General features: G+C 30.0%; 2 long non-coding RNA genes across 4 annotated transcripts; both read left to right on the forward strand.

The window, feature by feature from the left end:
• The first annotated feature begins 5065 nt into the window (after positions 1 to 5065).
• On the forward strand, positions 5066 to 114849 carry LOC119662018. Of its 3 annotated transcripts, XR_005250658.1 has the most exons (5): positions 5066 to 5396; positions 32138 to 32197; positions 74760 to 74783; positions 112251 to 112633; positions 114783 to 114849. It is a non-coding gene; the product is annotated as an uncharacterized LOC119662018 (long non-coding RNA). The 3 variants fall into 3 exon arrangements; XR_005250657.1 differs by lacking the exon at positions 114783 to 114849 and having other exon boundaries at positions 112251 to 112714; XR_005250659.1 differs by lacking the exon at positions 114783 to 114849 and having other exon boundaries at positions 5383 to 5454; positions 112251 to 112714.
• A 6818-nt stretch (positions 114850 to 121667) lies between these two features.
• LOC119662019 lies at positions 121668 to 123136 on the forward strand. The gene is made up of 3 exons (XR_005250660.1): positions 121668 to 122170; positions 122362 to 122630; positions 122808 to 123136. It is a non-coding gene; the product is annotated as an uncharacterized LOC119662019 (long non-coding RNA).
• The last annotated feature ends 21043 nt before the right edge of the window (positions 123137 to 144179 follow it).

Here is a 144179-nt window from a genome sequence, read left to right on the forward strand (position 1 = left end):
AGCAAACATTTAAAAACTTATCGTCAGACAAATATTTCTAAACGATAAGCAGTAGAATCGATAAAACATCTTGTTCACACGCATGGCTTATCTGAGCAAAATAATATCTTAAAAAATCGTAGAGGAAGCCTCTTCAATGTGAGACAATAAAATCGTTGTCGCTGTAGTACTTATTATTATTATACACCTTCGTATCAGTCGATATGTTAAAGAATGGATGTTATATCCAATAACTACTACAGAAACTTCAGTGTTGAGAAAAGTTTAAGAATCAAATCATGGAAAACCTTTTCTATTCCTATCAAAGCATAATTAAAGCAAAAGTTCCTGATCCGGTATTGAGGAACAGGATCAAAGATCATACAATGAAGTATCTTTTCTAGTTCTATAATATTACTATGAACCGTTTAACGACAATGGAATACCGATCATTCCCTATCAAGGGTACTACAATTTGTACTATCGAGACAATGGTTCAACGTTTAACATTTCTGTTTATTAGAACTATAACTATGCGTCTTATATATAGGTTTTCTATAAATAATAGTTGATGACCAAATTTACCTACTTACCATATGTCTAACTAACTAAATACATAGTCAACTATGTGTCAATATGTATGGAGTTCATTATAAACTCAAATTAGAAAACCAAAACAGACAAATCGTTGACCTACGATTTGCAACTTACTATGCACAGAATAGCAAAAATAAAAATCGATAAGTATTTCAAACTCTTAATATATGGATCTGATATAAACTTATCCAGAAAAATGAACTCTAAACACTTACATTAATTGAATGTGACGCATTGGTTATCAGTTAAGTCAAGCATTTATGCTTACGCTCAGTTCGACTAAGAAAGAACGTAGCTATATACCTTTGAAAGAGTCTACCATATATGCTCATGCTCGTTTTCTTACTAAAAAATGATGAGTATGTAAAAACGAAAATTACGCTTTAAACGTCTCGTACGAGTATCCATTTCGTTCTATAGTGCAGACCCTTACACAATACCTATTAAGGAAATCATAATAAGATCATTTGGGTAAAAATTTGTTCGGGAGGTCTATGGTCCCATACTTATAAGGGATTAACTTTGCACAATTTTTATTACATTCGGAAAGAAATAGGTTGAAAAGAAGTATTCCAGATATATTTATATAAATATGATATGTGTATATATATATATATTGTTCTAAGAAATATAGCCACAGTTAGGATTAGATGGAGTTATTCTTTTTTATTCAAAAAAATATTAATCAAAGGTTTACAAAGCCAAACTGTTCTTTCGGAAAAAGAACCACGAACCTTAAATTTATTTTAATTGATTGGAATGATTTTCTTGGAAGAAAAATTACATTTATTTATTTATTTACTTAGTGTAAATTTAAAATTACAAGTAAACCAAAGAAAAGTCATGGATTAACAGGCCTCAAACTAGGAGAAAAATTAAATTAATGACCTTTCTTCAAATATTAATAAAAATAAATATTTTTTTATATATATTGTATATATATACTTATTATATATTTATTATATATATTACATATATTTTATAAATATTTTTATATTTTATTATATATATTATTATATATATTATATATATTTTATAAATGTTTTTACTTTAGTTAATACTTGTTTCCAAATAAACTGAGTTAAAACCTTTGGAATTCGTTATAAGTTTATTAAATATTGAGGTATACGAGTACATACGAAGTCTTTTTGCAATAAAATTCAGTTTAAATTTTATAACTGATAACATTTTTATAACATTTATAAAATTTATTACATCTATAACATTTGTAACATTTACAATATATAAAAACTTATCAACTTCCAATATTCTAAAAATAATGACAGCTTAATGCAAAGAAATACTATTTCATAAAATGCTAATTTTAGGTTATTAAATGAATGTTATCAATCTAATAGATGAATGGCTTCAAAATTTATACTCCTCTTCATACCATATAGCCATATTTAAGTGATTGCATGAAGCACTTTGATCTATTTTAAGTTATTATTATTTTATACTAAATTAGTTCATTGGGAAATAATTAAATGAGTAGCTATTGAATATTTTTTTTTAAATATGTTTTACGAATCGTTAAGTGACTGAAGTCCCGGTATCTATCTCTATTGCTTAGTTAAGTTTTTAGTAGTTAAACAAAGCACATGTATTTCTATTCCATGTATTGACGTAATGACTTAGAAATCTAATACCATATTCATAATCACTTTAGTGGATGATTATAAGATTGACTTACGCTTATGTGTGAAGTTGAATGCAAAAAACAATATTCAAGTCATCGATTGGAAATCAAAAAACAACCTTCTCAATAAATAGCTTATATCAACACGTATAAGGCCTCTGTAGATTTCAATCAGTTTTTTAGATCCTCTGCCAAAATGCTACACAGAAATTATTCGTGAAATCCATTTAATCAACTTAGCGTTCACACTGTCTGTTCTTTGGTAACATTTATGCGTATTAGTATTAGTTTGTCTGAAAAGAGAAAGTGGTTTGTGTTAGTGATATAGTAAAAATGTGTTAAAAGGTCTAGCTAAAAGTTCAGCACTAATTGAACTAATTAAGATAGTGTGAACATTAATTAAATAAATGTAATTCAATTGGTATTCTGTCAATATGCAATTAATAACATTAATGACTTATAAAATCAAAGCTAGTCCGAATCTCAGGCAACTTTTCTTCCTTTGTAATCCGTAGTTCGGATGGACTACTAATTAATTCATAATCTAGTGACATATATCACATTTGTAGATTATATGCATATACTCATTTATGTTTTATACACTTTATTTTACTTATTATCATTTAATTTATGATTTGATCTAATGAGCAATTGATTACTGGAAGGTGAAAATCATTGCATGTAAGAAAATGTAAGACTTGAACTTACTAAAACCACATTTTAGGCATGCAAAATGGACAAATTTCAGTCATTGGACTATAAAAGTTAAAAGCTGAAATATCATTCACTTTATCAAAGAATTAGCAGACATTGGAATAAAGAAGGCTTAGTATTTATACAACAAATACATCTAAGCCAAAATTGGAGACAAGTCAGGGAAAAAAGTAAGAGGGAAAGAAATTGACTGCGCATTTCCCTTAATCCTCACTGCAAAAGTTGTGGAAACCCGCAAGAAAACAGAACCCAAAATACATTTTCTCTGTAAATGCTCGGCTTTGGCGTTCAGAAAATTTAGGTTCTTAGTAAGATACTTCTTTGATAATTTATCGGACTGTACAACGGTGAAGACGAAAGACCTATTATATTATCTAAATTAGGCGAGATGTATTTAGTCTCTACTCTTCCATACTAGAGTTTTTGCTAGGAATTTGGTAGCAAAACAACGAAAAATCGCTACTTGAGGTACATGGAAGTTATCTAATAGCCTGCCTGCAACCAACCAACCAACCAACTAACCAAATTTACCTAGGCTTAACGGGTTCGGATTCTACTGTATTATGTTTTTATGGCCTTCAGTCTTTGTATAAAATATTTGACAGATCATTTTTACTAACATATAGCATTAAAAACACTTCTAACATACTCCCCTATAACCGCCATGACAGAAATATTATATTCACCATTCACATTTGGCTAAACGCTTACTTTTACTTTTTTAAATCATTGGACATTTGACGAAAACTAAACAGAAATTTAAAAGCTGCAATTTTATTCAATTGCATTTTTATTATTGTTATTATTGGATGCCTTTGTGTGTTTTTATGGTTAACATACATGCAACGCACACCCCCCGTTTGTCGGGCTATTGATTTTGTCGTCTGGGGTTAAAAGCAAGCAATACACAGCGACTGAATGCAATCGGGCAGAACAAGAACAACAGACGAGAAAACAAATGTTTAAAATAACAACAACTGATAAGGCAATTTTCATGTAATTTTAATTGAATGCACTTTATTTAACATTAAATTGCATTGATGAAACTACAAAACAAACAGAAATGTTCATTTAAAATTTTTATTATAAATTTGTGCGCAACTTTTCCATACGAAATGAATTTTCCATACAAAAATATTTCCTACCAAAAACACTCTGCCAACATATGTTTTTGAAGCGAACACAGTGGCAACACTAGAAATGGCAAGCAATAACAAAATGAAAAAATAAACAAAAATGCATGTGAAAAAGAGCAGAAGAATTGTTTGCGGCGAAATTCCATTGAAACAAACTTCAGTCAGAATTTGAACGTCGTCAGTAGAAGAGTGTATTCGCTCGCAGTGTAAAATATTTATATTGGAAGTGAAATTGCTTTATAGCGAAGGATTATATTACGAATACGCAAAGTTTTTACTCATGCGATTTCAAACGGGAGAAGAGCAAAAATAACAACAAAAAAAAATAGTATCTAAAAAGAAATGGTAAAAACATATCAAAGTATAATATCAAATAATTATTATGTGTAATAGAAAATATAAAAACAACGTGTGCGCCGCGTAAATGTAAATCAAACATAAATAATTTATAGCAAAACAAAGGCAATTTAATAATACAGTTTACGTAGAAGTAAACGCAAGCCATTGATAAAGGCGCATTGCGTTCAAGAAACGTAAAATTTAAAGCAAAAAAAATATATATGGAAATAAATAAATAAATAAAGAAAAGGAAGAGAAATTTCATGCAAGGAAGCGGTGTGCTATTAAACATAAAAGTGTACAATTTTTTCCGTGTAATTTTACAACGGCCAGGAAGTAGCTAAAGTCGCCGTGATTGGAAAAACCGAAAGCCGCAAGAAGTAAATAAGAAACATACAATAAAACAACAACAGCAACAAAAACCAAACACAAAAAAGTGAAAAGCCGTATATGTTATAGGCGCAAAATTTTGCTTAATATGTGAAAAAAAAGTTTTCTGCCTGAAGAAATCAAAAAAAAAAAAAACAAGGCCACAAAATTTTATTAATTATTAAACATTAATAACTGAGCTAACCAAAAAACAAAACAAAAAATAAGTTGTGTGCGAAGTGTTTATTAAAAAAAAAGGTAAACAAATGCTAAGCAAAAAATCAAAATAAATAGTTTAAGTGTTTAAAGCGACAAAAAGAGAAAACAACAAAAATAAATAAATAAACAAAACGAGAAAATTAAGCAGAAATTTTCGCCTCATTGTCCTGTCTTGTCCTGTCTTGTGTCTGCTGTGACTTCTGCAACTGCTGCAGTGCTTTCCCAGTTTGTGTGATTGTTGTTGTTACATTATTTTTCTTGCTTTCATTTCGTGGATTATCACCTGCTACTTACGTTCTTTGCCATTGCCGTTGCCGTTGATGTTGCCGTTATCGTTGATACTACGTCGTCGCATAGCCTTTGCCGTTGCCGCTGTTATTGCCGCCGCTGCCGCTACGTATCCTGTGAGTTTTATAGATTAAATTTGTGAAACATAAAAACGTGCAAAAATCACATTAAAATGTAAATATTTATATATAGTTTCTTTCCACACTTTTGTTATCCTGTTTCCATTCGTTATTTACATTTTATTTCTATTAATTTTTTTCTATTTTTATACTTCCGTTTATTATTAATAATTTTAGTTTTTTGTTTTTTTGTTTTTTTGTTTTTTTTGCTATGCTACTTCAGAATTAAAACACGGCAAATTCATTGAATACAATTTAGTTAAATGCCATAAATTAGAAATTATTTCCTTTCTTTTTTTTTTGTTTTTGCTTTTTGCTTTGCCTGTTTTATTTTTGCCGCCGCTGTAATGTGGTTGGTGTTGTTGTTGTTGTTGTAGTACTTCTTAAATGCGTGCACATTATTGCTGTTGTTGTTCTTGCCATAGCGTTTTTCCTAAAGCTCTGCACAGTTATTGTTGTTGTTGTTATTATTATTATTAGTGCTGACATTGTTGTTGTTGTTGTTCTTGTGGTTGAAGTTGTCATTTACAAGAGGTCATTCCATACTTTTTGTATGGATTTCACTGTGCGTTTAGTTGTTGCTACATTGCTGTGGATTTAATAATATTTTTCTTTTATTTTTCCATCTTTTTTGTTTTGTACTTTCTAATTAGAGTGCTTTTAATTTCTGTTATTATTTTCGATTTCAATTTTAGTGCTTTAGCAATTTAATTATAAAAATTACAAACTCAATTGACTTTCAGTATGAAAACATTTACAAAATAAAGTTAAAAATAAACTGAATTTACAACGACAACAACAAACATAACAACACACCTATAGGACATCATCAGCAACTAAGCAAATAAATCACTTTTTGTTGTTGTAATATTTAATAATTAAAAGAAAATATTTACTTTTTATACGTTGGCATGGCATGATCGCCTTAACAATCAAAAAATGTTAAGGATTAAAATTAAAAATTTAAATTTAATTTGATTTATTGTCCGTATGACCTTCGGCTCTCCTTAGTGTGGATTTTTTCCTCCAATAGGCTTGCCAATATTGTCGTTGTTACGAATACAGGAAAATGCGTTAATTGCGTTTTTGTGTTAGCAGCGTTTTTGCGTCAAACGCGGTAGTTGTTAATTTGCGTCAAATGCGTTCTTGCGTTAGAACCTTTATGCGTTAAATGCGTTCTTGCGTTAGAACCTTTATGCGTTAAATGCGTTCTTACGTCAGTTACGATTTTGCATCAAATGGGTACTTGTGTTGCATGCGTTCGTAAGTTAGATGCGTTAGATGCGTTTTTGCGTTAGATGCGTTTATTACGATTTTTTAAATGCATTTAAATAGTATACTTCAATTTAAAATCTTGTTTGAACAGTAAATAGTCTGTCGAGTAAAAAGATTTTGGTGCGAGAACTTTGAATAATACAGTTAGGTTGAACTCATATATCCGTATAATAAAACAACAAACGTTCCTATCAGAATTCCAAGGATTTCTGCTGTAATCAATTGAAGCTTTACGTGTGTATATAGTTTTCTCCAAGAAAGCGAACGAGGCCTATCTAACACCTTGGCTGTTCTTCGGAGCACTGCATCCGACATCCGGTAAAATACAACTACACATCAAATGAAAGTAATGAATAGTCATTTTATTCGTATATCTTTTCACCACAACCACCATGATACTCCCACTAAAGAGGTTAACCTTAATTGGTCAGGACAGTCAAAGCTATGGGGTCCTAACCCTCGTGGTATCGTGATATTCTACTCAAACGTAATTTTATACTGTTACTCTCACTATAAACAATGCTTTAAAATTTTTCAGTTCGAAAATTTTAACAACGATACAACAATATCATATATCTCTATATATGTACTTACATTCTAAATGCTCCGTAGGAATTTACAAACTAATTGATATACATATTAGACTTTTAATTATTCCAATTTGTATCAAAATTGTTAAATTATTTAACAAAAATAAAATACTTGAACTGCTGCGGTTATGATTGTATGCATTGCATATTCAGAAATATTATCTTCTATTACTACTTTGCCGACGGCTTTAAAAAATTTCTTTTATTTTTTATATAACAATAGTTATATATATATAAGAACGAATTCTTAATGATTTCATAAATCCAACGATATTCTGGTGTTTATCGTTTATGATAAAAGCATATACGATGTGTATTATTATATGTTATATGTTATATGGACCTGAAGAGTTTTCTGCAATCACATTGCTTTATTTGCTTTTAAGACCCACGTTTCACAGCCTTATGTTAATACTGAACTAATCATTATTAGATATATCTAAAATTGATAACAATCTATATTGTAGTAATTTTAAAAAAGCGAAATGCCACTATTAGGTATTTATTATCTTTCATGAATCACTCATGAAGTAACTTTTCTTAGGCACTATCCCTAGATATTTTATATTTTGTGCCATTTTAAATAAGTGTTTGACAATAATTTTTATTTCTCCAGAATCACAAAAAATAATATGTCTTTGTTTCAATAACGAGAACTATAAGAGTTTACAAATTTATAAATAAAGTTTGGTGGAAAATATTGAGGTGATATATTTGGTATAATGGAGAATGTTTGTAAAAACGTTTTACAGGAATTACGACATTTAGTTTATCTAAAATAATATTTCTTAGTATGCTTCAGTTAAAGTCAATATTTTTGTAGAATCCATTTTACATCAATTATTATTTATTTTGTAATGATATTGTCACACTTTTATTATAAAATCAATTATTAAGTTCCTGGATTTGTTAAAGATATCTAATCTGATAATATAATACAATATATCTAATATAATATAATTATTATATAATATTAATATGTTATTAATATTAAGAGTAAAGATAAAACTCTCTTTAAAAATATTCTAACATTTTAATCTACTGATCTTTAGACATATCCTTTGTAGTAGAAACTTTGTTCTTATTCATAAAAGTGTTCTCATCCTTACTCTTGGTAAATAAGTTTTTATAATTAATTAGGACTTTATAATTGTTTCTCAGTTCCTATAGTAGCTCTCTTTAAAAATTCCAAGAAAGCTATCAGTTCAAAACGTAGTAAACTTCAGAAGATTTTTAATTTTTCACTCCGCTATGGAACTAAGTATAAATAAAGATTTATTAAATTGAATTATTTTGAATAGATAATTAAAAAAAATAAACAAATTGAGAAAAGTGTGACTTTTTGAAAAATCATCTCCATACTAAAATCATCTCGAACTAAATAGAATACAACAGGGTTCAGAGAGTAAATTACATAGAATTATAAAAAAATTCTTTAACTTGAAGTCTCCATAAGTCAAACCTTTTCTTTGCAAAGTAGTGCTTTAAGTTATGAAAGTTTAACTGCTAATAAGTAGCAGTATATATCATATACCGAAGTAGTTTAAAAATAATATTATTTAACAATAGATCTATTTAGCGTAACCTTGTTTATTAACCGTATATGTTTAGCCTTTCGATAAATTTAAGCACAGTTTAGGGTTTATTGTTCCAAATTTTTTATAGACGTCTAAAAATACTACTTAAGTGGCGCAGCTTTTTTCTGAGTAGTGCCAGGCATTTACACAGATTGTTGTCTCAGTTTTAAATATCTATTTTACAATACCGACAGATTAAATTAGATTTTAAAGGGGTTGGGAACTTGTCACTACGTCGTTATATTCTTTGAGGGTTCTTGTAATAAACTCACTTTAGTTCCATTTACGCAGTTAAAAACGTCATTATGTCCTTTGGAAAGATGTTGTCTAATTTCGTTATAAGTGGATAGGCAGTTAATAAGTACCGAAGTCTGAGTCTGGCGAGACTATCACGGTGACACAGAATGTGTTCTGCTGTTACCTCTTTTTCGTAAAAAAATCTGTAACTATCGTCTCTTGTAATACCAATATGGTTTTCGTCGTGAGAAACAATGTGTTAAGTCGGATGCCATTTCTGTTCAACATTAGAAGCTTCCTCGTTCTGGGTTTTAATCGATTCGGCACAAGTTCTTTAACTTTGCTGCAGGCAATTACATTAACTCAATCAGTCTGAGCTGCTCTTTTCAAGCATTCATTAATTTTAAGTTTGAAAAATCTGCATGAAGGACAGCAGAATAGTTGCGGCCCAATATAATATGAGGATACTCCTTTTCTGAAGAGCTCATCTGCGTTCTTGTTTCCCCTCAAATCCGTTGTGCGCTGGGATTCATATTAAGTGAACCCTGTTCTTTTCAGTCATATCGACAGATATCAGTGTTTGAAAGACTCATATACGCCTTTTTGGTACTTAATTTTTCTAGAATGTTGTAGTTACTTAAAACTTTATAACTTATTTATAACTCTTTATGTTTATATAAAGAGTATTTAAAGCTTTTTAGAGTATATAACTAGTTATATAATTTGATGGGTTATATATACTCTTAACACAGAGTGTTAGCTTAAGAGAGGTTTTACTGAATTATTTTGTCATAAGCCTTTCGTCGTTCTTGAATGATGTCTTTCAGGTATGCTGTAGTCATTATTGCCTAATGGACGAAAACCACTGAGAATGATTTTAAACTTTGAATTCAGTTTCTTCTTACTTAGGTACTTGTAATATTTTCCTTTAATTTTTTACTTAACTTTTCACGTCAAACTCAGAAACAATCTATCCCAGTTTGTGGTTTAGGGCAATGCAATTAGAGTTGCAACTTGCAAACACTACAGAAAATTTATCTCCTTCAGGCAAACTATACTGCAACTCATTTTCTGTCAAAAACTAATGTAAAACATTTGCGAACGTTTCAATGGAATATGTGCAGGTTGTCCTGCACAAATCGTACAAAAAACAAGATTGCTCTTCTAATATCTCCTGGTCTGCTGTCTAATGTTTGAGTAGTTTTTATGTAAAGATACTTTTGCCAAGATATTTTGTTTTTTTGTTGTGTATATACAAACACTTTTCTCGATATTTATTTTACTTTATACTTCAATAGATATATAAGGTACATATCAGATGAGGTGGCATTCTACTTCATCCTCATACAAATTTTCTTCGATGACGTGAAAGTAACACAGCATCAATTATTTTTTTATCTCTGAATTAAAACAAGTGGTATTGTTTGATTTCATATATTTTCATAATTATATTAACATTTGCATTTAAAATAAATTTTTGCATTCTTGCAGATATTCGATTTCCAACCGCAAATTATTTGATTAAAAATCAAATTAATAAATTAATTAAAATTGCTCCATTGAAAATCTGTTTAACTCTTTTAATTGAATAAAACCGCTGCATACGGCATAGGGGGCATACGCGCAATGCCGAATTCGGTCAGATGATAGATTATGATAGAATGGGAAGATATGGAAATGAGAAAGTTCGATTGCATTGCATGTCAATGCGAAATGGATTTTCAATCGATCACTGTCAAAAGTGTTGGATACGCATTGTTCTACACAAACCAAACAGAAATCAAACAGAAACCAAACAAAAACCAGGCAAATACCAAACAAAAATCAAACAAAATCCAAACAGAACAGAGCAGAATGGGGGAATAACAGATAAGACTTCTTCTTATCGTAATTAGAGAAAGTCGTATCTTTCGGTATGAATGCAATGCAACGCCTATGCATTCTTACTTTCGAGCCTACACGTGAGTTTGAGGTTTGTTCTCTTATTAAGAGTCTAATCGAGTCGAGTCGAGTCTATTGCCTAACAGAAAATTATGTACGCCAGCTACATATCAAGGGTCTCTAATCGAATTAAGTACAATAAAATATGCTAAAACCAAATTTTCAATTAATAAACATTTTTTCCGGTTCTTTTTTTTGTTTTTATTTATTTATCTTAGCAGAACTTTTTATTATTATTTTTTATGATTTTTACTTCATTTGTTTTAACGTGTCATGAACGCTCAAGAATTCGGTAGTTTTGGAGGAAAACTTCTGTTTGGTGTGTTTTGGTTTTTGGCGTAATTTCTAGTGAATTAATAGACTTTTGAGATGTGTGAGATCTAACGACTGCAATGTTATCAGATTGAAGAGAACAAGAAATTTGTATGATTAATCAAACGGCATAGTTAACATGAATAAAAGTTCAATGAGGGTCTATCCTTGAAGTGCAACGGAACGCCTTTTTAAATTTTTATTAATTATTTTTTATGAAAATATTGACTTGAGAGTTTTTTGTCGTATTTCGATTTTTTTCCGGTAGGAGGAAGACATCAAAAGCCACCGTGTGAGACTTTAACTTAACAAAACTACCTCTTAGAAATAAATCATAAAGATTCCAGGCATTTGACCGTGATAGTCAAAGTGCTAAGAACACCATTTAACAAGAGTAAGAGTAGAAATTAATAAAATCATATCTTAGAAATAAATGATAAAGATTTGAGGCATATGACCTTGGTGGTCAAAGTACTGAAGACTAATGAGGATCTCAAATAAGAGTCAAAGTAGAAAACAATAATAAAACCATAGGAAGTCAGCACAATATATCATTATTTTAATTTATATTTATAAAAGCTCTTTATTCACCAAAATCATATGCCAAACAATAAAAACACATTTGTATTAAAAATTATTTTTGCAAATTAAAAAAAAATATATATTTTAATGCTATAAAATAGCACATATAAATTATGTTCTTTATAATTCTCATTAACTTTCAACTTAATTGCTTATAAAAACTTATAGACATGGATTTAAGGGTGTATAAATTTTAATATAATTTAGATTATAACATCATTAGATTGAAATCAATATATTCAAGATTCGGCGAATGCTAAGTCCTACGGAATTGCTTAAAATGGTAGTATGAAAGACTTCGACTCTATCAGAGTTTCGTTAGATTTAGCCTTTTGCAATAATTGAAATAGTACATCTTAGTGATTTTTTATAAAATGGAAAAAATTGAATATCGTTCAGTAATAAAATTCATCTACTTGAAAGGAATGAACAATGATGCAATCAAATTGGAAATAGATTCTGTTTACGGCAGCAATAAAATATTGGAAAGCGAAATTCAAACGTGGTCGTACGAGTGTTTCTGATGAAGATCGTCTGAGTGATTATAAACTGTTTCCAAACTTAAAAGATGACTCCAGGCAAACAGATTTGTATCAAATATAGAATTGGAATGGGAAACTGAGGTATATTTGTGACCATATGTTGAAAGAACGTTGGATTTGGGGTGTCGAGCTAAAAGGGGACGGGGACTATACTGAAGCATAAAAAATAATTTTTCTAGAAAAATGCATTTTTATTACTTAGACCGTTATCAATACACTTAGTTCATCTACATATATAATCTCTGTAATAGTTTGTAATTCACTGTATTATGATACTATATTGTGATACTATTGATACTATGATATTTGCCGTAATTTAGTTCTTTTAATTGAAGTTAAATTTTCTTAATTTAAGAAGTTTGACATTTACTTAAGTATTCGCACATTTTTGTATTCAATTTATTTTTCAATTAATATTTTATCTTTCAAAATTTTAATCTATTATTTGTGTAAATTCATAAATTCTTAATGTCTTTTTGCCAATTTCACTCTTCACTCTTCAATGTTTAATTCAAATTTTATTCGTATTTTACGTCTTCTAATTTGTTCACCTTAAGCGCTAATCCACCAGAACAACAAATATCTATTTAACCTATTTATTGTTGGTACTGGTACGAAAGCCATCCGGCAGTTTCGTGATATTCACGGTATAAGCGGAAAACTTCCCGCTCCTTGGGAGTGTTGATAATTAATTTTACTTCGTCTTGCCTGTTACTACAACTTAAAGTGTCATTTAAACTAGACTAAGCGCATTTTTTGCTAGCATTAAATTGTAACATTTTTTTTTGTTACCGTTAGATTCTCTAAACTGACTTAATCACATTTCGGTCCACCAACCAAACGAGTGGATGAAGTGCAGCCGTAAATTAAAAGCAACTCATAAATCTCCAGCGATTACATTTCAGCTGCGTTCCTCACTTTTTAATTAACATAGGAATATACTGAATATAGCATTCTCAGTATCCAAGTATCCAAGTATCCAGTAGGAATTTATTTTATTTTATATTGTATGTATCTTTTTCTTCTTTTTTTGTTTATTTCGTTATGCGTTTTTGGTATGTAAAATACAATTGCTGCATTAAGGAATACTTAACGATGAAAAGCGGTCCTAATAAACCCACTCGACTATTTCTTTTCTAATTAAAGCGATTTGCTGCATTCACTCAAATCACAAAAAAAAACAAAAAAAAAATTAAAAGTGAAAACAAAAAGTAGTAAATCTGAAATCTGAAATCTGAAATCTGAAAAATGCAGAAATATTGAACCTAACAGAATACACAGGAAAGGAGTTAATACCTTCCTTTTGGGGGGCGCTGAAAAGCGGCTCGTAATTTGCTGCACTTCGCACATAGCACGTTGCATATTGCAGTTTGCACGTTGCACGTCGCAAACTGCGGCAATATGTGCAATCTGTGCTGTAAGCGGTAAGCGTAAGTAAGTGAGTAAGTAAGTAAGTAAGTTAGTACGTTAGTACGTTCGAACGTAGATACGTTTCAATACGCAAAATCTCATAAATTGGATTCTTTCTCCTTTATTTGCCATAATCTTATCCCGAAATCTGCAAACGGCGACAATTGAAAAACGATAAATTCCAAAATATAAAAATGCAAAATATAAAAATGAAAAATGTAAAATTTCCAAACTCAACCCAGAAAGAGTAGAAGGAAAAATTTTGCCACAATTTTTTAATTTATTGCAGATCTGCGTGCCAAAAGCATTTAAGCCAGTTTGCAAAGAACTTAATAAACGTTAAAATAAAATACTAACACTGCCCATAAAGGAGTATGCAAATTGCAACTGCAGACTGTGAACTGCAACCAGATGATTAGAGAGATAAAATAAATAAAAAATTCTAGCACTAAAACAAAAAAAAAAATGAAAAAAAAAATGAAAAAAAAAATAGAAATAAAAAATATCCCACAGAAATACTAGTATTTGAAGAAATTATTGATAAAAGTGTTTCCAGCACAAATGTGACATGAATTTAAATCGAATTGAAAAATTATAGTTAAAGCATAAAATAAAATTGCGATAAATTGCATTTGCAATTGCTTTCCTAAAACAAAAAAAAAAAAGGCAAAAAAAAAAAAAAATTCAACAACCCATAGAAAAAAAAAGTCCGAAAAAAAAGTCCGTAGAGAAAAAAAAAGTGCATAGAAAAAAAAATTCGTAGAAAAAAAAATAAAAAAATTTTTTATTAGAAAATAAAAAAAAACCGTAGGAAAAAAAATTTCTAAAAAAAAACTGTAGAAAAAAAAATTCCTAAAAAAATACTTAGATAAAAAGTCTATAAAAATACATAGAAAAAAAAATTTGTAAAAAAAAAGTCCTTAGAAAATAAAAAAAAATCGCTAAAAAAAGTTTGTAGCATAAAAAAAGCCCGGAAAAAAAATCAAGTTTTAGATAGAAAATTCTCGTACTCGTCCTAAGAGTTAAATTTAATAAAAATGCCAGTTCGCTTTGGTTAAGCGAAATTTATTTGTGGCAGGAGTGCAAACATTAGAAATATTAACAAAGCGGAATTATGGCATGAAATGTGCTTAGCGTTGATTTAATGACGTTAGGCGCAGTCTTCGACTCGATAAGAAGCGAACAGCTTTGGATACTGAAGAAGATGTATGCCACAGATCGTCGTTATCGATTTCATACCAAAATAAATAAATCTTTTACTTATATTTTTTTATTTTTTATTTGTTGAAAATCAACATTCTTAAATGAATATCTAAAAGAAAGCCATAGAATAGTTAAAAAAAAAAAATCGTATGTTATCTCTATATAAATCTACCCGTAAAGTGTATTAAAGAAAATATTCAATAATTTATTATTAAGTGACAAGAGAATGTATGTAAATAAACAGTTTGTCTAAGTTCAGATGAGTCTAATAGAATTCTATAAAAATACTCAATGCAGCGATATCTATGGGTGAAACACAATTGGTGAACGGTGTGTAGTAAATACCATTACTACTAATATTGTCCATTTCCCCTAATGTGGCATAGGGTCTTAATAGTCCTTCTGAATCTGACTCTATTTGGTGCTTCTCTGTAGATTTTGTTTCATTTATATCGTGCTTTAATTATATTACTTTCGATCATTCTTCTCCACATTTTCGCTGGTACACCAGGTCTACTGCTACATTGTGGATTCTATGCCAATGCTTACGTCACTATGTAATCTCTCGGTTGTCTAAGCGTTTCGTCTATCCACTTCTACTTTTACATTTTTAACTTATTTTGTGTTGCTTATTGAGTTGTTTAGTTTAACAGGCGTTCATTTGATATTCGATCTGGCCACCATATTTTCAGAACTCTACAGAACAAACACTTGCAGCTTTATCTCTATATGCTAGATTTATATGATAGATATGATAGATTTAATATTTGTGTTGAAGATCTATTTATTTAATTTCGCTCACTAATGAAGTTGATTAAACGTACAAAAATCTTTCGTGTTTTCCAACTTAATTAAGAATAAATTAAGGGAAATTGCGCCAAAAATATATTTCCTAAAAGGGTAATTATTGCAATTTGACATTGTATTTGACACATGAAACAAAATGTAAATAAAGAAAAAAATTTTTCAACATATATATTATTTTTTATATATGATCAATTAATTAATTTCTGCTAAGAATACAAAACTATATGTATTTATTTGTAAGTTGACATTAAAATTAATTTTAAATTTTAATTTTAAAGAATTGAGAAATGGACTGCTGGGTCTTTCGTCATGCGCTTATATTCTACTACTTAAGAATTATATCTGAATTTTATTTAATATCTCTTTGGGTAGTTCCTACCTATTGTAGTCGCTATATTCTTGATTGCATTGAAAAGGCTTTGGGTTGTTGTAGCAGTTACATGAGATGGTTAGATGGGTCATGGTTAAAATCTGTCCACATTTGGGGATGTTAGTTGTATATCCCTTTACAAAACTATATATATTATCTGCACACAATTGAAATGTAAACAAGCAAAAGCTCTCCTAAAACTTTCACTAAACTTTTCGACACATAAATGTTTCTTCACAAGCATAAATCAAATTATGTCCATGGAAACGACGAGAACTCAATTTTGATTTCATTAATATGAAATGATTTAGCTGCAATGGGAACATGGCATAAGAATTATATAATTTATTAAGGAAATGCATTAAGAAATGCTTGGTTATATCTTAAATTAATTTGCGAACATTTTTTTGAGTAAAAAGATATCGCGCTATTATTGTATAGAAAATCAGATCGAAACTTCCCACTACATATACCCCTGTATTCTTGTAAAAATTATTGGTTTAAGCTATGGCTGTCCAAAGCGCATGTGAACCGCAACTAATGTTTGTGAGACCCGCGACATGTTTTTAATCTACAACAATTGCGCAAATTTTTCATTATTTTATTTTTATGGTATACCAAATAAATGAATTTAATTTGATAAATTAATAAAACTTTAATTTAACATTATAACCTTATTTTTATTTTCGTCGAAAACAACTCTGCTGCGGCCGTACAGATTGGAGTGATTTGTACAACCGCGATCGCAGCTGTTCTGGACAACCCTGCTTTAAGCTTCATGTGTATATGTACTTTAAACTTTTTTAAGTAAAAACATTTTTAGTTTAAGTAAAACTTTAAGTTAAAGTAAAAGTATTTAAAACTATTTAAGGATCTCTTCTATAGTTTGAAATCAAAAGCCAAACTCTTCAAAGCATTTTCTCAAATTCCTCATACATTATATGGAGGAGAACTTGAAGTCACACTTCTATAGTTTGAAGTTGAAAATAGTTTGTTGTTGCTGTTATTCTTCATTCACTAAGTGAGTAAATTTTTAATATTTTTATTATTTACACACTACAATGTACAACAATTATTGTTTTAATAGCAGCAGACAAAGTTGAGAAGCACAACATTTTCCATGGAATACCTTGACCCCATTGTATCCATAACGATAGAGTGGATTTTGCTCCAAGCTGGATATGTGACTGAATATGTGACTGAACATGTGAATATGTGGATATGTAGTTAGGGAGATAAATTGTCAGGCAATGGGTGGTATATGTGGAATATGGTATTTACATTTTGCCATTCGCTGTTCACTGTTCTGTGTTCACTGTTCGCCTTGTGCTTTTCCTATTTCCATATGCAAATTGCGAATTGCAAATTGCAAAATGGGAAATGGAAAATGGAAAATTGCAGCGCCAAAGTACAAAATACAAAATAATTCATTCATTGCGAAAATGTGACGAACGAGTGTACGCATAGAACGGAATAAAGATTTTAAAATGCTTGTCACAACAAATGCACAAAATTGTTAAGTGAAAATTATTTTAAGAGTGTGAACACAACAAACTTAAATAACCCAAACTAAATAATATTGTATTATAACACACAGTTACGCTTTCAAATATACACATATACACATACCCACAGATATATAGAACCGAATCAGGATACAGCAGGATACAACAGATACAGATACAGATGCAGATGCAGAGACAAAGCAATCGTCTAAGCACATAAATGAGAATGTAAAGAAATTTTTAATATCACTCGAATACTAAGAGTACCACATACCATTTCAACACTCCTTTGCCAATAGATAATTAATTGTTTTGCTCATGTTGTCAACTTTGTAGAGTTTGAATAAAGATGTAGATAGAGATACAAAGCGCTAGATACATATTTATATGTAAAGGTTTATCTATGTTTGTGTTCGACTTTTCTTGCATATCCTTGTGAATATCTTCAGTAATACTACGTATATGTGTTCGCTTCGCTCTTTCAGAGTTATTGGTTGGTTGCCGTTGGTGGAATATCTATGGTTCTTAGCTGTTAGTTTTGCAAATATTGTATCTGTTCGTTCGTTTTTCTTTTTTTTTTTGTAATCTTTTTTTTACATTTTTTTTTAATTTTTTTTACAATATAACTGAAGTCTCTGACTCAAAGAATAACTGCTTTGAAATTTCAATACGTATGTCATCCTTTTATTTTTTGTATTATTTGTGCTGTTATCAATGCTAAGGCATCTAATAATCCACGTTGTGCATTTACAGAGAACTTGCAGCAACATTGTCAATCGCAGCAATAATTATTTTTAAGACAAGCAAAGGCATATCAATTTTCCAACAACAATATTACAATATTACAATATTACACACAAAGATAATCATACTCAGAGATACATTTACATTTGCTTTGTAGTTCAATGCAATATTTTGCTTCATTAAATGTAAGCTGTTTGCATTTGTGTATCTTTTGCAAATTGTGCGAGGTTGGTGTGGTAAAAAATAGTGTCGGTGTTGGCGATTATGGCTTTGGATTGTTTGTTCGGAGTGTTGAGCAGCACATTGAATATTGAGTGTGGATGACTTCTCGAAATCCTTATGCCATTCTTATTGCTATGTATTCGCTTGTTACTCCTGTTTCCGTTTCTGGTTTAACTGTCTCTTTGTCTATCTTTGGCAGTATGTCCGTCTCTATGCCTTGAGGTTATCAATAATGATATGCTGTGTTTGATACGAGTACTTATCAACTAACCAATGATTTTGCAATAAAAATATTTTTCCCCACTACACTATACTACACCACTACACCACTACACTATTACATTACTACACTAGACTGCAATGGATTGTCTCCTGTCTCAAAAGATTTCAATTTACAATTTTTCACTTACACGTTTCTGAGATTGTATTTGAGATAAAATTGTATATGCATATATTTTAGTCTTGTCCTCTTCGGGAGTCAGTACGATTACGTCGCAGTGCTTATAATTTAGAGTGCATGCGGTGTATAAATTAATGTAATCTATCCACTGACCTCAGTTAATAAGATGACAAAGGACCGCTGATGTGTTTTAAATATATACCATATAACCAAACGTGCAATTCGTTCAGCTATTTTGTATATCCAAATTGACATTTGCATGCTGATTAACTTAACCGAAATGAATGGGTCCGTGAATCCGTGAGTGACTTAAGTAGACCTGCTGACTGATTGATTGGTAGCAGACTACTTGTATTACTATAGTATGCTTCCCTCATTGGCATTTAAGTTGCAATTATAAAAGTTACATAAATGTTAGTTGAGCTCTTAGGGTCCCTTTTTTTTTTATTTTTTTTACAACATTTATTTGTTGCAAGTCACTGTCGGCATTCATCGTCAGTCACTGATTGAAGGAACTTTTAATGTCGCAATGATGAATGGTAATGCGATCGTAAAGGAATACGAATATTAAAATGACATTCCATTAACAGAAAATAAAAAAGAAATGCTTATCAAATGTAATATTTTTAAGGTAATGACACATATCAAGTGCATATCAGTGAACTTACCGAAAAATCCATTAGGATTTTTTTATTTTTTTGTTTAGTTTTTTATGTTTGAGGAAAATTGTGGAATAATATTTTTACAGATTGCAGTACTTAAAAAAAAAACTAGTTTTAAATTAAATATAGATACATAAATAAATAACTAAAATAAAATATAAATCAAAAGAAAAAAACGATTTTGAAGGATAAGTTTTTGGAGTTTAACAAAAATCTGGAACTTTAAAATTTTTCTATTAAAAGAAATTTTTTTTGCTTATAATCAGAATCGGTAGAGAGGTTTGTCAAAGAACACCAAGTCTGAATCGGTGTATTTCTAAAAGTTTTTTCCTTGAAATAAGAATTTATTAAATAAAATTTAGCAGGATCCTAGTGCGATATCTGGTACTTGCAGTCTCAAAAATAATTATTTACGTATAATTAAATACAAGAATTATTTCTAAGACCACTGATGATGGATATTTGGCAATATATAAAACAGCTGCATGATCAGCCATAAATTCAATTAATTAAAATAATATATAAAAAAAAAATAAATAAAATTTTTGTTGTTGTAATTCACTACTGTTCGAAAAAAACCTCTTTATTAAATAAAATTATAAACAAAAAAATAAACAATCCGCAGCAGTAAATACTGAAGTATCTAAGTTAAATATTCAAAATAGTTTCATTACAAAGAAAAGTTACTTTGTGTATTGAAATATACCCTGCCTAAGTAATAAAAAGGCATGTTTTTTGAAAAATTATATTTTATGCTTTAATATAGTCCCCTTTTAGCTTGACACACCAAGTCCAACAATCTTTAAACATTTGATCACCTTCAAAATAATACGATTTAACAAGTCCTCCAAAATATACCTCAGTTTCCCATTCCACATTTCCCATTTCATCATTTGATGGAAATCTCTTTCCCTAGAGTCATATTTTTAAGTTTGGAAACAGATAAAAGTCACTGGGACCCAAATCTGGAGAATACGATAAGTGAGACAATTTATTAAATTTTACCATGGTTTTCATTGACATGTGAGCGGATGTGTTATCCTGCAAAAATAAAATTTTTATCTTCCACAAATGTTGACAATTTTTCTTGATTTCCTCAATCAATCGATCCAATAATATGATGTTATTGTTTTTCTTTGTTCCAAATAGTCGATGGAAATTATTTTACTTGAATCTCATTCGGAATTCCAGCCGATTGTTGAATTCGTGGTTGTTTGGCAGCGCTACCACAGGCTCTACCCATTCTCTGGCTTTTTGTCTTCCCTCAGGTGTAAATTAATGGATTTATGTTACAACAATTATCACTAATCGACTCTCATAGCCAGCTAGATTGTGCATAAACATTTCCAAACAATATTTTGAATGGCGTTGTTGTGGTCGTTTTTAGTCTTTGGTTTTTGGTGAGCAAACGCGGCATCCATCATGCCAAAAACATTTTCATACCCAAATATTCATGTAAAATATTTGAAACACATTCATATGATATGTTTGTCATCTTTACTATCACATGCACTTTAATTTTTGGATCCTTCAACACAATATCGTGAATTTTTTCAACGTTTTTGTTAGTTGTGACATCTTTTGAGACGACCCGGACGCTCTTCATCAGACACACTCGTACGACCGTGTTTTTAATTCAGCTTCCCAATATTGTATTGTTGTTAATGATGGTGCAAGGTTGTCGTAAACAGAATCCATTTCTAATTTGATTGCATCATTGTTCATTCCTTGAACAATTTGAAATGAAGGAAATTTATTTCTGAACGATATTCAATTCTATTCTGTTTTATAAAAAACCACCAAGGTGCACTATTTCAATTATTTGCAAAAAACTAAAGCTAACCAAACATCTGATGGAGTCGAAACTTTTACAACTGTCGTTTAAAACTTACCAAATATACAAAATATAATTGATTTTGTGATGGTGTTGCCACCTGTTGTGAAGTCGGGTAGGGTTGATTTTTCCAGATAATGATTTTAAAGAATTTTACTATGAAGTATTGGTCTAATATTTCTTAATATCCTTAACAGCAATAACTAATTTGTTTTAAGGAAAAAAGGATTACTGTTCTTTCATTATGTGGGCATCTATTTATATTGCGAGTATTGATATGTCACTGTATTTTTAGGTGGGAGCTGACATTTCCGCAGACACTTTGACATTTTTGACCACTGCCTATCTATATTATGAGCATTAGTATGTAGAAGTAATTTTAGGTGACAGTTGACATTTTCATTAGAAAGTTTGACATTTTTTACCAATAGCTTATGTAGAACATTTTGTCATTTGAGCATAGAGTGTTGAGTGACTAGAGTGTTGTGTCTCAACAGAAATATGAAATTAACTTGTGATAATGTTTGTTCGATAATTAAGTATGATGTCCTATATGAATTATCGAAGTAAGCATAAAATGATAAACCTATTTTAGTTTTAAGCCACGTAGTTCACAACTTCTATAACTGTGAGATGTTGATGTAATCAGTTTGATTGCTGACGTTTTCCTTATATTTGAATTAAATATATATTATTATATATATTACATATATTTAATATGTGTTAAATATATTATAATTATATATTATTATATAATATTATATAATATAATATTATTATATTATATATATTTTAATATACATATTATTTATATTATAATATATATTTAATGAAATAAAGACACATTAATATTTTAATACTCAAGTTTTTTTTGTTCCAAAAAATTATTGGAGATATGGTAGTTATAAAATAAATAAGCAATATTTGTTTAAGTAAAAAGTTTGCTCACACATAAAGTAAATCATCATATATTTTTTAAATGTGGGAGTTTCGCAAAACATTAAACCATTTATGGTGTAATTGTAATGATTATTGACTCTATCACAGCAGTATAATTCTAGGCTTCCATAAGGCATTCTTAGGAACTAGAGGACTGAAAGACTAGGTATTTTTACTTTGGTTATAATTTTAAACATTCCATGCAAATTGTACTATTAAAATGGTAATATGTTTAAAATTTAAGTACTGCAAACAAGAAAAAAAAACACGGTAAATGTCAAGATGTTATATTTTTAAATGTCATTTCTGGAAATACTCAACAGTAACCACATTATCACCTATACAGACTACATGAAAAATCCCAGAGTCATTAATTTATACAAAAATAAAATGACTTTTCCAAACCGTAAAACCCCATGTACATGCATATGATGTCCCATGTTGTGTTTGATGATGTGCATGCAGTAAGAAAGTGGATGAGTGAGAGAGAGAGAGAGAAGGAGTGAAAAAAGGCAGTTAGGAATTTCTAAATTAGGGACTAAAAATGTTTTTATTAATATACAACAACAACAACAACAACAAAAAGAAATACATTTTCATAAATGATAAAGAAATACATATTTTCCTAACAGAACAAACAAAAATGTCCTCTTCTTTTTGCCCTCTTTTTTTTTACCCTCTTGAACATCTTTTCTAGCTATGGGCACTTCGTCGCATATTTCGCTTACCTGATTTTAACAATCTTTTCATAACATTCGCACCCCTTTTTTTGGTTATTTTTTGGTTGAATGTACCTAAAATTCCTAATGTTCGTCGCCGCCTTGCCCCTTGCCCGATATGAAAATTATTTCGTCTTCATGTAAATTTATTCATGTTTCCACAATTTTTGCTGCTATTCAAAATTTTATTGATTCGATTGTGAAAAGTGTAGAATGCGGATTGTTTGTATGGATTTTTTTTTATTTTTTTTCGCTTTCTGCAACATTGCCAATTTCAACAGATTTCGGTGTTGTTGCTTTTCACACTCTTACGCTCTTGTTCCATAAATCAATTTTGGTGATTTATTTTTTTTTCAATTTTTCCGGGAATTTTTTTTTTGTTTGTGTGCTAATTTGGATGATGTTATTTTAGTTATGCTCCATAAAGTACGTACAGTAGAGTAGTAACTATTTTGGCAGTAGTAACAGGAGCAGCAACAGCGAATGCCAGGAGCCACAGGAGCAAATACAGGGAATAACAGGAATGGAAAATCAGCTCAATAATGGCAAACAGAACTGATAATTTGACTACTGCAACAACATTTACAGCAAAAATAACAACAACAACAACAACAGCAACAGTGATGTAATGTGAATTTGAAAAATGCAGGAAAAATTTGAATGGAATGCATTTGTTGCAACAGTTGCAGTATAGCACAACTGTTGTTGTTGTTGTTGGTTGGTAATGCAATATCGCCTAGAACCGCATAATTTTCAAATCCAAATAAAGTAATTATAATTGCCGATAAAACATGTAAAACTCGATTAGGGTCACGTGGACTGTGTGTTTGTGTTTGTGTGTGTGTGTGTGTGTGCAGCGTGCAGTGTGCATAGTCGGTGTTAGATAGGTAGTGTTAGCCTGGCGGGTTATTGTATTCTGGATATACAGTGGTATACAGTGAATGGATATGGTTTATGTATGTACGCGGTAGTATGGTAGGGCCCAATGCTGCGGTATGCACAATTGATGGCATTTCATGCAACAGTCAATGCTAGGCCGTGCGTAAATCTTATATTTGGCTTGCTTGCAATTTGCCAATGGCAACTTGTAGCCTTGCTTTGCTTCCATATGTACTTCATATGGTACGGGTTACTGCGTGTATTGCTCGCTTTTCTGTTTGGTACATGACATGATATGTGATATGTGATATACTCACACGTATTCCTGCAGTTACTATTACAACTACTGCTACTACTCTCTACCCGCAATGCAAAATGCGAGTACCGCTGCTGTGAATTCGAAAACAAAAACAAAAAATCAATAAATTTTGAATTTAGTAAAGTATCCTTTTTTTTTTTGTTGTTGTTTTGTATTGTTTTGCCCTCTTCCCGTTTCCGCTACGCTCTTATCCTATGCATTTAGCAAAGCTATTGTTGACATATTTACGCACATTTATACATAAATTGAACCTTTTTTAAGTCATTGTACTCCATTAATAAAAAGTGAAAGAAAACAACAACAACAATAATAATAGCAAGGATAAGTTGAGAGCGCAACAAAAACCAAATAAAACAAAAACAACAAGAACAAAAAAAAATAAATCTAAAATTGAAACGAAATTGAGTATTGCTGCTTGCTTTGCTTTGCTTACCATGGCTGGCACTGTGCTTTTACGTTTGCTCTTACTTTCCTTTCAACCCCACTTTAGGCGAGCGAGTAACTTGAATCCGTGTTTGTTTATGCAAGTAGTTAATATGTATTTGTTTGTTTATTTGTTTATACACTTGGTTATGCGTGTTGTGTGTATGTATGTATATCATTCGTTATGCATATGTACGTACATACATATGTGTATATTTGGAAATGTGTGTTAACTGTAGCTTTTGTTGCACACTTCAGTGCACAATAAGCAGTTTCCTTTTGCTAAACCAAGCCGAGCAATCTACTAATACATACAAATATATGAGTATATGAGAGAAGTTTGAATAAAATGAATAGCATAGAGGAAATCTCTGTCTTTGTTTTTGATAGTAGTCACTGTTAGCGACGACGTCAACATCAATATAAGCGTCAAAATTAACATTAGTATTATTATTATCATTGCTGCTCTGCTACTGTTATTACTGTTACTGTTTGTTGCTTACTGAAATTCACCATTTGTGCTGTTGTTGCGTACGCCGTGGTGTCAGCATTTGTCAGTGCATAACACCTGAATACAAAAAAAAAAAAAAAATAAATAAATATCTAAATAATAAATACTTCAAAAGGATATACATATAAGCTTTTCTTAAACACAACCTTTTAAACATTTGCTCTCGTTCGCTCGCTCGCTCATGCCTTTATTTTTCACATTATTGCCACTGTTAACGCTTGCATTGACTTTATACTTCACTGTTTCCGCTATTATTTTTGTTGTTGTTGCTATTGCTATTTTTGTTATTGTTGTTTTCACTTTATAAGAAACATACGCGACTTTTTAAGTTTTAAGAAACTTTTTAATGTTCTGCTTCTTCTTCTGCATATTATTGTTGTTAAAATCGCTGACAACGCGACGTTAAGGTTGTCAACACTGCTCTTGCATTTATTTGTTGCTATTATTTTCCTTGTCAGCATTTGTCAAAACGTTATAATCTTCAGAGCGTAACAATGTAAAAAACACAAAAAAAAAAATATAAAAATAAAAAAAATTTTAAGTTTATAAGGATATGCCTGCTCCTACTGCTTTTGCTTCCGTTGCTATTTTTTGTTGCTGTTGTTTTTGTTGTTGTTGCTGTTGTTGCCGGTAATGTTGTTGGTGTTGTTGTTACTGTCAAAACTGTGCCATAATTCGCTGATTGTTATACACTATATCACATCCACATAAAAATATCTATTTGACATGTCACATTGCCGTCGTTTGCTTAAGTCTCGCATTACCAACACCAACACCAACGCCATTAATAATAACAACATGCAGCAACAACATTTTTAAGTTATATACTATCTTAAGCTACAATATCAACTTCATTATAAGTATAAATTTTCAACAGCAACAGCAGCAACATCAGGAGTAACGTTGTAACACTTGCTTCAGTGCAGCAGCAATGTTGTGAGTTAAAGCGATTGTCAGTCAGTCAGTCCGTTTGTCAGTCAGAGTCAGTTAACCAGTCAACAAAACAGCAAGGGAACCAACCAACCAGCCAGACAGCCCAGCCAAGTCCTACGCCACTTTGGCGTCCTTATAGTAGTTTTTTTACCCATTTTTACAAGTAGCTTGGTCGAGTGCAGGAAAAACAATTTTCTTTTTCATTCATAATTCTTGCTGATGTTGTTGGTGTTGTTGGTGTTGCAGTTTTTCCAAGTTTCCAACAAGCTCTTTTTTTTTTGTTTTGCATATATTCTTACTGTTATCCTACTTTTTTTTTCTTTGCTTTTAATTGTAAATTACGCAAGTGTGCAAAATTATTGTGACACATTTTTAATGTGCTCTTCTCCACATACACACACCCACACATACACACAACACATAGAACGAAAACGACACATACAAAACTTAGTTGCTTCTACTGCTATTCTTGCTATTTTTGTCTTTATAGTCGCTCCTGCAGTTGCGTGCGTATGTATATGTGTGTGTTTGTATGTTAGCTATCGCCATATCTCGCTGTTGTTGTTAGCCGTTGTACTCTTTGCTGTGTTGGTCTTGTCATTGTTACTCCTGTTATTGCATAATGTCGGAAGTAGTTTAAATTGTGTCGGTTTTGCAGTTGTTGAATTTTGTCCCCATTTAACATGAAAATTGCTTTGCCTGCCTTGCCTCGGGTTGCTTTGCCTTACCGTGCCTTACCATGCCTAACCATGCGTTGCTTTTGCTTTGCTCGCTTATACCCAGCAGCAGCCTGACTTGTCGTGGCCTAGGCGGCTTCTTTGTTGCTTGACTATTTGCCAGAATTTAAATACACATTTTAAAATGCGTATAAATTGCGTACAATAAAGATATTTTGCATGTGCCAGCAACCTATGCAAATACTCTTATAAATGACATATAATATATGTACGTACATATATATGTACATATATAAGTGGAGTCGCCAATTGTATGGGGAAAAAAACTTTCTTGCTGATCCGATTGACAGTATCTTTTTGTTTAAAGCCTAATAAGGGTAAAAAAATTTTTCGGAGAACTTCTTGAAAAAAAAAATTAAAGCTAAGACGATCCGCCTATCGCCAGTATCGTCTTATCGATACTGAAAAATTCTAGTATACATCCCAATCCACAATAATGATTCATAACCATATAATAATTAGTCTAAAACCAGTCTTTAGCGAACGATGATTAGACCCAAATTAATTTTTTAAATAAAAAGTAAGTGGTCTATTTTACACGCTCATTTTCATAAATTCAACCAATTCTCTTGATCTGGCGCATTATACGAGTATACGATACGTGTGTTAAGAGCACCGTATTGTTGAGCATTCACAACAGGTAATAACGTTTGATGATCTAAGTCGTCTTTTTCTTCCGTAACCTCGCGGGAAAAGGGTTAGAATAACTCTGTGGTAAGGCATGCCTGTCGTAAGCGACGACTAAAATCTAGTAGGCGCTACCTAATACTGTCTCGATAAACTCTGGTCTGTTTTTTACTTAAAATAATAATTGAGTGGCCTAAATGAACTGCAACTTTTCAGTTGACTGTGGTAATTTGAAAATATCTAAAAACTTAAGTTTAAATTTAAAACTGATATCATGTTTTCACTTTTACTTTTAATTATTGAACCTAATTAGTCCATTTTTAACTGGATTTTGTATAAAAAATGTTAAAATTGCTGCATATTCTTCAAGTTAATTGTGATAGTATAAACGTGCTTTAATTGTCGAATGTTAAGGATTCTTTGATTTGGGTAACTAAAATAAATGTACAGGGCAAAGGATCTAGCAGTCCATTTTCTTATTCTTAGTTAACTTTAAAATTAATTTTAGTGTTAAATCACAAATGAATAATAAATAAATAATAATTAATGTAATCGTTGATAAAGTTGGATGAAAAGACTTTGTTTATTAAAAATTGTTGAATATTTCTGTTTGATATGAACCTAATTGAAATTAAAAACTATTTACATTTTATTCTAATATTTGGACCTTTAGAACAGCTTATTATAAAAATAAATGATTTTATTTGAATTTCATCTTATTTATAAAGCAACCCCTTACGAATAAAAGAAGTTTACGAAAATATCTGGTGGACTCTGTAAGGTAAACATATCAAGACTTATAGACGTTAATATAAAACGGCATACGAAAACAGTTAGACATACAGACAAAAAGATATAGGTACAAACAAACAGACAGACAAAAAGACATACGGACAGACATAAAGGAACAATAGGAGCTGCAAATAGTTAAGCGATAAAATAAAGTGGTGTACACCACAAACTAGCAAGACTATGAATATATCTCATCACACACATCTCATTTCGCACATATCAAATCGCCTTGCCTCGCCTTGCCTCATATCATATCGCAACGTATCGCCTCACATCCCATCGCATCACATCACTGATATTTTCGCATTAGAGCCGAAAAGTATGAATCCTATTTTCTTGTTTTACGCTTAACGCTTTTATGTGGTGGCACGTTGCCAAAGCTACAAATACACTTACTCGTTTTGATACGGTTTGGTACGGTACCGTGTCGTACCGTACGGAACGATTTAGTTAAGTTCGGTATGCATTTTAAAGAAACTCATACACTTTTCTAAATTTTGAAATTTTTGCGGTAAATTTCAATTGTAAATTTTATGCAAAATATTGTAGAGCCTTCCTGTCTCTTCAACTGTACAACTGTTCCAATGCTCGGCTGCTCGCCTAGTGGCCTATCGGTTCGCCTGCTGCCTGCTACGTCATAATGTGTTAGGCTCCAAAATTGGGTTAAGTGTACCTAAATGTATGTATGCGTGTATGCTTGGGTATGAATGTAGTTCGTAAAGAGCTATTCTTTGGATATGAATGGGTGTTTGTAGCTTATGAAAATTACCATTAAAAATTGAAATTAGAAAAAATAAACTGCAAAAATTGCAAAAAATAAAAAAAAAAAAATATTGAAGAAAATCGGAAAATATAAAAAAAGAATTGTGCTTAAAAGGCAACAGCATAACTGATATTCCAACAAAATTGCCATTTATGGTATTAAAAATTTAATGATTTGTCAAATGAGAACTTCCTTTCGAAAATTTGTTTTTCATTCTGTGGTCTTATTCTGGTCAGCATGACATTTGATTCGCATCGAGATGGAGAAATATAATGAAAATAACAAAAATAAAAACTAATGAAAAATAATGAAAATGAATAAAAATTGAGAAAAATAATTTTTCATTATAAAATGCATTTTAAGAATTTTTACATTAAAAATTTACCAATAACCCAAAGTGACCCATAAAGTTGCCAAAATTTTCAGTAAAATATTCCTTAAAATATATGTAAATATAGTAAAAGCAAAAAAAAATTGCAAATTAAATGAATTTCCTACCACAAGTAAATATGAACATAAATACCAATGTCAGAGTGAATTCAATTATACATATCTGAAATTCAATTAAAATCCCAATTGAAAAAAGCACTAAATCAACTGGTATTGCATATCATTTGTTTGTAAATCTAATGAATTCAACAAACCAGCACAATTCATACGATTTATGAAACAAATTAAATTACTTAAAGTCCATCTCGGCTTCGAAGACTCATAAAGAAGGAGGAAATACATTTGCAAATCATATACCATAAGAAATAATGTGGCTTTTTCAAATTAATAAAGAACGATTATTTGAATATAAATGCAGAATTTTGTTAATTTATTTTTAAATTAAAATTTATATTTATCTACATATTATATTTCAATTTCTATTTATTATTTATTAATTTATAACTTTATTTCGTTTGAGGTTTCTATATCACTAAAACTTTTTCCATTTGTTTGTGGTTGGGATGTAGGAAAATCGACTTACTTACTGCACATGTATTTCTTACACATATAGTAAACCTTAAATATGTTGCTTTAAGGTCAAAACAGATCTGTCAATAGTTTCATTTGTGCCCAGAGAAAATCTGATGCCTTTGCGAACTATAAAATCTGAACGAGAACGGAAATTTCTCGTCAAAATCAAAAAGTCGATGTGACTTCTTCCAGAAATTGTCTCTTTAATAAATTACTATAAAAGACTATATAAGAGAGAGATATTAGTATTATTCATTTGTAAGTTACTCGTTTAATTTATTTCGTTAATAGTAATAAGTCGGCGTGACTTTTTCTAGAAATTGTGTCTTTTAAATTATTATAACACACTTAAGAAAAACACAAAAAAAAATATATGTATTATCCACGCAGGCAGTTCGCCCACGTAACTTACTTCCTCTGCAAAGTATAAAATCTGAACGAGATTTGTTAACGGAATTTTCTCGTTAATACTAATACCGCGACGTGACTTCTCATAGAACTTGTCTCGTTACTACTACTACTACTGCTATCCAATTCCCCCAGTGGTCATAGGGCCTTAATAATTCTTCTAAATTTGACCCGATTTGATGCTTCTCTGTAGATGTCGTTCCATGTATATCGTGCTTCAGCTAGCTCACTTTCAATCGTTCTTCTCCATGTTTTCACCGGCGCACCAGCTGTTCTGCTACCTTGCGGATTCTATGCCAACGTTTGCATTGCTAAAAATAAAACTTGTCTCTTTAAGATCATGTGAAAGACTTATAAGCATTGTTAATTTGTAAGTTGTTATTATCGCCCGAGCAGTTTATCGCTTTTAAGGAAACGTACTTCCTTTTGACAATAAAGCTATAATGTGACCTATGAAAGAAACTTGATCTACAATCAAGCACATTGCCGGATAGTTGTCTGCCGCATAGTTGCTCTCTTTCTGGAAAGAATTGCTTGATTTGCGACCGTTGCCATCAGCGTAACTTTGTCGTCAATACCGAGACGTCGAAATGACCGATTCTAGAACTTTCATTTTTTTTAAGTAACCATAAACGAATTATAGAGAAATTGGCATTTTCGAGCATTAAAATGCAAAATTTATTCTAGTTCTGTTAAAAAGAATAGGTGAAGTTTGAACTATACAGTAAAGATAACGAAAATTAAAGACGTCTTGCGTTATATTAAAGTCTCGAAATGTTTCTTAAGTATAAAATCTTGAAATGTGTTCATTTCAATATAATGCATCGCTGTATAAGTCGGCGACAACATTAACGATGTCTGAAATATACAAATTGCACTTAGAATTACCATCGCACCTGGCATATACTTTAGATCTGATCTTGTATAACTATTGTCTGTTTGTAAGTTTTAGAAGGATGCTCTGCACAAAGGGACTTGGTTAGAATCGTTAGAAGTATTCGTCAAAAGTGAGCTCTGTTTTAAAGATATCAATTCGTTGCTCTATAGGTAGAAAGTAAAAACAATCTTTATTTACCTCTATTATTATTATTATTATTAACCTGTTAAGTAAGGTTATGCTGGCAGACCAAAACGGCCACGCGTAGACCATTAAGGTCCATTGCGACTCCAGATCACAGTCTTAATTTTTTAGCAATAATGTGCATTGTTAAGGATACGCGCGTTATTATCGAATTTTATTAGGATTTCAATGGAATTCTCAGGTATGTGCTCCAGTCCGGCAACACTGACAGCCCCCAAGTATTTTTGTCGGGTTCTCGAGATAGCCGTACAGTTACAAACCAGATGCTCCAGGGTTTCCTTTGCTTTTCCTATATGAGGTTACTTAGAGTTAAAAATAAATTTCAATGTAAATGTGTTATATTATTTTGTTTTATATGTATATTAAAAAATTAAATTAAAAACATTGTAATAAATATATAATAATAAAAACATTTATTCTTTTTTTTACAGTTTTAAGTCAACACGCAACATTTATATACGATAGATAAATTATCATATAGCAGATTAAAGGTAAGTAAGAACATTTAATACTGTTTTTTTTTAATTTAAACAAAGTGTTTTTTTAATAAAATAAAAAATAAATTTAAGTGAGAAAAGAAAAAATTCTCAAATTAAACTATCAAAACAAAAAGATTTACAGTGTACTGTAGTCATATGAGATGTCATTGATCCTTCCATTCAGTATTCATGTCGTACTATTCGTTCTGGTTATTCAATGTGAATCGTTCTATTTTTACTGAATTAAGTGAAACTAAGCTTTGGTAAATTATCGCTGTAGTGTGTTTTTGAACCAAATGCTTAGTGTGCCTACTTATGGAAGTAGACTTGCAAAAAAGATGCATGATCCTTGTCAATATTCTGACAACTTCTGCATTCCATTTTACATTGAAGCGAACTCTGGTTGCATGTCTGCCAATCAAACGAAGCGCTGGAATATCAGCGGTTAGTTGATTTATGCTCTGCGTGCTTTGCGCAATAAGTGCTCCTGTGCGCCGAAGATAAAACCTCACATCTGTTCTGCAATCTGGCAGACTTCATCTACCACTTGTTGTTGGCCGATGGTGTAACGAAAGAATTTTTAATGATATAAATTATAGTTTATACTTGAGTTTATATAGAATTTTGAATCCTTATGCAATAATGATTTAATTATCTGCTTAGGTTATGGTCGAGTTAATAACTTAGGAAAACATCATTCAAATAAAAACTAACTCTTTAACACCGTACAATCATTACATCAGTATAAACTGATATGCTGAGGCCAAACTAAGAATTACATTTACTTTTCATTTAAAAGAACGCTTAAACTATTCAATAGCTGCTGTTATAATTAAGATACATTCCAGTCAAGTCATTTCTCAGTTCTTTAAACAGAGTATCAAATTCGTTTAACTGTGTACCAACCATTTCAATATTTTCACCTTATTTTAACAAATTCAGAGCCATCGCAAATAGACCGATAGGTCACAGTTTAGTGCCTGCACATATATACAAAATAGGAATCATCAAAAACGAGCTATGCTGCAAAAAGAGAGAACTGGTAATGAAGAATATTTTCACACATCTCTCATTTTGATATCCTTGATATCCAATATTAAGAAAAACAAAGACATGTAAAGAATAGACTTGGAGACTTGGAGTATAAACGATAACTGTTTTTTCTGTCACTATGCGTGACTGTTTATTAGCCAATTCCCGTTCGAAAGCGAGATAACAGTATGTTAACTCGAACATCTATAACTCGAATTTTCTATAACTCGAACTAGTTAGAGTGCAACAGGGTTTAGAGATCATAGAATTACATAGACTTACAAAAAAGTTCTTTAACTCGAGGTCTCCATAAGTTCTTTGCAAAATATTATGAAAGTTTCACTGTATATAGAGTCTGTTTTCTTTTTTGAAAAAATAACAGAATATCATAGACTTATTGGTATTGATTTGCATGAAAATCCCTAAATAGTACTAATAGAGTTTTATCTTTATCCATTGCGTATCAGTTCATCTGTGATAGAGTTGCCTGCTATTAGAGTAATGGTAGTCATTATAACGGCAGATGCGATATTCTGTCCACTCATCTCGTTTAAAAATTCAACTTAGGCTGTGAGAGTGTAAAACTTTAATTACTAATTGCCTATTAGTAAAGAATCCAATTTTAATATTGAATATGTCGATATTCACTAGTTTGTCATTATGTATCGGTTTATCTGCTCTATCTACAGTTATCATTACTAGTCACAATATCAGTAAATACTTTATTGTTCGTACTACTCTAGGTTAGTAATGGAACATAATATGGTTGGTGCTATTACGTATTAGATCAGCTCTACACCTATAGTTACTTGGTAGTCACTATATTGATACATATGTTTTACTACTCTAATTGAAAGATTTGGCTTTTCGATTTGATATATGCAAAGTGTAAAACTACTGATTTGCCTATCTATATTGATATATATCAATTTTCGACATATCTTTCTAGTAGTACATCAACGATGCATCTACGTTAGGTTACTATTTGTGCACTCAATTCAACTCTACTTTAGAGTGTGAGTCTGATATAAAGTATTATATGTGATGGTATTTTTCGATAAAATTTGTATGAAATATTTGGTTTACTAGGAGTACCTTAATTTTTTAGCTCACATATTACATTATCTAGAGCAGTGGTTCCCAACCGGTGGTCCGCAAGATAGTTGCAAATGATTTGTGAATAAAATTTAACAAATTTGGATACATAACTAGCTTGTAGTTTGTGTACTGAGACCTCACTTATTTGAAAAAAAGCACAAAAAATGTCCAAATAATTATATGCCTATATCGTAGTCTTTATAATGTACCTATACTATGAACTTATCCAATTCATTATACATTATACTAGAGTTGTATGAAGCATATTAAAATAATCATACCGTTTTTTATTCTTAAAGTGGTCCTTCGTCAAAAAAAAAAATGGTTTGGAACCACTGATCTAGAGATATGTTAAAAAACAATTTTAATATTTTAATATTTTAACCTGTGACAAGTCAATCAATATAACAATTTTAATTTTTAATTTTATTAATGTACATGGAAAATAAGTACGTCCAATGTGCCATTAAAAGAAAGTTTAATTTGTGTTTAAAGTATATACGGTTGTATATCCTCTCGTTTTTAATAGTTTAAAATAATAGTTTATAATTTATACAATTATTGAGTAATAAATTATCCAACACATTAATTTGTGTTTAATTTTGAAATGTTATTAACTTAACGTGTATGACATAAAAATTGTTAAAGACCATAACAAAAGTATCTCATAAATAATTAAAGTAGCACATTTAAGAATAACACAAACATTTTAATGATACGAAATAAAATGAATTTAACCTCTATTTTGTGTTGTTATTTTTGGATATGAATGAGTATCTTTTGATATAGCCGAGCCCGCACTTACCTTAATGTTCTTATAATGACAGTTCCACTTTAGATGAATGCCGGCATAAGCTCGAAATGTTAAATGGCACACATTCGCACACACCGCACTGGTCTGATCGTAAGTATCTACAGTATTCACATGCTAACATAGACGTGCTTTATGTTTATCTTGCCGGTTGCAGTAAACTCCAAAACATTTAAATAATTTATAAGAAAATTTCAAAATTGCTCAGGTGAGTTAGTGTGTTTTTTATTTTTTTTTCTTACTTGTTTCTTCCATTTTATATTATTTCTTTCATTTTTCATATGGATGGACTTCATACGAATGTGTTGGCCAACTGCCAATTTCCCTACACTGTTTCGTAACAAAATTACCATTATAAAAATTATTCTTCTTGGCAGGCATGGGTACGTACGTACATATATGAGTACGGATACCCTTACTGGCTTCCAGCAACGATAGACAATGTTGCTCATAATACTACAATTTAATCACGCCAATTGGTTTGAATCCTTTCACACACTTCCATGCACGAGGGTCGTACGATAATATTACGAATTTTACTTAAATATAATATATTGAAATCGTTAGTTTTCATACTTATGTAGTCGATACTACTTATCATTAACTAAATTGTTGAAAGTTGAAATTTTTAACTAAATTTAGTAATTACTTGTTCTTAGCCTCTTTTAAACATAATTTTTATTGCAATTTATATAATGTATATATATTACCAGACGGCGGAAATAGTTATCCTTGATTAATACCTATCTTTTGATCAAATTATATTAGGCCTTCTTACAGTATATATCCAAATCATAAGTTTATTACATTAGTCTCTCTATTGTTATTACATTATATACATTATGTTTACGTATTATCAGTTTGGCGATAATGGACCTGCTTAATATATATAAAAAACATAAGATCCTTGTATCCGTCGTTATTACATACAATTCCATTTGTCTACAATTCCATTGACAAAACAATAATAAATAAAGTCTAGATTTATAGTTTTATTAAGATAACGAACCTCTGTCGACAGTAAAATCAAGCAACCAAATATATTTTGTCAAACACCATTCTAACTTTCCTTAATCACTTTAAATTATGTATTGCGACTTATATCTCATGAAATGGTGGATATCATCTTCTCTCAGATTGATTAGAATATTTCTACTGTTATCTAAACTGTTTCCTTTGGAGACAAAGGAAACTTGACGAGTAAAGATGATAACGAATTAATTGGAAATACAATAAGTCAATTTCAACCATTACGACTACCAATAGAAGTATAATTAATCCATTATTCTCGTTATTATTTGGTTTGTGAAATGTGGTCAATTCACATTTTATTGTCAGTGGTATTTTACATATTTTTCTTAATGATGGCTGTTTTTAGTCACACCAAAGGACTTTGATCAACTTAACTAGTAATTATGTTGCTTATGATCGCACAGAGTTTCAATAAACATTATCTATTCGAATTTTATTTTCAACGGTGTAATATTTTTTTTTCATTCTCATCGAAAAGCATAACAAAAAATAAAAATAGAATAATTTTAACGGGAATATCACATTAGGAGTCATGGGATACAAATCGTTCATCACTCTTTTGTAGAGAAATATTATCTCTATTATTATTATCAGCAAGAATATGGGCGAAAGTGTAGTCCGTAAATGGGTAGTTTGCAACACTTTTTGGTTTGGCTTTAACACTTAATGCCCACAGTCTGTCTATATATGTAGCATATATATCGATATGCGATATGCGTAAAAACCTATATAATTGATGATATGTGCATATTTTTTTATTTTATATATATCATTATTATTGTTATTATGTGGTGGTTTTTGAACTGTGACCTAGACATTTATTATGCCCCATTTTTGAATTCAGTGTATTTCTTTCTCCATGTCCGAATTCTTCGGACATTTATTTTTCTAGGTATCTATATATTTCTTATGTATATGCAACAGCACCAGCAAGCTTTCAGTATGTGTTTTGCAGGTCTTATTATCTTACCTATAACATCCTAAAGTTTCATTATAGTGTTATATCACAATTCCTATTTTGACCTTGAAGCACACAACTCTTATACGGTTTTAGGTTGAATGTTCCTATAAATTATTTCCTAGCCTTAGTAGATACAACTTCCTCTATTTCTTTTATTCTTTTCGAGTGAGTGAGATTAAAACCTAAGCTGTCTCTTCATTTTCCTTCAAAGGTGTTTTTAGGTGGTGAGTTCCAAGCACTACGCATAACTTAATATATCCATGAGGAGGATTTTGCTGCACACATTAGTTCACTACGCACACATGATTGTAGCTATCCAGACGGAAGCATGTGAAGGCTGTGTGTCAAGTTGGAGAGAACACTGACTAAAGGCAATCAGAGATTTTACCTTATATGTTTACTCCCTTCCTACAGAAGGCAGGAAAAAAAAGGATTGAAAGCTCTTCCTAAGCCACAGAATGGTTCCGGGCCTATAAGCAGCGCATATACTTCTTTCCTGACAACTTTGTTTGCAATTTTATTGTCGGTAATTTCAGCACGATCTAGTACACATGGGTTATCTGTTTCTTTTCAGAGAAAAACTATAAAATATAAAAAAAATTATAGATAATTATTATAGAAAAATAAAAACAGTTATAATGATTGAAATAGTTATAATTGTAGGAATAGTTATAATTATAGAAATAGTTATAGTTATAGAAATAGTTACAATCCACTCACTGAGGATCCAACTTGATTGGTTATAAAAATTATTTAAAATTTTATGCCATTTACCATACGACCCTCGTTCGTATATGTGCAGTTAAGTATCCATAGATTAAAATTTACAGTGAGTAATCATGGAATGCAACATGGGCTGCGCCTACGTATATGCCTATACCGGATTGTACGACTTGTACTTGTTCGTTCATTCATTCATTCGCCCCGCGTCCGTCTGTCCATTCCTCTAACCGCGTGCATATGTCTAAATAGTAGACATTAAAGTTAATTTCAAATCGTTTTTAAATTAGCTTAATTCGTATTAAGTAAAGTCCGAAATGCTCCCACGTTGATGATAACAGCAATATAAAAGAACAACAGAGCAACTGAAGAACAGAGCAACAGTAACAACTACTTCAGCAACAGCAACAGCAACAGCAGCAGAAGCAACAGCAGCGGCAGCGTCGGCAACAAACACTACAGATTGAGGCTTAAACAGCAAACATTAAACATTTAAATGCTGAGTTGGTGGTAGGTTAAAAAAAAAAAAAAACGCAACACTGAAACATAAGTCTTTAAAAAATAAAAAAGAAAAAAAAAAGAAAAAAGAGTATGATCAACACTTCACTCTACTCTACTCGGCGCTGCTGCTCCACACTCCATTCCATACCATTTCACTTCAACACGTTGCGCACACCTCTGCTGCCAGCGAACACTTCACACAGCTAACATGCAGCATACAATGTCATGCCGTGTCATGCCATGTTATGTGCCACTTTATACGAATATCATACAAAATACAAAATGCCATTTACGCAGATGAGAAGGAATCAAAGAAAACACAAAAAAAAAAGCATCAAGAAGATTAAAAAACAAAAAAAAAAAAGAGCTTAAATACTTTTTAATGCTGTGAATACTTAAAAAAGGCACAATTTGAAACGCTAGAACGCCTCTTCACAACACTTTTTATTTCTTCTGTTATTGCTATTATTAAACCTCATCTGTTTCTCTTTCTCTTCTTCTTCTTCTTCTTCTTGTTCTCTCCTCGTTGTTATTGCTGTTGTTGTCGTTGGTGATGTTCTTCTTATTGGTGCTGTTGTTGTTGTTAATGTATTAAAGTCGATTGACTGCCGGTGCGGTGCGCATGCGTAAATACAATACGAAATGCATAGCTTAATTGCTACAACAATAAAAAACAACAACAGCAATAACAACAATGACTTATAATCGCAATTACACGAAGGCGGCTCAGGATAAGTATTCAATCCGTGATTATTTAGTGCAAATAATGTTGATTAAATGTTATTTGTGTTATGCGCACTGACACGTAATGCGAATCATAAATTTGTACTCCTTGTGGTCTTATGGTCCTGAAAATGAAGCTATAAAATATACCACTCACACACCACACCATACCACACCATTCACATTCCCATTCCCATTCCCATTACCATTCATATGTAGGAATTCTCATTTGGCATGAGTTCCTTCATCTCATATAACATCGAAAATGTTATAATTTTGCACTGCTATAAAATAAAATAATATGTAGTATGTATGTCCAGTACCTTTAGGCGGATATCTGCGGTGTTAAAGACAAACTGTCGGAAAATGTTAATTATAGACACGAATATCTTAATTAAGAGTTAAAATATTCTGAAATTGGTGGTACTCGACACGTCGTCGACAATGTGTATCTTTTTTTGTACCAGGTAAAATGAATTTGTATTCACTTTAGTATAAAGTAGATATGAGCGTAGATACTCTTTGATTTAAAAATTATAGATCCATTCTCAATCATTCAATAGATATTTGAATATACAGTCAAATTTTCATAACGCGATTTGCCATTTAGCAAAGAAAAAGTTCGACTTATGGAAACTTCTAGGTAAAGATCTTTTTTGATTGTATGTAATTTGCTGACTAAACCCTGTTGCATTCTATTTAGATTCAGTTATAAAGGTTCGAGTTATGGAAGTTTGACTGTATAGTAAGGTATATATTTTTTTACATGGGTTGTACTGGCTATCCAAAGGGATCCACTTAAACCTATTGACCAATTGTGTTTTTTTATCTTAATAATTCTAATAGTTAATGGTGGAGCAATAAAATTACACTCAGCTTTAAATTGCTATAACTTGCAAACTGGTGGCAACACTGTATCCACATAATTTATATCTCCTTTTCTGCGAAGCCTTTTAAATATAAAAGAGTGATAGCGCTATACTTAAATAGGAAACCTCATGCCATAGAATTTATATCTCATTTTTCTTGATACTATGTAAATGTAATAGAGTGATAGTACTATACTTGAAGAGAAAATCTTGATTGCGCTCGAATGGTAAAGCCATAAAACAATCCAAACTAAATAAAACTTTTATATTTCGCGACGTTGCATCATGATACATTGGCAGATAAGTCTGTAGGGTGACCAATAAAACACTAACGCTTTGTTAAGCTGGCGAATACTGTGAGTGCGGAAGCAATTCGAAGTGTAAATCGTGTTATGTGGTTAGAGTAGCTAACGACTTCTGACATACCGCATTGATTTGTTGAAAAATTTGACTTGTTTCTTTTCTATATAGAGCTGTTGTTTTGCGATTTCCCCTCTTTAACTATTCCAGTTGTATCATGTTGCGAAATGTTTTCGTCACAATTTCGAATATGATATTGAAGGTGTTCGTTAGGCGACCTATCCTAACTCTCTTCCTAATAGCACCAAATTCATTTGTCAGTTTGTGTTAATACTCAGAAACATGGAATATAAACTGTTTGTATTGATTTTAATTCCCAAGAATTGAATTACTGAAGATATCACTTCTCTGATATTGATTTGAAAGGAAAATATTTGAATTTTAATTAATCACTTATATCTTAACTTTACTTGTTTATGGTAACGACCACCTTCGAAATATGATAGACACACATAACGCTAAGGCCTGTAGATTTTATGAAATACGTAGTAAAATGAGGCAAATCCTATTTACTTGTGACCTGTTCTTATTAGAAAATAGATCTAATACAACCAGCTGAATTTCGTTAATTTAAATAAAATATTGAGACTTTTAAATCAAGTTTTAAAGTATATATTTAAACTTAAATATTTTAATGTTTATACACACATTTCGGTTTTTCATTGTTTGCTCTAATAATTATATATACCAACCCATTATCACCTTTAGTTTTAGTTGCTAAGTGAAGTCCCTTCTTTGTTGACAAAAAAAAAACCCCAGCTTCTTATTATTATTATTACAATTTTGACGTGAAATCGCCGAAAAGTCGGTACTACGGTCAGAAGAGTCCTATTATACCAATTTCACTATTGATTACACAGATCCCTTTAAAGCTTTGTGAATAAAGTCTTAAATTAAATTTAGAGAAGAGCTTTTAATCTGTTCTGGTGACAGAAATTCTTTATGAAACATGTTTCTTCTGTGCGTTATTAAAGCTGGACAGTCTCAACCCCAGCTTTTTAGTCTGATGATTGTTTAGAATCTTATGCTTTTATCGGCATATAAACTGTAGAACAAAAAGAATCAATTTATTAGTATGGTTTTTAACTGGTATTCCCTGACAATATTGGTATACCTATCTCGATTATTTATTTGCAGAAATATAATATAATAATATTATATCTTTCTATAATAGCATAATATTTACATATATATCTTGACAATTATGCACTTTTCAATTAGTATCTTAATTGTGGAACCAAAATTTTGAAAATTAATGCTCTGGTTCAACTGGTTCTTGAGATTTCAATTGCAGTTATATTATCGAAAATTTTTCATTGATCAGTTCAGCAATTCTAGAATATTTAAAAGTTTGAAAGAATATTTCTTTTTCTGAGAAATGTATGGATCGTCAGTTGTAGACAAACACTTCTAATTGAATTGGTTCTTGCATAGGTATTTCCAGTTATATTATTAGGAATGTTAGCGTCTTTAGTAATCAGTTTTAAAACATTATGAAATTTAACATGTCCTAGAAGTTCAAAAGTTCAAAAAAGAAAAAATGTTTTTTAGGTAAATAAGTTTATGGCGATGTGTTGATATATGTAATCGTATATATAGACAGTCGCTCTTTTTAAATTCATGGAGAGGTTAAAACGACCGTTTTAATGGTTGTTGTTTGTACTAAAAAAGTAATAAAAATTTATTTGACTAAATCTAATTGAAAGCAGTATTCTGGCGTAGTAAAATTATTAAAAATAATTAATTTTTTATTGTTGTTTACTAATAGATCTACTGAGCTTCTCAACAATAATTGCACTTTTCACTCATAACTTTTTGTGCCTTGGATTCTCAATGCTAATATATTTAGACAATAATTACATTTTTTTTTTTTTCATAACTTCTTGTGTTGTGAATTTCCATGGCTTATATTATATATATTTGAATTTTCTTCCACTGCGATTTTATAGATTCAAAATCGACAGACATTGTGTTAAAGTGAGTGTCATCGAAGCGTCAAACTACTTACAGCTTAATTATAGTAACAAAACGAAATACACATCACCTGGTACGATCGGTGTTTTCGTAGTGTTTTACAAATTATATGTTTTATTAACATATTCTTGCACCTTTTCCCCCGGGTTCAACATACAAAGTGCATTACAATTACCTCATGTTCTGTTCTAATTGCAACAAACATTAACATACATACACAGGGCGCTACCCTTTTTCTTGTGCGCTACCCTCGTAATTAAGTAACTTTGGAAAATTTAAATTAAAAATTCAGTAAAATTGTAATTATCAATTAAGCCTACATTAAAAATGTAATAAAAAGAGTATAAAACACAGAAAAATATTAATTCTTGCTCAATTTGGCACCGCGGCTATGGCTGATACTTAACCGAGCCGAGTTGTGGCGATCGGTCTGGCCTAGCCTGGTCCGGTCCGGTCCGGCCCGGCTTGAACAGAATAAACCGCGGTATGGCGGCAGCAGTATAATAAATAAATGAGAACAAAAAGATAAAACATTAATTATTATTAATTGCTTTTTTGTTTCGGTTTGTGAATTGTACTTTGGTATCTTTATATCGTTTGTGGTTTTTCTGTCTGTCTGTTTGTCTGTCTGTTTGACTGTCTATCTGTTTATCTGCCTGTCGGTTTATACGTACGTCCAACGAATCATAGCCATTCAATCGTTTCCTTGTCTGACGCCGTCTATCTGTTTGACTTAATAGCTATATGTGTAGCTGCATCTGTACTCATTTGTTTGTTTGTGGCTTTTTTAACGTTATCCAGCCGTGCAGCCCGGCATGTACCGGCCGCTCTAAAAGTGTAGACAACAATCCTTAATTTCTTTCATTTTTTTTTTTTTTTTTGGTTTTTTTTTCGGTTTTATGTTTTTAATATTTTTGGGGATATTTTTTTAAAAGTTTTTTCTACTCAATTTGGTTCTTGGTTTTTTGCATTTTTAACATAATTTTTGAATTTTTGATGTCTGTTGTAGTTGTTGTTGGTTTATTACTTGCAGTCAGTCAAAGCTTGCCTGACATTATGCGAATAAAAACAAAAACAATATAAAATTTTTAATTTGTAATATCTTTCCTCTTGAAATTTGTCTCATCTTTTTTTGTGATATACATATTTATATTGTATATAGATTTAATATCTGTACACAATATTACACAGCGACGACTTAAGCTTAAAGGCTGCAGATACAGAAGACGTTACTTGACTTGACGCCTCACACAGCAGTTGCCAGTTGCATTAAATATTTTGTGTAAGAACTTCAGAATATTGTAGCTCCTCATGTTTTTATTAGTGTTGTTGTTGTTGTTGCTGCTGTTATGATTGTTGCTGTTGTTGTGATTGTACGTGTAATTTTGTGTTGTCGATTTAAGCTCCCGCTGCTGCTGTCTGTTGCTGATGCCAATGCTGATGCTGATGCTGATGCTGCTGCTGTTGCTGCTGCTGTTGCTGTTGCTGTTGCTGGTGTCCGTTCTACTGTGAGTCCGTCTGTGACTGTGTGACTTTATATGTCCACATGTCCAGTATTAAACGACAGTTGTTGAAATTAAATGCTCACATGTGGGATTAAAAAAAAAAACAAAAAATATTTCAAAAAAAATTTATATTCTCTCCTCTTCAAGTATAGAAAATCAAATTTAAGTCATTTTAACTCAATATACAATAACTTTTTATTTATTTTATTTTTTTAAATTTATGAAAAGGTTCTTATCGATTATGCTACTCTATTCCTTCAATGCAATCCCAACACCTTAACAACATACTACACAAATTCGAGTTTACTATGGAATTTTGAATCACTTGACACAAATTGACACTGTCTCCTGTCCTGTCCATACGTCTAACCATTCATTTGTACGTGCTGCAAGTGTAGCATAAGTATGCTACATTTCAGTTGAATTCTGTCTATTGCATTTAAGTTGATTTTAGGAATTTTTTCATTCTACGTATTTCATAAATTTTTATTTAATTTAATTTAATTTGATTTATTTATTTATTTATTTAGTCTTCGCTCCTTTCTTCTAAGTGTTTGTATATTTACTTTTCATATACAATATACAAGATACATACATTTTCTTATACAATAATTTTCGTAAACGCTGCAATTGACATTGAAAATGAGAAGAGATACTCGGTGTAAGATTTGAAATAATATTCCTTTCTCATACCCCCGCTTAGCACCTATCACAAACTGACACCAAACAAACAGATTTCACTTCGGTATTATATTTTATTGATAGCAAAATCACAGTCTGACATTCTAACAAACGATTATCTTACATTTCATAAAATTTGTTCTGCTTGTAGAGCTGTCAGAGTCTGAAAATTTAGCAAACCCGAATATCATTTACTACACTGCCTGCCTGCCCATATTCACTCGTCGCACCGAGGCGGTTTGTCCAACTGGGATGGGATGGGAACGATTTATTTATTGCCGCAATAAGAAAATATTTTAACATAAATTAATTACCATAATGTGGCTTAAATTCGAAATTTTTATAAACTTTTATAGATTTTTTACGACTACATTTGTGTCTTTATGTGTAGTTTTCTGCATGGGGTAAAGTATCTAAATTAATGCTTCGCGTAAAGAGTAAAAACTTCGGACGCCATAAAATTGATTATCAAATTCTATTTTATTTATTTATTTTATTTTTTTTTATTTTTTCATATATTGATTTTAAGCTAACGATAATTATTCCATACAAAAAATATTAAATTGATTTATTTATGAAGCCTAAATGGAAAGTATATTACCTCATTTACATATTCCACTGCAATGAATTTAATTACACTTTTTTTTTGTTTTTATTGAATATATTAAACGGTAATGCCACACTTCAAACAATAGAGAATGTTATCTGGAGATAAATATTCAATTTTTTCAAATTTAAATTGTGAAAAATATTGGACTTTAAAGTAAATTTACTAAATCTTTCAGTAATCAGTAAAGATTAAATTTAATCATTTTCACTCTCATATACCTAATAAATACGTGGACATATAAAATATATAATTTAAACATCAAAACACACAGATCAATAAATAACAAATTAGAAAAATTGATGGTCTCTCAATTAACATAAGTTCTTCTATACTGAGGAGAGCGTTCAGTAAAGATTAAGTCTAGTTATTCTCGCTCTTACTCAAATCCACATACTTAACATATGTATGCAGAAAATATATGCAATATATAAGTTGGAGATAGTTCCACATTGGAACTATCCACTTCTGGAACTATTGGGTTCTGGTCTTCCAATGGAGATAAGACCATAAAATATCTTCTATATTGAGGGGAGGGTTCAGATAAATTAATTATAATCAGTTTAGGTCTCACTTATGTCCACACAATTAACATATTTATAAATATATACAATGTATAAAAAAGAGATGGCTCCACACAGATGAAAGATGTAATAACATATCAAGGTTCTAATCTATCAATGAACATAGCACCATAAAATATTTTTTATACTGAGGAGAGCTTTCAGTAAACAATAAGTCTAATTATTTTCGTTCTCACAAGTTCACATAATTAATGTAAGCGTAGTTATATACAATATATAACTTAAAGATGTCTCCACACAGATGAAAGTTTCAAAAAAAAAACAGGGTTCTAATCTTTCAATGAACATAAGATCATAAAATATATTTCATACTGAAAGAAGCAATTGAATAAAGATTAAGTCTAATTATTTTTAGTCTCACTTAAATCCACAAAATTAATATATGCGTATTTATATACAATATATACGTTTAACATCGGTTCACGCAGTTTGGAGACTTAGAACCATTGAATATGAATATAGAACCATAGAACTAATTTAATGGTAAAGGAGGGAGCAAAAGGTGTTATGACGTAGAGCTAGAGTTTCTTTAATTTCCACATATTTTTTGTTATTATCTTAAACAAGGCCATTATATTGATAGTCGCTTCTTATTAAATTATAGTCATATTGTTGAAGGAATAACAATTGTTTGTGAACACTGTAGTTTCCACTCAAGAGCAGCTATTTTCGTTATATTATTTTTTGGTTACCTTAGTCTATGTCTATATTTGATAGAATACGTGTATGTAACCAGAGAGATATCTATGCAACAGAGAGATATTTTTTGACTGGAACGGAGGTGTTGCCTACCGAAATGAAATGATTAAATATATTTATATATAAGTATATTTATTCAAAATGCATTATGAATTTTTAATAAAATTAACATTTATTTTAAATTAGTGAAATCACCTTAAAGCACTCGGAAGACTGTGGTGACTACGGACCTCATGCAACATTAACGTTTATAAATAAATAGACCTCAGATTCTGTTAATAACAACAAATCAGATTTAACAACTGCAATAAATGTACGTAGCTTTATGCGTTCAAAAACTTGTCGGTATTGTCTATGATAGCGAAGTCTATTAACACTTGGTCTATCAAATTTAATATAAACTTTAAAATATTTAAATGAAATATTATTTATCAAAATGATTAAAAAAAATATGCATCAATTGTTTATTATGTGCTTGTGTGCTCATGAAAATAAAGACCTGACTCTTTATTTTTTAATAGATCTCATTGAAAATCGTGTTACCTTCTAAATATTTTACAGAGATGGCAACAATTGGTATATCAGATGTCTGCAATCTAAAATGAGTATAAAATTAAACCAAGTCTTGTAAGCTATACACGCTTAAACTAAAGGAAATCAATCAAAATGGGTAATCTAGTAAACTCAGTACGAAAGTCCTACCAAAATGGGGAATAATACATTATCATCTTAATCCATTATCTTTGAAACAGTCTTTAATTTCAGTTTAAAATTTATTCTAACAAAAAGTGCTACATATAGCTATGAAACTGCTATAACATATAAAAGATTAATAAACTTATAAATATTTATAATTCTCAAGTAGTTTTCAGTTAGTTTTCTATATCTGGGTTCAAACAATATATTAATTGTGTTTGAAAATTTTCTATTAATATAAAATATTATTATTGTTTAACGATGAGCAATGTCAGTGTACTCACTTGGAAAATTCCGATTGAAGTAATAAATATGTATATTAATACACTAGATAATATATATTTATAAAATGTAACAGATGTTATATGCAAATTTTTTCCAAAATTGTTAGTTTAATTAGATTTCTGAAAAATTATTCTATGCCGTCACCATGTAAATTATAAATTATACAAGGATATCAGAGAATTATATTTTAAATGATTTCAAACAAATTGATGATAGCTGACGTGTCTGTCTTGTTTTACCAATTGCGAAATTTAATAGGCTTTTTTAAGTAACTAGCCAAGTAAAGTGAGGTACATCTTTAAAATGAACTGCTCGACCCCTCCTGAGTCTATTGGTTACTTTCAGCCTCTTCACCATAAATACGTGTTCGTTTGATCTAATCGGATCAAATCGAGTCAGTGTTGAATACTTACTAGTAACACCCAATATTAAGCCGTTTCTTGTGAAAAATATTCCAAACTATATATCAAAATCCTGTTTTTACTTACTTTACAATGAGAACCGACTTTTTATTAAAATTTTGTACAAATCTTACATTATGCGATTGTTTTTTATATACACACACCATTTGATTGAAATTTGGGTTTCAAAGTATTTCATAATCTGTTCATTTTTTCTTCGTTCATTATAAAAACCAATCTTATCTCCAATGAGAATCAATCTTATACACAGATTACTTCCGTCACTATTAAGAAAAAGGCAGGGACATCCAAGCGACAGTACACAATTCTTTTGAAAAAAAAAAACAGAATCACGTAAAGACTGATCATGATAAGTCGGATTGAATAATATAATTTCTCAATGATCTTACAGAGCCTTGTCTTTTCTTGTCTTCATCTGGTGTAACTAGCAAAAAATACAAAATGTTCATACTTGTATCTAAATCCCAGGTATGTGTTTCCGAAACTTTCTTTAGTATTACTAATAAAATAATTTTTTAAATTATTGTTTGTTTTTATAATGATTAGAAATACCTTTATATGCACAAGCAGGATCACAGTTAATACCGCTTTCATGTTAACGCTGTCTCCACTTCCAGAACAAAATGAAAAATAAGGGGAAGAATTCAACGAAACCACAAGTTACTCTCATCATATGTGGTTTACAATTTTTTTTTTCTTAATTACATTGCCTGGTTACCCCTAAAAAATGAAGTATATACATTTCCCATAAGATTCTTTCTTCATTTCAAATTACGAATTCTTCTCGAATGAAGAAGCAGCGCTCCAACGAAGCGCAGTTAATGTCACAATGCGGTTTAGAGTGTGTGAGCTGTCAAAATATGTTACGACTTTTGCGTTGCCAGTGCCACCTACACGAAATACTCAGAAACCGCACAGAAGGCAACAAAAATAAAATAAAAAAAAAAACAGATTAGATTTGATCTCTTATAGAAAAAAAGATACTCAGGGATGAATCATGTAATTTTTCCAAGTGTATCTCTGCTATACATTTGTTAAACATAAAAATACTTTTAATGTATTTTTTATGATTTTTATTTTTATAAAATATTTAATAATTATTTCAAAAAATATGTACAGCAAATGGACGTCATGTTTCTGCCGGAGCAGTAACATTTAGAACTGATATGATCTTTCGTAGTATCCATGTTTTAAAAACTTGTATTCCATATGTAAAATTTTGACATGCGTCCATTAATTTTAATTGCTTTACTTCAGCTTTAAAATGACTTAATAAATCCTTTCTCATTTTTATTACTTTTAAATGATATAATAAATTTCTATTTATTTTTAAAACACAGCGAAAATGTTTTTTGACTCGAATGATATTAGACATTATGTACTTACTTAATTTGAACACTAAATTACTATATCAATATCATTGACATCAAGAAATACATAGTTATTGATTATATCACTTTCTCTTTGTCTTTCTATTTCTTATATATAAGTTCATTACTCAGACTAAAAATATTAGATTATCAAAGATATATTTAACAATATATATATATATTTTGGGACCGTGTCCCAAAATTCGACAGTACTTTCACGGGTTAACAAATGTACTTATCTATCTATATTTATTAAGGTTTTAGAGACAGTGAAATGTCGAAAACTGTAATACTTCTTCTATACTTTTAGACATACAAAAAATTCGATCTATTCTAGTTGATAATTAATAACAGAATTAAAGCAAAATGCAGCCCTAGCAGATAAAACATATCATGCTTTGAATATCCACAACAGTGGTTCAATTTAAAAAATACCGCTTTTTTTGGTAAGCTTTCTCTTATCTGATTATTGGGTCTTTTTTTTTTTTGACTTATACACCTGTTATTCTAGATACCAGTTAAATATTATTTTTGGGTTAATGATCCAGTGCGCATCTTGATCCTCAATATAACCTTGACCCTCTATTACAATCGATCCGCTACAATTTCTAGAAAGTAATAATAAATTTGCAAAACTTGTCTTTGATACAGTCTCAAAAACAGGGTCTTCACAAAGAGATTACTATCTTTAATTATAGCGACCACAGCAAAAGTTTCTATTAGTCGCTTTCTCAACAAAGGGGAGAGAAGGGACAATACACTAGAAAAACACTACTTAAAAAATTAATTTAATATTAACTTTTAAGTATATATTTTCAAACAGAAAATAATGAAAACATGTTTGATCGTAGAATTTCGTCAGTGATTTAAAGCACTCGTTTTTGAATCCAGATATCGTTGCTCTAATGCCAGTATCACGTAACTGTTGAAATTCTAACTTGCCTTTACAGTTGGATAAAGAACAAATTTTATAACCTATAAAACTAGAAGAGAAAATACAAATCTATAAATAATTTCTTTTTTAAAATAATTTTCAAAAAAAAATTTTAATTATTCAGAAAAAAAGAGAAGTCACACAAAATTATATAAAAATTTTAGATGACTGTCTACACTAGATAGATAGTGTAATCTGCCTTCATACCATACTATAGTGAAATGCTTTAGCAGAACCGATATTCTATTAGATAGTTTCAATGGTTTTTTATGGATTAAGTATATAAGAAAGTTCAGTATGTAAGTATATAAGATTAAGTATTTGGAATATATGGAACCTATAGAGGTTCAATATATGGTATATATGGGCCTGTTAGTTATGCCGCAAAATGTCAGTAAAGACATTTGACTAGTTTGCTCGATATTATCTTTAACTTATTTACTTACTGTAGTCTTTTTCTTCTTGTGAAATGTACGGCCTCATAGTATTTTTAAAGGTCGTCATATATTGGGTTCAATTACGCTATAGGTCTTTATACGCCTAGGTCTTTAAAAACGTATAGATCCATTTTCAATTGTGAAGAGATCAATGGAGATTTAGCAGCATTATTTTGATACATTACGACATTTTAAATGTGTGCCTTGATTACTTTAGTGTAGAGCTATACAAAACAGACACGTTCGCTGGTCAAAACAAATTACTGTGCAGATTGGAGAGGCACAGAAACAAGTACATACGTCCATAGTTTTTTTTGGAGATTGGGTGATGTTAAATTTAATAATGTTAAAGACAGATTGGAGGACATGAAACAAGTACATACACCCATGATTTAGAAATTGGGTGATACTATTAAATTTCGTTTTATTAATTTATTCATTTAAATTCATTTTGTTAGGTTATGATATTCTAATAAAATAATGTAATTTAACCAAAATATATCAAGGGAAAATTTGAGGTAGGTTAAAAACATATCGCGGGTCGCATATATATTATCCGCAGGCCGCTTTTATGTATGACATTGAGAATTTCTTTTTACTTGGTATATTAAAAATGTCATAATTATTATGTGATAATTAGCGATGACTACTAATTTCAATAGAAAAATAAAATTGATATATAAATAGTTTGATAAAATATTTATGAGGACGAAGAACAATTAATTACCTGCAAGATACACACATTACCATTTCCTTTCAATAAATGAGATCAAAGCATTCTGAAATTCATCAATAACGATTAGTGTGGTTTTGGATGAATAGGATCGACATTAACCGCCTACCGAAAACAGTAATAGTGTTTCCGTGAGCAGAATAGGTGTGAAATTCTGTTAGTCGTACATGCATGATCCCAACTCAATATTTTTTTTATCGTTTGAGTGTTGGTATTTTGAAGGCAGGGTGCTGAAAATTTACACATAAGTCCGGTTCGTAACGCCTACGATTAATGCGATGCTGTGTATGTGGTTTGATGTTATAAACTGAAACGGTAGTCCAAGAAATAATGAAGAATAGCATAATTTTATGGATAAAAAATTAAGTAAAGGAAAAAAATTTTTTTAATTAATTCACAAATTCTGACTTAAACTACTCATTAAGCTGACTGAAGATGACCATTGATTGCTTTTAAGCTCACTGAAATAAATTAGATTTTCGTTTTTTTTTTTCGTTTCACGTTGTGGTAGAATACAAAATGAAAAATTATAATCCGCAAACATATCTATATACCTGCTGCCTACATACATAAATGTATAGATACAATTCAAAGTAAGTGTATATAGAGTCATAATAAAACTCAGATACATTTCGCTGTACAAGTATATTAGCCACAAGCTAAATTAAAACTTCACAAAAACCCAAAAGAGCATTTCTGAGTTAATTTATTTTCTTCTTTTGTTTTGATAAATACAAAAAAAAAAAAACGAAAAAAAAAATAAAGAATGAAATATTTAATTCTTCTACTTATTCTCTTTTTTTTTTTTCTTATTATTATATTTTTTTCGTCTGATTATTTATTGTGTCTTTGGTTGATTGAAGAATTTATGAGAATTTGGGTATTTGAGTCATTTTTTGACTTTAATTTTAATCATCAACCTACGTAATGCATTTATGTGTGCACAGTTGTGTCGTCTGTCTTAGCTTGGGTTGGCTCGACTCGACTCGTCTCGTCTCGATTCTATTCAAGAAAACTGTTTGCTTCTCGGAAATTACAGGAAGAATTTAAAATTAAGTATACAAAACCCAAGTAAAAGATAAACACAAAACTTCTTCTGCTCTAGTCTTTAAGAAATTGTGTAGCATTTAGCATTTAGCAGTTAGCAGGGCAATAATGAAATCCAGAACACATTTTCCTTATTTCTCTTAATCTTGGAATGCTTTAAATAAATGTTAACTTCGCATTCACTTGTCAAGTGCATTTCATTTCATGTAACTTGACATTTAAATAAAGTATTTAGTCGAGTTATATATTGGCTATGTAAGAAGATAAAATTAAATAAAATATAATAAAATTAAAAGAATGTAAGTGCAACTGTCAATCTTATTCACACAAAAAAACAAAAAAAAAACAAAAAAATGATAAAACTCCCTGCGACAAACGTTTTGAAATCTCTAATATGTTTGAGTGATTTTTTATAGCAAAAATTAAAATGAGTCATAACATTTTTACAATATCATAAAATGCAGTCACAACGACTACAAAACACATTTCACTCCGCGTCTAATATCACAACAATTAACCTATTTAAGTCTAAGCTCCGAAACTAGTGACTTCATTACACTGAAAAAGAAACTTTAAAACCGTACATTGCCTCCGCCGTTGAAACATTCTCTGAAATGTTAACCTATTCTCCCATGTAACTATTTTGCATTCTGAACATGCAATCCAATCTTAACTAAAACTTCAAATCGCATCACGTCGCATCACTTTACTTACTGCAACTACCAGAAAACTTTAAATTTTTACCTATTAACATTAAGAATAAATCTTAATATTCTTTTTAAATAAAAAAAATATATAATAAACAAAAATAATTTTAAAAAATATGCAAATAAATATAAAAAACAATGAAATAAAAATAAAAATAAAAAATTAATAAATAAAATAATAAAAACAAAATATTATAATAAAAAAAAAAAAATAAAAAAAAAAAATAAAATATAAAACAAAAAATAAATAATAAAAAAAATAAAATAATGAACAAAAATATAATAAAAAAAAAATAAAATAATAAAAAAAAATAAATAATAAACAAAAATATAATAAAAAAAAAAATAAAATAATGAAAAAAAATATAATAATACAAAAAAAAAAATAAAATAAAAAAAACAAAAATATAATAATAAAAAAAAGAAATGATGAATACAAAATAAAATAAAAAAAAAAAAATAAAATAATAAAACAAAAATATAAAATAAACAAAAATAAAATAATGAAACAAAAATAATAATACAAAAAAAAAAAAATAATAAAAAAAAAAATATAATAATACAAAAAAAAATAAAAAATAAACAGAAATATAATAATATAAAAATAAAAAATAAAAACAAAAATAAAAAATAAAAAAAAATAAAAAAAAATAAAATATATAAAAAATATAATAAAAAATATAAATAAAAAATAATTGAAAAAAAATAAAAAATTATGAAAAAATAAATAATGATGAAAAAAATAAATAATAATGAAAAAAATAAAATAAATAAAAAAAAACAAAATAAAAAATAATATAATTTAAAAAAAATTAATAAGACTAAAAAAAAAATTAAATAAAATTTAAAAAAAAATTAAATAAAATTTAAATAATAAAAAATAAAAACAAAAAAAAAAAATAAGTACCAATTTCTTAAGTACAACAAATGCAAGTCAAAAATATATTTATTAAAAAAAAATTAAAAAAAAGTTTAAAAAAATGTTTTTAAAGGAATGAATAAAAATTAATAAAAATTAATAAAAATTAATATATTAATAAAAAATAATAATAGAAACAAAAATAAAAAAATATTAAAATCAAAAAAAAAAAAAATAAGTACCAATTTCTTAAGTACTATAAACACAATTCAAAAATATATCACATTTGATAATTAGACGAAACATTTATTAGACATTGTAGACATTTCTGATACTTAAAATCAGATGGATATCAAATCCATCCACAAAATAATGAAAACATTTTATTGACGAAGTATATCAGCTGCACATAATTTACGTCCCTACGCTTAACATATAATAAATGTAAATCATATAAAACCTTAAATATAAAACATTTTATCATGCGTACTGAAATCCAGTTCATTATATAGTATTGTTTATGACACTGATTCCCAAAAGCATTGTATTTGAGTCGAATGTTGAGATTCTTGAAACCCTACTTAAGCTTAGATTGACATGAAAATTACTGATCATTTGTTTTTGTTGAGATTAAAAGAGATTAGTATGAAGCCGTACAACAAAATTTGTTACTGCCAATTCGAATGACTTAATCTGACTTATATCATCAACTACAAAAGAGATTATGAAAGTATGTAATATATATTAAGTATGAAAACCGAAAGGCTCAACTCACATAAAAATATTTACTTACCTGCAAATTATAGCCGACCGCACAGAATTCTGACAACTTTAACCAAAAACCACAAAACTAATTAGTGAGCATTTAGCTCAAATAAATTTAAATTCTTGAAATTTTCAATTAAATAAATACATACTCCTGTCTGTAGGTTATTAAAACAAAAAAATGAATTAACTAAGAAGCTTGTCTCATCATTAGCAGCAATAATAACAGTACAATTTTAACTTTAATCATCTCAAGGAGTCTCCTTCATCTGTTACTGTTTTGTGTTGTACTGAAAGTTGTTCTTGTCTTTTCATGTTCTGTCCTGGGTATTACATTTAGTATTCTGTTCAATACAGCGCCCTTATCTCTAAATAAGAAGTACCAGAACATCGTATATTTAATAAAGTTAATAAAATAGTATTAACTATAACACTGTTATCGCTTGTGAGAAATACCAAAAATAATTTCAGAGAAACAACAGCAGACATAGATAAAAGTTATTGGTAACATTATCAGGAATGTGCGAAAACAAACTAACATTCATAATTTCACTATAGCAACACTAAATACGTTAAAAAGTGCTTAGGTATCGCAGCAAAAAACGTGTAAAATAAAGAAAAGCTTTCAGTATTAATTAAAAATACCAAAAAACGAGTAAAACAAGAAATAAAAATAAATTATTATTGCAAAACATTGCTGAACCGTACCAAAGTGCCTACTAATAGCACCAAAAAAGTCCAGAAATAAGTAAAATCAAATAGAAATCTTTTATGCAACCATTTCCAAGCTGTAATACTACTGGATTTGGTATATGCTGTTAGTGGCTAAAAGCCCGAATTCTTTATGAAATAAAAAAGATATTCAGGTGTTGTTTTCAATACAGTTAACTAACATATTTATTCTGATTATTTTTTTTCAAAATTTTTGATCTTTAAATCGGATTTAAGTTACTAATGCAGAAATATAAAATTTAGTATGAAATTAGTGTAAATTTAGTTAACACACAACTGAGTTTTTAAGATTTATTTAAAGTTTGTGAGCTATTCATCTGCAATTTGGGAAATAATTATAAAGTTATTTCTGGTTAATTCTGTTAACAGTTGGTCAATTTCTAATACTGCACATAATTCCAAAGATATCTTTACATGCAAACTTTAAATAACTACTAACTTCAACAAACAATAATAACAAACAGACAAAGTACGAGGAGCAATACAATGATACCTAAAAAAATTTACACAAAAGGAAAAAAAAAAAAAACAAAAAAGAAAAAGAAAAAACTAAATAAAATGGTTTGAAAAAATAGATGCATTTTTAGAAAAGTTTTCAGAACGCAAAATAAGGAACTGTACTGAGCTGTGCTGAGCTGAGCTGAGCTAAACCAAATCGAAAGACCGACAAACCGACAGACAGACAGACAGACAGACAGACAAAAAACATTGCACGCCATAAAATCTAAAATGCATTTTTGGATATATCAGGAAGATTTAGTGCAATTTTATATGGTTGCCAATCTCTCCTGCACTTAACGTGTGTGCGGCAGTTAGAGATACTTAGGGCCTTAATGTACGTACCTTCACTGGCATTGTCTGTGGATAGGTGTGTGTGTATGTGTGTTAAGTACGATTTTTATGTTGGAATAAATGCTGAAACCTGCAACCTGCACTAAAAACTTCCTTTTTCATATACAATTTTTTACATTTTGAATTGTGGCAATTTTAAACTTAAACGCAACTTCTTTACATGGTGTGCAACTTACAACTTGCAACGTGCAATCTGCAATGTGCAATGTGCAATGTGCAATTTAAAAACTTCGACTAAATAACCAACAACAAAGTAACTCGAAAAAAGAAACATACTACCCATACGATGTGTAGGAAAAAAAGTACCCAGTTTTGTTTCAATTTCGTTTGTTGTTGATGTTGATAAACTTGCACTTAATGCATTTTTTAGTGCACAGCTATGACCGCCATGTGTGCTGGGCTGGGCGTGCATATGTAAGCCGGCTGCCATGGATGTGCCACACGGCGGCATACGTATCCACGTATCTGCGTATCTCTATGTATCTACGTCTGTACTGGGTATTTACGTGTTTTGTGTCGACACAATGAATGTGTATCTTTCTCCACTTAACACGCATTCTAATTGCACCAACAATACAATATCTTTTGCTTTAAATATATTTTTTGTTGAGCTGCCATTGCTGTTGTTAAGTTTTTAATTTTCTCATATATTTTTTTTAATTTTTTTCAAACTTTTTTGTTTTTATTAAAAATAACTACAATAAGTTATAAATGAAATATTTCTACACAAAAGATAAAAAAATACTACAAAGCATTGCAGGTTGAAATGATAACTACAAGCGAAGCCTCACAGCAACTAAAAATGTTGCAGATTAAATATGTTTGCCAGAGTTCCGAATGTGAAAGAAAACCTCAACAAAACGAAAAAAACAAGCACATTTCGTGTTCAAGTAACTAAGGTAAGGTACAGGGCAATGGTTGAAGTTGAAAATGGTTAACTTTCCTTTCCTTTGGTTTTAATATATAGAAAAAATACTTCAGTAACAGCAAGAGCACTGAGAATATATTTAGAAACCAACGACACAAAAACCAAATTTCTGCACTAAACGACGCACTAATTTGCAGCCAAACAGCCAACTTTTATTCTCCAACATAAGAAAAAAAAAAACAAAAAAAACAAAAAAAAAATATTAAGTAAAAAATAGAAAATAGAAATAGATGTGTGTGGAAAAGTGTAGTACCAAGGTGAAATGCTTTCACAATAGCTTCATCATTCATTCGTCATTCACCCAGTTTCGAGGTGTGTGCAAATTCACATAATAGAAGAGTTGGAGAATAGAATTAAACGTATCCAAGTCAATGAGCTTCGCATGTTTACTAGGGCAATTCGTTAAGTAATCTAGAAGGAAGCAAATCTAAAAAGAAATCAAAAAAAAAAAAAATATTAAAAAGGAAGTGAAAAAAGGATATTCTAAAGGATATTCTAATATTAGACATAATGTTTCTTTCTCTTACTTTGTTTCCCTCTACTATATACTCCTTTTCTTTTTCGTCTGTTCTTCTCTTTCTATATTGTGTTATGCAATCGATCAATACTTTATAGAAACAAGACACATATTTGTGAACTCACGGTTATTTTTTCTAATGAAGGTCCCCAGAATTTTACATGAATACCAGCCGTGAAGGCTTCACACTACGGTGTTATTTACACACGCATCGGTATATTTTGCCGAGGGACGTCTCAGATTATTCGTTAATGTAAGGTCAAACACGGTTCTTAAGTAATGCATTTGCCAATAAAACGAAGATATTTTGTAGATCTTGTAGCCATTTAAAAAGGCTAAATTGATAATCCTTGAACAATCCTAGTCAACTATCTAATAAAAATTCCTTAGTATACTCTTCAATAATGTGAAAATCACTCACTTCAGTCATATGGAAGATTATTTTGGATCAAATTGATTTTAAAAAACCTTTTTTGTTGTGATCATTTTTAATTAAAAATCACCTCGTAATACAACAATCATATTCTTATTTTAAAAAAAGTTATTTTTTTAACATAAGGATATGGTGTGGACTCGGTACATAGGGTGTTCTTAAATATCAGACACAATCTTTCTTAGTGTCTCTTTTATTTTTGCCCCCCTCTGTCTCTTTTTATGTATCTTTATTAGTTTTTCTTTCTCTGTGTTCTCTCCTTCTATCTCTCTATATATTTCCCTTTTTCTTTATCTTTCTTCTTTTTTCTTAATCTTTTGCTCTGATCTCCTATTCATGCTTTTCTGTATTTTCTGATTTTATATCTTTTTTTGTTTGTATCTTTTTTTCTTTTGCTCTCTCTATTTCTGTGTCTTATTCTATATTCTCTTTTCTCCCGTCCTTTTTTCTATTTGTTCCTACTTCTCTTCCTTTCTTACTCTTTGTTGGCTCTTTTATTTCGTTATCTATTTTTCTCTCATTATATCACTCCTTTCCTTAATTATTTATCTATCTATTTCTCATCATATCATTATCTCCCTTTTTATTTATTATCATTTGCACTCTTCTTTTTTCCTTTTTTTTTTGTATTTTATCTTCTATCTTGTTTTTCTCACTCTTTCTATATCTCACTCCTTTCTCTTTTTCTCCTCTGTCTCTCTCTTTCTCCCCTGTCTCTCTCTCTCTTTCTCTCTCTCTCTCTCCTGTCTCTCTCTCTCTCTCTTTCTTTCTCTCTCTCTTTCTCTTACTCTTCTTTCTCTCTTACTTTATATATCTCATCTCTCCCCCTAACGTTTTTCTTTTTCACTTCCATCTTTCTGTTTTCCTGTTTTGTAATTTCTTTTAGTCTCTTCTTTTCGTGTTTTACTCACTTTTTGACACATACTTTTTTCTTATATCTCCTCATATTTTTTTTCTCTCTTTTCCTCTTTTGTTATCTGCTTTCTCGCTCTCTTTTTGTTTTCCATCTTCGTTGCTTTCTTTGTTTCTTACACTCTCTTCTCATCATTTATCTCACTGTTTTTCTTTCTTTCATTTCGGTCTAATACTTTTAGATAAAGGTCTTGCATACTTCTTTTTATTTATATTTTTTCTTCTTTTTCCTCTCATTTTTTTTTTATATTCTTTTATTTTTTAAACTCATTCTCAAAATTTCAAAATATTTTTGTATTTGTATCAAATGTATATAAATAAAATTTGTTCGTTAAATAATAAATTATAGACATGAAAATTAACAAAAACAACTTAAATGACTTTACACTAATATTTATTAAATATTTAATAATAATTTAATATATCGACTTTAATCTAAAGTTCTCTTATTTAAACATATTTGTATAGTTACGGAACAATGCAAATGAAAATTAATATTTAACATATATTTTTTTTCTTCTTTGATATAAATTTTTTTATTTTTTCACCATAATGGTGAAATATGGAAAATAAAATAAACTATTCTCTATGCTCATTGCTGTCATCGATACTTTTTGGTGAATTTATACCAACGAAATTTGTTAATACAAATTAACAATTACTAATTTTTGTTTTGAAACAAATATTAATTTCATAAATAAATGAGAACTACACTCTTCTGTAGGGTATGTATGTATGCCTTTTGTAGGTACAAAAACTTATCAATCAATGCCACAAAATATCCTTTTTCACAATTAGTTAAAATATGTATATAATTGGGTGCAATATACAAACCTTTTTTTTTTTTTGATTTTTCTTTTTTGTTTTTGCTTCCCTAATTTGATTTGTTAATAACCCGTAACATTCTAAATATTTTATGAAATTTAATATTTTATTTCATGCCTGTGTGTTTTTTTTTTAGTTTTTTTATTTCTTGTTGACTTTTTTTTTCCAATATATTTTGTAACTTATGCTTCTCTCCTCTTGTTGTTATTACTTTATTATAATATATTTTACTACATCTGGTCACCCCTCGTCGTCATAAGATTATAATATGCTTTGCTTTCGCATTTCATTGCTTTACTTATTCACCTCGCTCGCACATTACATACTAACATACAACGGTGAAGGAGTATTAAAGGCAGGAAGGTTTTTGGTTACACTCGAAAATTATATTTGAAGTGCACCTTAAGACAAAAAAAAATAAAAACAAAATTATTACAACAACAATATGATACATATCTTATTTCATATGTAAGACGCCGAACGTTGGACATTAATAGCTGCAACAAAACAAATTTCTCGCCTGTTTCTGTTGCATCTGTGCCGGGTTTGGTTCTTATGTGAAGGCAAAAGGCACCTTAAATATATTTTATATTCATTGTCTGCTTTACTTTGGCTTTGTTTTTCCTTTACTCTGTGTAACTCTTGTGCGCTTATGTTGTGTTTGAAGGTGTACGCTTTTAAACTTTATTGCTGTTTTTGTTTTTGTATGTGATATGTGCTGTGCCTTTGCTGCCATTGCTGCCAACAACGACGACAAGTGTAAAATGACCATATTAATAGGTATTGAATTGTTTTAAGTTCGCTGTTGCATTATGCTTACATACTTGTATGAGCAATATAGGGATTATTATCTGTATTACTTATCGGCTGTTGAACGTTGACGTTGCTGATAATACTGCGTGCTGTTTGCTCTTTGCTGTTTGCTGTTCGGTTTGCTGCTTGGGAAAGGTAAAGGTGATGATGATGATGACGATGACGATGACGATGACGAAGATGTGAAGATGTTGATGGTGACGGTGATGCGGAAAAGACAACCACGACGCCGTATACGACAAAATGTTTGATAAACGAAAGTCTGAAATTATTTAACCGCATGCAACCTGAACACCTAAAAAACTACAGGCAGGCGTCTGTGCTATGCCTTTACGTCGTGGTTTTTGTGGTTGCGGTCGGTCAATCTTTTTTTTTTTTTTTTTTTTATTAATTTTATTTATTATTTATTAATTTTTTTTTATTATTATTATTTTTTTTTTTTCATATCTGCTTCAATTTGTTAGTATGCTGCATTATGGGTATTTAATACCTTTTGTGCATACTCATGTGTTGTTATTGCTCCGTTATTGTTGTTGTTGTTGTTGTTGTTGTTGTTATTTTCTAAATTGACTCAACAGCTCAACATAAATATTTTGTATACATTTAAGTATTATATTTGTACCCTTTTAAAGGATTTTGTTTTTTTTTTTCCTCTCTCCGTGTGCTCTTGTTTATATCTTTTGTAACGCATTAATATGGATCAAGATATAAGGAATGTCATGTGGAGGGGCTAAGTAACAAAGCAATACAGCCAGCCAGTCAGCCAAGCTAGTTGCTGGCGAGTAAACAACCAAGTAAGCAAGCGAGCGAGCGAGCAAATCTTTAAAACTAGTTTATAGCAACATTGTGGTGGTGCGGTGCGGTGTGGTGCCGTGCCGTGCCGTTCATAATATCGTTGCGTTGTTTATGAGCAATGCCAGAGCAAATATGACAGCAAAGACAGCAGCAGCTACAATAACAACAATTACATTGGCACAGCAGTGTGCGGCACTAACTTCAATCCCAACAGCAAAAGCAACAGCATCACATAACTTATAGGTGCTGCCTGCCTGCCTGCCTGCTTGCTTGCCTGCCTGTCCATTGGTCTTTGTATGCCATTTGCCGTTTACCGTCCGCCGTTTACCATTGCCATTTGGTATATGCAATGTGCAATGTGCAATGTGTAATATGCAATGTGTAATGTGCATCATTGTGCTTACCCAGGCGTTTAGTTTGTTTGTTAAAATACATTTAAAGTTAGTTTAACGTTTTGTTGCGATTATTATTATTGTTGTTGTTGCTTTTGCCATTACCATTGCCGTTGTTGCTGTTGTTGTTTTTGTTGTTTTTGTTATGCGTATGTTATTGCAATGCGGCGGCTCCTTTATACTTCGAACATATAAACAAACCAACATGAACGCACAAATAAACAAATAATCTCATTCTATCCAACAACTCCTATGCATAACTGCACAGCCATAAGTGTGCAGTATGCGTTTACTTGCAACACTACCAAAGCAAATATAGAGAAGCACATGTGCAGTGTGCAGTGCGCAATGTGCATTCTTAGCTCAAACAAAAAAAAAAAACATTCCTAAAGTGTTTTTCTTTCTAAATGCAGCAGTGCAGCAGCTATTGTTGCTATTGTCGTTGTGTAGTCATGTTGCTGATGATGTTGTAGATGACAAAATATCTACGAAACAAAATGTAAAAAAAAAAAAAAAAAAAAATCAAAACCAAAATAAAAAACAAAATAATAAAAATGTAAAACTTTTGAGTTATGTGCAAAACTTACACCAGGCATATTTCGCCGTTTCTAGTGCTTCAGCTTCAGTCCGTGGTACTGTCGCTATCGCTACAGCTTTGGCTGCGACTTTTTCGTTACAACTGCTGCTGCCTCTGCTGTTCTTGGTCGTAGCCTTACCCCTGCCCCTGTCAGTGTGAATATCCCCTCATCAACACATTGTGCTACTAGTCAATGTGGCTGCCGTTTTTTTGTTTCTACATTTTTTTCTTACCATTCTTTATTCGCCTTTTTGTTTTTTTTTTGTTTTTTGTTTTTTTTTCGTATTGTTATTTTCTTTCATAATTTTTCACAACGGCTTATTTTACGTCACAATCAGTTGTTGGCATCATTCGCAGCGTGTTTTTATCGTTTATGCGGTGTTTTAGCAATTTGCATGCATTTTTCTTCTATTCTATTAGAGCATTAGGAGCATTATTATAGCCATCTACCGATGATGCTATTAGGATTACTTACTTACTTACTTATGTATATAAAGTAGTAAGTAATGCTTCTCTGGCTGGCAGTGGTGTGCCTATTTAGTTGCTCGGATCGTATATCTCCTGCTCTTCAGTTTGCCGCGTTTGCCATGAGTTTTACCTCCAACGGTTCGGTTCGGTTGGGTTTCATGTGGAGTTTGTTAGTTTGTTGGGTTGTTCATTGGTAATCCTAGCACAGAAGATACTGTTCACGTTTGTCTATTGGGCTGTTTGTCAGTCGTCAGTGTGGGCTTTATTACATACTTACATAAAGTTTGTAGCATTATGCTTTGTATGGTATGTAATAGATACCCTATCCTTGTGTTTTTTTTTTGCCTTTTTTTTTCTTGCGTTTCTATAAATTCGTTTTATTTTTATGTTATTTTACTTAACTTCGTTTTGGCGTTTTGTTAGCGTTTAATGGTAATTTACGCATTTCGATAACATTTTAAATGCTTTGCTGATTGCTGAATTATTACTTATTTCTTTCTGCTGCTTTTATAAATGTTTCAATATGCAAATCTCGATAAGCCATGACTGAAGTATTTTCTACAATATATCTTGCGACGAAGCTGCATCCTGCACAAACGCATTCACAGCTCCTCAACCGCACGGCTATACCGCCGTATCATCGTACAGACGTACGATTGTATAGCCCGTACGGTTGTATAGCCGTACATGAGTGCATATGCATAAAGATTATAAGGACGTTTGCTTGACAACACCGAGAGATAAAAAATTTACTGCATTTTGCGTTGCGTAGACATTGATTTTCAGTATTTAAGTTCAGAGATTGTTTATGGCCAATGCTGTGGCCAATGCGGCATATAATATAAATAAATAATTTTAGTTCCCACTTGTAACCATTGATTTCTTCTTCTTACTTTGATATCTTAAATATTTACATGCGATCATTAAAGACCCTCAACACATGCACCTTTGGTTATAGTCAGTGTCATAACGATTATTAATGAAAAATTTCCAATAATTTTTATTGTTATTATAATTAATTGTTTTAAAATTTCTGTTCGGACAGGTCTTCCGTTTCATATAACCCCCTTTTTTTCTTACATATACTTATAATGAGAAACTGAAACTAAATTATAGATTAAAATTAAATGCATTATTCCTGAACACACACTAGATTAATTCCGCAAATGACAAGTTTTTATAAAAATTTTAGCGTTGTTTAGTCAATCCAGCAAAATCCAGGGAATATGACTTCCAACTTTTGAAAGCACTATACCGTTTACATATATATATAGCCTGAACGAACTGGGTTAATTTCATAGATGAAAATCAATTATAACAATTTTTGATTAGTTTAGTCAACGTTTAGAAATAAAAACAACTGACCATAAAAGTAGCTGAATCCGGTTTTATTATATATTTTATTAATATATTTGAATTTCACTATAACAATACATAAGTTCTTTTTCATTTTTTTTTCCTGATCTATAATTTGAAAGATCGAAAAAAAAATTTTACGTAACTATTCCATTCCTTAGTCGAAAAAGTAAGGTTATTGATATGATATAATCACAGACTATACTAAGTCTATAATGTGGGTTAGCAACCCACAAAAAACTTACACACTTAAAAAGAAGGTACTGTATTGTTAGAGTAAACAATTACAACCTGTTTAGAAAAATATTAACCTTCTAGTTCTCAAGAACGCCTTAAGGTAGTCTATAACTAAACTATTCTGATGGTGTCAATAATCATGACTATAACAGGCTAATTCCTTGTAAAACCCCAAAATATTAAGTACTTGATGCTAAATTTAATTAACTAGTTTTACAAACTTTTCTTTTGAACAAATATTGCTTATTTACCTTATAATATCTCAGGTAATTTTTTTAAACAAAAAAATTAAAACGTACATAAGATCAGCAAGACTAGTCTAAGGCTGTGGCAGTACTATTCTGTAAACGAAAAATAAAAAAATCTAAAATCAAGTAAGCACCACCTGATACTGTTCGAAGTGTCAATAGAAGTAAGTGAGCTTAATTTGATATTAGTCTCTTTAATCCAGAGTAATTGTGATGGCTGTGGTTAAAACTCGTAGTTACGCAAGTAAGATAGTCATATTCATATACTTACATTTAATGTGGAGTTACATTTTTCAACCGGATACTACGATCCAAAGATTATCAGAGATATTAGATAAGCTTTGCTCTCTCTCAAGGACGATATCTGTATGTAAAGTACCAATTGGTACTAAATTGGGTAAAATTTTTTGGAATTCTAATGAGAACGATTAATAAAAAACTATGAACACTGATCAAGTATAATGTTCGCCATCTTATACCATTGCCGTTGATGAAAGACTAGCCGTGATTTTCTGACTTTCAGTTGCCTTTAACCCTATAATCCATTACGCGGTTTATTGCTTTATCCATGATTACTAAAATTAATAAACGCATCTCGAAAAAGTAAGAGAAGAAATTTGTATGAGACAGGTAAGAAGTGTTACCTAGAAATCGTATTATTATTTACTTGTGCGCCTTATTTCTGATTATAGAACATTTATATAGCAGTTTTTTCTTAAAACTATTTAGCATAACGACAATTCACTTGTTCTTTTTTAGTGTTCTTTTTGTAAAATTGTTACTTCAACTTATTTCCGTATTTTTTAGTGCAGTTAGCTAGCGCTTTGTGTATTTTTGAATTTACTATACATATGTCAGCTATGTTGGGCATTGATCTCATACGTAAATGAAGTGAAAGGGTTTATTTCTTAATTGAAATAAATTTCATATAGTTAGCAAATGATATGGATGGAATGTGACATCTTTAATGTACGTCTTCATTACTGGAGTAAAAGTAAATTTTTTTTCAATCTCTTTATAAGAATTTTCTTTGTTATTTTTTTTGTATTCTTGGCATTACTGTATTAAAGACATGCTTCGTTTTTTCGCATCTCAAAATATTTGCCAATATCTAGTAAGCCATGTAATATTTGTTTTTCTTTTTTTTTTTCTTATGTACATTAAAAGCTAAAACTGCCCGATATCAATAAAAAAATTTATTTCGTTTTGTTTATTTATTTATGTTCAAGTTTTTTTTTTTCTCTTTTGCTGGGAAAAAATGTTTTATTTTCGGCATGGCGATTGACTTTTCGTTACATCTGCAACAAAAAAAAAAAAAAAAAAAAAATTAAAGAAAAATAAGATTCGAAATAATTTTTTTTTTTGCTCTCAATAAAAATCAATCGATTCATTGATACAAATCTTTCACTTTCTGCAAAAGATATGTCTGCGAACAATTATTGACCTTCATGCCCTGCGCTCAGCGTGGCGAGTTGTGATACTCAAACTTTCACTGACGCGAGAGTTGGGCAACGTTCGAGGCTAATAAAATTTTTGCAATAAATTAGGTTACGAGTTTGGACAAATGTTTGGAAAATAAATAAAAATCACTTACATTTTTGTATTAAACCTAATATTTCATTTAACTCAACCTGGGTTAGTATAACTTAATTTAATTTTCTTCAAATCGAACTATGCTAAGGTCCGTAGAGCTTAAAATTGCTTCATTGCTTAAAATCAAAACGTGTTATCGATAAATCACGATTAAAATTGCTATCATTTTAACTTAATTTAGTTGAAATTTGAAATGTTCAAGATTTTAAGAAATGTAAACCAAAATAGTTTTTTCGACTAAATATATATCTTATAGATCACAGAATAGCTTACGTGAACTGCAACTCTTAAGAACGTTACTATGAATTCTACTGATGAAGACAAATCCGAATTTGCCGGAATACGTAGAGACATATACCAAGAATAACGATTGAAATAAAAGCTATAATTCTTAGAAAACAAAACCGACTTTAAAATATTTTCCATGTAAAACTCAAAAGTTGCAAAAACAAAATTATATATATAATAAAAAAAGCTAGAAAACAATTAAAATGTTAAAATTTGCAATATGACTTTCTTATAACATGTTTCCACTGCAGCTAAAAGTAGTTTTACTTCATTAATGAAGTTAAGATTTGAACGTTTCCATTGATTTAAGTTGATTTATGCATTTAAAAAAGTTTGTTTGTTAACATTTTATATATAAAATGTTGTTTATTTCTTTTGTGGAAAATTTATTTTTAACGGTTGCATTCGACATTTTTCACCTTAAATTAGTTAATTTATTTATAATGAGCTCATTTATATGAAATTTATATGAAAGTATGGTAAATTACACTCATTAGCAGTCTTAATTAGCAAAATTGTCTAAATGAGACAGTGGAAACACAGTATTAACATACTGTTTGAACGTGAACCTATAAAATCTTCACCTATGATAGCATAATGGTTTTCTAAAATAGATCAATACTAATATTTTTTATTATTGTTCTTGATTTGTAACAAATTCCAGTGGGCTGTGATTTGATGACAGTGAAGGCCAATATGCCCCTGTTAATAGGTTAACAAGTACTTTATTGACGATGCAGAGTCCTGTCAAAGCGCTCACTCTCATTCATTAAAATGCTGGGCAACTCACAACTACTGAGATATATTTAGTTTAGGGCTTACCATATTACAATATAGATCGTAGAAACTTTCTTGGTGACGATTTTCTATTTCAAATGTTTTCAGCCCAGTATTTCAAAAAATTAGTGCACAAGTTAAGGTTTACCTTATTACAATATGGATCGTTTATCAATACCTAAGTTTGTTAAAATTGTAAAAATCTGTTTTCTATGTCAAATTTCTTTCACATCACTGTTTCAAGTAAGTACTGGTCCGTTTAAGGTTTTCCATATTATAACATGGATCGTTTAATAATCGCTGTGCCTATTCAAATTGCAAAAACTTACTTAAAAATGGCATCGATTTGGAGTGATGAGGTTCCAAACAAATAAAATTATCGCATATGGAACAAAAGTAACTGTCACAGGGGGAAATCTGTAGGTAACGTAACTGTATAGAAACTGGGACTATGACAATCTTGTTATTTATCAAAAATCACTAAGATGTCACACAAGTCGTCAATTCTAAAATCTGTCCGAATGATACATAATACCAATTCTTTTTTGGTGTAAAATTAAAGACGTGAATGTGGGAGTTATATGGTTTTAATGAGGTTATTGCCAGTTTTCCGGAATTTTACATATCGGTTATATAAATTAACCACTAAGATCAATTGTTTTGTAACTTTTCCTTTTTGTTTCGTGGTTACGTTAAGCAGCGTGTTTGAGTGTATAGTCCTAAAACTCTCGACAATTTGAAAACATAGGTTATAGTCAGACTATCGACAAGCTATCGAAAATTTGCTCAAAGGGATCAAATATTGGAAGATGTTTCATATAAGACATTGGAACGATGTATCACCTAATGACGAGCTATAAAGAATAAATCGAAATATAAATTTGTTGAAAATATGAATCATACTTTATTAACGATTACCTACGGAACCACAAAATGTATATCCCTGTATGAATAATGAATATTGCTTGGGAGTTCATGTCGATTAAACACGACTCTTCTTCTTTTTATTATATTGATTATAACTATAATTAATTATATTAAATTTGTAGTTATGCTTTATTATTTCTTTTCGTAATTAGTATCTATTTTAATTACTACCATAAAAGCATAAAGACTTCTTCATTAAAATCACTTCGCTTGATTTGAGTTAAAATCAAATGATAATGTGATTACTTTCACAGACCTCTTGTTTCGCTAAGTGTGTCTCGGCTCGTAAAAAACAATAAGCCATTCTATTTATTTCTGGTTATGGTTATACTTTATATACTTTCTAGGTTTCTTCTTTTCTTTTCATCTGAGGTTTAGAATTTAATTTCTGTTATTAATTAAACGCTAATCAATTCTCTAAATAAGTTTTTTATTCAATCAATCGTAAAGGTCTTTGTACCAACTTCGTAAAGGTCTTTGTAGTGACTTTTACAGTTCACACAAATTTAATTTTATTAATTAAAATAATTTCCTGTGGTATTTCTCTTTTGGGAAAAATCCATTCCTCATCCACACAACCGCTAGACTTGTCTTAATCTCTATTTTTGCCAATCTGCTTTCGCAGTTCATACTGAAAATTTATAATTAAAATATTTAAATTTTTATTTTTACGAGTATGTGAATTCGCTTACGAGTGCCAGCAAAAAGAAAACAATTTTACGGATTAATAATTACAGTCATAAAACACATTTTTCTCTCGGTAGGAATAATTTGATGTATGATTCCATAAAAATTACTTAATATGCCGTTATTTACGCTTATAAAATGCATTTTAAAAGCTATTAATCAAATCCATATGAGGCAATAATCCACTCTCAAGATGATCTCAGCCCAGCATTCGCCGCACTTCGTACGATTTTTATTCACGTAGGATGTTTAATATACCTTTTTTTATGGTTTCGTATATCTTTTGCTCAGATGTTGTTATTGTTATTTGTTGTTGTTGTTGTTGTTGTTATTATTATTATTATTGAATGAATGAGTATATTTCCGCACAGAATAAAAGACCAAAATATTCAATTCGCTTTTGTTTCTGTAGCTCGCTTATGTGGTCAATAAGTAATTGATTTCCATTGAGGCTGCCCGATGTGAACAATCATCCAATCATGTACGAGTAGTACTCAGTTAAAGCTAATGATAAAAAAAAATTACAGCAGACCATTAAAAGATACTAAATAATATCTTTGAGGAAATTTGCAAGTTTAAATTGATTTGATTGTTTTATGGTACTTTGTTCTAAAGTGCGCTCCTTTTGATAACTGAAATGAGTTTTCAAGGCATTTCACACATTGCGGTGGAATCTTGCGATATAATTCACACATTTTCATCATTAATAAAAACAACAGGAAGAAATCTTAATTTTAATGAAATGAAATCAATTAAAAATTCAATTTATAATTGGATTTCAAACAAAACAAAAAAAAAAGCAAATGAACTCCTTATGAAAATGTATAAATAAATTAATTAATTGTTGTAAAATTCATTAGGTGTTGTCCGTTTTAATAACTATAATTATATGAAAGTACATTCTATAGTTACAAGCGGATACGTTAATCTAACACGTATTGTATACTTAAATAATGATTTATTAACCTCTATAAAAAGTATTTAATCTCTTGTCAATTTAACCCTCTTGTGTATTTCAATGGTACTTCAAGAAACTACTCATACGGCATCTACCATCCTCCCAAGCGAAGATCACCTTTCTAGTTATATCTTGATGCCCAAGGCGTTAAGACTTGTCGTATCATCCTTACCTTAATAACAACTTTTTTTTATTTCTTACCGAATGTCGCTTCAGCAATAATTTTCTCATTCATCTCATCTTCTTCAATTTGTAGTTGTCGGTTTTGAACGTCGACTAACTTTCGAATTTCATTCCAATGCGTGATAGTTTTATGATTTTCTCCCAATGTTGCTAAATATAGTTTTTTTTATCCTTATCGAGCTCTGTTTTTGCTTTGCAACAGATGTCGCCCCAAAACTCTATGAATTACTCTTCACCATTTTTTATTTGGTGCTCATTAGTGACAGCTATCTAACGGGCATTATTTCAATACCATTTCACATATTCTACTGATCGCGATCCTATCGACAATATTTTTATAACAAACTTGATTTTTCGTTTCTCAGCAATCTCTGCCGCTTCGTGAAGATTTGCTCCTAGCAGTTCTTCAACAATTATTCTCTTTCAAGTTCTAAATGCTTGTATCGGATGGCAGCCAATTTATTAGTTCCATTTTAATGCTTAACTGTGCCTTTCTGTCTTTTAATTTCTTCTGCTACAGTGGGTCATAGTGTCTCTATCATTCTTTTATATCGTGTTCTGTTGTTTTGGTTGTGAAGAGATGTTACTCCTTTCATTTATTCTTCAATGGCTCTCCGCCAAGTTCTAAATGGCGGTCCTGGGTAATAGTTATTTTGTAATGTCCACTTTTATGTTTAGCCTCGATAATATTTTTTCTTTCTTTTCTCCTTATTTCTTAGTAGAACTCTCTACTATCCTTTTATATTACCATCCAGTGCAATATACTTTGTGATTTTGGTTGTCGATATGAAAAATATTTTGTGTAAATGTATTTTGTTGTTGGTTGTTTACAATATCACCATGTTAGCTCGTTATTAGAGATCGTGAATGCCACTAACATTAAAGTAAGCGAAAAATGCAATTTCTTTTGTGTATCTCCTTTATATCAAACAACCTATATAGCTTCTGATTTCGCATAAGAAGGATGTCTTCTTTTTTTTATCTCGGATATATTAAACAACCTTTATAATTTCTGCTTTTGCATAAGAAGGACGTCTTCTTTTATTTATGTTGGATATATCAAACAGCCTTTCTATCTTTCGATTTCGCATAAAAAGGATGTCTTATTTTATCTATCTCAGATATAGCAAACACTACCTATGCAGCTTCTGATTTCGCATAAGAAGGACTTCTTGTTTTATTCATCTCTAATATAGCAATCTGCCTTTGTAGCTTCTGATTTCGCATAAGACGGATGTCTTCTTTAACTTATTTCGGATATATCAAACATAGCCTAGGTAGCTTCTGATTATGCATAAGAAGGAAAAACAAACCGCATAAGAACGATTTCTTCTTTTATTCATGTCTGAGTTATCAAGCAACCTTTGTAGTTTCTGATTTTGACTAAAAAATGCTTCTTCTTTTCATCTCTGAGATATTAAACAGCTTTCGACTTCTCATACTTTTGAACCACTTGAGGACTTAGTATATATAATTTTGAATCCATTTTCGTGATTTATTTTATTAAAACCAATTTTAGAGTTTTAATTAGTTTCATCTACCTTATCAAAAAAAAAGTTCTACTTGCTTTCTGAATGTATGTTAATTTCCAATTGAATATAGAAAACTCGAGTCATATTTATTTTTTAGTACCGTCTCATGAAGAAAATGGCTTAACTGCACTATACGTCGCCGTCTTAATTCCAAATAAATTATGTGTAATAAAACGTGAAAAATAAACAAAAATGATAACTAATTAGTTCATCTTTTATTGTCATGCTGAGTTTCTATCCTAGTTTTTTTTTCTTCCATTAAATATAATAGAAAAGTATTTTCCAAAAATCTTTTTCAAAATACTTTTAATGAATTTGTTATTTTTTTTTTTTTTTGTTTCTCTGGTATTCTTTCAACAACAATACGAGAACGAAGTCATCATTAGGAATTAGCTACTTATTTTTTTATACCTTTACCGACTTTTTCTAAACAAGGGATATACGTCCATAATTTTGTTTTTTATTTACTTATAGAGTTTTATTTTCTTATTTGTACGATTTTAAACACTTTAATGCATTAAAATGTTTTATGTCTTTATCTCATAAAATATGTTGCCTAAAATGCTCGTAAATTTGTACTTCAAACATTGTGTTCCGGAAAAGGCCATAAAATCCCTTAAAGTCTACACCAACTCGTGTGTATAGCACTTAAATAAGTGTTTTGTTGTTCCTGTTGTTGTGATTGTATCTGTTTTTTATTTTTGTGTTTTATGAAATTCCTAAACTCCTTTAATACTTAACAGCATACTGCAACATAGCACATAAATGCTATGCACAGCACACACTTCCTTATTATAATATTGTTTCGTTTGGTTTTCGTTTCGGTACTGTCTGGCTGGCACTTTGGCTGTTTAGCAGTTTGGCAGTTTGTCAGTTTGTCAGTTTACTGTTTATCTATCTTCAAGTGTATCTGTTGGTTTTCGTCCCTTTGGTTTTTGTTTTTTGTTTTTGTTTTTTCTAAAATATTTTTGTATTATTTTTTTATAATTAAAAACAAAATTCCTTCTTTTTTTTTTCATATATGTTGGTAGTTTTTTTTTCTTCTCATTTTTTGCTTGCACTTTACATCTTAACGCACTCTGCTCTTCAGGTCTTGATATTGCCCTTGCCCTATGCTCGTTTGTTTGCCTATTGAGCTGCTAGCACACTTAACAGACTATTTATGGCCTAAACGGTTAGATCAATGGATCGACGGTAGCAACAACAACAACAGAAGCAACAATCTTCAAGTACAAAATTAATATCATTCACACCCGAAATGCATTTAAACGTGCTGCAAACAATAATATTTATTTTAAACTACAAAATGGAAAAACGAACATAAATTATACGAGTATCTAGGTACATATGCAACCTCGCATGTAACGATGAAGCGTGTAGATACAGTTTTATATATACATATATACATATATATATGTGTATGGTATATTAAGAAAACGTTTATTTAGTAATTGAATGTATAATTACAACACAAATAACACGAAAAGGGACAGCTATTTCCCTCTATTTGTAGAGTGTGGAGTGTTGTACCCCTTGTCTTGTCATGTCTTGTCTTGGTTTGTCTGGTATGGTCTGCTCTGGTTGGTCTGGTCTGGTCTGGTGTTACACGTTAGGTTGTGTTGTCTCCTGTTATCATCGTATCTTTTTTTTTTTTTTTGTTTTTATCAATATGTACGCAGCAACTTAGGCGGTGGCGGCAGTTTGAAGATGTTGACAACCATTGGAAGAGGAACGCGTATGTTTGCATATGGTTGGGTGCACGATCCCTGAACCTATTAACTAGCACTATCGGAGATTGCGTTACACTACATGCGGATGTTATATGTTATATTACGTCGTCGTCGTTTAAGTTATTGACTAGGATTTTAATATCTACCTGTCGCACTTCTAAATATCCACAACTAACTTAACTTTAAATAACAACTTAAGAACCAAAATATTCACTGACATTCAGCAAAAAATCAAGTATGCTGCAACCCCTGCTAAAAAAATTAAAATAAAAATAAAAACATTTTAAGAAAATATATGGGAAAATATGCTGTAGGGGTTTTTGTTGTAGTTGTTGAGTTGTACTTTTTTTTTTTTTTATTTTTTTTTTGTTATACTTTATTCATACGATTTTTGTTTCTGCTGTTGGCTCGTTTTTCACATTTCCATTATATTCACTATGTGGAAAACTATCTTTTAACACGCACGCATTATTCATGGATTCATGTGTTAGCTGCACACTTTGGTTTAGTTTGGTTCGGTTCAGTTCGGTTCGGATCAGTTTGGTTTGGCTGGTTGGTCTGCTTAAGACGGGTCGGTTGCTGAGCTGTTAATACGCCAGCATAGCTTACACGTCCATTCATGTACGTTTTATTATATATATATATGGTATATATATGTATATATATATATTCTTTTCATTTCATTTCTAATGTTGGCAATAAATATATAAGTGTGTTTTGTTTTGCTTTAATTCTGTAGTATTTTCCATTTGTATTCCTTTTTTTCTTTTTGGGTATTTTTTTTTGTTTTAATTTTTTTGTTCTATTATTAAATATGTTTTATTTTTGTTTTTAGTATTTTTGTTTATTTTATGAAATGGCATATACAGTGCTAGAGTGCACGCACGACCCAACACGACCTTTCCATTGCCATATCATGCCAAATTATATCAATTCCTGGCTAGCTGTCTGCCTTCCTGCGTGCCTGCCTGCCTGCCAGCCTGCAAGCCACACATCTTAGGTGAAAATATGTGTAATAGGCACTGCAGACAATTACACTAAACATTCTTCCTGTCAGCGCATATTTTCCCATAAAATAGTTTGCATTTGGTTGGTTTCGGTTTTACTTAACACCAGTAATTCATTCCCCTGCATTGTTCTTACTTAGTTTTTTCTGGATTTCATTTATTTCATACTTTCCTGCCGGCTCCGGCTCCGGCTCCAACTCTTCTCGCTTTAAATTATTTAAAATCTGCGTAAAATCTATTTAAAATCTAATAAATTATATGCACTTACATGGATTCTAAGTTTTTCAATTTCATGCATTACACACAACACAGTCTTTTAATTTTATCTTTGAATTACTTTAACGCATTTATAAATTATTCTTATTCTTATTTAAATTTTTTTCATTTCATTTCAGATTTAAATCTTCCAATCCAAATCGGTGAGTTTCGCATTTATCTATCTAACGTCTGGATAAGCGTATCCGTAAGTTGGCATATCAAATATTTATGCGCTTTGAAATAAATTCAATTAAGTTGAACTGTTTATTTGATACTCTAGTAGTGCTACAATTTATTGTTGTAAATAATATTAGAAAAGTTATACTTGAACGTGCACAGAATAGTGAGAATAGTGAGAATCTTATGAATATATGAATAACTTATGAATAACTGTTCACTTAACATAATTATATACTTTTATTCTCCGTTAGTATAAATTTTTCTGACTACAGTTCATAATAGTTTTTACTAAGTTTCTTTCGGGTTAAGTTCAAGTTTATAATTGACATCGGCAGGATATAACTTAAGCAAAAATAACCAAATTTTTAAGAGATATTAAATTTTTTAAAATATAGAAAACTTACTACCATACTTAGGTTAGGTTATATCGGTGATCCCCAGTGGATCCTCTTAGGCCTATTGGCCCATTGTGATGCCGTATATAAATAATAAAAACCTCAGGGTTTAAAACCACCTAGAACATTTTGCGAAGCATAAAATGCTATTTAGAGTCAGATCCTGTAACTGGTCCAGGTCTTCAAGGAAGGGGGCTCCTAAAGTAGTAAGTCGCCGATCACTACCATACTTACATGATACGAAATGTGTCAGTTATCTAAATAGCAAATTTTTTTAAATATAGAAAACTTACTACCAATCTAACATGATATAAAACGGGTCAGTTGTCTAAAAACTAAAGGCTTTACCTGTTATTTATACTACAAGATACATTCCAAGATTAGATTGATTAGATTAACAAGTTGTGGTAATACATTCCAAAATAGAGACGACTTTTGAAAAATATAGGTATATTTATAGAAATGCATTATATTAATAGACCATTGGTTTAATTGATATAATATTTATTTATAAAAAAACAAACTTTTTTTTTTGTTTGTTATTTTTATTTACATTTTGTTTTACATGTCAAATTTTAAAAATTTCCTTTTTGGGAAATATTTTTTGCAATGTTGCATTCGAGATTTTCTTTTTTTTTTTGTAATTTCCCTTGATTTATTTTTAACTATTACTATGTTCAGACAGCCAAATTTCCTTAATTTCGTAATTAAGGAAATTAAGTTAATTTCGAAAGTGTTCATACTGTAACTGAGAAATTTTAAAAATTGTTTATTATAAATATAAAAGTTGACATTCAGTGGTTTTATTAGGTTTAGTGGATTTCAGGTATGTGAATTATTATTTTTCATTATATTTTAACTTAATAACAGTTATAGTTCTTTCTCTATATTTAAATTTAAAAATTTCCATAACTTTCAAAATATTTCCCGGTTTTATTAAAGTCAACTGGCATTGACATTTGTTTACAAAAAATGTCACTTTTACGTTATCTCAACTTTGTCTTATGCTTAAAATTTATCTTACGCATAGTTGTATTTGAAATGTCCCTAAATTTTAGCCTTTATTTAAAACAAATTAAACCCATTTTCATTAATTTCCTTCTAACCTTAAAACTGTGTTATTTTGTGTGGGAAAAACAACTTAATTTTGCTAAAACGAAATTTCACGTGTCAAATTTGTCAAATTTTGATAATTTCCCTTTTGGGAAATATATTTTGCAATGTTGCATTCGACATTTTCTTTTTTTTTTGTAATTTCCCTTGATTTATTCTTAATTAAGTTAAAAAGCTTAAAAGCTGCTTGCATGGTTAATCAAATTTCAATAGCGATCTAAATGAAATAAACTGTTTTAATGAAGGCAATGTAAAAATAGTTGGCATAGCAGCCTTCAGCACTGAAGTCCACTTGAGCTTATAAAATTTCTTATTATAATACTGTGGATAGACATTTTTTTGTACACCGGATCTAAAGGACCAACAGAACAATATATTTATCTAATTTTGTGAATTATTTAATATTCGAAAATGTTCACTTACATTTCCAGTTCATGGTTTGTGGTCGGTGCACAGTCCATTGTTAGAACTTAATAAAGTTCTGCAATTAATATCTGAAAATGTTCATATATGCATATATAGTATGTAATATTTTGGCAAATATTTGAACTGAAAGCTACGATTCTGCTTCTTTTGTGGTGTCAAAAGTAGCAGCATTTGGGTAATAAATAAATCTCAGAAATAAATCCGCATACGCTTGGTTTGTTGTCTGAAATGGCATAACGTGCGGAAAAACTATGACATATGACCGTGTATGCTATTCACAAACAGACAGACAAGGAAGACAGACGGTCGGATGGATGAACGAACAAACAGATAGTGTAGCAAACAGAGCAGAGCTGTTTTGTTTTTATTAATTGGTTACTGTATTGAGCTGTCTCATTGTATTGCTAAATCTAGCAGACGTCATTGTCACCACATACCACCAGTGTGCACTCGACTCGACTCGACTCGACTCGACTTAGCTCGACTCGACTATAGTGCATAATTTGGTATGGAGTACGTGCGTCGATTTGGTATTTCGCTCAGTAACAGAAAAGCAACGAAATTCAAAAATGAAAACCAAAACGCATTTCATGGGAGTGAGAGTATCTGTGGTGTCTAACATACTTGGTGCATGCATATCTGTCGTCTATGCCTTCGCATATCTGTCAGTCGAAATGTCTCCTGTTTGTCGGGATTTTTGGCTACTAAAATTTTTTTATAATTTTTTTTGTAACTAAATTTTCTTTACAATTGGTTTTCATAATTTTTCTTTTTTTTTTTACAATTTTTTGAGTATTTCTTTATTATTTTTTGTTTTTGTTTCTGCTCGCTGGTGCTTATTTCTCATATCCTCATTCATTTCTCAGTGCCTCAAGTACTGCTCCACTTGAAAATTTGGCATCAAATGTCATTGTTTCCAAATGTTTTTTTTATATTTTTCGTCTTATTTTTTGTCAAATTTGTATGAAAAATTTTTAATTTTATTATTTTTGTTAGTTTGAATTAGTGAAGTATTTTTCTTTCTCTTTCCAAATACGAGTATTTCTATTATTATTTTCGTTTCATAAAAAATAGAATTTTTATCTTATGTCGGCGGCATTCCTACATGACTGTGGCCGGTCGCCTCTGAATTGTCGGTGGACGGTTGGGAAAGTGTGGATTTAAATGAGTTTTTAAAATACTTGTGCACGTTCTTTACTGGCGTTTCATTTGTAAATGAATGGAAATATTTTTAAGCGTTTTGGCATTTGGCTGCTTTGGACGAACGTCTTTTATGGTATTTGCTTATAGCATAGCACTTAACCAACATCATTAGAATGTTGAAGAGCACCATCAGCAGAAGCGCAACATGGCGTTGGCAACAATAACTAAGTCAACATTTATTTGACTCTGCCATTTTAATGAATCACTTAATTGTAGTTAGAACTCAAGCTAAAGACTACTGCGTAAGTCGGTGGATGAGGCAATGGATGCTGTTCGCGTTATGTTGACGCAGTGTTCCATGCTCTTTGCTATGAAGTGGCAGAGTCACCACTTTGGCGACGCCAATTGAAATATTGTAATTTTTGCTTATCTAAAAACACATACATACATATATCTATAATGATGAACTTTTATGTATATATGTATATAGGGTGATCCAATTGAAGTGCGAATTTATAAAACAAAGCATTGTTTCATTTGATTGATATCAATGAAGCAATAAATACAACTACTTAGAATGATTTCTCATGCTTTTTAAATTTGCATCGTAGTCGACTTTAGTGTGAACTAAGGCTCTGAGGTGGTAAATAAACAGGTCGCAATCTCTTTCTCAATTCATAAAGAGTACATCAATAATTTGGTATTTTTCAGTGCTGATATTGGACTAATAATCTATACACTGAAGTCGAGTAAGGCAAAATGAAATTCAGAACGTTGTTTCTTAATCATTGTAACTTGGTTCAAGCTATGTTTAATGGTGTAAAACAGTAGTGAAATCATAATTATACTAAGGAAAAAATGTACTAGAAAATATTTTTCTTGTCAGCTTTTTCGCAGTGTATTATTTGTAGATTATATTACCAATCGTATGCTCTAATCATCTCTCTGGATACGAAAGAGATGTTCACAGTTTTAACGTGATTACCTGCCTTGTTGGCTCAACACCACAGCGTTCTAAACACACGTAACAAGATAATGCACCGATAGACGCCCCATTGGAATTGGGAATTTCAAAGATTTTCGCATATACTAACATAATTAAAGTTATGTGTTTGGCATAATCCAACCTCGTGTGAAAAGGCAACTTCACATGTTTTTTTTTTCAATCAGAGAAGACGATATTCGGAAACTAGCCGAGTTCTTAAAAGCTTAATAGTCTTTTCGTTTTAAAAAGCTAGGTCTATTCTTATGAATCGATAAAATCTTGTCGTTTGTTATGAGTTTTTGGCTAGCAACAAACAGAGCATGGGAAACACCAGAACAATGCAGTACAGAAATTAGTGAAAATCGAGAGTGAACACCAATTTTAGTTGTGATATTACCATCTGGGTGACAATCCAAACTTATAGTGTGGATTTCTGTAGCATATACGTATATTTCTTTATGATCTGCAAATTCGTAGTTCCTAATTTGCATTTAAATAATGAGAATAATATTTAAATGTTTGAATATTTGCTTAACAGTTATCATATAAACCGATATTTATTGAGTCTTTTAAATAGATCTTCACAATTGACATGCAGTTTTATATATACAGTCAAATTGCCATAAATCGAACTAAATAGAGTTCAATAGAGTTTGGAGAGGAAATTACATACAATTATAAGAAATTCTTTAACTCGAAGTCTCCATAAGTCGAATCTTTTCTTTGCAAATTGATATTTCGAGGAAGTTTACTGTATTTCCAGTTTATACCTAGTTATAATGTATTAAACTTATTTTTGGCGTAAAATGGGAGTCTTATAATCTTCTGGGAGTCTTATAAGGTCTTTATAATTTAAATGTGTTTTATATATATTTCAAGTTTGCATGGAATTGATTTGAAGATCAAGCCGGTAGTTTTATGGTTGTGTATTGGTTAATATGTTTATCGGGTCACGCTCGGATTGATGCTATTTTTTGAGAATCCTGAACTAAAAACAATATATTCCAAATCTTTTTGTGTTATATTGAGCGATACGCATAGGGTAATTCTAGATGCAAACATGTTTCGAATTTTTAAATAATTTCATTGGCGAAAAGCTTTCAAAATTCATTACGAGTATAACGAGTAGGAAATTAATTTAATATTTGCTTATGAGTAATGGATACGCAGAAATTGCCTGTACTTGCCGGGAGTTCGCTTTCAGTATTCAGTACTCCTCGGAGCGCTTTTGATAAATATTTTCATTTATTTGAAAATTTTTGTTTTCTTCTCATTTGCACAATATCGTCGTCTTATTTTTCTATTGTTACTTTCAATTACTTATTATTATTATTTTTTTCTGTTAAAGTAGGAACGCAAACTTCCAAGTATATCCGCAATTCATGTAAATCCAAACAAATGTTTTGATGGGAACGTGGGAGCACAAACGGCTGAATCGTCGTATGACTACGTATTAAAATGTTTTTGGTAGTGAAATTATTTTATTTCATTTTTTGTATTCTATTTAGATAGATTGCTGCTACTCGTACTGAAAAGTGCGGCAATAAAAAGGGTCGTTTTCCACAAAACAAAAAAAACCTACAAAAAAAAAAAAAAAAAAAAAAAAAAAAAAAAAAAAATAAAGACAAACGCAAGAAACGCAATCATTTCATGCATATACAGATATACTGATATCAGCAATCCCACCACCTAACCAATCTTCCAAACAAGCGCACATCCAAAGACAAAGCAATATTTATTTGTCGACATCATCTGCACTCTGCTTTTCCAACGAGCAGAGAGCACAAAGTACATTCCTTATATAATGAATTTCTATCGTTGTCAAAAATGAAAAATAAAGTTGAAAAACAAAATAAATGAAGAAAACTTGCATGTGAAATCCTATAATCCTGAATGTCAACTTATTATCTGCAAAAACACATGACTACTTTTAAGATTATTAAATAGGCCATTGCATCTGAGTGAGTCTCAAAGGCGCAACTCACGGAAGTTCTCAATATATCAAAGCATTTCACAGCGTATCCATCACAGTACTTTCGACATATCTCAGTGTATGATTTGCCTGAAATATTCCTACACAAATTTATTTACAATCCTCACATACATACATGCATGCATACACTATACTTTATAACTGCATTTTAATCGGTTTAATGAACGTAGTTCATATGTAGCAACCTTGGTTTCATTTCTCTCTTCAACCTATTAAGTGCAAAATAAAGACGACTTGGTGGTTAAAGCTTAAAAAAAATCTGAAACAGAAAAATCTTACCTCAACTAACGTCTTTATTACGTGCAGCATATGATTGTCGCTCACACGTTTGCAAAAAGTATGTAGCACAGTGTTATATGTTATCTCGTATTAGTAATACATGTACTAATTAATTATGAATTATAATTAAAAACAAAAAAAAATTAAATTCCATTTAAATTGTTCTGCCGGCATACAAGCCACCAACCAACCAGCCAAGCAATCAATAAACCAACCAGCAGCAAACACAGGGAATTATCCTGTTGTAGAGGTGCAAAGGAAGTCCTTAATTAACCCATAATTACATTCAATATGTATACTTAGTGTCAGTCTTTTTATAGCTAGTAATTTAAAGCCTGCACAACCAAGCCTGCCACCGCACTTTGTACACTGTTGAATTGCTGTTCTTAGTGTTGAATTTGCCGCAGATCGCTAAAGGCACTGCAATGATCCTCGTTCTTCTTTTTCCCATCTTCTCTGTCTTCTTCAATAGACTGATGAAGACTTATGCGGCGGCTTAGGCTTTTGTACTTTCCATTGGCTGTGATTGATTTCTACTCTAGCAACTGCTTTATGCGCATAAATTCAGTTCATTTATACTCATAAGTTTATATTGCTAACTTTAGTTACACCTTATTGCAGTATTATCCAGTCTATGGTATGTAATCAACTAGTACCGAAGTGCTCAACGCTACTAGTATAAAAAGATACAATTGTTGCATGCCATAAAATTATAGTTCATTTAAAACAATCATTTGTTAATCTTTTAGTTCTAAAAGTTAAAAGGGCTTTAATTTTGTTTTTTAGGTCTAGCATAAGGCTCTAATTATATTGCCTTTATTCAATATTCCATATAAGAAAAAATTCTCAATTATTATAATGAAGTCGTGCAATGCGTGTTCATATCATATCATATAAAAGAGATTGGTATAAAATTCCTCATTGAAAAATCAGCAAAAATTTTATCTGTTTTTTTTTTGAAAATAAATGTAATAGTTCTACTATAATTCACTTGTTATATTTCACCTTCAGATTAAGTTATATTAGCTTATACCGACGATTCTGATTAAAAGGGTTATTCAATCTTCTAGCATGGTTCTCTAATCAGCTGTGACCCATCAGCAAAACTACCGCAAAACCGTTTTCATGTATATGGGGCAACAAAAATAAAAGTACTGGATTTGTTCTTAAAAGAGCGCGGTCCACTTGCATACAGATGCCTATATATAGGCGAGTCTTCCCATCTTTTATTAAATTACCCAACACAGAAAGAGTTCGATAAATGTTTGCATGATATCAATAATATAGACAGATTTTTTAGTTGTTCTGAATGATTACATAAAACATACCATCTGTCTAGTTTGTCTTCTTTACTCATTAGGTTCTCATTTAGAAATATGTAGCAACTGAAAACCCTTCTGGATTTAAATTGTATTGAACTTAGGAGATTTAAAGCAGATTAACTGTCTTATAGATAGTTAGTATATTTTCCTATTAAATGTATAATCCACGTCCAGACGAGATATAGCTTCCCAAATAGCGATCACTTTCGCTTGAAAAACACTAAAATTATCAGGAAGTCTATAATATAATTATATCTATTTATAAGTATCCATGTTAAGACGAGATATAACTTCTCTAATACTTATTACTTTCGCCTGTAAAACACTAAAATGATCAGGAAGTCTATAATAGGAAGACTTACTTAGTTTTTCCGAGAAAGCTCCGCTGCATACACCACTAATTTTTTCAAAGCAACAGTTTAAATGGTTATACTTTTCCATAAAGAAAGATCTTAAAACAGTCATCTGTCGAGACGGTACAATTTAGGAGTACTATCAGCAGATAGTATATAGAACTTTGTTTAGACTGTAATAGATAAGTGAACTATATTCCTCATAAAGTTAGAGTGATTCACAGCAGAGCAAAGACAAATCACTGAAAATAAGATCACATTGATCCCAGTGTATCGATAACTGTCATCATCACTATTACCTGACCAAACCTATCATTGCGCACTTAAATAAATAAAGATTAATTCTGTTTTTTGTATAAAAATAAAATTTTATTGTATATATTAATTATAATAAAAGTTGTATAAATAAAAGTTTAAGAGCTTAATATCGTCCATCAGCGCATTATCCACTGAACTCGTTAAGTGCCCTCGCTTAGTATTAATTGTGTTTCATATGAAAACACTTCACAGTCAAAGTATGTAATTCAATTCATTGTATTTTGTATTGTATTTTTTTTCGGTATATATTTTCGGGGCGGTGTGGTATGGTGGGCTGGTGGGCTGGTTGAGCAGTAGCTCAGCTTATACAAGACTTTTAATAATATTAATGTAATCGAACATTAACACTGAATTAATTATCTGTTGACAGCCTACACACATCAAACAATGTATTAATATCACAAAAGCAAAAGCACAAAAAAAAAATTGTATTTAGGTAGAACCGTCATGCATGCGGTTTGCAAACCAATGAACAAATATAGGCAACGAACCGAACAAACATACTGAACCAATCGAACCCAAACCAAATAAAGTCAATAAGAGAAGTGAACTGAACTGAAACTGAAATTGAAACTGAAACTGAAATGTACAAAACCAACCCAACTAGCAAGTGAGGAATTCAACCACCCTACCACCCACCGATTTACATATACTTTTTTTCTATACATACATAAATATAATTAAGCATAACGACAAAGACAAATAATACCAAAACTCTCTATACAACAAACACTTTCTATGCTTCATTCATCAAATCTACGCTTCACTCACTCATCAATATAATGACAAATAGCCGGCCGCAATAGCAAAATGGCAGCATAGCATAACTGTAGCATAGCAAAATAGCCTGGGCAACAACAACACAGCGCAACATAATCAGCCAACAATCATGTTAAGAACGTACATTTGTATGTGTATAATAACAAAAGCCACAGTAGTATACATTCATTCTACACTGCATTGTTTCTTTGGCTGATGATGACGATAATGTTGATGTCGTCATTATTGTGATTTTTTGTTGTTGTTGTTGTTGTAGATTTTCAAAAAAAAATTAAATTTAATCCATAATCAACATGCAACACTGCATGTAAACATCAATTGAATGCAACATTTGATTGGCAATAATTGAAATACTCATAGTTGTTGTTGTCATGTTGTATGCGTACTGTTGTTGTTGTTGGTACTGTTAATATTATTATTGGCTTAATAAATGTTTATGCTCGCTTGTTTCTGCGTAAATATATTAAATTTACACCCACTTGCAAATAAGCTATCATGTTCGAACAACAACAACAACAATAACAGCAACAAAGACAACAAGAATAGCAACAGAAACAGAAACAGAAACAACAACAGAAGCTACGCTTTTACTAACAGGAGCGAGCAGTTATAATAATACAATAATGACTGCGTTAAAAAAATAAAATTTATAAAATACAATAACAACAATTTATAGTGGCAGTAAAAACGTATGAATGCTCTCTCATTTAAACATATGTTTGCATGTATGTGTGCATGCGTGTAGTATAAATAATTAAAGAAGTTTATTTGTTTGCACTATAATCGAACAATTTAGTTGACTCTACTTTGTATGTGTGGGAGTGTGGATAAAATAAGTGTATATGTATTAAATTCACTGCGAACTGTTGTCACTATATGCGATCGTTTTTCCTTACTTTTTTGCTTGCATGCATATATGCATATACATTTATTATTATTATTTCTATAATTGCTGTTGGTGTGTTGGTGTTTGTTGTTGTTGCACTTTATTTGCAACATTGTTTATAAATAATATTTTGTATTTTTAGTACAGCAGCACTTTTTATTGTGATTACTTTCATTATTGCTATTATTGTTATTATCATCATTGGTGCGACGACGCGTTGGCTGATGCTGCTCTGCTTGCTGTTTATGGTTGTTTGTTGCTGATTTTTGATTCATGCTGATCTTCTTTGATGCATGTTTTTATGCTGGAAGCAGCTTCCCGCTGTTGCTTTCACCTACTGTGTGTTTTGCTGTTGTTAGTTGTTTATTATGTGTTTTCGTTTGTAAAAGCTTTATTATTTTTGAATTTCATTTTTTTTTTGTTTTTTGTTTTTGTGCTTTAAATGACTACAAACTACAAACTTTGTTGCTGTACACTATTTTTCTTTTATTTTTGTTGTCTTCATAAACTTCAAAATAAAAAAACCTTGCATTTATTTTACTGTCATTGCGCTCAGCATTATGCTTTCCAATAAAATATTTTATATCTGCTATTGTAACTTTACAAGGTAAAGGATTAGATTTATGTGTACGTGTTTCACTATTGAAACTATTCCGTAAGAATTTTTACAAACATACTATTTTCATTTTATAAGCTGTAAAAATCCAATGTGGGATGTGACCAAAATAGCTGAGATATAAGGACTTTGTAAAAATGTTATTATAATGATCTGTGTGCTCTACCGACGTACACAGATTTTTTTTAAATAAAAATAAAGAAAAAAATTTTTTTTTTGTTTTTATTGCAGATTTATTATAAATGTATTTATAGAAACATTTATATTTTCATACTTTGTAATAAATTGGAAAAATAGCTTTCCTTTTATATGCAGAAATACAATAATGTTAATTCTAGTGGCTTTGACCGGCTTTGATCACAAAGAATTGCCGTCGGTAATTTAATTTTTTTTACCTTTCCGCGCTTATTAATGACGCAAAAATATATTGCTTCCTCATTAAAAAATTCTTGGAATTTATTAGTATTGTTATTATTGTACATTGTACACCTGCTTATAGTCGTTGTTGCTATAACACTTTTACTTTACAACAATCAATGCCATTTATAATAACACAAAGTTTATTTGTCGTTGTATTAGTATTGTTATTATATCGTTGATTATTACAGCTTTTGTATTATTGTTAATAATATGATACATATTCATGTTGTCACACACACATATACACACATAGACACAAGCAGGATGCCAAACGCCAAACATTTCCATTCAATGCATTATTTGTGCATTGAGCTATTATAATGACAATCATAAAAACAAAAACAACAACAACATCGCAACAGTACCGTAATTACAGTATTAATAATACAGGGACAGCAAGCACTAGCAGCAGCAGCAGCAGCAGCAATGAGAATGGTAACAATAATAATAAAAGCAAGAACAACAATAATTAGATGAGCAGAGTCGCCTGTAGGGCATTGCAACTTGGAAGAAAACCGTAGGAAAACAATTAATTAAAAACATTTTGTAAACATTTTCCTATTCACATTTATTTCCCTTGACTCCCACCCACTTTTCCATTTAATTTTTATTTTATTTAGAATTTTATATTTTTATTTTCTTTTTTATAGTTATACACTTTATTTTTTGGTTTTCTATTTTTTTTTGTTTTTTGCAATTAATGGCAATGATAATGATGATGACAGTGTCGATGATGCTTTTATTTTTGTTTGCTGTTTGTCGTCTGTTGGGTGTTTCTTTTGTAGTAAAGGATATTTTTTTTTTGTTTTTTTTTGTTTTTGTTCCTTTGCTTGCAAAATTAACTTGTGCTATTTTTAATTTTGCTTTCTCCTTATTTTCATCTTGGATTTAGTTTTCTCCTATACTCCTTCTTGCACACATATAAAAACTTCCTAGTTTTTTTGTTTTTGTAATATTTTTTTTTGTTTTTGTAATATTTTTTTTTGTTTTTGTAATATTTTTTTTTGTTTTTGTAATATTTTTTTTTTGTTTTTTTTTTTTTTTGTTTTTTTTAAAGCACTTTAGTTAAGAAGTCGTGCTTTGCAGTAATGAATTGAAGGGAAAAATTAGTTTCTTCAGCTAAATGGCAGATGAATGAACTTACATTACTGGTTGTAAAGACTTTCTTTCTCCATGTTGTTGCTGTGTGTCATCTTTGCTTCTTCCAATTTACCACTCGTTTTGCTATTTGTTCATTATGCGCCATTTCGCTGTCTTTATAATAATTTAAAGTTTGAATAAATCGCGCACTACTTATTCCCGTAATGCAAAATTAATTGGTTCAACTGAACAGAAACTTAAGTTTCTTACAAGAAAAAAAAACAACAACAACAACAAAAACACCAAGAAAAGGTGCAGGAGGTTACAAATTTATAACAAAATCATTTTCTGCTCCAATTTTATCCTTTAGGATTGCAAATACAGAAAAAAAAACTATCAAAAAAATTTAAACTATTTTTTACAGTGTACGGTGTCGTAAAAATATGTATTGTTATATTCATATATTTAGTTCTTACACCTCAAAACATGAAAAAAAATAATACTTCTAAAAATAATATTGTTATTATTTATAGATTAAAATGAAAATTAGTTTTTTCATTTGGTACCAGGACCCCTAAGATATAATGGAAAAAAATCCATTCACACCATTAAGATATAATAAACTTGTAAGTCCAATTATATTACTTATATTGTATATTACAGAAAATATCGAAAATATATAGGAAAACCGAAAAGAGGTTGAAAGCTAGATGCAAAATTATAGTTAGTCTTTCGCCAGGAAATGAGCAGCCACACCGATGATGGTGCCGAAAACTTTTTGTAGACTAGGACAGAATACGTTCCTTTCTCTCATAAAAATAAAGGAGAACTAAAATAAAAAGTATTACTGAGATAATAAACCACGATTAACACAATCCAAATCACTTATTGGTACCTATAACAATAAGAGATGCCAGGATGGTATGAACCTATCAAAAGAAATACTTAGAATCATCACAGGAATTCTAACAAGGCACTGTAAACTAAAACACCAACTTACAAGACTGGGTATATATACAGTTGCAAACTGTAGATACTGTGAAGAGAATGAGAAGTCGACCAAACGTGTGCTGTTAAAATGCCCTGCGCTAATGCACATACGGAATAGACTTCTGGGAATGTATATTCTTACGGAAGAGACAATAAAACTCTATAAAGTAGGTTCTATATTACTATTTATTATTGCAACAGGACTTAGAGTCCTATTCTAAACCCAGAAAAGGGCACAACAGACACGACGGTCGCAGTGTCACATTCCCTAGCAATAATAATGATATAGTTTTAGTCTGTTTATATATTTATTTCACTCATAAGATTATCTGTCTTATATATACAATATAAGTCAGCTAATTAGTTCTTAATTTTCAAATTTTTATTTGATTATTATTTGAATATTAGTTCTATTTGGAGACTCTTAAATAATAAACAAAATTAACAATCTTTGTGGTATACTATATTTTAGTTCAATAAAATTATTAGTCGTACGGTTAAAAAGCTTCAAACTACAATATTTCATTCACTCTCACTCTTTCTTCCCTCGTATACATTTTACTTTCAATTTCTCAATCGATTGCCAAAGTTACTAATAACCTTTTTCAAAAAAAAAAATAGAAACTTACTTAAAAATTACTATTTTTACTTAAAATGTTGTGCTTAGTTAACTTTGACAATGTATCTTTGTTAAGCATTTACAGAGTATCTAATGTATTATTAAAGGTATTTCGAACGAAGTTAAGTGTTTCGTTGAACTTTTAGTATTTTGTTGTGTTTTGTGCTATTTTTGCCAACTTAAAAGTATTTAAATATAGAATTTATTTTAGCTAATGTTCGAGTATAAGTTATTGCCGCACACTGAAATGCGTAACGACTTACGTTGAACCGTAACTTCAGATGCGTTACGCATGCATGAACTTCGATTTTAATGTCAGAATATTTTAGTATGTTATTGTTTGCTTAGATGTGTGATGAAGAGGAGGATGTTGACATGTCGACCCATTTATCGATGCACACATTTACACTGCAAAACAGCAGTATCGTAACGGAACACGTGGGAGTTTTAGTTAAAGTAATTTAAAAGATATTTTTTCATACGTTGAAAGTATCTCCATTTGAAGTTATTTACTCACAAAAAAACACTTATTACTTATACTATAGTGATTAGAAGTGATTGAAAAGTGATATTATTAAATTTAAAATAAATTTAAATGATTCAATTTATAATATATTTTGTTTTCTTTAAAAAATGTCCCCTAAGATAAGCTAGACACATTATTTTAAGCGCTCAAACATTTTTCTCTTCAACGAACGCAAAGTAGAGTTACTAAGCCCATTTCTAATAACTCTTAAGACACAAAAAGTTAAAATAGGCTGATATCTTACACAACATTTCTTATAATCTATCAACATCCGCCTTTTTTCCATCCCATCTCTGAAGGTTGGAATTTAATATACGAATATTCTGTTAAATAAACCAGTATTTCGATTGAGGAACAAATCATTTTTTTTATTTTTGACTCAAATATATTCGCATTATATGTAGTATTGTTTTAATATTCTAAATGCTGATTAGAACTGATAAGTGCTCAGAAGCTAAAATACACTATTTTTTAAATTCATCAAATATTTCAATACCCTTAAATCGCTTCTTTCTAGACTGGTGTTACATTGCTTATATCGGCCAATTCAGATACAAAATTTCGAACAATCCCGAAGTAATGTGAACAAATTTTATAGCTGCCTGCTTATAAAAACTGTAGATGGCTTTGACAACGTTTGGTAGCCTTAAAATTTTTTTATCTCTTCTTAGTTCGTATTTTTTAAAAAACGATTTACAATACCATTCTTAATAGAAATATTGAAAGTATTGAAAAAGCAGACAGGACATAAGACATACATCTATCTCCACTCTCAGCAGCTACCCAACAAAAGCCACTCAAAATATATAAAACGTTACGATCCACCTGATCTTTGTACTAAAAGACCAGTTTCACGGACCGAGTAAGCCAATTGTAGATCTTTCAGGTCATTTTTATATAGGACCCACGCAGAGTAACTGTGCTTTCCATTCAGCACGTATTGTAGAAGTTGCGGAAACTTTGACGAAGACACTTTTGCTTTGACTATTCAGTCATAGCTAACAGACGGAACAGATTTTTAGAAAAATACTTTCTTAACATTATATAGACAGACATACATATATTTCATTACATATGTACTGTATGCTGTACTCGTACCATTTCATGGTGCTACTATATAATGTAGTCAACAAATACAATGTTGTCTTCTGAATGATTTTATAATGTTTTTTTTTTTATATGTATTGAAGTTTATTATTTGATGTGATAATTTCGAAACAAAATTTATTAATTTTAATATCTTTTTGTCATTATTTTTAGTCAAGTAGTACTAAATTCAGGCTTAAGTGAGTCTAATAGAGTCTTATGATCGATACGATATGATTATAGTTCATATCGTATCGATCATATTAACAGTAATAATTTTTTTCTACTTTAATTTGAACAAAAGTTATTTGTGTTATTTGTAAATGCTTGTCAATGAGCATTTCTTTGTATGTGATCATTATTTTTATATTATTCATTAATTGTGTGGCCATTAGTTTATATACTATTTGGAAATAAAACTGACTCACTTTTGTAAGTTATACTTTAAGTCTCTTATTTGCTTGATGAAACGCAAGTTAGTAAGTATCCAAACTACTTTTACTCAATATTCTCTTTGATTACTTGGGTGACTCATTGAAACAACTAAATTTTAGATAATTTTTGCTGCTCCTGTAAAAAATTTTACACTCCTACTTACTCTTCACATAACACGATTAAAGACTTGTAATGATGGAATCTCAAAACGTCGTTGTGAAAAATATTTAAGTCTCATAGAGTGAGAACTAATAGCTTTTTTTATATTCTTTGCCAATTTTTTTAAGTAAAGTCCAGTTATACTTAACTTAATCAGCCTAAAGGTATGCAGACACCCATAAAATCACTTCAAAAAGAAACGCTTGAACTGTATAAGCTGTATGAGCTGTAAAGATTGATACAATATCTGTGACAGGCAGTGTTTGTAAGTAAATCTTTTCCGTACTAATGCCGTACTATATGTGTATGTATGTATGCTCATGTGGGAAAGTAACTAAATTTATAAGCTATAATACATAGCATTTTTTCTTGTAGTTGTCAGTAATGAATTAAGAAAAATCTCGACGTCATTTAAATTTACTGCCATTGCAGTTATCTAATGTTTTTATTGTTATTTATATATATATATACATATATTGCTGTATTGCTCTTATACTGGGAGTAATTCAATACCAAAAAGTAAGATATATTAAAATGAAACAACTACAACAATAATAGCGGCAACAGCAATAACAACAACAACAACAATAAGAGCCACGAAATCCCAAATCATAGAAACAGCAATGAACATTTGTTTAATTATTGTTTCATGTGTATTAATAAAGTGAAGCCATCATTGGTAGCAACCATTTTTTGTTGCTGCTGCTGTGCTGCTGTTGCTACCGTTGCTGTTGCTGTTGTTGTTGTTGTTGTCGTTGATGTTGCTGATATTGTTGCTAAGGCCTTATTGCTTATTGCTACTGTTGATGAGATACTGCAGCAATTTAAGTTTCAGCTCCTGCTGGTCGTGCCTTTTGTTGCTGCTTGTATTGTTGCTGTTATTTTACTTAATGCTACTGGTTATTACTTTACTTTGTTTGCATTCCTTCACATAAGCCACATCAACATCCACATTCATACAAACTTGTAGTCAACTCGACTTAAGCCAACTTCTCGTAAGTTCCAAAGACACAAACTCACGATATACACGCTTTCAAATATATTAAATATATACATATATATATATATATATATATATATATATACTGATATACTCGTATTAACATATACGAGTAAATGCCGGAATTTATAAGCAGATATTTATACAAAAACAAAAAAAGAAGAGTATCTCTTTTTAATGCTCACTTACTGCTGTGCTACAGATCAACAATCTATATGCATATAGTCTTAATTTGTGGACGTTACTGTCGTTATTGTTGTTATTGCTATTGATGTTGTTGTTGTTGTTGTTGTTACTGGTGCTGTTGCTTTTGCTGTTATTGCCGCTGCTGTTGCTGGTACTGGTACTTGTGCTGGTGATGCTGCCACTTTTATTGCTGTTTCCATTGCCAATGTGTATGCGGTTCTTTATGATGAATGCATTCTTATGCTGATTATTTTGATTGTTTGTTATTATTATCAGCTTCATTTTCATTCTCATACTCATACTCATCCTCATCCTCATATTCATTCTTATGCTCGAAACTTGAAATATGTATCTATCTATATATATATATATATACATATATATATATCTGAGTATGCTTTGATATCCGTAGTCTTGCACACTCAACCTAAATCCATACGTACGAGTATATACATATACACAGCAGCTGCTCGACATAATCGTAATCGGTATCAACACCAGCTACAATTCACCAGTTTATAACTGCTACAAAATGTTATAAGTTAACGTTTACACAGAGTTTAAGTCACTGAGAAATCTCATAAAGTCACACACAACGGCTACACAGATACTTCGGTGGCTGCCACCAAAGTATCTGAAAGCAAACAAAGTATCATATTTTATAATTAAGCATCATAATAAGATTAATAATAATAAGTTCGAATGCAAAAGAAAAATATAAATTTTCAACCTAGTAGCAGTGGAGGAAAAACTTTTCTAATAGGCCACACTCAACGTGAGTTCAACTTTTTAACAGAGGCAATCTATTTTTTTAACATATCTTTTTTTTTTTCTCTTAATATCTATTCTATAAATATTTATTTATTAATTCTTTTCTTTTTTTTTCTGTTTTTTTTTTTTTCTTTATATTTCACAACTCATTTTCATTAAAACTTTAATAAAAATTTATTGTGCCATTGTCAACACAACAGAGTTCTTCTTCATAAAGTATCTAAAGTATCCAAAGTATCTGCAATATTAAAAGTTTTTGCTCTGCTTGCTACTATCTGTAGCTGTTAAGTTTATTTTTATTGATTTATTATTATTTTTATTATTATTATTATTATTTTTTTTATGTTTGTTTTTTTTGTTTTTTGTTTTGGTTTTTGTTTATTGAAAGTTATGAATATATTAATAAATTTATAATGATAGTTCATTAAATTGATTAGTTGACAGCTATATTGTTGCCATAAAGGAAGGGTTTTTATACATGAACTCGAACTCATGCACAAACTCTGAGAAAGTTTATTTATGTGCTCATAATTGATTATGTCAAAGATAAGAGCTACAAATGTTGATGCATAGATACATAGTCAGACAACGACGTCGGCTTTGTTGTTAAATACTCTGTGTTTTCTTATTTTTTGTTTTTTATTATTATTCATTAATATACATACATTTTATAAACACACATAACGTATAAGCATTAACTATTTTCATGTGGATATTATTTTTTTGTTTTCATTTATTATTTGTCTCTTCTCTCATGAGCTTTTAGTGTAATTAATCTAACTTAGACTGCCTGCCTACAAAAGATACATTATAAATGATAAGCATTTGTTAGCAAAACATTGACATTGGTTAAATACTGCAATTGAAGGCTGGCAGTAATCTTGTTTAAGGCACAGTATCTACTTTATTGAACTCTTTACAAATTCGTTTCATTTCGTTTTGTTTGGGTTATGAATTGCAGTTCGTAGAACCAATCACATTCACAATATTTAACTTTTACACTTGTTTTACATTTTGTTTCCTTTTATATCTCTATAAAGAGTTATTTCTTTATCGTAACATCGCAATCCTTTATGAGTAAGAATTATGAATGCATTTGTTATTAGTAGAATTATTCCTTAACAAAGGCAAATACTGTACATATGTACATGTGAATGTGGACTGAATCTACTAAATTCAAACTTAGTCAATATAGTACACTACTAATATGAAATAAAAAGGACATCATAATAATACAAAAAGAATTATAGATAGTATGGAAAGAGAGCAAAAATGCAGAAGTTGCAAGAAAAAAGACATATCAAGTGATCAAACCTGGTATAATTGAGTCATACCACTGACACTGACTTATGAGTTTGGTAAATACATGTTTTTCAAAAATAATCGCCTATATCAACTGTGCAATTTAATTTTAGAACTTAATATATCATTGATACATTCCACTACAGTGACCTATCAACCTATAAGTCAGGTGACCACTGACACTGACTTATGAGTCTGGTAAATATATGTTTTTCAAAAATAATCGCCTATATCAACTGTGCAATTTAATTTTAGAACTTAATATATCATTAATACATTCCACTACAGTGACCTATCAACCTATAAGTCAGGTGACATCGCAAATGTATGTTTTACAAAAAAGTTTGCTTTATTAACCATTCAGTTTGGTTTTAACGCTTAATAATATTTTCTTACATTGCCTATGCTCTACTTAGATGGAAGAGATATTATGGATATAAGACAGAGGTGTAAAAGCTACAAGAAAGAACACGAAAAACAAACATCTTAACACTTTTCTTGCGAATGATCTAGCTTGACATATCACTACAGAAGCCTTCGAACCTATGCATCTGGTGGACTTTTCAAAAATAATCTTCTTTATAAGCCAGCCATCTACTTGGACAGAAACCGACATTAACATTGGCTCAACAAAAAAACTGAGTCCATCTCAATAGGATCATCAACAGTAATTCTTCTTAAATCAAAATTTTTTACGAACTAGAAAAATATTGTATGTGCTTTACACAGACCTGTACTAATATCTCCTCAAAAGAGTAGCATCCTAAAAAATAATATTAAAAATTTACTCCGCAATGGATCTAATGCTATGGATTGGCAGCAAATCGCTGAGCGATGGTTCAAAAAAGACGTGCTAAAGCACTTACAAAATAAACATATTAAAGGTTTTACTTATTATTTTTATCATCTTCCAACGAGTGATAGATCGTTATTTTATATATCAAATTAGAAAGAAAGCATTTATTAGTAAAGTTTAGTTTTAAATATATTCTATATTTATATTTACATCTATATCCATATTTATATATATATCTATGTTTATGTCTATATTTATATCTATATTTATATTTTTGTCTATATTTGTAACTATATTTATGTTTATGTCTATATCTATATCTATATCCATATCTACATATATATCTACATATATACATTTATATCTACATCTATATCAATATCAATGTCAATATCTGTATCTGTATCTATATCTATGTCTATACCTATATCTATGTCTATACCCATATCTGTAGCTATATCTATGTCTATACCTATATCTGTATCTATGTCTATATCTATATTTATATCTATATCAATATCTTTATCTATCTATATATATATATATCTACCATATATATTGATATCTATGTCTATATTTATGTCTTTGTCTATATTTATATCTATATCTGCATCTGTATCCATATCAATATCTGCATCTATATTCATATCAATATCTATATCTATAAATGTAGATATAATTGTAGTAGATATTTACTATCAGAAAACATAAGATTTGATATTAAATTTGTACTGTGAAGATATAGTCTTTACAGAATAGATAAACAACGTACGCATAGGGACATAATATTCATATTTAGTCATATAGTTAAATAATCATACAGAGTTCAGGCTACACGTTAACAAATCCTTTAAGAAAATGCTTATATGCTAAAGAAAAAGTAGAAGATCTAATCATAGTGTTGTAACATCGACCTAGAAAAGATTAATACTTTTCTGGATATAGCTAAAGTGAAAGAAATCCTTTAGTGATTTTATCATGGAGGTTTAATATTGGAATCGGTATAATATCCATAGCTATAATTTTATTCATACCAATAAATATATCCATATAGACATAAAATTAATAGAAAATAATATATGAAATATTAGATATAGATATAAACAAATAATATGTCGCTATATCTATTCGACATATTATTTCTTTGGAATCTGCTCATATAAAGTTTATTTTCTGGAATGTTCATAAATCTCTATTTAGATACATACCTAAAATATTTATTCAGACTGATAGTTAAATAATTTTCTTTATTTTATGGAGTATTCAGAATATTATTTAATTAAAGTTAAAATGATAACGAGTATTATGTAAATATGAATAAGATATATCAATAGAATGTAATCAAAATTAATTTTAATTGAACTTTTGTGAAATTCTGTTAAATAGTTAAACTCCTCGATATTCCTTCCTAGCTTTGCAGTAGATTCATTCTCAAATGGTCGGATATGTAGGTATTGTTCACAGTTTGTAGTTTTTAAAGGACAATGGACTTGTGTGGTTTTGAGTCGAATAATTAGTATAAATTCGCTTTACGGAGAATGCAATAAACCATAATCTAATTTCGTACGTACAATGGAGGAGTACATGCATGACAGGAAGTCAACTGTGCGCGCTCTAATATTTATGGAATTGCAGTGTTTAGACTGCTTCATTGTCATATTGAGCTCGGTTAATCAATAGTGCTGCCGTCGTTGGTTTTGGTTGGTGCTGTATGGCACCTACAGTTAAATGTAGAGCTTCTTCTTAAGCAACCCAGTAGCTCACTCATTCGCTCACTCGCTTACTTCTGCTTTAATTCCTGCTCGAGTCGTCGTAGTCGCATCGACAGTATACGAGGCGAGTACGTTGAGGTTTTGTTGAAACTGAAGTGAAAACAATAGTTTCAACACGTGCGAACAACTCACAATGGTCGATTTTCTTGCAATTGCACCAAACACTTATTTCGAGTGTTATTTCGCACTTTTCAACTTCAACAACTTATGGAACTTGTGATGGTGCAAGAGCGAACTTTGTCGTAGATACTTTTTTCTGTATTCGTATTCATAGTACGTGTATCGATTTACATTACTAAAATTTAATACTCCTGTGCTTGTGATACTTCAATTTACTGCGGTTCAATAGAAACGCAACCAATGTAAAAGTTCTCCATGTGTTCAGAAGTACTCGTATGTTCAGATGCGGACGGGCAGAAGTACATTTGAACCTCTTAAATTGTATGAAACTTAAATTTCACAAATTATTTGCTTTCATATAAAATTAATAGATTAATTAAGTTTAAATTTGTTTCACAAAGTTTACAACTTTCTTATATATTTTTAGTTTTTTCTAGATTCCAAAATTAATGATAACGCCATGGTGTTTTATGTACGTGAAATACACACAATATCTTGGATAAGAGATACCTTGTTTATATATTTTATAAATTTGATTAAAATATTACTAATAATTCGAATGTATTTATAAGAAAAAGAAATATATACATATATATATATCACATATATTTGTATCAAATAAAATCTCTTAATTATTTTCTAAAATAATCTCTTATATCCACATGATTCCTCATATCAAAAATTAGAATAAGAAGAGAATGGAATAGAGTCAGTGAAGCAAAGTGCCATCATTAACCAAATAGAAAACATTCTGAGTTGTTCATACATAATCATTTGTAATGTATGGTTCGATTTATCGGATATCACGTTATAGGGACTGACATTATCTAATTAATTTATGCAATTTTAAATATAGACTTAGTTTTGAATTTTAATAAGGATGTTTGTTATAGGGAAGTCTATTGTATGTGTACTTTTTAAACATCCCTTATAGCATAGCCTACGGGCCATATGCGGCCCACGGTTAATATATGTGTGGCCCGCCACATATTTGTAATCTATTACAATTACACAAATTTTTCCTTGATATATTTTGGTAAAATTATATTATTTTATTTGTATGATATTCTAAAAAAATTAATTCAAATGAATAAATTAATATAACTAAATATAACATTATCAATACGTTATACATTATAATCGTATTTTTATTTTCTCAAAAAATATCAGGGACGTATTTACTTATGTCTCCGGAACTCCAATCTGCACAGTGACTTATATTATTTTGCACAGCCCTGTCTTATAAGATGAATCCTTTATTTGATTTATAATATGAATTAAATCCTACATAAATAAATATTGAAGTAATAGACACTGATGTCTATTGTCGGTAGAAGCAATTTCTTATTGCCACGTTAAACACATCCTGCAGTTATAACTTCTTCAATTATTGCCAACTATCCAATTATCGCAGATCTTCTACTTATCAGATTAGCTTTTTTACTTTGTCAGTTACTTTTAAATATGGTCTATTGTTGCTGTTTAGTTTCTAAAATTATTGTACTGTTAACTGTAGTTCCTGATTATTTCCCAAATCAAGTAAACTTTATTATTTATTTCAGGAGCATAATTATAGCTGTGCCGAATACCTCTAGGTCTATATAGGTCAACAAAGCACATTTGTTGTTGAACTTAGTTTAAATAAATTATCTAAAATTGCTGTTGATTTCTGAAATCTTTTTTAAAGTGAACCAGACTTTTTATATATTAACATAGAAAAATAGAAAGTGTTTCTGGTGAAACAGATTTATTTTAGTTAAAATTATCCTCTTATCCTTTCTTGATTGAATGTTTAACATTTTCAGTCAGGATGTTTGGAAGCATATTTAGTATAAAATTTTTAGATGGTTTTTAAATCTACAATGGGTTTTTTTCTACCATATACGATAATACTTTTTTTCAATAAACGAGGCTTAATATCGCATGAAGTTAGTGACCTCTAAATAAAAATTTATTTTTTTACTGAGTGAATTTCGATTTACTCTCGAACACTATTTATGTGTTAGTTAAGACCTAGTTTTTTCGCGGAAATAGTTTAGTGTAGTATGTTCAAGAACTTATATTTATGTATAGATAAGTATGGGTTACAAAAATAAATTGAAGTATTAAACTATACTTAATGCTACTTGTAATTGCTAACAAATTATTGATGTACTACTATTATAAATAAAAAGCTACAAGTTGCTCAAAGTCAGGATCTCCAAAGACTCTTCAAAGTACCTTGGTACATCCACAAAAACGACATGCTAAGAGATCTTAGAATAGACCTGATCAAAAAATACATAAGGGACAGAGCTCTGAAGTTATATGAGAAAATTAACAGGCTATCCTACTTAACACTATCTAATGTTAAAGTAATCACTCTCCGCACGGGGAGGTACGCAGATCTTAGATCAATCACTGAATAATCATGAAGCTTATAGGGAATACATAAATTAGTGAATGAGAAGGGTGGGAACCTGTAGTACCCCCAGTTATCAAAGAGTAAAAGTGCCCAGTTGCGCTGACTCAAAAAAAGGATCAACATAGATACATACATACTATTATAAAGTTGTAACTACCATAATAAATCTGTTTAGGTCGTATTGATTTTTTTTTTTTTTTCTGGTGGACTTCTCCAATTTCATTGTTTTATTTTTTATTATTGCAGTTACAATGACTTTATCTTGATGCTTTGCAAGTCCTATAAAGTCCTGTAATTACATATTAATAATCTATTATCCTTTTTAAAATAAAATCGAATGGCTTACAAAGCATACTACCATAGCGTCATTAAAATCTAAAATTCTAAATTTAGGATTGCCAATGCTACAACAATCAATTTTACGAGTCTTTATGAGTCTTTTTCATTTTCAATTCGATTATTCGATAAACTATTATCGACTGCATATTACAAATACAAACGAAATCGATTTAAACCTTTTCGCTTTAAGTCATCGCGTCCATTTGAGTTTGCATGTGTGTGTGAGTGGATTTGTGTGTTAACATGCATGTGCATGTCTTAGCATGTCTCAAATTCATACTTCGTGCACCTTGAATAAACTTAAAGCACAAGTATGAAAAGAAGAAGGAGTTCTTAAGTAGCTGGCTTAGCTAACAATTGAAATTCCGAACTTACTTTGAAGTAGTTATCGAAATTTGTGAAACAATATGGCGTCGTCTAATGCAAAGATACTTGATGTGCATAGTTTTCACAACTGCACTTAGATGCAGCAATGCATACTTAAACTACTTTCGCAAGTAAAGTAAATCAGACTGCACTCGTACTTGTACGTGTTGGTAAATAAGATATTTTCAGCTTATGTATATAATCTGCCGAGTTATAACAATTATTTACCTCAGCAAAATGTTCTGCTCGTATTATAAAAAACAGCGATCTGAGACGATTAAGCCTTCTCAGTCAGAAACGCCTGCTGCTGTTGACTGACTGTTGGCTGCTGGCTGTTGAAGTTCATATTCTTTATATTTAGTGGCTCTGAGTCGATTCTGATGTTGATGTTGATGATGATGACGATGATGATGTTTTTGTTGTTGTTGATAAACGTACGATGTACGATGACGACACATTGATGAGCATTAAGATATGTGCAGATGTAAGCCATTGTTGGTACTCACATGTGTTCGTGTGTGTGGATGACTGTCACTGTGGCTGTGGCTGTGGCTATGACTATAACTCTGAATATGCTTGTGTAGATTGTTTTAATGATAGTGGAACGAATCTATTAAAATGCGGTAATTAAGGAAAAGTGTATTAAATTATAATTTTTTATTATTATGTTTTATGTTCAAATATATTTTTTTAATATTCTTTAATGTGCTGCTACACACAAATGGTCACGGTGGTTTCATTAACTAAAGATAGTCAGTCGTTGTTGTAGCCTTTGCCGTTGCTGTTGCCATTGCCATTGCTGTTGACGTTGCCATGGTCATTCGCCATACCCATGCTATTTCATTACACTTCATTCCATACCATACCCTGTGGCGAAGATTTACTAATTATAATTATGAATATATAAAACATGTATACTAATCTATGTGCATATGTTTTCTAAACGATTAACTATTAAATGTGTATGTAAATATATGTACTTCAATCATGCCACCGCAAACATAGCAAAAACAAAAACAAAAGAAAAGAAATAAAAAAATGGCAGTGAATGAAATAGTGAAATAGGATATATGGGAAACTGTATGTGTCCGGTCTGATTACTTGTCATTAAGCTTTGGGTGCAATTTATGCAATTAGTTAAGAAATTGTTTAATTAAAAATATGTGCGGACAGACAGACGACGCACAGAATGTTGCAGCTTCAGTTAGAGTTACCTATCTACATGTGTCCAAACATGTGTACTGTAATTCATGAATAAAGCTTATACCACCTAGTGCAGGACAGAGAACAGTGTTGCAGTTTTGGTATGCAAAATGTGCCACAGTCAAGGAAATCAGTAAATTTCCATATAAAATGTAATTTATAAGATAAAAAAATGTATCTCGTAGTGCGGATATAGCCTTGCTCGCAACGCAGAGAGTACCGAAATCAAGTGAAGGCGTTTGGAACGCAAAGATTTACTTTTTTTTTTTTTTTGTAATTCCAAAATTGTCTTAAAGTTATCAATAATGTACGTTATCGTTTTAAATCATTTCTCCTCCCATTTGTCACACCTCAGTCGAAGATTTTTACAATGATTAGCGTAAGCCGTCACACTTTACGGAATTCGTGCCTAGTAGCGTAACGGCAACTACAGAGGATTGGCTGGCTGGCTGGCTTATAAAGTAGCACATGTACGTTTAATGTTCCCTGTCCATCAAATGTGTCTTAACGGCGGTTGGCTGCAGCGCTCCAGCGTTCCAGCATTTAAGCGGCGTTACAGCCGCTATGTTTCTTAAGAAAATTACGCTCAGCTTTAGGATATTTAATTAAGTAGCAAGATTTTTTATATATTTTCCCTAGAAAGAAGTGTGACCAAGCAATACATTCCAAATCTTAAGCAAGTATCTATGACTTTGTAGCAATTTTTATTTATTTTTTTTCCTCTCTCGTTTTTAAGTTTCTTTGTATTCATACTCGTATTATGTAGATAGCAGCTTAATACGAAAATTAATAAAGTTTTTTAATTAAAAATTTTACACGCTACCAAAAGAGTAGCGTAACTAATTTATTTATCTGAAAAATAGTAGCATTTAAAAATGTGTCAATATTTTATGTATTTGTATCTAAATACATGCTCAGCTGCATATCGAGTCGTTTGTTTGTTTATGGGCGTAATTAGTGGGAGAACACGGATACAATATGTTCAAAATTATTATGTAAATTATGAGAGATAAGACATTTTAAACAAATACCAAACCCATAACTGCTTATTAATATGCAGCAATATCTTCTTCGTTAAGATAAGCCGCAGACGAAGAAGGAATTAAATCAGTAGAAACCAAAAGCAGCAGATTTTTATGGTTTTGTATTTCTCAACAAATGTTAGTTTCGCTTTAAAAAATCTCAATTTATGTATATAGTACATGTATTAAAGTCTGAGCAATAACCCCATATAAGCTTAATATCACAGCTCACATGTTTTTTAATGGTTCCATTTGGCTTACTTTGAAAGTTTACAACTTAATTTTACGATCCGCTCAGCAGATGGTGTAAGAATTTACTGAAGAAAAATAATGAAACTTCCCGCAGATTATTAAGAAAAAAATATAATTACTTCTTTTCTTATTTTATCCATTATACAATGTTAGTTGCAGATTTCAGTAGATAATCTCAAGCCATTTCGTTTCAACGTTGATTTGCAAGAAATATCTTAAAATCTGATTACTGACTGATATCTCTTAAAATCTCATAACAATTTTTTCAAGATTTTATTAAGAGATAAGAAAATAGGTAATAAAATTATACAATGTATACTCATGTCCTAACATAATACGTGAAAGAATGCTCAATTTAAACGAGTTTCTTGTCAAAATAAAATTGTAAGACCAATCAATTGGCTGATCACAGGACTACCCTTTCCAAAAAAAAAATAATACCAGAGATAATAGTAAAAAATAATAGCATCAGTACACACAGAAAGCGGATAAGTAGTTGGAACATTTCCGAGTTAAGACATGTCTGTCGTGAGAGGTGACTTAAATCTCGATGCCATTCCAACACTATTTGGAGTGTGAATGGTAGTAAGTAAGTGTCCACACTTGCGTCACCCGACCGAAAGTGTAAGTCTGGTACCTAGGGGGTTAAAGTATCCACAGATTCGGCTGTCCCGACCAATTGAGACTGGCAGTGTCGTGGTGCTGTGGCGCAGAGGTAGAATGGGCCTCGCTCTTCACCAACAGCGGAAGTTATGCTAAACACATAATTTCAATCAGTGCCGGCGTTTATCGGCGTATTATCTTAATACCGTGGTCTTAAGCCTTTACTGGCAGGTACTCACACTAAACAACACTGGATTCACTGTGCGACAGATCCAGCACAGATTATTCAACTGGAATGGACAATGCATAATTTAATAGAGTATTCAATCAAAATGTACAATATTTAATTTATAAAATATTGGACCAGAATGGCATAACTCAATAGAGTGTTGGACCAGAATAGATAATATACAATTCAATAAAGTATTTATTCGTTATAAGAAAATAGAAATTATTATTTGAACAACGTTATAGTTGAACAAAGATACTATTAAAATTTTTTAAATAGAATTTTTTTTTTAATATATTTTTTTAATTAATTTTTTTAATTAATTTTTTTACACTCATTTTATTACATTAATTTTTTTTACATGTGTTTTTTTTACATTTATTTTATTTTATTTCTTTTTTATTTTTTTTTTTTAGATTTTATTTTATACTTTTTTAATTTTTTTTTTAGATTTTATTTATTTTTATTGTTATTTTTTTTTTTTTTTTTAATATAAATTTTTTATACTTTAACAATTTTTTTTAAATTTATTTTGTTTAATTAATTTTTACTTATTTATTTTTATGTATTTAATTTTTTTCTTAATTTAATTTTTTAAACTTCTATTAAAAATTTATTTTTAATTATTTTTTTTTTTATTTATTTTAATAATTTTTGAAAATTTACTTTTTAAATTTTTAAAATATTTTTTTTTTTAATTTGAGACTATTGATGTTCTTTAAGCATATTTATTTAATAAATTTTAATTTCTAAATTTTTTTTTTAATTATTTCTATATATTGTTTTAAATCTTTCTATACGTTTTTTTAAGTAGTTAATTTACTTAGGTCGTTAGGACTTAGGTCGTTAATTTAATAATTTAATAGTTAAAAATTAAAAATGTTTTTTTAAATAAAAAATCAGATTTTTAAATTTGTGTTAAGTATTTGTTTATATTTTATTTTTTATAAAAAATAGAAAAATATACAAATTATTAATTTTAAATTAAAAAATATGTTCTTATAAAAAATTAAAATACAGTGATAATAAAATAACGTATTGAAGATTCGTCGTAATAACAATTTATTTAAATCTTTTTTTTAAATTTTTAATTTTATCTTTTTTAATTTTTTTTCTTAATTATTTTTTTAAATAATTTTTTTTTTGTATTTTTTTTGTAATTTTTTTTTTTGTATTTTTTTTTTGCTTGTATTTTTTTTTCTAATTTTTTTTTTTTTTTGTATTTTTTTTTTTATATAATCTTTTCCGTATTCGTAATTAAACAGTTCTGTGTTATTCTTAATCCAATTGCAACTAATCACGCGCAATGCATAAAGAGTTCAAGAAGTGCACTTATTGTAAGCAATTGCAATTGCATTCTTCGTGCTCGTTTATGCTGCAATCGCAATCCATTTGCATTGAATACAGAGAGCAGCACTGGAAAGCCGTCTTCAAAGAGTTACATTCTAAGTGACAAGACCGCATTCTTGGTTTTAATATTTTTCCTAACCACAGAACGTGGACTTGAGGTTTTATACATATTTTTATTTTATTATTTATATTTTTATTTCTTTTTTAAAATATTTTTTATTATCGATTCTTGAAGTGCTTTAGTGTATCTAACCGATATTTGATGGCTTTGTATCTGCACACAGTAGTAGTTTATGTGCGTTCCAAATTTTATTACAAATTTTATTTTTTCTTCTTAACAATTTTTTTGTGTGTTATGTAAAAAGCAAAGAATAAAATGTCGACAAATATTGTGAATACTATTCAATATGCCATATATGAGTACACTAAACTGGTAGAGAAAAAAATGTAAAAAAAAATATATGTAAAAAATAGAAAAAAAGTGAGTTAAGCTTTTCATTTGAGTTTTCCCTACTCTTTTCTAACGAACCTGAATACTGAATGATGATGAATACTGAATTTCATTCATTTCTGTTTTCAATTCTAATGGATCATATTAAACTGCTTTGTTGACTTCAATGTGTGTATTCATTTGAATTTTCCAGCTTTTTCATATATTTTACAATTTATTTCAATTTTTATTTATTTTCATGTAATTTTCTTTTATTTTTTTTGAAAATTTTCTTGTTTTTTCCGTTTGTTTCGTTTGATGATGACGACGATGTGAATGACGATGGCTCTTTAGTCAAATAACGAAGTCAGAGTCAGAATTTAATATTCTGTGCATAGTCCATGAAAGATACAATATACAATATACAATAATAAATAAAAATGTAAAAATGAAACAATATTTACAATTTATGTATGATTTCTTTTTAATTTCAATATATTTTTTTTTTCACATTTTTTTTCACATTTTTTTCATATATTTTCAATTTTTCTCAATATTTATAAAGATAAAACCATGTTGAATATTTGGTCCAATTTTTGCTATGCTCATCGTTTGCATCGCATCTTCTGTTTATTGTAGGTTTGATATCAACACTTGTACTACATATATCGCATTACATTCATTTGTAGGGTTTAATGGACGGACGTAGAATTCCACACTTCATTTCAACTTGAAATGACTTTTTGTGAATTGTAATATATTTTCCGTATGAAAAAGCTTCGAAACGGATATGTCAGTGTAAGTCGAGTCAATATTCGTGTGGCATATGAATTTCTGAAAATAATTTTGTCAAGTTTTCATTGCATAAAACACAAACTGAAACTGAAACTCAAAATGAAACTGAAGTTGCAGTTGAAGTTGAAGTTTGAAGTTGAAATACGAATTAAATTTAAACCGATGCCATCCTGACGAGCTCCTACTAAGCTCCTGCAATGATATAAGATTTTTAATTTCTACTTTGAGCAACTGGCGCTTTGGTGGATATTCTAGTCAAAAATCACAGAATTTTATATGCTCCTCTCTAAAGTTTATTAATTAAAAACCTCTTTGCTCAGTTAAATTTTCAGTTTTCCTATTTTATCAAGGTAAACTCTGTTAGCATCCAGTGTACAACATCAAATACCCAGTATCAAAACATAAACGAGCTATCTAAGCACATATGCATATATGTATATATATGTTATGTGAAATCACTCATAAATATTCAATATTTATAGCAATTTTAATTAAATATTATTTAATTTGCTTTTTGACTTCCTGTTTAATTGGAATTTGTGCTTTAATTCCTGGTATGTAAATATTTGCTTAGTTAACTTTTGTCCATTGGCTATATCAAATGTAATAACCTTAGAAAAGCAATAAAAACTCACAAAACCTTACAGAGAACTCACAGAGTAGTCATAATAATAGTCACAGAGAACTGATAAAGCTCACAAAAGATATATTGAATAATTTTACGTATTCAGTTTTATATTTGTTCTATGTAAATACTACGGGTAGCACAAAATATATTAACATTTTAACAATGGAATGCAAATTTATATGACAAAGTAAGTCAAAATATGTCTTTTGGTACACAATCGACAATGAGATGCAATTCACAGTCTGACATTTGCTTTGGGATGCAAATCAGTTGAGCAGTTTGTGTGCTTCATAAATTTTAAATTATCATGGCATAAATACCGGGTCAATGGCTTACCAAAAATTTCTACTACTTATGTATTAAGAATAGTACACAAAACATATATTTTCTCTGCTCTTATATATGCATGTTTCTTTATTATTGATAAGAAAGAGAGACTATTATTATTAGGATATGTTTAATCATTCTTAGCTTTACTGTGATTCTATTTGATCCTAATGACAGTTTCCTAATTTATAGTTAATTATTTTCAATATTTTCAATATTTCAATACAAATTAACCATTGTTAAGAGCTGACATTCTTCAACCCCTTATTGGAAAAAGAAACTCAATACAAAAGAAAGAAAATAGACTTCGGATAATATGTAATAGATATATATATATATACTATATAGCAGTTCATAACATGAAATGCAACCCAGCAACAACACTGTTGTTTTTTTTGACAGAGCTGTATCGAAAAGCGGTAGTGGTAGTAGTATTAGAGAGGAGGACACTACAAATAGTGCTTATAACAGGATATGTATAATTTTTAGACTTAAAGTAAAACAAAAGTATGTTTTCTTATAAAAACGAATAAAAATTATACCACACATTTATATTTAGAGTTAGGCGAACATGAATCTTTCAACAAGACACCAACTTGGCACCGTCTCATAAAGCACCGACCCGATTGAACCAATAATGGTTAAAAAATCATGTTCCACATTTTATTTTGACCACATAATGACTTTTGAATTCACCAGACACAAATCCATTGGACAATTCCATCTGGGCTTTTTTGGAGAGCAAGGCGAGGACTAAAAAATATGTATGCCATTGTTCATTGGATGATTGGATGAAGAAAGCCATTGTTCAGAAATGGGCCAAAATACTGAAAGATCACATTTGTGAAACATTTGACGGCCGCCCTAATCAAGGCTAAAGTTGGCGACATCGAGCTAGAGTGAATGGATTCTGAAATTCCGTTTATTTACACAAATTTTTGTAATTTGAATCAATAACAAATAATTTCCCACCATAAAGATATAGGCGCTTGAATAGGTAATACTTCGCCTAACCCTGTATATTTATACTTAATATGCAATATATACTGAAGGACGTATGCAGCTTTACTTTTCCAGTGCATAGCTCCAAATTAATTTTATTTATGATCAGTTACTTTTATGTATATAGTATTTCTTGTCTGAATCGGAGACTAATGTGGTTATAACTTAACCATAGTTGTTCTTAAATACATATAAAAATGATAAAAATTTTTTTGAAATATAATTTTCAAGGTTTTCTTTCACTTCATCACATGCCGTTTCGGTCCTCAACTTCAAGAATGGTTAAAAACTATGACCAGATTAGCTTAAGATATATACGGAAAATTTCTTTTTGATACTGTTTAAAAAAAAAACAATGCCTTAAAATGATATCGATTAAAAATCGAATTAGTTAATTAAAATTAATTCTAAATTAAATTTCATTATTTAAAATGAAAATCGTTGACTTTATATTAAATAATCTAAAATTCTTGAATTTGTTCCACCCAGAAATGGTTAAATCCATTATTTAAAGCAACTTGAATGCATATATACATAGATTTCGATAGACAATCATTTGGATTTAATCATTCCATAGATACGGCAAATAAGATGAAATACAAATTATATTAATATATACATTATAAGCAACAAAATCAGTCGGTGTACATGTGTATCTATGTATATCTTGCTTTGGGAAAGTACGAAATTACAAAATGCTAATTACTTTAAATTTTTCTCACTTCGTCGTCTTTTCATTAAGTTAACCAATTACCGTAGCAATTTCCCAAAATCAGCTTCATTTTGAATATTTTCCACTCAATACATCCTAATGACATTTGGCGAAAATGCTGAGGAAAATGCTGAGGAAAACGCTGAGGAAAACGCTTGCTAATGAACTTATCATGAAATTTCAATTTTGCTGCTATCTTGATGCGCCACACTAAAGTGACAATAATAGAAAATTGCCAGTTTCCGTACATACACGTACGAAAAACACTGATGCCTTTGTGTACGCGGGTATATGGTATATGGTAAAAAGTTAGAATAATATCCATTCAATGCAAATAAAACTGATTTGAAAAATGCCATAATTTTAAAACGATAACATAATCTCAAAAAACAAAAAAAAAACAAAAAAATGAAAGCCAGAATAAGAAAAATTGTGACTGCTTTCCCATGCTGAGCTTCCACGCTTCAGAGCAATTCAGTTAAGAAAAATATACCGCAGCAAACGCTATGGCAAACTTCCGTCACTGGCTTGGTACTTGGTGCCTTCAAGGAATATTTTAAATAAATAAATTTATAAGATATGTCGTCCTCTTTGTCTTTCTGAGATGCGCTACGTTAAGCACGGTGATATACTGAAGATTATACGGGTTAAATATTACGCATTGTTTGAGTTTGAGCTTTAAATTTCTTAGCAAAGCATTCACAAAAAGGATAATACAGAATCGTGCTGAGGATATGGTTTTTCTTCTTAATTTTTCTTATTGCGGAAGTATTGAGATTGAGATATTGCAATAATAACATACATTTTTAAAGTACATAGAACAAATTTAATCAAATTTAATCAAATTAATTTGTACCCGTGTTTTTAGAGTTAATTATTTTCAATTTAGAAATAATTTTAATAAACTCAATAATTTTCATTAAAAACATCACGCTTTCACTTTTCTACACTCAACAATTCTAAAATAGATACTAGCGAAATTATCTTTATAAATTTCTTATCACATTCTTTCAGTCTTACTATCCAAACTTTCTTTGTAATTAAAAATTAAGTCTCTTTTCTATATGTATAAATGTATTTGTTCTGATCTCTCACATGTTATCAGTCTTTCTCTTTCTTCCGTTGTTTTTTGTATATGCAATAATGAGTCTCACACCCTGTCTGCATCTTAGTTTCTCTATTTTCCATCGCATAGTGGAGCTAACTCAATATATATGGATATATTAATAAATAAATATGCAACATAAGTTATTATCACTGTAACAAACCCCGAACTAGATTGGATCTAAATATTCCAAATAAAAATAAAATTTTATATAACAATACATACTTAAAGAAAGTATGTGTTCAGTGATTAAAGAAATATTAATTTTTTTCAAGTTATTGATATAATTGCTAATCTCGCATCAAGACCAAACGAATGGTGCATATTTCTCTATAACTTTTATAGATATTAAACGTTTCGAGATAACTATTTTATTTGTAATGATTTTTTCAACTCTTATATTTTCTTCACAATAACTTATCACTTTTATTTATTTGTCTCCGCTATCCCCCGAAAAATTTTCTATCGATCAACATTATTTTTTTTGATTATACATATTTTTAGCTCATATATCTTGAGTCGTGAATCTTTTATTGTATTTTCTGCTTTATGTGTACTTTACTTGGAAGGTCTCGGTTTTTACTCAATACCTTTCTTGATTTAAGTTCTCGTTCTCATCGTGCTCCCTTTAATTACTCTTCCATCCAATTCGATTACAGTTTCTTTGGGACCATGACTTATAGAGATGGGTTATGGTACAATCATCTATTCTGAAAGACTTTTTTCACCACACTATGCCAATATAACTTGCTTCTCCAGAAATCCGACTTTAAAATTGCAAATTTTAACATAGACGACCCATATAGCTAATATAACTTTTGTTAAATATTGTTTGTGTAATCAATGTAACGTAACTACTTTATGTTATTGTCATCAATTTGCAACATTAAAACTTGACGTCTAGAGAACCAAGCTATAACGTAAAATAAAGTGTTGCTCAAAACAACCGATTTATAAAATCTGTCCTCAAATTGCGGCGCTCAAAAAATGTCTTCTCTCTTTCGTTATCATACTTGTTATTTTTATTACAAATAAATAATAATTTATGTAGGTATATAAATATCTTTCGTCATAATAAACTTATTTTATTATAATTTCGTAGTTATGCCTTTCTTTCTCCTTCTTTAACAAATGTCTTCAATTATGTTGGTATATTGCTCTCCAATTACGACGTTCTCACTCTCCTGTTTATATTCTTTGTTCTTGTGAAATTATATATATACATAACCACCTACGTAGGTCTTTTCTTTCTATGTATTTTCTTTTTATTTCTCATTTATACATACTAACGAACTGCTATAGCGCACAAAACAACATCACTGTTGTTGTCTTTTTATGTGCAAAATTTAAGCATACGCAGAGAACGATGTAATTGTGCTTCTCGATTAAATCAAGCTTTTACCCGAATATATACATAACTTATACACATAAAAAAGAAGACAAAAATGGATGAAATCTAACAATATTTGTTGTGTTAAAAGTTATAACCTTAGTAGTGCCAATCGTAGGAACCAACAACACGAATTACACAATACCAATATGAACATTGACAAACCAAGAATCAAATGCTAATGTCAAAAAGTTACCAGGTCTTGCACTTGACTTCTTTTTTCAAATTTTGAACTCTTTTTTCTCTCAAATTTCGTATTTTTCTTATTTATACTTTGCACTTCCGTTTTTGTTTCTTTTGTTTGCAAAAATTTTAGCATTGAAAATGTTTATACATACTTTGCTATGGAAATTTTTCTAAAATAAATTTATTCTTAAATCGCTACTAAATCGCTATATTTTTTTTTTTTTTTTTTTTTTGTTCAATAAAGTTCAAAGGAAGTGCTTGGTGATTTACTTATTTTCACATGTTTTTTCAGTGCTGTTAGTTAGCACTTTGACATCTTTTTGTTTTAGGTCAGGTTAAGTTTGCGTCATTGTGGTAAAGAGTCATGGTTTGTTTGATAGAAGATACGAATTCAAGTTTAGTTAATGTTTGGTTAAAGCGGCTGTCAGTCTAGCTAATTACCACACTTAGACCCTACAGGTCCTATTATGATATCACTGCTCAAAACAACAAATTTTAGTAAATAGTGTAATTTATTTGCAGCGTGATTTTTGTTATATTGATTTTTTATATTGAATCCTTTAACTTCTAGGAGGAGCATAGGGCCGCTTAATTAATGCGGTTTCCTTAATCAGTTGGTTTAAGATTGATAGATGATTGATCTACCGCATCCAATTCTGGCGTTGGGACTGCCAACTGTTGCCTCCAGACCGACAGCATATATTGTGACAGTACTTCTTTGAAGGTATACGAGCGCCGCCATTGACCACTTACGGTTCCTCCGACGCATATGTAACTAATAATTAACTAAAGCAGTTTAAATTGGAGTTTTGTTTTTTGTTTGGAAGTAAAAGAAAACTTTGACTTTTTCTATTTTTGTAAGCATTGAGATTACGCTCATCTTATCCTCTGCCATGTTCTTTTGTAACATAATCCACATCTATTTTCTAGCTATGCACTTTATACAATGATCTTCTAAAAGACATCCTTTAGTTAAGACATGCTTTAGTTTGTAGTTCATTTTCAGAGCACTTAAGCCTATTAAGCTAAATTTTATTATATTAGTTAATGTACTCTTCACTAACGTATTCAATGCCAAAATTATTCTAAGCAATTAATTGAACGATCACACCCTCCTCGAATTGTAGCGCTACTAACTTATTTTATAAGAAGTAAAATACATTACCATATATCAATGCCAATGCAAATAAATCATCAATAACATTTTCTTTTCTTTCTATTACTCCATTTGCAGCATTTACAGATACGCCGCCGACAAGAGCAGTGCGCTTCGCTTACTCCATGAATGAAGGCTTGCGACGTGCAGTAAGAAAGCACTAATAACTTCACGAACATATAAGAAAAGTGAAGCCTTCGTCCTCGTGTTAGTAGTCGTCGTGTTCGTAAAAGTCTCTGCCGAAGTCTGTCTGAGCTACACAATCCGAACTGAAATCAAGCACAGCTTTTGTGCACTGCGGCGCTGCTGCATAAAAGCGTACACAACAACAAATCTAGGTGAACTGCGCTGCGCCGAACGAAATAATACACGGTTAAGTGCAGTGAGGACACAAAAATTTAGTAACTAAATAACGCATTTAAGGAAAATTCAACCTTCAAAGGAAAAGCAACGAAACGACGGTGCTGTTGATATTGTCATTGTTTTTTTTTTTTGTTTTTTTTTGTATGAACATATTTTTGTTTGAATTTTTTGTTGCTACAAAAGTGCACAAAAAATAAAATATATTAAAAATTTCGCGTTTGTTAATATGTGTATGTGTGCTTATATTAAAAACATATGCGTATGTGTGTTTGTAAAATATTGAAAGAGCATAAAGAAAAAAAAAACAGGAACATTTTGTGTGTTCTTTATCAGCGCGTATAAATTTTGTAACGAGAAAAATTTTTATCAATGTTCAAATAACAAAGAAATATAACAATTTCAAAATATATATATACATATGTATATCTGTGCGCAGTTATATTTAAAAATAAATAGAACAAAACATATTGTATATTGTGTGCAGTGTCGTCTCTAAGTAAATAAACAAGAGTAACATTTTTACGCGTTTTTAAATGCAGCAATAAACAAAAGTGTCCAACAGATAATGTACGACGAGCAACTACAAAAATACCAAGTCAATATATATTACTGATACCAGTGCCGCCGATATCGTATATATTGTACTATATAGTTATGTACACGTCGTGTATGTGTCGAAGCATTTGCAAGCAAAAAATACAGGAGCATTTGTAAGTTAACATAAAATGCATTGCAAGCACGTTTTCGTTTAATTTCATTTAGGTAGTTGCAAGGAAAAGCAGGCGGCGACGACGCACGCCACACTACGCTAAATACAAGCCAAGCCAAGCCAAGGTAAGCTAAGCTAAGCTAAGCAAAGCAAGCAGACAAATCAAATCAAATCAAACTAACAACAACAACAACAACTACGCAGCGTATAAGCGTGTCTTGCCTTGCGTTAAGGTTAAGGAAGAAAATCAAAGAAAAATTTAAATTAACAATTGTAGTGGAAAAATGTACACAAATAAATAACAGCAAAAACAAACGAACGAAACGTCAAAATATAAAAAATTATATTCAAAAAAAGAAAACAACAAAACAATTTGATAAACATTTAGGAATTGATTATTGTATCTGGCTTTGTGTTTGTGTCTGTTCGTACGACGACGACGACGACGACATTTGTACGTTTGTATTGTAAGTCAAGTGCATAGCAAGCAGCAGTTACAATGTTTAAATATTGCCGCTCAGTTTAAAGTTAAGAGACTACAACTACAACTACAACAAAATAAAAAACATAAAGAACAAAAGCATAAAGAAAATAACTGTTATAAAAAACAAAGAGAAAAACAATTCAGTGTAAGAAATTTATTCTATTCTAAACTAAACTAAAATAACAACAACAACAACAACCATAAACATAATACCAAACAAAAAGTTACAAATTGTTCAAAGTACAAAATAGAAACATATGTGTTTGCATTAAAGCAACAACAACAACAATAACAATAACACCAACAACAATAACAATAACAGCAACAACAATAAGAACAACAATTGAAAAAGGAAACGAATTGACATATTCATAGCCTGCCAAGCAGTGCACAGCATAAAAATAAATATTAAACAAGCTAAAGGAAGAATAAAATGTACGTACGGCATAAAGTAAAATAAATACATACATACATATATGTAAATATATAACTTGGTGTATTATTTATATATACATATATGTGTATGGCAAATAAAATATAGAAACTTTGTCAATAAATAAAAAAAAAATTGCTATAGTGCACTTTCGCCACGCCTACGTTGCAGCCCCCAAAGCGTTAGCATATTCCTGCCATATATGCTGCTCCTTTAAGTTCACAGTTAAAAAAGAATTTTTTTTTCTGTGCTAATACTGACTATGCACGTTGCTGCCGCTGCTGCTGCTGCTGCTGTTACGAAGTCAACTTCCTGTGTCACTGCTATTGCCGCTAAAGCTGCCATTGACAGCGTTGCTGCTGCTACAATTGCTGCGCTCGCTCATTTTGCTCGTTTTAATAATATAGAACCTGCTGTGTTTTAAATATTGTTGTTGCAGTTATTGTTTGCACTGATGCTTCTCCATGTGCAATTGTTGCTGACAATTGGTGCACGAACCTGTGCTAAATTTTAATATCCATGAATTTTATTTTCGACAAAAATAAACACAACAAAAAAAAAAAACAAAACAAAATTAAAAAATATTTGCACATAATTCAACAAAATTTATTATAATTCTAGTGAAGACTGCAAAAGTGGAAAACAATTAAATGCGAAATAGCAAAAAAACAAAAATTTCAAATTTTCAAAAAAGAAAAACAAACTGAAATGAAATAAAATTAAATTCAAAAAATACAAAAGACAGATAAACTAAAAAAAAAATTTTTTTTTTTGAAAAAAAGTGTTAAAAGAAAAAAATCAAAATTTTGCTTTGTTGTTGCTGTGTTGCCTTGAGCAAACAATGTCATGTGCACATTTTATGCATTTAAAAAGCACAACAACAACTACAAGCATATTAAAGCAATTAAAATTACAAGCACAGAAAAGCTTCTACACAAAATTCAACAACAATTATCAACACAACAATAAAAACAGCAACAACAACAACAACAAGAACAACAACTTAGCTAAAGTCAAACTATCAATGCTTGAAATAAGAAGATTGTCGTCCAATGGAAAAAAATGTTTTCAATAAACAAAAGCAACAAACACAACAAAATAAAAAAACTCAACAACAACAAGAACAATACTAGCGTCGAAGGTTACCAACAACAAACAGCAACAAGCATTTTAAATACAAAAGCAGCAACAACAACAACAACTCATACCAAATCAACCACAGCAAGCTTAACTAGAATAAGAAGAAGTAGAAAAAGTAGGACGACAGTAGTAGCATTAAAGGCAAATATTGCTGAAGCTCAAACACAAACAACACAAACAATAGATAAAACGAATACAACAACAACAACAACAACAGTAACAAGAAGAAGACAAAAAATAATAAATACAACAACACCGGCATCAATAGCTTTAAAAAGCTATAATGCCGGCTGTGTTTGTGTTGCGCCTGACGCTATTGCTGTTGGTGGCGTTATAGGTGCAGCAGTACCAGCAATTACAAGCACAATATCAACAACGGAACCCCAACACCAACAACAACAACAACCTAAACAACAGCAACAACAATATCAACATCAATTACAGCAAGACCATCATTCTCAGCAGCAAAAACAGCAGCAATATCGTCTTCAACAACAACAACATCATCATCAACAACAACAACAACAACAACAATATCGAGAACGACAACGGCAACGACAACTTCATTGTCCCTATATTCGATTTGTTCTTCTTAGGTGTATTGTTCAAAGTTGTTATGCTGCTGTTATTGCTGCAGTCGCCGCCACCACTGCCATTGCCGTTAATGCTTACTGTGGTCATGTTATTAAACTTGGCCGATTTGCTTGTAGCCTTGGTCGTGGCGCCTATAGCCTTTCAACATTAATATGCACAGCACTCCTGCTGTTGTGTTTAACACCCGCTGCAATAACACAGGCTGCCATTGGCGGTGTCGATCCAACAAATGTTAATCTGACGGATTTAGGTATACCTGGTGTGTATAAAAATTTTAACATACATACATATACATAATACATAATACAAAATAATAATAAGCAAAATAAATACCTCAATTAAATACATATATATACTCATAAAAAAAATCACTAAAATGCACTAACTAACTAATGATTAACACAAAATATAATAAAAATAATATATGCATACATTTATACATGTGTGAGTATATGTGTGTATATATATTTTTTTTATGTATTTGTGTGTGCGTTTGTACCAAATTTGAATACTGCACATTAAACATTGAATTAACAATTATTGTGTAAAACCTCTATATTCGCCCCAAATTTCCTATTTCCTCTTACACACAAGCGTAATCATTTATCCTTGTATCCGTTCCGTCTGTCCACTATGTCCGCAAACACAAACACATGCCATATAGAACAACAAGTGAATTGCATGCAAAAACAAAATTAACTGTGGCTGTGCAGCACTCTCTACCGATAATTTAGTTTACTCTACTATAAAGGCTGCGGAAGGCAGCACATTTGTGCCTGCCGTTGGTTGGTTCATCCCTCTAATATGTGTACAATTGTGTTGTTGTATGCAAAACAACAATTAAAAAACAACAACAACAACAAATTTCGTCTGACGCCTACTTCATCACACACACACATTACCAATCATATTTGTGTTTAATTTCTTTGCTTATTTTTTATTTTATTATTTTTCATTCAATTTTTTTTTTTTTTACATAAATTTGCAATTTCTACAATATCTTATTTTTTTTCTTGTGTTTTTTTTTGTTGCTTTTGAACATTGCCTTTTATTTATTTTCAACTTTTCGTTAACTTTATTTTTGTTTTTCGTGTTTTTTTTTGTTTTTGTTTTGTTTTTTTTTGTTGTTGTTACTCTCCTCTAAGCATCAATTAACCCAATTTTTAAATCCATTTGCACCTTTCACAAGAGTGGGAAGAAAAAGTAGGCAGGCGTACCTATAAAATGCGTGCTTCCTATTTCCTATTTTTTTGTGCATTTCATTTTCTTATTTTATTTTCATTTTTTATTTTGTTTTTCTTTTTTTCTTTTTCTTTTTTAAGTAGAATACCGGGTGAGATAATAATTGAATTTATTTTTCGATCTCAAAGTGTAAATTGCATTTAAATAAAGTCGTACTCACAAGCTTTCATCTTCGAGTTGTCGAGTGATGACCTGACCACAAATGGTTACAGTTTATTACTGACGTACGATGGGTGTGAACTAAAGTCATTTTAAAGTGGTGAAAACTTTCTCCCTAGTGCGAAAGTAAGAAGTGTCCTTCCTTAACTGTTAAAGATATCAAAAATATATAGTACACTTTTAAAAAATGTAACAATAGAGAAAAAAAATGGTTCTTAGCACAAAGTATTAGTGTGAATGATTAGTAGACTTTGATCTATATTCCTATATTGCCACCATAAAAACCACTTTACCGATTGTAGGTTGGTTGCAGTCACAGGGCAGCATATAGCTTTCCACTTACGTTCAGAAGCGTTTTTACCGTTTTACTGCAATATTTCCAGCAAGATATAAAAAGACAAAAACTGATTACATCTTTTCGAATTTTAACCATTTATTAGATTTTTGTCCTTATCATTGAACAGAGTTGATCAACTGCCAAAAAAGTATTTCTGTAACACAATTTCTTCCAGAGGCCAGAGCCTGCAATCATACTTATACACACAATAATTAATGAAAAGTATTTCTGATTCTTCAATAGAAGCTTGGAAGCTCACGAAAACAGGCATCAATTGTTAATAACCCGCTTGAAAGCTATAAATAGAGCTCTACGAAACAAACTTATTAGTTTGTTTGTTCAAGTTTGAGACAAACCAGCTTACCATATGGACACATGATTTCTCACAAATGGAAAAATTAAGAACGTCTTTTCTAAAAAAAATAAAATCTTTTTTCTTTCGGAATTTAAAAACTCTTGATTGGTTGGTTGTTTGCAATGGTGGGTCATTAGATAACTTCCATGTAGCGATTCTTCGCAGTTTTGCTACCACATTTCTCGCAAGAACCGCTATCATAAAAGAGTATAAACTAAATCCATCCCGCCGAATTTAAATCATTTAATAAGTCTTTTGGCTTCACCGATGAACAGTCTAATAAACTATCAAATAAGTATCTTCCTAAGAACCTATATCTTCTCAATGCCAAAGCCGGGCATTCACAGAGAAAATGTATTATAGTTTCTTTTTCCTGCGGGTTTCCACAACTTCTGCAGTGAGAAGACAAAGTCTATATATAATCATAAATAAATTTCTAATACCTTCTATTTTCTCTTCCTTTTTATTTCTGAAAGAATTTTCCAACATAGTGCAATGTTAAAATTCTCTACGTCATCCAATAATTTTTTGTTCTGCTATTGCTTTCTGTTTGCACACTTCCGGTCACCATGACAGTTTCGTGATGACTTGAATTTATGGAATAAAAATATTTTATTGAACACACACTTTTTACAACCAATGCTTTTCATAAGAATCATAAGAAATTTACCATAAAAAATTCTTTACAAACTCACCATAAAAAGTTGTTACAAAACTCTGTATATAAAAAATTTAAGAAACAAATGGCTTATATAGTTGGACTGTTCGTACCCATATTCCTTAATTTGATTGTGACTAAGTAATAGTCCAATGATTTTAATTTTTAATTAAGTAGTTAATCTAAGAAATTTAATATAATAATATTTCATTAAGTTATACTAAGTATGATCAGCTACAATAAGGATTTATCATCCAATTATAACAATCCGTCCTCTGTTGTAGTAAATAGATAAGTATTATATTAAATTTTGAAATTTAGTATAAGTTTAGGGATTAGAATTTTTTGCTGACAAGTATCGTCTACACTGAACAAAAATTTAATTACCCCGATACTATGAACAATTAAACTCACAATCGGAACTCTCAGTTCTTCACGATTGCTGATTAATACCCACAAAGAACTGCTAACACCCACTTATAATTATAGTACTTCAATACAAATAAATTATAAGATAAGATTAGGTTAACATTATCTGACTGATTAGGTTTATTAAATAAAAATTATCTCTTTACGGATTAAAATTCGATACGATTGTAGAGTAATGATAACTAGTATCATCTCAAAAGAACCATATTTTCTACTCGTGTAGGATTAAAATTATCACTCACTCATAATCAAAACTCTCTAGCACCTATGAATTATTAGTTCTATTTCATACTAAGTCAAAATTTCATACTAATATCATCTCAAAAGAACCATATTTTCTATTCATGTATGATTAAAACTATCACTCATCCATAATCAAAACTCTCTAGTACCCATGCATAAATAGTTCTATTTCATACTAAGTCAAAATTAGCTGCACGACGGATCTTTCAGGTCGCAGTGGATGCACAGCCTATACATAATAATAAAAAAAGTCAAAATTAGAGGAATTACAATTTTTTACGATTGTACGATGACCGTTGATATTAGGTAATGAACAATACCACTTATAATGAAACCATTTTAGTATAATTTAACCTCTCTATTACTACATTTGTTTATAGTTGTCAACTATAATCAGACCTCTTCAGTACTAGTAAACGATTAGTTTCTTTAAAACCATAAGTTAATCACATTTGAGGATAACGATTTCATGATTCCAGGCTAATACTAACTAATATAAATTAAAATAAAACACAAATATGTATGATCCAGTATGATCAATTATTAGTACTTACCTGGAATAGGACCTTTCTAGTATCAGTTGTATCAGGAATAGTTTTTATGAAGATTCAGTAAAAAGTTAAAGATTACAATTCCTTACGATTGTGAACTTTTATTAAACAATAACATCTGTGAAGAATATCAATTAAAGTACTTCTTTATTATCAGACCTCTCTAGTACCAGTAGATGTAGACTAATAACGACTAAAATCAACTACACTGCACAACTACCATTCACTTATAATGAAACCATTTTAGTATTTCTTTAGCAATTCAGTATAATTAGGTTAGGCTACCTTAATTTAGCTAATAAGCTTTATTAAAGAAAAAATTAAGGATTACAATTTGACACAATTTCGGACTAATACTGCCTGTAATTTACCTATAATTATAGCTTTGTATTACAAATAGATTATTAGCTCTAAATTATGGTAATGAGCTTTGACTATAAATACACCAATTTTGTGAACAATGCTTTGTGGTCCTTAAATTTGTTGTAGTTATTGCACCCAATTTTCTAAACGAATACAATAAAACTCTCTTGACTCGGACATGTCATTTTGGTCATGTCGGTATTAATAACACCTACCTAGGTGTAACAGGATCATAGAGCAATTGGTCCTTAAAGGTTTTTAATTAATTTTCGTTTGCCTTTCTGTATTTGAGTCCGCTTTGGAAATGTATGGTTTTAATTGATAAAACCGTTTTCCCTCTAAAAAGATTTTTATTGACTTTAGATAGACAAAACGCTTGCGTTAGTTAAATCATTCGTCAATCACACAATAGATTAAGGAATTTACTTAACATTTCATTAGACTTAAGTATACTTACACATACGTTAAATCAAATACTTAAGCAGTCTATTGCCCTAAGATGTAGGTTTTATGTATAACTGCACCACCCTTTTTTCTAACGTCATTCACACTTAACTTTTCCAAACGTTCCCCTGCGTGTTCGTATTTCTTAATCGTCTGTGCTTTGTTGTATGCGTATTAAAACACTTTCGGCTCCTTTGATTAAAGCCGTTTTACCTATTTCATATTCCTATCCTTTACTCCGCCTCAATTCAAACACACTCATCCTGCATGAAGCCCATCGGGCTCTTTACCTCTTTACACCAATAACTCACATCACACACTCCTGTTAAATTTCCTTTTAGGATTTCTATTTATTTACAGAAGTCTTTTGTAGCGTTGCGGATTTTTGTAGTTGGTTTGGGTTTTGGAATGGATTGGATTGGATTGGATGAACTTGCGTCGAAGTCAAAAACGAGCTGATATAGCAATTTAACATTTTTTTTTTTATCTATTTTAATATATATTTATGTAGAATGTAGATACTTACTGGCATATTTTCTTTTCATTTACTTTTAGATATTTAAATGCAAATTAATTATTGTTTTTTAATCTGTTCCAGTTTCAGGACAATGCGATGCAAAAAATTTATTAATAATTTAATAAATATTTTTCATTGTCCGCGCTCGTCGGCGGTATTTATGCAAATTGTTATATTGTATTTTTTGCAGCTTTTGAATTAAAATTTATATCTCAATGATTACTGATTATTTTTCAGCAATTTATAACTCATTAATCTATAATTATGCCTGTATACTTTTTATAATGTGAAATTATTTTTTTCAGCCTCTTTACAATTCAGTTTCAGATATTTCAGATATTTCAGATATTTCAGATTTAAAAAATGGAACAAAAACCAAAGGATATTGAAAAATAATTCATTTTCTGATTTCAGCGCTATATTTTAAATATTTTATAATTATGCATATTTATTCCACAATTTTAGTCTCATTTAATTAAATATTTTTATTTGCTGTGTTGCTCATTATTAATTTTGAAACTTTTATATTAAATCTGACATTCCTTTTAGCTTTAATAAACACATACTCGTGCTTGTATATCCTCTGAAGTTTTGTATTTCAGCGCGTAATAAAATATTTTCTAGTATCTAGATACTTTCTGGTTTTGTATTTGTGCTCATATATTTTGACAAAGTAGGTGAGTTGGCGGCAAGGTGGTAAACGTCGCAAACCTGGCAAATATGGCAAGCATGGAAAACATGGAAAACAAGTTGGCGAGGGGATAAAGTGGCAAAGTGGCAAAGTTGCGGTATTAACGGTGTTAGCATTGAAGGTGGTTGTGTCGATGATGCTTCTGCGAGCATAAATTTATTTTGGTTTCTTCCTAGTGCGAGTGACGCTGGTCTACCGATGTGCCAATGTGCTGATGTGTTCGATGTACTAAGTTTTGATGTTTAAACTGCGCTCCTTTTTGGGTAACCATAATTAAAATAATTTAGTAAGTTACTTTGCAATTAAAAATAGATACATTTTACACTTAACTTTAAACCAAAATGCTTTTACTGCTTGTTCAATTTAACTACTCTACTCTACCAGCTCTCCTACTCTTACTCCTACTCCGCCTCCTTCCCTTATTATCTATCTATCTATGCATAAATCACTTAAAATGCTTTCCACTTTCTTTTACAGCCATTTTCGCCTTTCTTTTTTTTTTTTTTTGGTCTCTTCGTAAAATTACTTTGATGATGTACGAAAAAAATGTCTGGCTAGAATTATTTAAATGTTTCTTTAAAAACACACAAGGACGTATTTCGAACTTTGGAGTAATACGTGGGACTTAATATGGAACTATTTATTGATCACTGGGAGAACATGGACTGAAAGTACGTTTTCAAGGCTTAAAAGAATAGTAACAATTTAATCTCATGGTTCTATTGGTTACGAGTACCGATAACATGGTAAGATTATCTTCATGACTTCATAAAGTTTTACTGCTACTAAGAAAGAATATTAAGTAAAATAGAATTCAGTATAGAATTCAAAAAGACTTTGAAAAAAGTTTTTATATAATATACTTTCTCAGAACTATATGTATACGCTATCGTAATTATATATTTTTTAAAAAACTTTTATAGATATTAAAACAGAAGATTAGCGTTTATTGTGCTGCGCCTAAATTATTGGTATTTATCGAAACCATAAGAAGTCCTATCTGCAATATCTTTTATTAATGGACATGCCTATTAAATAAATTTTTATCGGAAATAATATTTAGTTACATAGACTTTTTGAAGAGGACTAAGAGACCCTCATCATTGACAACGGAAGATCTATGCATCACTTAGCAGAAAAGAAAAGTATCATCATCATCAACTTTTTGAAGCTAATTATTGCGGCTATCTAACTAAATAAAACTTATAAATTTATAAAGCTTATAAAAATTCAAAAATGTATAATTGGTATATAATAGTATCATGTACATTTTCTCATTGTAATATTTTTTAAAAAAAACTTATATATATAATATAATTTATATATGTATATATAATGTAAACTTGTATATGTATGATGTAGTATATAAACACCATATTTTTATAACCCTTGTTTTTTATTTAGTAGTTACGTATATAATAAAATAACAGAAATATCGAAATTTGTATAAAAAAAAATATATATATAAAAAATAATTTTTTAATTGTGTAGTAAATTATAATTATTGCAAATTATAAATAATTAATTAATTACATTAAAAATATATAATAAATATATATATTTATTTCAAATAATAAGAAAAAAAATATTTATTTTTGTTAATAAAAGCTAATTATTTTCATAACTACTTGTTTATTTTAATTAATTAATATTAGTTTGGATAGAAGGAATTTAGGTTGAACACGTTGTATTATACAAGGTGTTCTCCAATAAAGTGACATAAACTCAGGATATAATTTATTAGTTCAGGAAACAAAAAAAAAAACTTAGTTGTTACTGCCAATTTTAAACAATCACTGATCAGATATTAACAACTTTAATTATTTATTTAACCATAATAAACCCTTCTTAAGTTTTAGGCTGATGTAGCACTCCTCTCCGGGCGAATTTGCTGCATGAGCGCGATATAATCTCTTATCACAAACAAAAGAAAAAAATGTCACTTAAATAGAATTTGAAATGAAAATATTTAAAATATACATCAGGATTGGTCATAGGTATATAGAAACCCACGCAGAAAAACCACCAGCTAAAAAAGAGAAAATAATGCATTTTCTCTGTGAATGCGGTTTTGGTACCCAGAAGAAATAGGTTTTTAGGAAAATACTTGTTTGACAATTTATCGCATTGTTCATCGGTAGATACAGAAAAACAATATTTACTCTATTGATAATAGAAACAATAATAGTTGATAGGCCTACTAGTAGTACACTAAAATGATAATAACACTAGCCATGGAGAAGGTCTGTTCTGGATTTCCGGGAGCAAACTAAATGGTTCTATGACAATTTTTTTTTTGTGAGTAATGCTCTGGGTTCATCGTCACTGAGAGAGCCGTCTGATAAATAAAGTTAGCATTGAAACATTTTCTAACTTGTCATAATTATTAACATTAAAACGAGTTACTTTTTATCAACTAATCGAATTTTGGCAAAGTGGTTCTTTAATTTTATAGGGATTGCTTAATGAATATGGGAATGCAAATATTTTTATGTATGTAGAATATAAACTGTGATACTCACGAGTAAGATAAGAACTCAATAAAGTTACTAATATATTTGGATATATATATTAAACTAAATAAATTGGATTACATATGAGTAGTATCAATTTAATTTAAATACTCTATTAAGACGATTAATAAATAAATATAGAAAAGCTACCAGGCTTGAAAATTTTCGAATAAAACATTAAACATTTGCATTAATAACAATTAATTTGTCATTTGCGATTTTAGAAATTGTATTAGCATTTAAATCAACATGTCAGGATTGATTTTATATTAAATTTATATAATTTATGGAACATATTTTAAAGATTTGAGTTTTGATTTTATAGGGGAGCAAATGCAAATAGTGCTAACAGCTGGCATTCTTTGATACCTAATAACACTTTTTGCAAGAATTCATATTATTTTCAACTGTAGATACAAGTTATTTATTATTTATGTAAGTACCCACAATCAAAGTTTATTTAAAAAAATTTACAGAGCATTTCGAGGACTCCTTCAGGATATAAAACTTAAGACTCTATCCAAGTAATTTTTTCAATAAGGAAAACTATTCTAGAACTATACACATTTCAAAATCAAGATCTTTGCTATGTTTTTGATAGAGCTCTATAGAAAAACAATACTTTTAAGGGTTTTGGATCATTAATCATAACGTATTATGTGTACAATACACTGCAAACATAATTTATTTTATGTAAATACAAAACTATTCAAATAATTATGTAAATTCACATAGTTTTCATAAAGATCAATTAATACAATGTGGGTAATAAAGAAAATAATGATATAAAACTAAAAGTAAATTCAATTCAAAAATCAAAATTTTAATATTAAAAACGACTTTACACTAACTACCCCAAAAACTTATATTGAAATAAAAATTCATGCCGAAGCTACAATTTGGTAGTAACTTCGTAAGAATATGTATAAGCTTGTCAAATTAAACTGACTATGAATTATAATTCAACTTTACTTTTTACCTAACGCTTCCGTCTATTTCAATCTCAGTCCAAAAACAACTACTCCACTTACTTCTTCATTAAGGGAAATGTTCCATCACCATAGATACTGGAATCTAATTATTTTTCATCAACGTATCGAATTGTGATAGAAATAACACTTTTTCTTATAGAAAACAGTTTTATAGGATATATTTATTTCCTTTGATAAAGTAAATGAAAATCGCAATAAGTAAAAATACCGGAGGCTGCTTCCTCCGCAATGACGAATGATGTTACTTCATAGGTGCTAAACCTTTTACACAAGCAAAACTTAAAGTCCTAATGATAATAGTCGTAGCACGAAGAAATAGTATATTACACAATGGGTACCATGTAACTTACTTTATATTATCACTTTTAGTGGCTCACAGACCTCCGTTATAAAATATATCTGTCTCTAATGGTTAGGTTTCGATAGTATAACATACCTATTTGTCAGTGTATATATATATCTATAAAACTTAATAATACTATTTATTAACTCGGCTATTTTGCTGTAGATTACACAATAAAGGCGATGTTTGGCTTGAAAATCTTCCTAGAAAACTTTTATAGGTTGGGATAAATTTACTATGTCAGCAATGTCTGACTGTTTTTATGTTTCTTTGGGTGTTTGTTTGAAATTATGGAGCAGGTATTTTGTAAAGTATGATTTGCAGTAAATGAAATCACTTAACCTCAACTTTCCATTAAAGTCGTGTTCGCAGATTATGTAAAAGTACTTTTCTTGGTTTCCATTTATATCGTGCTCCCTTTAATTATTCTTCCATCCAATTCGATTACAATTTCATTGGGACCATGACTTAGAAATGGGTTATGGTTCAATCATCTGTTCTAAAAGGCTTTTTTCACTACACTATGCCAATATAGCTTGCTTATCCAGAGATCCGACTTTAAAATTGCAAATTTTAACATAGACAATCCATATAGCTAATATAACTTTTGTTAAATATTGTTTGTGTAATCAATGTAACGTAACTACTTTATGTTATTTTCAGCAATTTGCAACTTTAAAACTTGATATCTAGAGAACCAAGCTATAACGTAAAATAAAGAGTTGCTCAAAACAGTCGATTTATAAAATCTGTCCTCAAATTGCGGCGCTCAAAAATTGTCTTCTCTCTTTCGTTATCATACTTGTTATTTCTGGTATAAATAAATAATAATTTATGTAAGTATACATATATATATCTTTCGTCATAATAAACTTATTTTATTATAATTTCGTAGTTATGCCTTTCTTTCTCCTTCTTTAACAAATGTCTTCAATTATGTTGGTATATTGCTCTCCAATTACGACGTTCTCACTCTCCTGTTTATATTCTTTGTTCTTGTGAAATTATATATATACATAACCACCTACGTAGGTCTTTTCTTTCTATGTATTTTCTTTTTATTTCTCATTTATACATACTAACGAACTGCTATAGCGCACAAAACAACATCACTGTTGTTGTCTTTTTATGTGCAAAATTTAAGCATATGCAGAGAACGATGTAATTGTGCTTCTCGAATAATACAAACTTTTACCCGAATATATACATACACTTACACATAAAAAAGAAGACAAAAATGGATGAAATCTAACAATATTTGTTGTGTTAAAAGTTATAACTTTAGTAGTGCCAATCGTAGGAACCAACAATACGAATTAGCCAATACCAATATGAACATTGACAAACCAAGAATCAAATGCTAATGTCAAAAAGTTACCAGGTCTTGCACTTGACTTCTTTTTTCAAATTTTGAACTCTTTTTTCTCTCAAATTTCGTATTTTTCTTATTTATACTTTGCACTTCCGTTTTTGTTTCTTTTGTTTGCAAAAATTTTAGCATTGAAAATGTTTATACATACTTTGCTATGGAAATTTTTCTAAAATAAATTTATTCTTAAATCGCTACTAAATCGCTATATTTTTTTTTTTTTTTTTTTTGTTCAATAAAGTTCAAAGGAAGTGCTTGGTGATTTACTTATTTTCACATGTTTTTTCAGTGCTGTTAGTTAGCACTTTGACATCTTTTTGTTTTAGGTCAGGTTAAGTTTGCGTCATTGTGGTAAAGAGTCATGGTTTGTTTGGTAGAAGATACGAATTCAAGTTTAGTTAATGTTTGGTTAAAGCGGCTGTCAGTCTAGCTAATTACCACACTTAGACCCTACAGGTCCTATTATGATATCACTGCTTAAGACAACAAATTTTAGTAAATAGTGTAATTTATTTGCAGTGTGATTTTTGCGATGTATGACTTAATAGCTATATGGTATATAACGAAGTAAACATAACTTTTTTAAAATACATAATTATTTATGGTTAAGTCATTCATATGTGTCGCTGAGTTAAATCCTTGATTAACATACTGTCGAAATTTGTTGATATTTGTAGGTATAGAACCGGGATCACGGTTCTATCTGGGATCTGATAATGGTATGATGATTCTTGTCACATAAGATGCTACTCTCCAGCTTGTTGAATTCGGTGATTAATTTCAAGTTTGTGTTTGCATTTCTGGCTCATATGTGAGCATAAATACTTAAGGCTCTCCATCATTTTAATAATTATTATATTGAAGGATATTGCACTATAACCTACAAATCTATTGTGCCCCATACATTGATTTATAGTATTCTTTCCAAATTCAATTCTCTCGTTAAATTGTAGTATAGAACCTTCTTTACAGAGTCTTATTTCTCAGTCCGCTATATGTTACCCACCTTGTCTGTATGCAAGCCCGAGTAATTAAAGCTCTCCATCCCTTAGATTATTACTAATAATATTATTTTTATTATGGTGCGGGATATAGCACTATAACCAACAAATCTATTATACCCAATACTTAGATTCAAAGTATTTCTTCGTAGTTCGATTTTCTCAATAAATTGCGATATTGAACATACTTTACAGATTCTTATTTCTTAGTATGATATGTGATGCCCTCCTTAGCTATATGTGATCTCAAATACTTAAAGCACGCCATCACTTTGATTGTTACTAATAATAATATTATTATGGTGGAAGATTAAACACTGTGACCTATAAGTCTAATGTGTCCCATTCGTGAGTTCAGAGTATTTTCTCCAAGTTCGCTTTTACAAGTTCCAAGTTCGCTTTTCTCGAAAATTGTAGTGTTGAACCTACTTCACCTACCTTGAAATTTCTTTCGTTTATGCATCAGTGATGAGCAAATTCTCAACACACGTTTAGTGGTCTAATACTCTTTTCTAGACAACCTCATTATTGTATTAGATGAGGTATCCAGATGAAGTATGTCTGCAATAATTCTAAAGTTATTTTTATTCATTTGCGTACAATTGTTAAATTATTTTAGATTGAAAGTCCCTATATGTGATTTCGATTTTGATAGCACTTGTAGATTGTTTGAGTATAGTTTTCTCTGTATGAATAAGTTCCTTATTAAATTTTGGTGTTTCCACAGACTGGTTATCTTCCCTTCAGAGTTGGACCCCGACATATATTTAACACATCAAGACATATTTAATGTTGTCCGAAAGACTTTAAAAAATATTCACTATTCCATGGATTTGAAATCCGTCCCTGTCGCCTACTTTAATGTCGATTTGCATAATAAGGAATTTTGCTATGAGAGTTAATTTCGTGTATGTTGCCCGGTTTTCGCTGTTAAATAAATAAATAAATTTGTATTGAATCTTAACTGTTGCTGGCGCCGAAGCTAAGGTAAGGAAAAGTTGCTGCCAGGTCTAATAAACAAAAGCGTACATTTTTCACTTCCATTCAGGTATGGGTTGGAGTCGAAACTTTGCCTCTTAGTTTTATTTTCCACAATTATTTTTAGCTACTTTACTTCGGAGGAAGTTTTATTATTGTTTCTGAAAGGAATTTAGCAGTTTCAAAATTAATATGAAATAGTGTTGAAGAGGTTGCATTATTCAGCTACCTTTGTCTTTCTTTTGTAAATTTATTATTAAAAATTTATCTGAGATACATTTTTCCACTTTTTCTTATTCAAGCAGTCTTTAAGATTTGCAAAGTTTTTTTTTTCCTTTTGTTATTTGAAAATGTTGAGAACTAAGTTCGGATTATTTCACTTTATAAGTAATTACGAATTTCTTTTCTTAATGTTTTTGATGTTTTTCATTAATTAAATATTTTACCTTACTTATGAAACTTAACAACTTTCAGGTATTAAACATAACTTTTAAATGCCCAAAAGGGAGTTGAACGGAATTCAGAAACCAATGTATGGAATGTTTTATAAGTTATTGGAAAGGTTTCCTTTGAAATGTGAAATAAGCAAATTCAGGATTTGAAAAGTCTGTAATTTTATACTTAAAAGAAGTATGTTGTTATCTGTGTTCGAATACCGGAAAGTTTATTTAATGTTTCACTCAAACCTATTCATATCTTTTAAAATTATAAATCGATGTATTCGATTAATATTGTTTATTGTAAGAGAAAAGCAGAAAGTATGGGGTCAAAAGATTAACAGTTACAGTATCAAAAATTTCATTGTATGAAAACTGAGATACTTACAAAACAAATGTGTTCTTGAATGCATGCCTCTAAGCAGACTTTCATAAGTCTTCTTTAATTCAATGCAAAATCTGAAATATCTAGATGTTGTGCTCAACATAAAGACATATTGAGTCCACAATATAATCTGGGTTGCATACTTTACAACCAGAATAATATTCATCCAACATATTTTGCTGTATCTGTAACTGTAAAGCACGATAATTCATTCCTATTCTTCTATGTCAAGTCAGTTGAGAAAGGGGCCTTAAAGATTTTGAACCTTCCTCAACTCAATGACGAGCACTAACACTTGATGAAGTATATAGTTTCCACCTCGATCGCAGAGCTGCAACCCCGATAAAAATGTCTATCTAGTATGGACTCAGCACTGACACCATAATATTGAATTGGTTTCGCTTTATTTAAAACAGCTGATTGGTGTGAAATATGTCCAATTTGATCCAGATGAGTTTTCTGATCTAATAAAAATATAAAATTGCTTTGTTTTTGCTAGATATTTATGTTAAATATCAAATTTACCATTGAAAAAGGTATAAGTATTTATTAATAATACATATTAATAATACATATTAATGGCACATATTAATAATACATATTTATATTATTAAAAGACCTTCTCGAATAATGTAAATAATACTAACTATTATTGATATTATCTTAATATTTATCGTCAAAAAAACTCCAATACTATTGAAAATCATAGAAAACTTGGATTCTATTTTTTATAATCACATTTTTGACGGCAGAATAAAATGAAAACATTTGAAAATATTTTTGATGTGTAAAATACAAACTTTGTATCTTTGACACACATGAATAAGTTGCGATTGTACAATATACTCATGAATAACTCATGATACTCTTTGATACTCATGAATAAGTTGTGATTGTACCAACTACTCATGAATAGCTCATGATACTCTTTGATACTCATGAATAAGTTGTGATTGTACCAACTACTCATGAATAACTCATGATACTCTTTGATACTCATGAATAAATTGCGATTGTATAACAGATTTAGTACTGCATTTATATAATAGATTAAAAAGTATAAGTAAAATGGAATAAAAAAATAACTGTAACGAAGTAATTTAAATACTCCAATGAAGCGATTAGTAATTAATTAAATATTTTATCTAGTTTTTACAACAATTTATTAAGTATTAAAAAATAAAAGTGCCACCAGGCTTGAAAATCTTCTTGGGAAACTATTGTTGAGACATTCGCATTAATAAATATACAAGCACTTATACATAAGGGATATGTACGAGATGCATGTCTTCAAAATAAAATCAATAAAATTTATTTAATATTAAATCTTGATAATTATTGAAACAAGCCCTACACAATGAAATGTTGATTTTATAGATGATCTAATATAAATAATGTTAACACATAGCATTCTTTGATGCATAACAACACTTTTTAAAAGATACAAATTTTTTTTATTAATTTGACTCTGTCTTTCTAATTGATTAAAATATATGAAATAAATTTTCTGTTTTTTCTTACAATCCTCTTACATTTGATGTGAAAAGCACTCACACTCAATTCATATTTTAGTTAATGTATAATTAGTAATAATTAATAATTTTATATGCCTTAGAACACAAGATAGGTGCCTAAAGCGTTTTTATTTATTGCCCGCTATCCAACATTCCTTCTGTATTCTTATTTATCTTTTTGTTAAATAATGTAAATAATCCTGCAAAGACTTAAGTCCGAGTAGTTTCAATATCCAATTATCAGTTCCAATTATTAGATAATGTTACGAGGACGCCATGAGCCTATGATTTTGACTTTTATTAAAGGTTGATATTGTGTTTAAAAAAAATACCCATACAATTTGAGAAGGATTCAATGTTTGCATTATATTTCCATAAATCGCCACCAGTGAATTACTATACTTATCTAATTTATGATAAATATTCACTATTCTGAACCAATTACATCGCAAGGTCACCAGTATTAGAAATTGTAATTTTTATTGCTTCAAAACTATTAGGCTCATATTTATTACTATTATTATTATATAATAGTTATCTATATACGATAATCGAAACTACCAAAAAAACCTTCTATAGGAAGTCAGCACAATATATCATTATTTTACTTTGCATTTATAAAAGCTCTTTATTCACCAAAATCATATACCGAACAATAAAAACACATTTGTATTAAAAATTATTTTTGCAAATTAAAAAAAAAATAAATATTTTAATGCTATAAAATAGCACATACAAATTATGTTCTTTATAATTCTCATTAACTTTAAACTCAATTGCTTATAAAAACTTACAGACATGGATGTAAAGGTGTATAGATTTTAATATAATTTAGATAATAACATCATTAGATTGAAATCAATATATTCAAGATTCGGCGAATGCTAAGTCCTACGGAATTGCTTAAAATGGTATATGTTTAAAATGGTAGTTTGAAAGTTGCAAATATGTTATTTTGCATAATAAAGTAATTACGTAGGCAAGCATAAAATATTATATATCGAATTCAGCTAGTGTTCTATAACAGGTTATACCATTAAAAACTACATCACATTTATATGTCATTTGAAATTTAGGATAATGCGACTTTAATAAAACACACCTACCATTATTAAAAAAAAAACTTTAACTAGCTTAAAGTTTCTAGGTGCTTACACTATAAAAACTGAGAAAACTCCATCTCAATTAAATGTAAAATAAAACTCTTTTAGTCATCAAAACTTTTATAAAGTTTATAGCAGTGCTTCAAAATGATTATTTAAGTTGCTAAATGGAAAAATAATTAATTCAATTAATTAAAAAAATTAAAATTTATTAATTAATTAATTAAAAACATTAAAATTTATTAATTAATTAATTAAATGAAGTTTATTTAAACGCGGTCCATCGAAAAATACAGCTAATCAAAAGATTTACCCAATGACGTTCGAGTTAAAATTCTGTGATCTAAATTAGAACTGTCTAGACTAGATAAAACCGCGGGCCTAGCCAAATCACTAAATAAGTTTGAGGGCCCCAGGATTAATAGATACATGCAGATTTATTGGTTCTTCATTAATTTATCTTTTACAATTGCATCAACATTAATTTTAATTTTAGCCATATGAAAAATATCTTATTATCCAGTCTTTTTTCAACCAGCAATTGCCGAAACACATTCTAACAATTAGTCTTATATTAAGTTTCGAGACTTTTAAGTCTACCATATATTACACCCTAGCAACTGTCCGTGCGGTGGATCAGCCATAATTTTTCGAAACACTTGTCAAAAGTCTTTTTTTCTAGGATTATAATTTGATTTATTAATTATTACTTAAAAAAAAAAACGAATGCCATTAAGTACCCATTTTTATTTTAGATGCCTCCAAGACAATAAGTCGAATTTTAAAAATCTGTAGTAAATTCATTTACTACTTAAGTACGTGCCACAATGGTCTGAGTGCCCTGGTTTTATCCTGCCTGGAACTTAAGAAAAAAAAGATTGCCACAATGGTTGATTATGAAGAAATGGTGTCTGATAAAAGGAATATTGTTCCAGAAAAATTTTTTTCAACATAAGAAGTATTTGAAAGGTACAATATATATGAGGTATTTTTATACAAAATATGATAAATTAGAATATACAGAAATGTTGATACGAATAAAGTGTTTTGTAAAACGTATCAACATTTTTTTAAAAACCCAGATTTAAACCATTTTACTTCTGGAGCTTATTTATATATAAGGACATATTAATTATCAAATTAAGGGATTTCAAATTAGTTCATAAATTTATCAGTTTAAAATAAATCTTTATAAGATATATTTATGACTAGAAGTTTTTTTGGATTGACCCTTTTTAATATCCTGTTCAACATTCAAAATGATAAGCAAATATAAATTACAGCCGAAGACTACCTTTAAGCATCTATATTATTTAGAATATAAATTTCTTAAGATAATTACAAAAACACGTGAGTTTAAGATTTCAATATGAGATATATATAAATAAATGTATAAATACATATAATATAATGAAATATATATAATATAATAATTTCGATTGATTAATTTTAAAACCTTCATTCTCAAATTCACTGGGTGTCATGTTTAGAGAATACCCCATTGCAGCTATAAACAGATTTTACTGTGTACCCAAAAACCAACTTCATTTTATCTAGCTCAGTTATACTTAACTTAAGACCATAACTCTTTTGACTGTTTAATTTATAATGTACTCTATCCAACAGTGTAATAGTATTCTGTTAACTATTTTTAAAAACACGATAAAAACATTTGAACCATATACTTCTTAAATAATATTCTAATAATTGAATACATCGAGATATGTGATCTTAACTTTCTCCGAAATATTTCACCGTCAACCAAAAATTCCAGTGTACAAAGCTTTGGCCCTTGTTAAACCACGCTATCCATTACAATTAATCTTATATGGATCACCTACTGAACATATCATTACTGGTATAGTATAATATTTGCAATATTTATTCTAATGATAATAGAAAGAATAATATTTGATAGGTCTACTAGTAGTACACTATAATGATAGTAACACTAGCCATGGAGAACGTCTGCTCTGAGTTTCCGAAAGCAAAATAAATGGTTCCATGACAATTTTTGTTTTTTAAATAATGCTTTGGTTCCATCGTCACTGAGAGAACCGTTTTGACATTAAAACGAGTTAATTTTTATCAACCAATCGAGTTTAGGGAAGGTTGTTCTTTAATTTTATAGGGATTGCTTAATGAATATGTGAATGCAAATATTTTTATATGTGTAGGATATAGACTTTCTAACTTTGATACCCATGAGTAAGATATGTACTCAATGAAGTTACTAATATATTTGTATATATATATTAGAATAAATAAATTGGATTACATATGAGTAGTATCAATTTAATTTTAATACTCTATTAAGACGATTAATAATTGAATATAGAAAAGCTATCAGGCTTGAAAATTTTCGAATAAAACATTAAACATTTGCATTAATAACAATTAATTTGTCATTTGCGATTTTAGAAATTGTATTAGCATTTAAATCAACATGTCAGGATTGATTTTATATTAAATTTATATAATTTATGGAACATATTTTAAAGATTTGAGTTTTGATTTTATAGGGGAGCAAATGCAAATAGTGCTAACAGCTGGCATTCTTTGATACCTAATAACACTTTTTGCAAGAATTCATATTATTTTCAACTGTAAATACAAGATTTGTACTTAATTGAATCTTATTCTCTTTTAAATTATTATTATGTATTAAAAAATTTCTTGTTTATTTTTCTTTCAAATTCTTAACAGGTGGTCTGAATGGAACTCCTATTTAATTCATATTTTAATTAAGGAATTTGTAATAATTCTATATGAGTGTCAATCAAATTTCTAAAGACGGTCGAACTTTCAACCAAACGTCCACTAACATTTCATAATTTATATGTTCTTCATTCTATCCTCTTGTCCAAATGTTAACAAATATTTATATTCGAGCAGTGCTAATTAATTATTTATGTAAGTACCGACAATCAAAGTTTATTTAAAAAAATTTACACAGCATTTCGAGAACTCCTTTAGGATATAAAACTAAAGACTATATCCAAGTAATTTTTTCAATAAGGAAAACTATTTATTCTAGGATAATAAGAACTATACACATTTCAAAATCAAGATCTTTGCTATGTTTTTGATAGAGCTCTATAGAAAAACAATACTTTTAAGGGTTTTGGATCATTAATCATAACGTATTGTGTGTACAATACACTGCAAACATATTTTATTTTATGTAAATACAAAACTATTCAAATAATTATGTAAATTCACATAGTTTTCATAAAGATCAATTAATACAATGTGGGTAATAAACAAAATAATGATACAAAACTAAAAGTAAATTCAATTTAAAAATCAAAATTTTAATATTAAAAACGACTTTACACTAACTACCCCAAAAACTTATATTGAAATAAAAATTCATGCCGAAGCTACAAATTGGTAGTAAATTCGTATGAATATGTATAAGCTTGTCAAATTAAACTGACTACGAATTATAAATCAACTTTACTTGTTACTCGAATACCATCTTATACACGTAAGGAATTTATATATCAATGTGGAAGTAAGACAACATATGAGAAACGCGTTGTGAGAATTTGTCATTTTTAAATATAATATAATAGTAAATATAATTATTTTATGATATCTTTAAAACTGATAAACCATTGACAAAATATCGACGTTACTGAGAATCCAGTGGAGCAATTTCTAGTATACGTAACAGACATGGTAATTCTGTTCTTCCAAATGATTTTAAACAGGTACTACAATCTATCATTTGTCATTACTATATTAGACAACTTTTTTATAGCATTTATTGTTATATTTTGACCACTTTTCTATCAATGTATCCTTAAAATACAATCGATCTGGTATTATAGTACGTATTATATGGTAACCGTAGACGGTGCTGTTATCGATTTATTTTAGCAGTTAATGTTACAACAAATGCTACAACTTTCTAATACCACCAAATACAAATTATTACCTTAATCCATATCATTTGCGGAATGTTTATAATTAAACTTCTAAGCTGTTATATATGTCAATGAAACAATAGAGAATTAGTGAAGTAAACCTTAAGGAAATAAATTCCTGCACAAGCATTTCTTGATATATAATAGCACTTTTTCAAACATTTCATTTTTACATTGAACTGTAGACACAAAATTTGTGCTTAATTGACTCTGATTTTTTAGTTGATGAAAATATATATACAAAAATATTTTTTATGAAATTGGTATTACTATATCCATTAACACATTAATTAATGAACTTTTAATAATTTTACAAAAATGGTTATCATGGATTATAACGGCTATAAACATTTGATAATCTGTCTATCATTCTTTCTATATTCTTTTTCATATTGTTTTTAAATAACGTGTTTGGCATGTAATCCTGCAAATATTTAAGTTCCAGCAAAGATAATTATTGATTTTTGTAGGTATCTTTAATCAAAGTCCAGTAAATAATATTACGAGGACTCCCTAAGACTATAAGATTCATTTTCGTCTCTGTAAGTTTGTTGATGAGAACAATTTTCATATTTGGTATAGAGATAACGCAAACTCGATCTCTCAGCTATCGATGCACCTTGTAACATACACCATTTGGTGCTGCTTGAGGATTAGTGGTGTAATGTAATTACTGAATGATGAAGAAAACTCGAATGTCACCGTCAATGGTGCCCTAAAAGGAATCCTTAATATTGATTTCATTTTTCCATTGGTTGTTATTAAAGTTAGTGTTCGAGGATAAACTCGTTTCTAATATTGTAGCTATAGATCATGCGATTTACCACTGGTTAAGTATTTTATGTGAAGATATTTCATCTCGTTGGTTATCAACGCTATTGGTTGGATATAGCCTTTAATATTTGAAAAAGTTTTCAAGAACTGAAACTCCAATATATGGTTTTTAAAATACTATTAGTCAAGCAATCGGTTTGACTCAATTAATTTTTTGATGTCAAAAACCGTTCCGGTTCTATAAAAGTGACCTACATCCGGAGAAAAATTTAGAAATAAAATTCCCATTATTTGTGATTTTTTCAATACTTTAAAAATATATTTCAAATATAATTTACGTGAAACATGAATTTCATACATTAGATGTCCTTTCACTGGGCATTAGCTAGTCACGGGTTTAAATATAATAAGGGTTTATATATAATTGTTGGAAAAAATATTCAAGTCATTGTTTTTGATATTTTTATAATAATTTTCTGATTAATGTAATTTGAAACATTTACATTTTAATATCTATCTCAATAATATTCAATAACAGTTATTAGCCTCGGGGCGTATGAGTAACATTTTTAATATCAAATACATTCACTTTAGGAGTGAATTGAAGGCAAACTATTTTCAATGTATAAAATATCTTCTAACAGGAAGTGTTCTTGTAATAATATGATATATTTGCATATATTTAAAAGAAACAAGAATGATGCTTGAGGAATTTTGGGAATTATTAAGATTTTTTTTAAAATAACCGAAAACTATTTAATAAAAATGGATTCTTGCAAATTATTATATTATTAATTATTATTTTAAATATTGACATATTTAAATCAATTAATTAGTACTAACGTGCTCACTTACTCACTTAGTTGGACATTGCGGACATAAGTTCGCAATGCAAGTCTTTCACATGCAAAACTTGAAGAAGCTATAGCTGCCGCAGAAATTGTATGTGCTTAACTATGTCAATATCGCGGTACAGCTCTTACAGCTTATCGTTTTATCTGATTGGATACTTGTTGCCAACGCATAAGACCTCATAAGTATTCCGAAAAATTTTCTCCTAGATTACTCTGTTTCGCAAATAAATAGTCTTTTACAACTTTGAACTTATAGTAGTCAAAAGGGACATCGGTCTCAAGATGCTTAGGAAATTTATTTATGGATGAAAAGTGTTTTATTTTATTCTTATTTACCACAACAACCATTTGCTTCACTTATTTTTTTAAGTTCTAAGTTGGTTTGTTAGTCGTTGAGGAGAACGATAACAATATCCGCAGTACGTAAGCAAAATTTTGGAAAATATTGTGCTGGTACGGTTTAGATTGAAGAAATAATACGACAAAAAGTGAAACTGTTTAAAATCTCGTTTGGCATCAAAGCGCATAGAGAGAGTCTTCCCAATTCTAACGGAGCTGGTGGTGTTGCTCAAAGTCATTTTACATAGTAGTAGAATTTTTACTGGTGATGTAGATTCAGATAGCGATAAAAGAGTGCTTCTAGTCTTACTGTCGAAAGCTTCAATTTGTTTTTTATTTGTGTTATTAAGATCTTCTTCAAAATTTGACGCACTATGAGTATCTGATCTCTGATGGATTTTTCAGATTCGAAGCCACACTGATAAGATCCAATCAATTGGATGACGATTGATTTCAATCTTTCACATAGTACTGATGCGTGATATCTTATGCGTGATATTTGAAAGACTGATCATACCATAATCGCTGCAGTTTGCAGGATTACCTTTTCTGTGGATTAGAAAAGCACATTTAAATTATAACCGTTGGGCATGGATTCATCCGATAATATTTTGCCACTTAGCTAAACCATGCATTTAAATTACTGTCAGCTTTCCACAATTATAAAAGATCAGTTTATCTAGGGTAGGTATTCTCTGCCTTCAAAGATTTTTCTCTAGACAGGGTGTGAATAAAGAAAATAGCATGTTGGACATTTGGTTAAAAGGATGACTTTTCTTGAATCCAGTGGGCATTTTCGCACTGTTTTCCTACCACAGCCATGTTACCAAGTGATTGTCAGGTAGTCTCTCTGATTTTGAATCTTTGCAGTAAGGCTCGATCTTGGCGGATCTTTAAAGTTCATTGATATTAGTAATTGCTAGCTTCCTATATTTATTTAAGATCGACCTACAAAGGACAACTTCTCTCTGCCTTGAGGGGTGTTTATCTATTTAGGGTGTGAATAAAGAAAATCGAATGTGTGTCTAGTTATATAAATATTCAAATTAATATAATTTATGCCTAATTGACCTAATTTCCACATGTGTGCATCCTGCCGTTTAACAAATTCTAATAAATTAATTATTAAATTTAAAGCAGAAAAATAATTTTTAATTAATATGGAATTCATAAAATAATAATACATTCATGAAATAACAAAAAACTATAATGAAAATGAATATAAAATTTATAAAGTTATTTTAAATAATTTTCATTTGTTGTTTTTTTTTTGCATCTTTTTTTTTATTTGATTTTATATAAAACAAGCAGGAAACTATTCAGTGCACGTCTGTAAATAATTAAAATATTAAAGCAAAATGTTTTTATGTTAATTTTTGGAATAAAAGAACAAGCAAACCAACACACAAACACACAAATACACAAGCAAACAAATAAACAAACAAACAAACTAACTAACAGCAACAACAACAATAACACTTCAAAAATTAAAACATTAGCAACAAAGTTGCAAATTTTCAGTCAACATAAATAGAAAAACAATTTCTCTCATTCCTTTTTATTTTTGTTGTTGCAGTTGTTGTTGTTGTTGTTGTTGTCTTTTTGATTTACTATTTGAAGTCAGCATTTCACTGTGCCAGAAATGCGCGCTGTACGGCACTATTAACGGTTCTACACACTCATGCAGCCGCTAAGCTACGAGGGAATATAACAAAAGCAAAAACAACAACAGGAATAGCAGCAACAATGAAATTGTATGACATTGCGGTGTCCTTTGGGGATATACACTTTTTTTTTGTTTTTTGTTTTTATTGTTTGCATGCACATAAAGTTACAGCAACAGCAGCAGCTCAGCTCACTTAGCTTTTCTCCAGGCTTTGAACCAAGAGCAGAGTCGTTCGTATTGACCGAACATAAATGAAATTGCTCATTATTGTCTCAAATGTATGTGTGTGAGTTATGTATGGCGGGGATGTGTATGTGTATGTGTGTACTTTATTGTGGTAAAACAAATGAAGATGTTGATTACGTTTACCGCTTTTAATTTTGCTTTATAAATTTTATTAAATTTCCTGTGTCTTTTTCTTTTCTTTTATGTTTGATTTTTATTTTGTTCTATTTTATTTTATTTTATTTTATTCCATTTTATTTTTGTTAACTGTTTTTTATTTTCTTACCAACAAAATCAAAACATGAATAACTTGTTGCAATGCTATTTCCTATCATTGTTGTTGTTATTTTAATAGTTGTTGTTGTTGCTATTGTTTTTTGGCTATTATTCCTATGATTGTTGTTGTTTTTGCATTACTCTTCAGTGCTCACTTTACTACAGCGACCGCTATTAACGCCAACAAAAATCTCCATCAGCGTCATTAAAGCAGCGCCCTATAATTTTTTGCTGCTCTTCTCGATTTCTTTAAATTGTTTTTTTTTCTTTTTTTAATTTTTGCTTTTTTACTTCTCTTTTGTTTTTGTTTGAATGCAACTCATTCCACACGAATGAGTCATTAAGGCCAAAAAAATGAGGAGTACATTATTATGTAGCAGTTGTTTTTTCGTTCTTATAATGGTAAGAGTTAAGGATAGCATTTGTTGTTGTGTTTGTTGTTGTTGTTGTGAATTTAAAAAGTAAAGGACATTTTTTTTATTTTCAAAAGATAAATAAAACTTTAGTCAGCTAAACGTCGGTTTTAGAAAAGTATTATCGTTTGTGTCTTTTGTGTTTTGTTTTTGTTTTTGTTTTTGTTTACAACACAAATTATCCCTTGCGGAACTCTATGTACTTATTTCAGCAATTTAAGTCCTACATGAAGTTAAAATACTGCAAGGATTCAAGATTTTCATCCTTTGAAACAGTGTATAAATTCCTAAGATGATAATAGAGGTTTCATTTTTAAAGGCGATTTACACAGATTTAAGAGATAAACATTAAAATGACAAGTCGATTAAAATAATGAAGTTCAGGCCGATAGCTAGAAACTTACTAGGGATGAAGCATCTGAAGTGGCTGCTTTCTACACCAAAACCCACTCGAGATTAATTAATGATCTATTGTATGGTATCACAACTAGCCTTATTCATACGTAAACCAGCAAGAACCCCAAAAGTATCGTAATGTTCAGCGTACGAACAACGCTGATAGGCACGACTCCCATGTCATTCACTTTCAAGTGAAAGTGAACCAATCTGACGAATTTGTAAAGTTGGACAAGCCCCTAATTTTGAAAGTTAACAACTTTGTTAGGTCGGTAAGAAAAGGGACCCGTAGATTTTGAATATTTTCCTAGTCAATAATGGATAAGGATACATGAAGTGGAGTGCAAATTTCTCCTTATCGGCAGAATTACAAGCTTGACAAATATCATATCAATATACGATGGTCCCAGTCTCATAGCATATATTCCTATGACGTAGTGATCTGTCAACACCAATGCCGTAGTGCTGAGCAGGTTACACTCTAGCAAAAGCACCTGAGCGTAGACTTTTCCTCCATCTTAGTAATCTTGATTGACCCCAATTTCAATGGTTCCGAGTTAGTGAAATCCCGCTCTGTCAATGACCCTAATTGGTTTGTTCGTTTAAACTATTAACATAGACCAATTTCGTATACTTTTTATTTTTTTTTTTAGGTGATTCAAGTTCTTAACTTAAAAAATATATTTTGAAGGTTTTAAGAAAAAATATTTCTACTTATTTTACACGATTTCAAAAGCATATTTAAATTTCTTATATTTTTTCGTAAATTATATAGAAACTATCAGTGGTAAATACAACCAATAAAAGAAAAATTTTCCACCTTATAAATTCGTATATAATCACTTAAATAGATGGCGTAGCAAAATAATTTTGAAATTGTACCGAAAATTGATATAGAAGCCATCAGTAGATATAATTACAATGTCAGAAAATTATTGTGACATTATAAAAAAATTTCGGCATTATAAGTAAGCAAGCAATCCCAATGCACAACTCACTTACACAGCTGTTGTAACAAGATACTCCCCAAATATTGATACAGAAGGCACTAGTAGTGAATACAACTAGTGCAGCAAACATCTCAGAAATGATTAATTTACAAATAATTTTAATTCACATCCCAATTAAACAGCATGTCTGACAATTTTGTCGCCAGATGGTGCCAAAATTAATATAGAAGCCATTCCTAATGAGTACTAGAAACGCATTGTAAATTCGCAAAGAATTAATTAGACTTAAATTATTCAGTTTACTTTAATTGCTGGTATTACAAATTAGCCTTAAATAGCGCCAAATATCGAATTGAATCTATAATTAATTAATTAATTCTCAGATCGCGCTAAGACTGATATAAAAGCCATCAATAATCAATACTACCAATGTCGGAAAAATCTTACAAGTTGTAATTCATAATTGATTGTTAATAGTTAATAATATTATTTAACTTCGATTGAGTTCATAGATTATTTTCAAAAATGCAATAAAAATATAATTCACAATTAGTAAGTTTATCCACAGATGGCGCTAAGACTTCATATAAAAGCCAATAATAATGAATATTATCAATGTTTGAAAAATCTTACACGCTATTAATGCATAATTGATTGTTATTAGTTAATAATATTAACTATACTTAAATTGAGTTGATAAATTATTTACAAGAATGTCTTAAGAAATACTTACTTACTTACTTATGTGGCCATAACAACCCGTTACCGAGTTTCGGCCTGACGCAGCATGTCTCCCCAGGCGCCTCTGCTGCGTGCGCGCCTTTTCCAGTCTCGTATATCAAGTCCAGTTAGTGCCCCCTCAACTTGATCACTCCACCGGAGACACGGTCTACCTCTACGTCTTCTTCCGCCAACTACTGATTTAAACACCTTTTTCGCCGGAGCGTCTTCATCCATTCTCACGACATGACCAAGCCAGCGAAGCCGCTGGATGTTAATGCGCTGAATTACGTCAATGTCGTGATAAAGCTCGTACAGCTCGTGGTTCATTCTAATACGATAGTCGTCGCCAACTCGTAGAGGACCAAAGATCTTACGAAGAACTTTTCTCTCGAACACTCCCAGTGCTGCTTCATCATTCTGGGATATTTGAATGATGACTCAAAAATAGGTATGGAAATTATTAACAATCTCAATATTACCTATGTTAGGCAAAAAATATATTTAAATATAGCAAGTGAGAGCATCATTTTGTGTCTCGAGGATAAGTGTTTATAAAGATCATATGAGATGAGTATAAATATTGATAAGTGCTGTCTGCTGTATGTATGAGTCAGGTAGAATCGAGTATGACTCGAGTGTTGCATACTCAATGCAATTCCCTGTTCGCAATCCAGAACGCAGTCAGAATGAACTTCAGATTAATCTTCCTTATGCAAAACATGACTTTAGATCTTGTTTCTAAACTGCATATACTCATGTACTGTAGATATATAATAGTGATATAGAACAATAATAGAATATATATAGTTCTCTTATATCTAGAAGACAGCATTCCAGAATTAGACTAGAATCTAATAAGAGCTTAAACAGATGAAAATGCCTTAACAAAATTTGAATGAAATGTAAAGCGTCAAGTTCACGATGCTGAATATGTGAAGTTTAAGTCCGGCGAAAGTTCCACATAAATCTGGTCCGTAGTGGATTAAAGTGTGTCACAGATGTTGACCGAATTTCTTGAGCTGCTTCAGCTCAGCAACGCATGACTTGCTCGCCAAAAGACGGTACGCGCGAACGAATAACTTTTAAATGCGCTTGAAATGTTCTTAAGTTGT

The sequence above is a fragment of the Teleopsis dalmanni genome, chromosome X (assembly GCF_002237135.1).
Source record: "Teleopsis dalmanni isolate 2A chromosome X, ASM223713v2, whole genome shotgun sequence".
Classification (NCBI taxonomy): Eukaryota; Metazoa; Arthropoda; class Insecta; order Diptera; family Diopsidae; genus Teleopsis; species Teleopsis dalmanni.